Source organism: Gymnodraco acuticeps, unplaced genomic scaffold, assembly GCF_902827175.1.
Source record: "Gymnodraco acuticeps unplaced genomic scaffold, fGymAcu1.1, whole genome shotgun sequence".
NCBI classification, from domain to species: Eukaryota; Metazoa; Chordata; class Actinopteri; order Perciformes; family Bathydraconidae; genus Gymnodraco; species Gymnodraco acuticeps.
The window spans coordinates 232,336-342,343 of NW_022991201.1; the positions used below are offsets into that span (position 1 = coordinate 232,336).

Consider the following 110,008-nt stretch of genomic DNA (forward strand, 5'->3'; position numbering starts at 1 on the left):
TCATGTACTTGTTATTTTGGTCTATTTTGCTTCCATGTTTTCTTTCACTCTAATGGAAAGAAAACTTCCAAAAAACACATATAAATGGTGTTCGTTTTACTACCCTGTCTGAATTCATCTATATATATAAAGCTAATCTGCATTTAAACACAACATTTCAGGGGAAAATACTGACTTGACCTAACTATCTGGGGAAGTTGTGAGGTGATATGTTTTTTTGTTTTATCTGTTTCACCTGCAATGCCTTGGTAACTGCATGCAAATTAGCACATTTTAATTAGGCCTATAGTTAACGCCTAATTTGCATATCAATGTGGCGATTGTGATGACGTTATTAAGGCCCTGACACACCTACCCGATTTTGGGAGTCAGAGGCCGTCAGAGGCAGTTGGGCATTCGCGGCGCCCTTTGGTTGGTGTGTTCCGCACATGATCCCGCACCGTCGTTGCTTTACAGCACATTTTCACGCCTCCCGCGGCCGATTCAACATGTTGAATAGGCCAAAGAAAGTCGGCCAAAGAAATCACTCTGATTGGCTGTTGCCTCTTTTGAATGACGAATACACACTACCGCTGCCTGCTGGTAAGGACAGTTATTGCCACCCGTCGACTGAAGTCTTTGCGGTGTGTTCGTAGGCGGGCGGAGTAGCCGACGCAGGCGACGTAGCGGACGCAAAAGTCGGGACGCCTTCGATACGCGTTCTTTGGTCTCAGTTTGGTGTGTAGCGGCCTAGATGCACATTTTACTGTATTCACTTTAAGTGTCTCCCCTTAAGTACAGTACATTAGCCTGTATGCCCATGATAAATGACCCTAGCTAAACCTTCAGCTAACTTATCCATTAGCTAGTAGGCTACCCTACTTTAACTATAATTGTTATTGTCTTTTAGATAATTAGCTGTAAACTCGAGGCACTGGCAGTTTAGTAATTTGTTCATCACCACTCACCTTCAAATAAGCCAAGAGAAAAGCCGGCATAATGGGACAGTAAAGTGGGAGGTGCTTACACCTGTCTGTCTGAACTGAAGCTGGTCTGAAGTGACTGCCGATGACTGTCCGCAACGCTGTGCATTGATTGATTGATTGAAAAGTTTATTAACAGCTTGTATATTGGGTACAGTACAGTACAGCTCAAAACATACAATTGTTAAGTGGATGCAGACCAGAGAAAGACTTTCGTCTTGTTTACATCAGGGTCCCCCATTTCCAATTCATCATGTCATTTAAGACATATAAGACATATTTGACATACAGATGGCTTATTTACAATTTACATACAGGTAGTTTTTTACATACAGATTGCTTATTTACAATTTTCATTTTAGATTTCGTTCTAATACATCCTAACCGGACATTTAAGACATACCAAGTCTACAGATATACAGTTAGTAACAGAGTCTAAAATGCGAGTATATACATAGATGGGGGGGAAAGCTGTCCATTGAACGACAGGTTGAGATTTGTACCATTACCGGGGCCAGTTTTGCAATGCTCTCCCCCGAAGGTGCTCTTTAAGAGAGGTTTTGAAGGTAAGTATAGTTTTACTTTCCTTTACAGTTGTGGGAAGAGCGTTCCACCTTGATGTGGCATAATTGCGAAACGTGTATTCCCCCTTTTTTGTGCCAAATCTGGGTTTCACATGATTTGTGGAGCTCCCTCTGGTGTTATGATCATGGTGCAAGTCACTCAAAGAACAAACTCCAGTGTTTTCTGATTTGTGTGTCACACTATTACAAAGATAGGAAACAGGGCTAAAACAAACATTTTAGAAATGATTCCCACAGATTGTCTTCATTGTGCATGTCACACAAATGGCATCTTTTTTTTTTTTTACCAGAGCCATTTTCAAGACATACCGTCATACTGACATGGAAATAAAAGATGATTTATTTTCAACCAAATAATAAATTCACTCAGGGAATTCCCTCCACCCATATGACCAAACTATTGTTCCATCACACCATGCGTCATTTTCTGCTGCGCTCGTTGCACTTCTCCATGTTTCCACAGAGGGGCAGCAGTGTAACCACCAGTGTGCTGCTGTCTCACTGCCATCATCATGACTGCAATGCAAGCCAAGGTCTCTTTTCAAGGGCACACATCATATCTGCAAAGTCACATGTAAAAAAAGAGAGAGGCTGTATGGGCGTTTTCAGCAGGAGCAAACAGAGCAATACAAACCATGTGTGAAAAGGCATGCTGCATAAAAATAGCTGGAATAGTCCACACTGTAAATATTTGAGGTTTTAATTTTTAGAGCATAAATAAAATGTTTTTTTGTTTTACCACTCTTGCGGGACGACATAATGACTGCTACTTGTTTTGATTTTTAATAGGGCAGAAGAAAGATTCCTGTTTGCGTTGTGAAGAATGATGCATCGTTTTCATATAGAAAGTGTGTTGTACTAGTAATATGCAAAAGAGCCATCATAAGTGCACTCACTCACACTGAGTGTACATGTAATGTATTCACAGATTTCTGCTGCACTGCAAAGCGCGCTATATCAGCACTTTGTGTATGTGTGTTTGTCTCCAGGACAAGACACAAAACATAATCAATAAACACTGATTCATTGTCTCTTGGAAGAAGGGAGTAACAAAGGAGAGACAGAGGGAGTCTGTGGGCGGCATGTTCTGTGTCCGTCTGCAATGTGTATCTATTTTATATTATAGCACAAAATATTTCATAAAAAGTTGTTTTCAGAAACAACTTTTTTCACACACTACTCAAAACATATTATTTTAAACAACAAAAAACTGATCAAGTTCAATCGTGGTATCATGGTATTTATTTATACTGTATATATACAGTATATTGCTACAACAACAGCAAAAAACCATGATGCTAAAATGATGCTACATGAGACATTTGTGAATTACTGTCTCCTTAATCAAATATTAGGTTTGATAAATATATCAATGTCACCTTTTACCCAACATGGTCTTAATCACAAAGAAGGAGGTACATTCATATCAATCTTCAAAGCCTCACATCAGAAAGCTCAGAGTGACGTCACTGACTCCACCTCTCTGATTTAAAATGAGGACGTTCTGGTAAAGCTGTCCCGCAACCACACTTGTTATCACCTATTTGCAAACCGCCTTTACTATAACCTAAAAGAAGGAGAACTGACCATGGCAACGGACATATGGGGGAAATCCACACACATGGATACACACACACGTCGACACACCTTTTTCATTGGACGTGAGCCCTGGGTGGTTATTGTAGGACTGCAGTGTCAGCACAATCTTTATCACAGACGGGATGGATGGATAGTGTGTATGTGTGTGTATGTGTGTATATGTGTGTGTATGTGCGTGTGTGTGTGTGTGGATGATTGCAGTTCATAAAGCAACTAACTATGACCCATTGAGTATTGATCAATGCACAGAGGTTCACTTTAATTAGAACCACTCCCCATACACACACACACACACACACACACACACACACGCACGAACGCACTCACTCACACACCCGCACACACACATACACACACACCATTACATTCTCAGTATTGCTGATGCAGTCTCTTTCCGTGTGGTTGATGTTCACTATTATTCAAAGACCCTGCAGCTAAATTGGTTAATGAATGCATGTGATTGATGGTTAGATTGATACACATTTACTCTGTTCTTTTTCCTGCAAATGTGGGCCTACATTTGTGGCATTTTTTTATGAAGCTATTTTGTTTTTATTACCTTGTTTTAAACATTTTGTTTAGGAAAGCACAAAGATAGATATTTAACATATCATTATTATCACTCTCAGGAACATGGGTGCTAATGTGACTAGTTTATGCTGCCAAGTTGGACAACAGAGGGTTTTCTAATTTAAGGTATTGCTTTCAGCCAAACACTCAACTTCTAATTAGGATGACTTCACAGAACACACACACACACACACACACACACACACACACACACACACACACACACACACACACACACACACACACACACACACACACACACACACACACACACACACAACACACACACACACACACACACCACACACACACACACACACATACCCACACACACACACACACACACACACACACACACACACACACACACACACACACACACACACACACACTCTCCTATTTTTTTGGGCTCTTTCTTACTAGTTGGCTCTCTCTTTGATGCTTCCATGTTTAAAGAGGCCACACACAATTATATGCGCCTATTTGCACGCACACAAAAACACAAACACACACAAGAAGGCACTCTAAGAGCTTGCGGTGGTGAGTGTCACATTTCATGCATCAGTCTCCATGATGGCTCTTCCTCGTCTTGTTGTTTTCTTTTCTCACCTGAAGTCTGTTTAGCTCTGAGGTCCGTCCAGCTTTCTCAGTTCAAACACCCCCACGTTGGACATTTTAAGTATTCTTTTAACACAGATACAAAAGATTTATCTTTTCAAGTCCTGTCTAATTTGTCTGTCCAGCTTTTACTGAATAGCCATAAATATCAGATTTGGACTGAAAAGGTAAAAGTCATATTTCCTTTTGCTAACAGAAAACCACACCTTCCCTCGAAAATAACAGTTTTACTGCAAACAAAGTCTGCTTAAAAATGAAAGGATGTGTCTTATTTCCACACCTCTGACTTTTCTTTTTGTGGAGTGAAAGTACAGACAAGGCATTCTCATCCATCAGTCAAACTGTACTTGTTCAGCACCTTTTGTGTGAATGATTGCAGACAGTCGCCTCTCGTTTACCTCAAAGGAGCATCTGTTTAGACAGAAACGACCTGTCAGAAACCCTGCAGGAAACTGCCTCCAATGCAGTTTGTCTCCTCAGGCGAACACAACACTTTGGTCCTGATCCCACTCTCCATGCTTCCTTTGTTTCTCTTTAGGGGGGATGAGAAGGCAGTATCCATTTATAACAATAAGCTAATGCAAGCATTCAAAGCAGTCTATGAGTTAGCATTGATTCACTGACATTTGACCACATTACCATTTTATATTTGATATACATCATATGTTGTCATTTGAGCTGGTTAGAGATGATGAGCTATGCTTGATTTGCCAACCGATGATGTTATCTCTACAAAAAGATATCTGCTTTCATCTTGGCTACCGGACAATATTTTTGTATGGGTAGCATTCAGGTTTGTAGTCCAATAGTGTTGACCAATCACAGATGAGCAGGATTTTGAATGCAGGTCAACAGTGTGGTGAGCAAAAGAGGCGAAACAAATTGGTTGTAAAGCAATCTCAGAAACCATCGGCTATCTTCTGACTCTTCAAACAGGGATGGCATTTAATTGCAGATATTTCATCTGGTTTTATCTTTGTCTTTTAACTCCAATTCCATTCGCACATCTCAAGTTGCTATGTAAACGATAACCAGAGCACATCAAATCCTTTTTGCATGCTAGCTGCACTGGAACGCCGAAAATATTAGCAATGGCCAACAAAGTCTTATCATCTTCAGATTGATAGCCATTAAAGTTCCACGATGATATCAACCATATACAGTAAATTGAGTTTTTGCTCTGTCTTTCCATTTTAAGTGCCAAATAAAAGTGCTAAACATTCCCTGTAAAATACTTATTAGAAAGATATTCAGGGAATTGAATATGTCCTAGCTCGCAGCACTTTGGCAATGATTTGTTCATAAAATGTGATGATTTATTCCCTCTAAAGATATATAGGTAAAGAGGACAAGGTAAATCTGTGGGAGGCGTGTGGTGCAGTGAGTTGTGCGTTGGTGTTCGGGTCACGGGGGTCACAGGTTCAAACCCCACTGCAGTCAGCATGTCGTTGTGTCACTGGGCAAGACACTTCACCCCAAATTGCTCCTGTGGGGATTGTCCACAGTATTGAGTATGTAAGTTGCTTTGGATAAAAGCGTCTAACAAGTGACATGTAATGTAATCACAGTGGCTGTATTTGACCTAATGAGTGGAACTAGGGCAGGACAGTCCCATCTGCATAACAAATGTCAAACCTTTCAAGGTGTTATATCATTTTGCATTTTCTCAGAGAAATCCAAATATCTGCTCTTGCTGTCCACTGCATTACCTTCAGTACATGCTCATATTTGGCTGTGTGGGCGTGAATCCACCTCCCTCGTACGGTCACGTTCCTCTCTTCCCTGCATTGCTCCGTGACAGTTCTACTGCACTAGCTTTCTAGGGCACGATGCACTCCGCTCTGGATGCTTTCCAAGTGTGCTTGTCGAGGAGAGTGGGGGGCCCAGCCTCCTGCAGTATTGTATTCCTATTTCAAACAGGTACAGGGGAAGGTATAGAGGAGAGTGAAGGCAGCAAGGGGATTTGCACTGCACACACCCTACAATCAAAGTGTGTGGGAAACACAGGCAAACACGGTCTGCTGACTGGGCCACCAGAGGACACAAACCTGCTCTGAGATGGAGAGGTCCAGTCCTGTTTTTCCACTGAGAGGACAATTATACCCGCTGCACTGTCACCATGCTTTGGCTCAGTCCCCAAGATGTGCCCTTTTTTTCTTTTTGTCCCACTTATGAAAGCAAGGTAATGATATTAGGTTAAACACATACAGTAACCTCACAATTTTATACCTGTTTTTGTCACTCTTCAGGTTTTAAACAGAAGCGAGCGTTGTCTCTTACTCTGGAGTGTCTCCAGTTGTCACACTGAGCTGCTTCCCTCACCACACCTTCGGCCTGCTGTTAGTCCTCAGCGAGCAAATGATCTCTTGACACCACAATATGGCAAGCTCTGTTGTCATGTTTGAGTGAAAACCACGTAACTCAGCATTTTGTGATCTCAATGTGGAGTTGAACGATCAGTCTAAATTCTGATTTGTGGGCTAAGATAATAGACTGCAATTTAAACATTGATTGATTGATTGATTCTAAGACAATTAGAAATGTGCTGTCTCAGTAGAGTACAGATCTGTGCCAGGTGTTCCTCCCTCTTTCCTTTCAAATAAAGATGAATTCAATCCCTCTACTTTTCCCCTTGCAGTCAGGATAAAGAGAGTGTAGCATAGATGTAGTGTAGACACATGGTAGTTTAATTATCTTGGTTTCAATGATCGGGTATGCAATTGAACTACAAATTGTGTGTTTTACAAAAGACACCAAAGTTGTATACAGATCTACATCTTTGAGCCAGCAGAGAGGCATAAATGTGGCCGCAACAGACCGGGTTAGGCTAATGGATTGATTGCAGGCTCTACAGGCCTCTTAAAAAGACCCTGCATTCACCGACGTTATAAAATAGTTAATACAAGAGGCGACTCAGGAATTGTGAATAAAACCCTGACAACCAGAGGTCGTTGAGCATACAACATCAATGAACAAAATAAAGTATTAGGTTGATTGGTACAGTACTGTGCGAGATTAGCCGCGCCAGACGCACACATATGCACATGACAGAACACATTACCTCGGCACAGGCTGGAGGAAATAACAATGTTAACTAATTTACCGAGTGCACATTTTGGAGATACAGGGTTTCCATACGCTGACTGACATATGCATAATGTGATTACATTGAAGAAGCGCATGGAAAGTGGCTATTTGGGGAGTGATGACGGTTTCACATTGCAAACACATCTCTGTTGGCTTTTGCTCCAAACATATTTTATGTTGTATTCTCTCGCCATTAGGACTTTTATTTACAATTTAATTGGGCTTTTACATCCAACTGTGTGAAGTACCATACATATTCTGTATTGTCTTTAAACATTACCACATACACATTGAAGAATTCTTCACTTGTAGCATAAAACACCTTTTTAATGGAGAATGGCTCAATTGCTTTCGAAAGCTATAAGAGGTTTAAATTTAAAAAAAAGATATGAAGAGCCTGCTTATGATTGTTATTAGGGGTGCACCGAATGGGAAATTCTTGGCCGAAACCGATACCGAAAATAGGAAACAGTTGGCCGAAAACCGAATGCCAAAGGCCGAAAATGATTAATAGAAATATATATATATAATGTATACATTTTTTACCAATGTTGTTCTGATTATGGAAATAGACATGATTATGGCAAAACTTAACTTAAATAATAATCACTATTATGGGTCCATAAAACATTTATTCAGCACTTTTGAATGCATACAGTACATTTATATATGTCATGTATTATTGCTAAAAAACATTATATCGCAGTCTTAGTGTCGCCAACTCGTTTCTAATATGCAAAGACAACAAATGCGTCTATGATGTATTTTCGATCAGACGAGATCTCTCTCCCCCGTCTGTGTGCGAGGGGGCGGGGCAGTTTACACACACGCAGCTGCTACATGCAGCGGAGCACACTGCGGAGATGGCGGAGAGAACGCGCTCCGAGGTCAGGTGTGGTTAAACTTTACCCGTCTCGATGTGGAGAATACTTGTTACCATAAGTGCAATAAGAGTTTAGCATGTAAGCACGAGCAATTTGTCTAAACATTTAGCAAAAGTGCACCGCATGCAGACGGAGGAATGCACCGGGTTCGACCGTCTTTCTAGCAGCTCTGTAGCCCCATCCACGAGTAACGTTTCCACGTCAGGTGTTATGTATGCTAGCAGCTACACGGAGTTAACTACATGATACAAACATGGGTTAATGATTAGAGGAAACTGAGTTATTTAGTTTGTTAAAATTTCAGCTATTCTGTTTACAGTCTGTCATCAGATTATTGAATACGATTTGTTAAAGGCTCAGGGCAATCTCGATGACAAAGGTCAATGTCCCCCCCCCCCCTGTGAGCCAGCCGCGAGCATGGTCGCCGCGTCTTTATTACGTCATCACAACAACACGTTAGGTTACCAACGTAAGCCTGTTCTGACATTCAGTGATATTTTTTCGGTGCTAAAACCCTTTCGAAAGCCGAAAGGGCCTTTTTAACCATTTTCGGCCGATAATTTTCGGTGGCCGAATATTCGGTGCATCCCTAATTGTTATGTAGTATTTTTGTTTTGTTTCTTGACAGGATATTTCCAAGGATTATGGTTAGACTTTGATGCCAAATGATGTGCTGAAATGTCGTAAAAATATTTTTATTTTATATTTTTAGCTTTGTGATATATTTCTGCACAGTTTATTTACAATGCACATACAAGTTGGTGTCCCATGTAGTGGCAAGAAGATGTGTGTCACACCTGAAAAAGCTATAGAGTCAGCTGGGTAATTGGATTTGTATTAGATTTTCAGTTCATAAGGTCATCGTATAGTATGCTGTAAATCCCAGAGGCAGTCAGTCAACCAGGCAGTCATTCGGCCTTTCAGTCCGCTCACTGCATGAATCCATGGAGCTGTGATGCCTTTACGCATTGCAGCAGTATACACCTCCCTCTGTCTGGGACTTCAGAGGTCCTCTACGGGTTGATGGACGGACACACACCCACACACGCACACACACACACACACACACACCCACACACGCACACACATACACCCACACACGCACACACATACACCCACACACACATACACCCACACAAGCACACACACACACACTTACATGCAAAGCCCCCTCCTCCTTCACCCACTCCCTTCGCCTCGTCCTCCCCCTCTCTCTGTGTCTCGGAGGACCTCAGAGTGCAGCAGGGATGATGGACAGCAGACTAATATCCAAGGCTAACCGCTCCTCCCCTCTGACTTGACAGCATAGCCTGACAGAGGCCACTGTGCCCTTCAGATGGAGGAATATGTCCCACTACAGTATAGAGGAAACTCTGTAGACAATACAGCTTGAAAGCATGAGCAAAGACAAGGAAGCCTTTGGAGTGAAATCATTAATATTGTAATCTGTATGTGAAATAAGAATACTGTGCCTCTGCATTCCAGACAAAGATATTTGAAATGTTATAGTCATGAAGTCCCGAAAAGCATCACACATTTTCCACCACACTAAATAAAGAAAGGATCACACAATCATTGTCAAACTGTTAAAAAAGCACCCACCGTTGTCATGCCACATATATTTCAAAAATATTCCCTCTTGATATACAAGAACCTTGAAAAGGTGCTTTTGATTTGTATCAGAATCAATTTTACTTGATGTATGAATCCTTTGTGCTTTTTTGGGACAGTATTGTGTAGAAATGTGCTTCGGCCTGCAAGGGGGTAGCATGAGAGTGGAACACAATAAGGCTTATCAAGGAGGCACTTCCTGTTACAATGTTGTTGTTGTTGTTGAATTAGATACAAGAGTGGCATATTAGACAAAATCTATACTCCTTTTACAACCCTGTATCTCCATTTGCGTTCACACCCAATCAAAACGTGTAGCATGTATAGTGCAAGGTTAGTGTAACCCTGCCAGCTCTGTTTCAAGGACATCTGTGGAATTATCTTGACAAGCCAAGAAGCGTAAATCAATGACAGCTTGCAGTGTGTTCATCCATTCAGCTGTGGGAAGGGTTCATTTCAAGGAGAGAACTTGTCAATTACCCACTATGAAATAGTGTCTAATACTGTACGTCTAATACACATGCAGAGAATTATGGAAAAGACCCATGACAAGCATCCGGCATCAGCTCAAAAATAATTATGCAAAGAGGAAAAGGATTTAGTAAATGATGAATGGAAAATGCTTCAATGCCTAATGGATAAGGAAGCAGTCAATACTACCTGCGTTGCATTGTGTTCACTTATCTCCACTACTCTGAGCCAGATTGTCATATGCATGCTAAAGTAACCCTAACCCCGACACCAAAGAAGTAATGTATATTGCAGTTCAATTTGCATTTTTTTAATCAATAAGATTTAGCATGAGATTTTGAACTCATAAAGTGGCCAAAATCTGATCAGCTCATTTTCAGACAGGTTTTTATAGAAATGGATATACATTTTTTTTCCTGAAACCTTCAGAATCTCTTTAGCAGATGTTTATGTATAAAAGACATGACAAAGTGGATTTTGCATAATGGGTGACCTTTAAATGACATACATACATACATACATACATACATACATACATACATACATACATACACACATACATACATACATACATACATACATACATACATACATACATACATACATACATACATACATACATACATACATACATACATACATACATACATACATACATACATACATACATACATACATACATACATACATACAGACATACATACATACATACATACATACCTACATACATACATACATACATACCTACCTACCTACATACATACATACCTACTACATACTACATACATACATACATACATACATACATACATACATACATACATACATACATACATACATACATACGATGACGTTACATAAATGAATTAAAGGTCCCATGTCATGGCCATTTCTACTGATCCTATTTCCATTGTTGAGGTCTACTAGAATAGATTTAAATTGTGCAATTTGCCCAAATCGCATTGGTTTCTCATACAGCATCTCTGTATAGTATGTGTATTCACCAGGTATTCACTCTGTCCTAAACGGAGCCCAGTGTGCTCTGATTGGTCGGGACGTTGCGAGCTGCTGCGAGCTGCTGCGAGCTGCAGCAAGCTGCTGCAAGCTGCTGCAAGCTGCTGCGAGGAGCGGACAGATTTCCGGGTCGGCGATACAGCGAGAACAAGCGAAACTCATCCTGAGCACACACAAACACTCACAGCCGAAGTAAAAACAATAAGTGTGGCTTGATATTGAGCGTTCTAAAAAGGTTTAGAACGCTGTGAGAATGGGCCTGCGGAGAGCATTTCTCCGCGATCCCAACTCGTCTATTACCGGCGTTCAGGGAGCTCTATGCAAGTCAATGGGGACTCCCTGTTAGTTAGCCAAGGGACCCTGGTGTGTGAGGTGCTCCGCGGATTGGTCCATTTGGGCCAATCCGGTCATTTGTTGTTGATTTGGGTGTTCACATGTCACAGTACCCAGGAAGCAAACAATGGAAAATGAGAAATCTCCAACGAGACGTTCTGGGGCAGCATAGATTGTGTTAGAGTTTTACTCGCTACAGGGTGTACTCTGAGGGGTTTTGACTCTGCAGACTGACATGGGCCCTTTAACATAGGTAAGTTAAATTAAGGTACAATTAAATTGGACAGAGCAATTACAACAGAAAATGTGTTCTCATGAAATGTTCTAAAGTTCAACTTTAAATGACATAGTATTTTATTGTAATCGATACACATATTTTTATTCTGACTCTATTCAAAGGCTTCAAAGTAACTAATGTCATCCCAAAACTTTTTGTAAAGGATGTTTTTGGCTGCCACTGCAAACATGGTTCATGCTTTCTGTGGGTCTATTTGTGTTCCTCAGACAATCCAAAGCTTCAAAGTGAATGTGTCCCTGTGGCATTTAGCTGACATTCTGCTGCCTTGCATATTATATCACAATGTATGAGATTTGATCCTACCACATGTCTTAATAGACGGTACTCCATGAACCAGAGGTGGTATAGGGGCCATGAGCCAGCTCTTTGTCAGCTAAACTGTCCTTTATGCTGAGGGGTGACTGCTACATGGGAAACTGTACAATTCAAGCTCATGCATGAAACACACATTTCAGGCTTTCTAATCCTCTGTTTGTGGGAAAATAAGATAGAAAAATATGGTTTTAGCTGACAGATGTAACAAACCAGCAAGTAGGTGTTATGTAATGCGCCTTAAGGCAGGTAACCAAAAATGAGAACACTTAAAACGATTTTTAAAAGGCTATTGACTGAGGATATTCTGATGCACACAACAAAATTGCTGCCTTTTTGCTACATCCTGCCTTGAGAAATGGCACAGCAGCACTAAGTTGCTGTCCTGAGAACTAATCCACCATACATTTGACTGCAGTGGTGCCAAGAGGCGATGTTCAGCATCCAAGCTGTGCTGTATTTAAATATCAGCTCCTCTTTGTCTCGGGGCATGCAGCTTCAGCAGATCAGATGCAGGTTGAGTATCTCCACAATAGGCATAAGCACATAGGGCAAACTGAGTACAGAGTGTGGACTGGTACATAGAGAGGTGCCAGATTGTCTTCTGGGCCCAGCTAGGCCGCCCTTGAGCAAGACAACAGACGTTGGGCGCTTTATATATAGTAGCTGCCTTCTGCTCCAAGGATTGGTTGATTCAGAGTTTACATTTAACTTTCTGAATACTAAATAAAATGTTTATCTATAGTAAGTGTCTGAGTTTCATCCGTGCCACAGCATCAGTGTATTCAGAGCAGTCACTGTGTGTTTATTTCAGTACCCCAGACATAGATTGGCAACTTCTTTTCGTTGGGCACATTTTTATAGTGACTCATTACCTGGACACAATTAAGGAAAGCACAACCATTTGAACTCCTGTTGTGAGACTATTCGAACAAGATTAATACTCATAATGTTAAACAAAGAGACAGAGCCGTACAGGGTGTAAGATTACTAACAGGTTACCCACTGTTTGAATATTGTTCTATAAAAATGCAAAGTGTCAACAGAAGCCAAAAGTGAACAACAGCCTATTTAAATATTATTATTTTAATATATTATTGTATCTAATATAAAAAAACATGTATCTGCTACTTGATACTATAACAGACAGTTTAAGAAACACCGTGTTTGAATTTAAAATCATTAGCATGGTTTTTTTACCAAATTGACTTGCGCACGCCTCTTTGAGAAAGTCTGAAGAAATGTGTGAAAAAACCCAGAGGACAACAGAGGAGACTATCTCTATCGTTATATTCAGCCTTGAAACTTAAATGTGTGGTGGATATGGGTCAAGAGCATAAGTGGCCAACTTCTAACCATAAAAACCAAAAGGCTATAAATTATAGGCACATCAAAACAACAACACTACAATATAGTGATTGAGGACAAAAACAGTAGTGTGTGTGTGTTCATGTCTTTGCATTTGTGTGTCTGTTTGTGTGCACGACGATTGTGTGTATGGGCGCACACTCTGCCTAGGATATAAACAAGGTGATGGATGCTGGTGCCAGAGTGTGTTGAGTGGACACAGCCTCCTGTGTCTTGATTAATTGATGGGAAATCTAGCAGTTGAAGCTCCCCTCAGTCTTCTCTGTGCACCATGTGTGGAGCATAACTAAAAAAAGCAAGGACTTAAGAAGCACTTTCAGTCGACTCTCAGGTACAAGGTCAGGGGAAAGTAATACATAGCCCGTGGTTCCTTTTATTTGTCTTGGCGTGGAACTGGCAATTGCATTACGACATTATCAAAGTCTTTTTCAATCATTCAACAAAATATCTTTCGCTTTAAAGCTGAAAGGTGTAAGATATGGCCAGAATTCTATATTAAAACATTGAAAACATAAACATTACCAACATAGACGTGAAGGGGTCAAATGTGTTGACGTATATTTGTGATGCAATGATATCAACTGAAATGAGCATTGAATCTAATGAATACAATACACGGTAAAAAGAATACATTCGAACAACTATAATATTAAATATACGTACAAAAACATACTAAGGTAGGTCATTTTAGATTACATTTAGATTGTATAAAGCTAGCAGAGGGGTAATGATGCTCCCTATTTATTTTGAGCGTGTGGCTCGGTATTACACTTTGCACCTTTAAAGGAGACAAATAATGCTAATTTTCAGTTTTCTGTACATTAGCATTCCTACTTGAACTTTAACATGCTTTGATGTTAAAAAAAAACACGTTCTTTTTCTGATACTGTACCTCTGAATACACCTGAATTCACCCTGATCCTGAAAGGCTGCGCTGTCTCTTCAAGCCGAAAAGCCGGTTTATTCTATGTCACAAAACCAATTACAAAAGTAGGACTCATCTCAACTCTACAAAGCTTGAATATGAGACTTGAGCTGAGTGAACATTTTCAACCAACCCAAAATGCATTACGGCTCTTTAGACTGTCAAATGGCTGTGGGCTAGGCGGTTTAAAAAATGAACAGTTGGATGAAAACTAAATGATGGCGAGTGACATTAAGGCACAGTGAAGGGGAAAAGCAAAGGACATATAAAATGTACTGTTGAAAACGAATGTAAAGCTGCCATATTTAATATATTTTTAAATTGCTGTAAAATAATACTGGACAATAATTAGTGAGTGAAAGAAGTAACGTTGATTTACATTTTGATGAACATTTAAATTCAACCATATAGCTAGACACTGTCATGTGATGAAGAGAAAAGATTGTGTGAACCGTCTGCTAGTAATGGCATTCATAAATTACTGAACACTTAATCATTAATTTAGTAGACAGTATGCAGTAGGCCTACAGGTTGAGTATGTTAGTATGTGATTTCAGACACTGCTTTGATCTTACATTCTGCAACTGTTTTGGTTTAGTCTTGTCGCTCTCATTAACCTTGTTTCCATGTGCAGGCAGATCAGCTAACAGCTTTAATAAACCGCCTCTACGCTACATGATCAGGACCAAACCTAACAAGCATTTAGCAGCCAAAGAACCAGATATTTCCCTCAGGACTAGGTGGAGACCAAAGACGGAGCTAAAAGGGGAGTTTTGGGGGGTCTGTCCAGTGCGCAGAAGCACAACTTAAGTTAATGTTATGTGTCTTTCTGTCTTTTGAATGGAGAATGCGCTAACATTTGCTACCATTTTAAATAAGCTGCCTTAAACATTGGTGACATCTAGTCTAAAAAGTTATATTTTTCTGAATAGTGTTAATTTGTATTATAAGTGTTAGTTTAATGTTGATGGTAGGGTTTGCAATTGTGTTTTTAATTTATTAAGTGCCTTTTAGTGATATGTTTGTTCTCTGTGCAACACTATTTCTTTACTCTAATCGTTTTTTCCTTTTGTGAGACAATAAAAGCAACCCTAAAGGCATTGGATGATTGAACCGAAAACTAATGAATAAAGAACTGTGAGACTAAAAAGATAAATTGTATGAAAAGGCTGATATGATGTTTACCTCTATAATGATTAAAAACATTTGCATGAGTTAAATAAAACCTTCAAAGTACTTTTAAATGTTATATTTTGAGTGTATATTGTGGAGAATAAAATGGAAGCTTCTCTTGGGTGATATTACATTGATGTGCTCCCTCCCTCCCCCTCTCTCCCTCTGCATGCTCTCATCTCGTCCTGCAGGAATAGACTCTTCCTCCACCGCTGCAGCCTCACTCTGACACAACCGGCATGTCTGCAAACTGAGAGCCGCACAGGAAGACACACAGAGGCACAATCCCCTCTTTAAGACGCACAACTTGTGTTTTCCTTCTCCCAGCTGAAGCACAAAAAGACGGGTGGTAATAACACTGCGAAGAGGCTTTTTTTTGGAGGGATCAAGACTTCGAGGAGGATCAAAACAAGGTAAATGAAACCTTAAGGGGTATTTGCGTGTGTGGCTTTCACTGTACGGGACTGGATGGTGATGGGGCTCGTACGCAGGGGTAAAATATGCTGATACACTTCCACACTGTACATGCATCGTGGTGTGTGTATCCAAGCCTGTGTGGTGCAGTTATTTACCAGGGAGTACATCATGTACGGTAGGCTACTGTTAATTGTGCCGAAATGCTGCAAAGCACCAGTATCTGTGAGTGAATACTGTAAGGGGTTCACGTGAGGGGAAAATGATGCCGCTGCAGATGATGGAGAGGAACCAGGAAATGGTTCAATGACGCTCAGCTGCTGCAGATTCGACTTTGGGGCGAGCGATAATGTCACCAGGACGAAACTGCGATATAATAATGAGTGCAGCAAGTTTTCAGGAGGACGTGTTTTTTCTGCTAGTCCGCTGTGCCGCAATGGCAAAGCGACGCTGTAAAATGCAGTGCGGTTGTCATGTCGTAAAAAAGATGGTAGAAAAAAATCATCATCATAAAGTACAATAAGGTCGGTTCAAAGTCAGTCTTGAACTCCGCAACTCCCGAAGAATATTATAATGATTACAAATAGTTGTTTCTTTATTACCAAAAAGCACTATCATTAGATCACAGTTAAGTGCCTTAGACGTCCCAGCAGCAGTGTTATAGAACAAATGATACGTTAGGTTTTTACAAAATGAATACTAATTATCTTTAAATCCCAAGAAAACAATTAATACAATGTCATTGTTATAGTCATAATATGGTGAATAAAATGTCATAATGCTCTTCATAAACTTAGAAAGCGTGAGCTCATGTCGGAAATGACTTTGTCTTTAAAAAAAAGTAATGTTCTTCTCTGTCATGGAATGCCCTTGCAGAGATGCTCTCCAAGGCCCATACAGCATGCCCCCACTAGCTCATCTTTGACCTCTGTCTCAGCTTTTTATTATTTTGGGAGATATATCTAGGAGGATACACGACAGGCAACGTCAGCAAAAATCCGCAAAAGATGTAGTGTTTGTTGTAAATCAAGGGCGCAGGTGCCTCTACAAAACTCAGTGTTGTACTGGAGGGTAAACCATCTTAACCCAGTTAAGTCTCACTCTTTTGTTCCTTAGACTTGGTCACATTTTGTGGCTCTAAAGGTGTACATTCATGAGTTTAAGTAATAAAATGTGTGTGAAAATCTTGTGATTATTATTAAAGTAGTAAAGCGTCCTTTGCTAAACAGAAATCTGCGTCTGGAGGTCGTTTCTTGTCCGCATCGAGCCTCTTCAGCGTCATCCTCCCCCATCCCATCAAACACTTGTATAAAAACCCCTGGAGTGAAACTGCATGTCCTAACAGTGGCATTCATGCGATCTTGTGTATTCTCTCCCCGGCTGCAGGTCTGTCCCCGATAACCTGACCACTGAAGGAAGAGAACACAGAACTGCTTCATCATGAATTTTGTAATGAAAGCTGCGATGGGAGGTGAGTAGTCTGCCGGGCTAGAGGTTGATTTAACACCACTGCAGTGTAACATATTTAAAGGGTTGTTCAGCAGCGATGGCAGCAGGACTGTATAGTGGCCCAGTAGTTATGGGGGATATTGGGCTGAGATAATCCGTCCTGCACCAAACTCCTGACTTCAAACATCAGCGACGCATTCCACCTCTCCCCCTCTCTCACTCTCTCACTCTCTCACTCTCTCACTCTCTCACTCTCTCCTTCTCTCTGCATCAATCTTTGAAAACCTCTTAGGGCAGGGCATGACTTCCTGTTGGTCAAGTAATGCTTCAATGAATATTATAGAAACCTGTTCATGGTTTGTTGCTTGCTTTTCTGCTTATTTTTAAGTGTCTTTGACCAATTATTCCCTAAAAAGCGTGTTTAAGTATCTGTCGTAAGGTTTGGACTGCTGCATTAGAAATCGGACAGCAGCAGCAAAATATATCCACATATGCAGCACTAATAGTGTACCTGAAAAGTGTTCAACATGTCACCTTCTCAGGACGTCAGCAGCAGCCTTATTTTTAGCCTGATCTTCATGCATTTTTGAGTATCCTCAGTGGAATGTGTTAAGGAAATTTTAAGCCCTGTAAAGGCTTAATTATCGACGCCTTGTAATGTTTTAATGACATGAACCCCCACCCCAAAGAAAATTACAGCTATCACAGTCTATGCTTTCTAGCCAACTGTTGGCGTCTTTAACAGCTAGAGAAATAGAGAAGGGCTATTTTGCCAAGAACTATGATGAACATTTTTTTTTAATAAGACTTTTGTCCTTTTAAGCCTTCAGGTATTATCCTTTAGGATATTATCTTAGCTATTATTTGCCCCCTAATTAGTCCTCATTATGGCCCTGCAATTGATCCCCCTTGTCAGCTATAGCTTCACAGGAAAAGGCATGAAAGTGGCACCAGTAGTTTTAATGCTGCAGGTCATTCATGCAGGTTGCTGAGCTGTTGTTGTCCCGCTCACAGAGGTGTTGGGCGGGTACAGTTGAGGTGTGGAGTTGCAGCCCCTGCTCCTCATTGGGATGCAGAGGACGCCGCCACTGCCTCGCTCTGCATAGCTGCTGTGCCTCGTGTCTGCGCTAGGAATTCTTAAACCAACTGCATTGCATTGGATAGTGATTTATATTCCACAGAGGTCAAGCTGCACTCCCCCAGCAGACTTTGGAAATCTATTTGACAGTGTGGACTGTGTTTGCGTCCGTACCCTGCCTGTGCTGCAGAGGTGTTTCATAGACATTGTATGGGACGTGTGTGTACTGCATCTCCAGGCGAAATGAATTATAGACGCTGCAAAGGCCTACTTTAGGATATGGATTTGTGTGTGTGAGAGAAGGAGAAGAAAGTGAGAAAGGGTGCAAGAAAGATACAATCTGAGAGTGGGTGTGTGTGTCTAATAATCAATATGTATGCCTATTACGGTGATTATTCTTCTACCGGTGCAAGCTGTCTTTGGTTCTGGTCCTCGTTTACTGACGGGGACACAGTGACCTCTTTCCACTCATATGTCTGCGAAATAGCTGACAGTGCACTGGACCATTGAAGCTCCCTGAAGGGGAACAAAATCAGATAATGAAAAGAACCAATTAGCCAGCTAATCAATCTGATAGTCGTTGCCTGTCAGTCAATACATCAATATGAGCAATAAAATGGATGATTCTGAATTGGGACATTTATTACTTCTGAAATTGGACTGATTTTAATTTCCCTCATGTCTTGTCAGGCTTTACTGTCATCTTTTAAACAAAGACAACAATAAAGATTAATATGGCTTCTCATCAGTAGACTTTTCCTCCGGCACCACACTGAGGTTGACAATTTCCACGTAAAACATCAACAACTTTTTCAATCGATTTCTGTCAAATTGTATCCACACATGCATGTCCCCCGTAAGGATGAATTATAATAACCCCTAGCATTTTATGTAGCACTGTAATCAAGGCAATTGCAATCATTTGCATGTTAACACCCCAAATTAGGATAGCACAATAAACATTTTACCCACTTAAGATTAGCGTGTTAGGTTTATCATTGCATGTTAGCATACTGGCTATAGGATCAGATCTCATAGTTTGTTGTTACCTCGCTCTTTTCCATCCTGTCATTGTTTTTTGCTCCTGATTTCTACACCGTCACTGAGTGTTTTGCTGAGTGTGTTCGATGACGGGTGTTTGGATAAGTCTCCATGACAGTGAGGATGCTGCCAGTGCATTAGCTAATTCTCCAAGGCTTATTTGGTTACAGATACTTGGAAGAAAACAGAGCGATGTTTGACTGCAATGATTCAGCAGGACTGAATCAACGCAGGATTTTAGAGCCGTATATCTGCAGAATTGAGATATTTGTTCTTCCTTACTGCGGTAGCCATGTTAGCTCATAATACTTCTGCATTGTCTCTTGCCGGTGTATGGGACCAGGTACTGCAGCAATAACAAAAGAGTAAAGTCTCTTACAGGTCGTTAAACAGCTTAAGTAGAATGTAAAACTGGTACAAATTAGATAGCTCTATTTGTTCTTTAGTTTAGATTACCAAGCTGCCTCTCGAACCACCTCCCCCCAATTTTATCACTGTCATTTATTTGAAATAATGGTGTGACCTGCTATCTCATTTATTAATTTCACTTTCTTAACAGAAAAAACAGTTAAGACTGTGTTAACAACATACCTTATTTTAGGCATCCAACCAAAACATTGACTTGCTAAAATGCTAACTCATTTCTGGGTGTTAAGACTCTAAATAACTAAATATGACCTTACTGTATAAACCTATATGAAATTACAATATTATACACATTTTGCTCTCTATATTACATAGATAAGTCGCCACTGACGCCCATTGTCTCTTAAAAATACTTCTCCTTTTCAGCCTATAGCTTAAATGGTTACAGTGGCTTACTTGTGCATTGACTGCTTATGCTCCTAAGAGCTTTAGTGCTTTAGTGCTGACTCCTAAAAGCTGAAGATATTTTTGACAGAATAAGGTGCTGTTAGGTGAGGTAGACCTTAGTCCTGAGGTGTTGAGCTCGATCAAACCCTGAAAGCTTCAGGCAGCAGTCAAACCAGCAGATTTCAGCAAAAACTCAGCACTACACAGCCAATAAGGTTTAATTACAAAATCGAGAACATTTTGCTTTTGTTTTATGTCTCATCTAAAAATGTACAGTGCCAAATGTTCTTTTAAACATAAATACTCTTTTAACATGATTAGCAGATTAGTTTAAAGGTCCCATGTCATGCTTTTCCGGTTATTATCCGTCCCCTTGTGTGTTATGAAGGTTTTTATGCATGTAAACGGTCTGCAAAGTCACAAACCCTCAAAGTACACCCTGTAGCGAGTAAAACTCCAACACAGAAAAGACCTGTCTATGCTGCCCCAGAACGCCTCGTTGGAGTTTCTCTTTTTCCATTGTTTTCTTCCTGGTCATAGTGACGTAACGATACCCAGGTCCAAATGGACCAATCCGTGGAGCTCCTCACACACATACACACACTCACTCAGCCTTATCTTTTATCAGCCGCGGCTTCGTGGATCTCCACTCACAGTTCGCCACACACTCACATGTGTGTGTTCAGGTTGAGTTCCGCTGTGTCTCGCTGTCTCGCAGACCCCACGCAGAAACCAGGAAACAACACCAGTAATCCAGCTCACACTGTCCGTTCCTCGAGCCTCAAAGGGCGGAGCAGCGAGCCCCGCAACGTCCCGCCAACACGGCACCCAGACCCCACGCAGCATTCTCATCTGTTTGTCATTACTGGTGTCATTTTCTGGTTGCTGACAAACGCCATTGTAACACATAAACACACATCAGAGCACAGTGGGCTCATAGGGGGGGGGAGGGCAGGAGCTCCAACAAGGTGTGTAGGACAGAGAGTGAATACACATACTATACAGAGATGCTGTATGAGAATACCAATGTGAGTTTGGAACCCTTTAAGCAGTTCATACTTATGTAGCACTGTGTTGAAATATGCTTTGGATGAATTTGCAGCACTATTGCATGTATGGTGCAATATAGTTCAAAGGAACTAGAATTTGAATTTGGCAATTACCAATGTCCTTCAGTTTTTTAAAATAATGCATAAAGGATGTGATGGTAAAAAGCTTGTACTTGCTGCAACTTGCAGAAAAAACAACTGAACTACTGTATAGTAAACCACACCACGCTCAATGTTTTGCATTATTTTTCAACAATTGCCTACCATTGATTACATACACAATTAGAAACTAAAAGCCCCCATGTTTTTCTTTTCCATTTTTCAACTGGTTTATTAATTATTTCATAGTAACCTAGCGTGTCAGGAAGTACATTAATTCCCACTTAATTATAACATTTGTAGTTGTTAAGTGTGAGAAAGCTGTGCGATTTGAGGCAACATTGAAACGAAAGACACCTTGAGATGTTCTCCTCTCACCTCCAAAGTACAGATAATCAAATTTGGCAGCACTCTAACATAATTGGCTGAAAGAAGCAGATCTCACAGACCCACTCCCCGTCTCCTTCTTGTGCGTTACTCAAGCAAATCAAATTCAGGTCATCAAATTGACCTTGAGCTCCTCCTACAGTAAAACATTTGCGTGTGTCTAAGCATGTGTGTCTGTCTGACAGCATGTCCAGATCCTATAAATAATGCATTCAACCATCCAAGTCACGCATAGAGACACAGAGAGAGAGGAAGGCTGTTTTTATTGGAAGCATGCCAGTTTATATGACCTTTTGATATAAAAGAAAAGTATTTTACACATATATAAATGTGTTGCTCCTGCTCTTAAAGCAACCAAATGTGTTTCATTCCTTGGTATTTGCCAAACACATTGCAATTAATCCTTTTAAAGGAGGAAACTAAAGTAAAACAGGGATGCAACATCAGCCCCATTCTGTTCATCATCTTGATTAAAGGCGTAAATCCATATTATTAACTAGGACCCACCTCCTGCTATTGGTGTACTGAACATGTGGCAGGCTGTTTTAGTCTCAACAGATTCAAATCCAACACCATGGTTTCCCCCCACTTAAAATGGAGCTATTGTATGAAGATGATAATGCTATGTCCACTCACAACAAGAACTGAACTTTTAAATATTTATGAACTCCCAATGCAAATTTAAGCTGTCTGACTTTGTCCCCCTTCCACATATATTCTGCTATTTGATGGTGTGTTGAGACAACAATGTCTGCTCAGGAGGCCAACCCTACATCTTTACATTCACCCGCTTTCTCACCACACTGGATTTACAGAAGGGATTTACCTTGAGAACCTGAAGTGAAGAAAAAAATATAAGTACTATTTATCTGATGCTGTCAAAGGTTCAAGCACTGGGGGAGCTAAGGTTAGTCTTCTTTCCTCTTCCCTGGAGACTTTGGATTTAACAAAGATTTAGTGAAGAACTTTCTGAAGGAAAGGATTAGCGAGATGAGAATTTTCATCCAAGCATTGAAACAATGTCCAAGTATCGAGAAAAAAATCATTGGATAGCTTTGACTCGGCTGGGAAAGTTGGAAGGAGATTGTTGCTGCAGTAAAGTATCTTGAAAAGTAGAATTTGGTTTCAGGACAAATCACCTTAACTCAGGGGTCAACTGATCGTAATTTAGAAAAGGCTTGTGTATTTGACCAACATTATTATGTTACATTAATGCGTAACAGCCAGTGGTGCACACCTGCCGGAGATCTCCTAAACAGTCCAATTGTATACAAATGATATACTTTTGATTGGTAGGGTGGAGTATTCTCCGATCTGACTCACCTAATACAATGTGGAGGCTAAAGTCCAACTAGTCAGCTTTTCATTACAGGCTTTTAGTAGCTTCTATATGAAGTGATTCCCATTACTACTATAACCATAGAGTATGCAGGGATAGAGTGTAAAGACACTTTATTCAAAAACATAGCTCCACACAGCTTATGCGATGCCTCAGAGCTTAAAGGAATTATTTCCGGTTTGAAAGGACATTGCTGTATCTCTAAAATGGCTCACAAAGCGTGAGCAGGGATCATAGCTCAATATAACTCAGGGCTTTGTCTCTCAGGATCTGCCTTTTTTTTTCTTCCTACATTTGAATAAAGACGATCTGAATGTGCTAATAAGATTTTGTGAAACCAGCCCAATTTGTTTTGGTTTGGCAATGTGCAGTTAGAAGAGGTTCTGGAGGGCTTTTTTCTGGGCATTGCATGGGATGGGAATCTTTTGAAATCGAGACTTAGCTGGGTGTGAGTCATTGCTCCACTTACAGGATTCAATAGCGCTGTTTACAAGGAGTGTAATGAAGATATTCAGGTACCCAGATCATAAACTGATCCTGAATCCTGTTTGCTGCGTCTCAGATAAGCTCTTACGCTGGAGCCAATCTTTGAATTTCTGAGCTATATATTCTGACATCACTAAGGATATTAATGCATGTAAACATGAATTTTAATTTGAAACTCCATTGTTTTGCTGACTAAATCACAAATCAAAGAAAAAGCGGTACTCAGCTGCAAACTCTTAATTGGTTCAATTTGAACCCTGTCAGATTATTTGCTTGTGCTGACAAAATAAACTTGGATGCCAGCTGTTTCCTAGCAACACAATAAGGATAAAACAGACTCTCTATACACTATGTGTACGGAAAATGGTGATTAAAGTTCAGAGTCACACTTTAACTGAGGTATGAGGCACTATCTCAAAGATTATTTGCATTTTAAATTGTATCATTAATGCACACCAGATATTTCACATGCATAATGTGTATCCACATTTACTTATACTGTACATGGACACGCACACATTCAAACACACATGAGAAGTAATTGCTCAGCCACACAACAACTCATGCGTGAGAGCCTAAAATGGAACTAAGCAATTATTTATACCCACATATAGGGACACTCGCTGTATACACTCTTTAGGTCCATTCATCCTTCTAGTCCCCACTGTCTTCCTCTCTCACGCACACACACACTTAAAGATATAAATGTATCATGGTCAGGCAGATATTGCTATGTCAGCTTATCTGTACTGTTTATCAAATGTGGCTACAGCAATTACCTCAGTTTGCTTTGGATTTCTTTCTGTGAATGTCTGTCTCATCTATGTCTTTCACTTGAATCCAAGTGGCTCATTAATGTGACTGAATTACAGTTTGATTTATTCCTTTTATTCAGTTTACATCTTTGATGTTGATGTTGTACAACTCCTAAAACTCACGCTTATTTGTAGTGTGGTGTAAGCAGCAATGATTGCTTTTTTTGACATGCAAATCATCTTTTCATATATATTTTACAGTGAAATACTGTAAACCAACAACAAGAACTGGAAAAGAATACAACAAACATAAAGAAAAAGAAGATTAAACTTAGCTGATGTGGTGCATTTGAAGTCTCTGTTGGTGGCCATTTTATTTTCCTTTTCCACCATTTCGCAAACACACTACCCCAATTGGCTGTGTAATACAAACAAGTACACATGTTAAAATGTAAGTGTCTAAAGGTTGTGACCACCTACAATTAAAACGTACCCAGGTCATATGGTAAAAGATCACATCCTACGTTAGTGTTCATATGAAATTGTGCATGTTATATTAAAGTCAATCTGAAATGTCTTCTTCCTATTTTTGCATTCAACTAATAATACAGTTAGTTCTCTTTCTATACAGACTTAGAAAGCCAATTAAATCTCATTTAACCTTATTTGCATTAATGTAGCAGACATGTAAAACCCTAATGTGATTTCCAGAAGGTCAGCAGAGAAAATGCAAGTTAATGTTTACTAGTTGGATCTACGTTACGGCAACATTAATAGTTGGTCAAGTTGCCAATATACTATTTCAGAGGAGGGACGCAAGGAGATAACGTTATTAAGAGAACGCCCATGGTGTCCATCATGATTCAGTATACCGGTAAGCCTCAGAGTTCAGTGCCCTTCATGTGTGTACAGTTAATTTAGATTTAACCAATGTGATCTGCAAACAGATGTTTGTAGGAAAACATTCTATGGTAATAAAATGCCCACTTTGCTCATTATTAGTATAGTTTCCTTTTTTGATTTGAAAGATGTCTCATACAGTTCTGCATAACCACCACAGTATAAAATAATATATATAAAAAAGAGATCCTAGAAATGGGTCCTAGAAATAATTGCTCCAACTTTTTTTTTTAGTGTTTATAGCCTGCAGTTTTCCTGGTGTTTTCATTTCTTTTTCTACCATTTCCTTTTATCCTTCATTGCACTTATCCCTCCCCACTTTATCCTCTTCTGTCTTTTATCTCTAAGCATTTGCTGCAGTTTGTTTTCGTTATGCTGAGGAGTAAAAAATGTGAATGACACCGGGGGCAGCTGCAGACAGAAGGAGTACTCTGTCTTTCTTTCTAGGTTGCTTGCGTTCTCTCCTCAGATGCCCCTAGTCTGCCTCTCAACCTTTCCCCTCCTCATCCTCCTGACTTTCCCTTTCATTTTACTTCCTTTATCACACGTTTCCTTCCTTCCCTCACTCCATTTATTCAGCTGTCACACTCTCTCCCTCTCTCTCCCCGGTCCCACAGAAACGGCGGGGTAATCCCTCTAACTGGAACCGCTCAGCTAATAGGACTCAATAGTTTCTGACAGATTCTCTCCCTCTCCTCATGCTCTCTCTGTTTTTCCTAAATATGCTTTTTTTGTCGCAAAATTCAGCCCTATACTCACTATCTCTCCAGTCCTTATTTGTTCTGCTCCTCTCACCACCCCCCCGCCTCTTCTTTGCTACTCATCTGCTCCTGTATTTGCCCAAATCCCTAAGACCTTTGGCTTTTCTCCTCATCTTTTTCTTTTCTGTTGATGCTCGGTGACAGCTTATTCTTGTTCGCAAAGCTCAGCATTTTCCTGCATTTGTATCACAAGGCGTTATTTCATGGGATGTACGACTTCTACAGGGACAGTAAAACGGCTTGCGTAAGACATATTCCAGGCTCGTGCCCTGTTGTGTAATCAGCAAATAGTCCCATTTGTGTTGTTACTCTCTCACATCTCTTGACCTCCAAACCACCAGGGCTATAGATGCCAATGAGGAACTCAAGGTCGTGTCTTTCTATAAATGTGTGGGGGGAGGTTAATAATGAAATAATTAGTTCATATAAAAAGTAACAACAATTGATTTCAATATCATTTTTTCACCCTATGCGTGTTTCTTTAAATAAAGGGATTATTTTTCCATTATAATTATATAAAGAGTATTGTGGAGTGGTCTTTGAGAAAGGATTTAGATGTATGGAAATGAATTGAACAAAAACACATTTTAACTTATTGAAATATAAATGTGAAATGTGATGAGGCTTTAAAAAGCAACAAACACCATGAGATATTGGCACAATATAAGAACAGTTTCAATGCTGTAAATGGCTTAAGCAAAACGTTGTAAATGCATCTCTCTTTCTGTAAGTCCCATAAGTGCCCGCTTATCTTGTGTCCATATTCTCTGCAACGTCTCACAGACTCATTTGATATTTTGACATCTCTGTCCTAGAGGAGCTGCCGTTGTGTCCTATTTATTTCTTTTATTTCTTTCTCTCTCTAACAGGAGGTCCCCCTGATGTGGGCAAAATGCTGGGTGGGGAGGAGAAGGAGGAGGACCCCGACGCAGCCAGCAAGGAGGAGGAGAGACAGGAGGCGCTGAGGCAGCAGGAGGATGAGAGGAAGGGCAAATATGCCAAGATGGAGGCTGAGAGGGAAGGCATGAGGCAAGGCATCAGAGATAAGGTATATTCACGATTACATGGTATCTAAAATCGTAATGTAAAATAAGTTAACATTAAACCAACACAAGGAACGGAGTCAGTCACTGTGTTTTAATCAGGAATGCAGCAACATATTCAAAGAAAGACGTGCTTTTTAACAGAAAGGTCAATGCAAAATTGGAGAGGAAGAAAACTGACAAGCACAAATGACTTTTCTCACATCCATGTAAGAAGTTTTGATAATTTTGGATCACATCCTGTCTTTTCATGTTTAAGTAGCTTCTAAAAGGCTTCTCATCTTGGCTGCATGACAGCCAAACCCTTTTTATAACAGACTTGCATTTGACACGGACTACCATCGGACTATTTCTGTTTGCTTTTATGTAATTTAAAAATAGATCACAGGAGGATCAGGAGGGAGCTGTACACGATAAAGAGAGTAGAAAGCAATACATTTACTCATTATGAGGCGCTATGATTCATAAGAATAAATTATAATTCTTAGACAGAAATGGGTCTGTTTTACAAACTGCTGTCCTGCATTTTTCAATGAAGGGTTCCAGTGAACTGTAATAATAAAATGGTTTCAGGTTTATAATTTATAAATGTTGTAGCCTATATTTTGAAATAGTTTTCTTTCTAAAAAGCAATATCCAGGCAGCCATTGTTAGTATGATGCATACTTAATTGCCTACAGTTGGAGTAAGGTCATACTCAGATAGTGTTGCTGTAAGTTTTCCTCTCCACAACGGTGAGGCTGGGGGTGTGCAGGGATGGCTGCAGTGTTAGCACCACACTGCAGAAGCAGTGTGAACGACAGGCAGTGTGTGGGTGGGGCAGCTCTGAGGGGAATACTGTGAATCATTGGGATAAAAAAGCCTCACTCCTCCCCAGGCTCCTCATCTCCTTCATTCTTCTTAAGTTATCCTGGAGGAGAACAAATAGCGAGGAACAACTCCCATAGTGCTCGTTTCCGAAAGGATTTCTGTCAGCGCTCTCCAGAGCTTTATCCTGCTGTGTAAGATGCTGCGAGAAATGTATAATAGCTGAAGTATACACAATTTCCGACTATATATAGAGCAGCGTATGACACATATAAGTGTCATATGTAAAGCTGTTTCCTGCAGTTGTGGGGGAACTAAATGCCATTAGCAGTTACGGTGTGTTTTGTCCTGATTTTTGATTTATGCCTTTAAAAGAAATACTTCTCAGTGTGAACATTGAAAAGCAGCATGATTCTGACGTGATCTTAAGCTTTGCTGAAGGAGAAACACTTTAAAGAACAAGAGAAAGAAGAAGGGTTAACAGCTGCTAAAAACACGAGAACTTGTAAAAGGCGCCATGGGATTGGGTTAATCTAAATGTCTGATCAAATGGATAAGTAGCAGTTTGTGTGCATTTTGTCACATTCATGTTGGATTGGAGTTACTATAAAAGTTACACTTCATCACCCGAGGTGTTTCACTCCTGGAAGACCTGGTGCCACAAAATTCAGAAGTGCCTGGTTTTTCAAGCAAAACACGCCGCCCAAAGATCATAATTTCTTTTAAATTAAATCCAAATTAAATTGATGTTGTTTTATATTTATGCAGAGTCCTGTATTTATGTTATTTTTCCTGGCCTGCATTTCCTTTACTCTTCCACATATTTCTATTTCTGTGTTTGTACAACAGTATGGCTTGAAAAAGCGCGAGGAGGCCGAGGCCGAGGCAGCAGCTGCTGCAGAGGAGCCTGCAGAGGGCAGCTTGACTCGACCCAAGAAGCTGGTGCCGGCCGGGTGTGGTGACGAGGAGGAAGAGGAGAGTATCATGGACACAGTGATGAAATACCTGCCAGGCCCACTGCAAGACATGCTGAAGAAGTAGGCTAGCTTGCTAGCTTATGCTAACGTTTTTCTAGCTTAATTCAAAGGTTAAACTCACACTGTTGGCTTGAATCAAACATTTTCCCACACAAAGAAAAGATGTGAACATTTCTACGAAAGTCCATAAAATAAAGTTTCATTTCGATGTGGTTTATGGTTTTTGGAGAAGTTTTACGGTGGGGAAATTAATCAGATGTCAACCAACAGTGTGAATATTAGCCTTTAAACAGCCAGGTGAAAGTTAGCTTGAGTCATGTTAGCTATGTTACACTATTTAAGCTAACTTCAAACAGGGGGGCTAAAAAAACACAACGTTAGATGGTTTATTCTTCTAGTTTGAGACATCTAAAATTCCTTTGACTCTACTCTGCAGAGCTCTCGCGCAGCACTGAAAAATAACCTTGTCCACCACGCTGTTCACTCGATTTGTACATAAGTAAATGAATACAATACAAGCCTAATGGTGGGCAAACAATCATAAAATATGATATTAAATTATTATACTAACTGTGTGTCTGTCTCTAGAATAAAAAAAGATGTGATAACTTGATAAGCCATATTTTAAAAAGGAAATGTAAAGACTTATGTTGTGTGCTCCTAAAGCTACTGTTTTGTGTTCGACCATGTCTGAAACTTATGTAAAACTTTTTGCACACAGTGTTACACATTCTATGTCAGACCTGTCTATCTGCCCTACACATAAGTGTAATACCATTCATGTAGTGTAGTGTTTAAAACTGTTTCTATTCCCCTTGTTCAGTGCGTCTCCTTTTTATGTCTTGCATGCCATTTGTCTGGACATGTTTGTTGTGTGAATATGTAAAAACTCACCCTCTCCTTTTATCCTCTTCTTTGTCATGCAAAAAATATTAAGGCAATAACTCCTAAGTTTGAGTGTGTTTTCACTTTCATGTCAATATAATCGTTAACAATATTAGTAATTTAAAAAAAACGATATGTATGCATTCAGGAAATTTCCTTTACAGGTTTGCAGGGTTTCTTTTTTTTTATGTCTCATTGTCTCAATGAAGAATGACAGTGTAGCCATTCATACAATAGCCAAAACCTTAAGCTTTCAGCCATAAACCCAGAACTTATATATATATATATATATATATATATAATACTACTATCAGGATATACTACTAGGGAGAGAATAGTGAATGAATCTGTATAAGTAAGAAGAAATATGTATTCATAATAAGCAGTATAAACTTGAAAGTGGACTGGATTTTGCATCATGTGGAGATTTGCGAGAAAGAGACCCTCCCTCAATACACACAGCAAGTTTGGCTACTATATTATATTACTATGCTATTTAGTTACACAGTAAAAACCAGACGGGAAGTGATGCTTGATTCAGTTTAACTTATTGTTGGGTTGAATGTAAGAACAGGCCGCTGAGTGCGATGTGGAATGCCATTGAGCAATAAAGGATTATCATGTATGTTTCTGCCTGAGATTCAATAAAAACGTAAAACCTTGTTCACAGACATTCAAATGTGGCATCTTCTATTTAAGATTAGACTATTTTTACTTTATTATTCCCAATTAGGGAAAACTTTTTGTCACAGCATTATGTATACAAATAAATCCCAGTATAGTATGTAATTTTAAAAAAGTGCTAGTATAGTATTTCATAAATATTTAAATGAAATATCAAAGAGAGTAAAGGTCCTAGGTATGATGATGATGATGACAATTATTTGATCAAAAGGGTCACAATATAGTATGAAATAAAAAAAGTTATAGAATATTGAGTCTTGGAAAAAGCAACAGTATATGATGTAGTAAAAATGTCATTAAAAAGGCCATGGTATAGTTAATCATAAAAAGAGTAATTCAAAAGGCTATGCATATAGTGTCATAGACATTTATTAAGAACGTCATTATGTCATGAAAGACTCAGAAATGAGTCAAACTTTAAAAAGTCAGAGTATAGTATGTCAGAAAAATACCTTAAATGGTCATAGTATGACACATAAGGTTCCTAGTATAACATGTCATAGAATGACCATTCAAAGTAAAAGTATCAGTCAGAGTCAGAGTACAGTATAACATTATAAATACTGATTGTTCTACACCACTACGTTTGGTAAAAAATGCTCGTAACATTCATACTAAACTATGTTCTAAAAATGTAACACAATAATACATTGTATGGTCTGAAAGAAATATCATAAGAGCTGTAATAGTACCCAGAATCCTCAAATTCAATCACATTTTATTTATATAGCCCAATATCACAAATACCATGAACAAAAATGTCAGTATTTCAATGAAATAGTCACAAGATCTTTCAGTTTTATTTTGGCTGTCAAGCAACAACTTGGTGTATGTTGATACAACTTATTTTCAATGGATCAACATTCAGAATATTTGACCACTGCCTTTGTGCAGTTAACAGAAGTGTAACACTAATGTTTGTCTGAAGAGGGCAGCATAGGGAGAGACGGCAGCCCAACTGAACTGACCTGGTGTATTTATTCCATTTATCCAGTGAGTATCACTGTTGTCAATAGCACAGCACTGCACATGTCCACACAAATGCTTTGGCAGTTCAAGAAAACGAAATATTTTCAAGCTTTATTTATTTATTAAACAACATTCAACCAAAAAATATGAACTATCTAATGTAACACAGAGTCAAGCACTAAAATATCAGAAGACACTGGACTTTTGAAGAGTAGCACAAGTCCACGTCCTCTTTTGCCTTTAGCATTCAGTTGTACCTGTTGGACAAATGTTTACATCTATAATTTCCATTTGTTGAACATCACCCACAGCACTGACAAGAGTAACAAAGCGGTGACATTAAATAACATTAAAAGGGTTATCTGACCCTCAAAAAGGCTGTCAATATCAGGTACAGTTGTTGACATCAAGGAAACTGGATGGTACGGTCAGCTAAGATTTTTCCTTGATTCTGCAACATTAAAGGTCACCTATTATGCAACATCCCCTTTGTCGTGTCTTTTATACGTAAACATGTGTCCCCTCTGTGTAAAGAGATTCTGAAAGTTTCAGGAAAAAAGATTCGCTCACTTTTTGTCCTGATCAATTTATATAAAAACCAGTCTACAAATGAGCTGATCAGATTTAGGCCACTTTGTGATGTCACAATGTTTTGTTGGGTTGTGCAACCATTAACCAATAACACACCAAGGTAAAACCCGCCCACCTTATCACTTGAATCTCCATTGTGTTTTTAAACCAATAATCTAGCAGAGGGGCGTGGCCAGCAGCAGCAGCAGCTCATTAGCATTTAAAGCTACAGACACAGAATCAGCACTTTTGAAACAGGGCTGAAACAGAGGGGATTATGGGATGCTACAATGCATGACCTGTTTGGCATTTCGAGCCAAACACTTCAGAGACATGTTTTGTATATATCTGAGACCTATATTATATTGTTGAAAAATAGTATAATAGGGGACCCATTTTCTTTAAGCCAAAAAATACAGACCTGTTTCACCTTGAGACATTACAATGTAACAGACAGTTTTCCAAGGATTTTTACTGGAGCAAATTTATTTTCAGACAGCAACATATTAGCTCAAGTTCCTGGTTACATAGCAGCTAACACCTCCTTTTTCTCATTATGCTGTTAATGTTTAAAGTGTTGCAAAATACACAGCAGAGTTCATCATTACCAGCATGTGGATGTGTAGTCGGAGTTGGAACCGTAAATCATCATTGTGAACCATTAAAGGATCCATCCAGTATCAAAGTGTTATACCATATTTCAGACGTTAGGTTGTTAGCTCATCACAAAGATAACAAGCATTTTAAGTATTTTTATTTTGAATAACTTTGATGGATTTAGGTAATCTGACAGCTGTGATGACATTAGAGGTTTTCTGTGTTTTTAATCGGCGTCTACTGTCTGTTATTGAAACCTGGATTGAGGCTTTAATATGAAACCTTTAATCAACAGTAAGTCAACATTACCAACCATTTTGTAATAAACTGCATGATTTAGCTCCAGTAAATAAAAATAAAAACACAAACAATCAACAAACTAGACTTGGTAGAAAGTGTAACAGAAGTCCAATCAAATACTCAGTTTGGGTTCTTTTAGATTATCGTATATAATTAACAGTACAGTCAATTCAATAAAACAACACAGTGTTCGTAGGTTGTTGTTTTTTTACAGTGGGTTCATAGAATATCTATTGTCAGTAAATAACTCAGTTTCTAATCCCAGCTGGCAGAATGCTCTGCAGAGATTGCTTGTATATTGCTGGATAATTTAACAATGTAAAGTGTCATTAGAGTTTCATTTACAGAAACCTTTTTAGACAAGACGTTACACTATCCAGCAAAATGTATTTGAATGGCTTCTGACTCTTTCCCAGGTCCGTCACAAATAAATATATTCTCTATATAGCGACAAATCTCACAGTAACCAGGTTTATAAATCTACTGTCCATTACTGAAGGATCTGTATAGCCTCTGAGCACTGAGTCACCAAGACAATGTTAAGGTCTATCAAATTCAAATGGGACATTGGCTTTTGTGAATAATTGGTAGAAAATATCTTGTATGTCGATCTCGAAACAACATCAGACACTTTAGGGAACAACAGTAATGGCAGCACAACTCATTTACAGCATAATAATTCAAATTAATTCAACTCATCAATGGTAACAGCGATTTCAAAAAAAGTCTCCTGTCCCATTTCAATGTGCCCCTGTTCAAAACCAGGCCTCCAGCCCCCTTTTTTAAGGATCTAGACACTTAAAGGGATATTAAAGGATTCATGAGTTTATCCAAACAGCTACAGCAAATGTCCACGCCTGTAACAAATCAAACATCAGAGTGCAAAAATAGGCACAGAATTTCACCTTTTGCATGCCCTGAAAGCTTTGAGTGACACTGCTGATTAATCCCATAATATCCTTTAATATCTACCAAAACATTTCTGGAAAAAAGAGTTCAGAGACAACATGGTGACGTGATGGTTGTTGTTTTCTGCCACCGGAGGGTGTCAGGCCGGAGAGGGTTACAGGAAGGTGTTTAGAGGATGGTCCGGGTCGAAGGGGAACGGAGGGTTGATGGGCGCCCTGGTTTCTATATATTTGTCCGACACTTGGGGAAAATGGGACCTCCCTCAAGCCTTCTCTTTCTTACTGTAAATAGAGAAGATTAGATAAAACAGAAGAATGACAGAAGAAGAAAAACAGAGGTGAAAGGATGAGAGGGAAGAAGAGAGGGAGGTAAATAGGGACAAAGAAAACCATTAGAAAAACAGACGCAGGACTGTGATTCATCAGCATACGCATCGTAGACAGCAGAGCAAAGTTGGCCCTTTTGGTGCTTTACATGAGTAAGCAAAGAGAGGCAACAGAAAGAAGCTATCAGAAAAGGAAAGAAAGATTAGAGTTGCAACACCATTTATTCAAGTGGCTGCAAAGGGCTCTAGCAGGAGCTCCTGAAGGAAGAAATAACAGCAGTCAAAGGTTAAACTCGAATGAGAGCAGGAATGGATCCACTTCTGCCCCAAAATAGCGTAAGCACCCCGCTTGACCCCTAGTTTGTAATATTAATAATCATTAATGAATTTGTGATCAATCAGCAACTTGCGCCAAGTAATGACTATATGAATTGAAATGTCTTCACATAGTTTTGTGTGTAAATCATCGCATTTGCCTTTAGAGGCCTCTACCCTTTCAGTTTATACTGTACTTTAGTGGTGCGTGAAGTTTTAACAAACAAATCTGCAATTTATTAAAATGATCACAAACAAATTGGGGATGCAGGGCAACTGTTTCGAATGAACAATCCACCTTTGGAAAAGAGCAGTATTTGAAAGAGTAAAGGAGAGGACACAGGTTGAGCTGAGGCGGCCAAAAACCCTCCAAGCAACGCAAGAACAGCAAAAACAGAAGGTCGGGAGAATATAATGATCATAGGAGAAAAAAAGCCAAGAAAAACAGAAATAAAGTGGACCAAGAAAAGATGCATCGATCTAGTGCTGGGAGAAACCACAGATCACGAAGGTGTATGCAGGTTCACAGTGCAGCCAAAAGAAGATGGAGTACTTGAGCAGGTGAAAAGGGGGAGAGTTTCATCCCGTCCAATCAGATTCAAAGGCAGGAGAGGTTGCTTGGATCCAAACAAACGATAGAAGCAGAGTTCAAGGCCTGCTCCTTTGCATTTTGGTTGTCTATTTTGGAAAGTGTATATTATCTGCTGTTTATTGTTCTGGATTAAAAAAGCATGGTTTATTTTAGCCTTGAGTTATTTCAAAGTCATGTCAACGTTTCACTCCTTATTTCTGTTAATCAAAGGATTTAAAAAATATATTCTGGAGGTCTTATGTCCCTGTATGTGGACCGCCACATATGTGTTATTATTCAGACTATTGTAGGGACCAGAGAGCAACATCAGCTAAATCTGGGAGACAGTCAACCAGAGAAGACAAGAATATGAAAAAAAGAAGCAAGTGATGACAGGTGGTGGCAGAGGAGCAACAGAAACTGTCAGAGCAGTTTGACAGCTGGTGGCAGAGGTTTCCAGTGGTCTGGAAAAGATCCAGGTGATGTTGGCAGAAGAAAGGCAAGGCTGAGCGGTCACATGTGCTTCTTTCTCTTTTTTACTTAGTCTTGGACTTGAACTTTTTCCCGAAGGCCATCTCCAGCTCAGGAACGGACAAGGTGAGGGTGAAGGAGCCGTCAGCCTCCGACCTGACAACCCGAGCTTAAAGATGACGTGGGGAAGGAAAACAAGATTATGACACATACACTTAACTACAAGTGCTTAGTGATAGAGTACGACCACACTTCAAAACCATCCAAAAATAAGCCCATGAATAAAATCCCAATCATAATTACAAGCTTAACATCAATCCTGTTTTATCTTCATTTAGTGAAACTTATAAGGAGTTAAACTCACCTCTTTAGTGCAAAAACAAGTAAATGAATTACCGTAATAACTTGTGCATGTGCGTTTCTTCTCCCAGCCTCATTTTGTTTTCTCTCTCATGCACTGACTCTTTTCTTAGTGCTGATGTCATAACTTAAAAAGCCACTGTTTTGATTGGCTGGTGCGTTTTGGCTTTACTACTGAGTTACCGGCCGATGATATCACTGATACTTGCATTACAGTCTGATTCAAGTAAAACCCAAAGAGATATAGTGGAGATAAAGTGTCAGCATTGACGCACGCAACAACCTTCTGCACTAGCATACTTATACTTATATAGCATATAGCGGAATAAATATTCTAAACATAGTCTACATTTAAAATGATGTTGATTTTTTTAGGTAGTCCTTTTTGTTAGGCTAATACAATTGTTTTCTGATGCCCCCGTCCAAAGCAATACATTGTTTAGCGTCTGTGCTGGTACTTCTGTCTGTTTCTCAAAACCTGGGGATTGCTGAGCGGAATCTAGTGTTAATAACATATTGACTAACGATAAGTACCTATACAATCTCATTTAAAAAAGTCAAAACCATCCCTTTAAAGCAATTTTAGGGAAATCTATCATAACACAAGATGTTTTGAAAATACTATCAGCTCAAGGCAAGTTTAGGAACCATCGTCACAGTCCCAATTCTATTTGTGTGTGTGTGTGTGTGTGTGTGTGTGTGTGTGTGTGTGTGTGTGTGTGTGTGTGTGTGTGTGTGTGTGTGTGTGTGTGTGTGTGTGTGTGTGTGTGTGTGTGTGTGTGTGTGTGTGTGTGTGTGTGTGTGTGTGTGTGTGTGTGTGTGTGTGTGTAACCCACCCAGGTCGTTGTTGTTCATCATGGCGTTGGAGCCTCGGAGGCGCGGACCCTGCTGGGTGAAATGATATCCAAACTTCAACAGCGTGGTGTTTTTCTCCAGCATGCGGGCTATCTCCATCTCCACCTTGTTGCCTAGCGGCTGGCTCTGGAGTTTGTAAACAGAGGGGGAAAGCTGGAGCATTAAAACTGGACAAAAAAGGTACTGTGAATAGACTTCAATAAATAAAATAACTGCTGTTATCTCAACGCCAAGGAGAAAAAGTGGCAAAAGCAACACGGATAATGAACTAATGAGTAATGTTGAACTATGCAGTATATCATGACAATATAATCTGGGTGCATTATACTGGAGGGCGATATATGGCCTGTATACACTACTTAATACACACATATCATCTCAGTTGTGTGCATTATACGTTTGTATAAATCGACATCTATATATGCAAGTGGGTTTTGCGTGTGTATTTAAGTGTGTGTGTGTGTGTGTGTGTGTGTGTGTGTGTGTGTGTGTGTGTGTGTGTTGGTACCTGGTTGTCTATCTTGAGCTCCTGTAGTGTGGTGTTGTTCTGCAGTGATTCTATGAGGGACACTATGCCGGTCCCTGTGATGAAGTTAGACTCCACATTCAGGCTCTTCAGCGTCGTGTTCACCTTCAACATCTCTGCCAGGGCCTAAGGACACACACACAGCACACAGTACATGACTTTATTCATTTCTATGCAACATTTTTTTTCAACCTCATAACCATAACCTAAAGTCTGTTTTAAGCAAATGTCTAATTAAATAGTAAAAGAAACAAGAGAAAAGAGGCAGAGGGATGACATGCAGAAGGAGTTATTATAAAGAAACAGGTTAAAGGCATTCTGGTTAGCATTTTGTGTAAAATGTCACAGTTGTGACTTACAAATGCTACAGGGTCGTTGCTCCTGGTTCCCACAATACTAAACCTCTCCACCACAGAGTTCTCTATCAGAGCATCAGCGTACGCCTTCAGAGTCTTGATGGGGATATTCTGGGTACAGATAAACATTACAGATCAGTAAATGCTATATGTTACACTCAATATTAAGTGTTTTACTTAAAAAGTACCTTTTTTATAGCTGGAAATTGAAAATGAATGTTGGGCACCAATGTTTAGTTTGTTTGTGCTTTTGGAGCATGATACAAATCTTTTGTGTAACAGAGTTTAGTTTTATGTAGAAGAAAGTACTAGAAAATCTAAAAAAAATGGTCAGGGACAGATAACTTTAAATAAGAGAGACAAATATATTTCGTAAGATTTTTCATCTTTAAGGAATGATGGTTCAAGTAGAAGCTCGAACTCCAAAATCAATAAAGAAATCAGACCCAGTTGTTTTCCCACAGACACACCTTGATGTTGTTGAGGTTCACCTCCACCAGGTCGGGGTCGTTCCTCTTCATCCTCAACAGGGTCTCTTCTACGTCAGTGGAGTTGGGCTCTTCATCTGGGACTGCTTTATACTGTGCGCACTGGATCACACCTACAACACAGGACACACAGCTGTGGATCAAACCAGTCTGACTGTGGGAACAACGCATATTTAAACATGTTTGACGCCCTTTCTACACTTCACTCATAAAGAGTTAAAGACTGCCAGACTTCACCGAACAATGTTAGAAGCTTTATCTGATGTTGGTAACTTATCATCTCCTTACAGCAATGGCCAAACAAAGCACATTAGCCTGCCATGTCCAGAGAGACCCTGTTTAACTGTACTCAGGCTAATGCTGATCATTTAAAACACAGCATGCATAGATTTATCAGTTTTATCCCACTTTCAGGCCAATGGTTTTCACAGCACAGACATGTCAACAGCCACTTTGCCACAGCAGTAGTACATTCAAACCTTTACTACCACAGGAGCAGAGAACAGTGACTGCCAGTGACTTCTATCAAAATTATTGTTTTTCTTTCTGGTGCATTGGAATTGTGTTTTATTTCATCTACAATGAGTAAATAAAGTTATTTTAGTAAGTAATTGGCGTGGTACAATGTTTCAGTCGGTATGTCATTTCTGTAAGTCTACAGTAAGAAAAGTAGGTTGATAATAACAATATTGGGATACTAAATTCCATTTACTTAACAAGCACATTTACAGCATTCCCTTAGTGTAGTATCACAAAGGGCAAACATATTTTTGAAATACAACTGTTTTCATGTTATAAAAGTCTCAAACTATAACATAATAACGACTCATTGTTCAAAAATCATTTTTTACTTCCTGTGTTTTGGCAAGCGCGGAATTCTGCAGGCGAATCCGATTTCGCAGCTGGCTCTTTTATCAGAGCCGGTCATATTTGGAAGTGAGGTGCTCGGCCTCTGTCTCTGTTTAGAGCTGGAGCAGAAGCTATAGGATGAGCCGCCATGCAATATAAACACAGGCTCATTAACATGTAATGTGTGTGTCTGTGTGTGTGTCATATTAGAGAGTTTACACTACCAGTGCTAGATTAAGGGTAAACAGATGAATCATCAGTTATTCCTGGAGGAGCTATAGAACAATGTGTCTGTAGACACTTTTATATCTATTGAACACCTTACTTCTAGTTTAGGCTGTGTATCTAAATGTTAACATGCGTGGAGTGCAACAAAAAAAGTCAGTGCTGATCATCTTAGGTTAAATAAACTTTCTGCCAGCATGAGATCATTGCACTTTGCAATTTTCTTGAATGAGGTGATTTCTCTCTTCCAAATAGTTGAGTGATTATCTTTATTTTAGGACACTTTTACTCATGTTGTGCACCAAATGCACTTAGAATCGAACCAAGTGAAGACTGCTCATGCAACTTTCAGTTTTAAACATTCAAAAGACTCAGTCAAATCTGACTAAAAAGTGTAAGTACATACGTGGGAGAGTGTGTGTTTTTACGTACTGTTGAGGCCTTGCTTGTTGACTATGTTGCTGCTGGCCAGGGCTTCATAGTACTGCTGGTTACTCATCAGGGTGTGCATACCCAGGATGGCTGGAAGACAGTAAGAAGACAGAGTGAGGATGGAAAGTAAAAAAGCGTGAGTAGAGAATCGGAGACAGAGAGAGATGACTGCTGAAGAGTTTATAGATTTAATGGTTGTCTAGTTACAGCCATACAGAAGACCAACATGCTGACACTTTAGGAAACACAAGCAAGTCAAAACTGACACTGACAGTTTACACGATCAAACATTGTAATGCCATATGCTTTCAGGTAAATGGTAACATGTACGAGTTTTGGTCTCCGCAGCCCACAACCGAAATATCTTTTTGAGCTCCTAGGAGGCTGCTATATAGAATAAAAGATAAAGAGAGATTTATAACCTTTATAATGCTGACAGCATGAGAACAGAACACTTTGCAAAGACATACACAGTCAGGGAACACAATCTACCAAACTGCTTGCTGTAACAGTTGGTTATATCTCTCACAGGCTCCGCCCTCTACTGGACTCTAGGGGTACTACCTTACCCTGCGAGCATTCTCCCACTGAGACTTCTATAGACCTAGCTGGCCTTGGGCGGGCCTACCTGAATGCGCGCGCATCACACCGTATAAAAGGAGGCCTCGCCTCCTGACTATCATCCTTTTCTCTTCAGCAGCGGAAGTGATTCCACGAGAGACTGAGACGTTTGAAAGAAGAAGAAAGAGTTATCATACCTCCAGGGAGTCGCCACTGCTAGAGACCCGGGTCTTCGTGCCCTGGCTGAAATAGCGGGCGCCGATCCCCACCACCTTTGCTTCGAGTGGTTGGGGGACCAGGATATGGCCGAGGCGGTGCCATTCACGTTCGCCATTCCTTCCGGGTCTGGCGTCCATGGAAGTCCACCGCCCAGGGCTGTACTCTCCCTGGGTGATGATCATGGCGGCGGGTGTGTGGGCTACTCACTCATTGCTAGAGATGCCCCCGCCTCACCAGGTCAGAGCGATTATTGGGCCGCAAGGCCGAATAAGTAGCTTGGTCCATGGGCCTTGCCCCAGGCCCGGTTCCCCCGGGGACCGGTGCTCGGTGGCTTCACATGATATAGGGTCGACCCTACTTCATCACAGGCCGCCGCCGCTGCCCGCCGTGTGATGTCCCTGGGATATCACACCGCGTGGCACTTTCCAAAGAAGATCGTGTTGATCTCCTGGGAGCCCCCGTGTTTACGGAAGGGCTCTTTGGATCGATCTCCTTGCGCACGGGATGAGGAGTAGTCGCATCGTGGCTGATTCTTGCCCATCCCCAGAGGAAGAAACACTGTCCTACACTCCCCGCCCCTGCTGTAAACCCCAGTATAGGGAGCCAGCAGGTGGGCGTGTGCACGTGAGTGGAATAAACCGAGTGCTGTCCAAGCACTGTGCGGGTTCAAGAGACGCTATTGCCGGCGTGCTGTTGTCAGAAAACACACCTTGCCTGGTATAATAGCTCCGATTAATGCATTTCACCGTTGCAATGGGAAATACAGCGTTAATACGTGGGCGCGCGGCATTCAGGGACCCCCGCAGGAGAACGGTGGTTTACGTTTGTAAACTCTAGTTCTGGAGTGAGGTGTGTGTGTGGGAAAAATGCATTCAGTAAAGACTATTTCATTTATCCCAGAGTAAGAGTCATCTATCTCCACAATACCACTTTTCCCCATAATGTCCGTTTCAAAGAGACGTCATTGTGACGGCGCGCGCGGCCCCCCTCCCCCGAGGGCGGGCCACGGTGCGTTCAAAGACCTCAGTCGAGAGGTGAGACGAAGGGAGAGGTGCCCTTCACCTCTTCGGCCCAGCCCGTGGAACCGGCGTGCCGGCACTCACGGGGACGGGCTTTCCGTCTTTACGGATCTGACTGGCGGGGGGAGAAAATCTCTCCGCCCGGGACGAGGGGGCGAATCCCGCCTCCTCCCTGTATAATGCACAGATCACTACGTTTTCTAATAAGAATGAGGTTGATCTGTATCCAAATCTAAGTGTCTTTTGTTTCCACAAGGCTACGTCCACACTACAGCTTCAAAAAAAGCTAGGAGCTGGGCGTGTCTGAAGCTCGACCAACAACCAATCACATGAATCTCCCGCCCCTGACACACAAGCAGCGGTTTGATTGGCTAGAGCTTGTACTGGCATATGATTTGATTGGCTGACGCTTCCTCCAAAAGCTTCAGAAGCTTCAAAAGTTTTTACACACAATGTTAACCGTACAAATTCCCCATTCGCTGCCCCAGCTGTAGCTCCTGTAAAGGCTAGTGGGCATGCGCAGATGAGAGGGATGAACCGCAGGGAGTGCTATCTAAAGGAGAGCACTATGCGGGTACAGGGACATTATGGCCGGCGTATTACTGTCAGAGAACACACTACGCCTAGAGCAAAGACTCCAATGCAGTTTACCGTAGTCTGGCTGCATTATGGCGGAGCCCGCACTCACACAAGAGCGCGCGGCGGTGCGTTCAGGGTCCTCAGTAAATAATCGGTCCTTTCTGTGTCAACCCTCCATGGGCAAATCTTCCCTTCGCGGGGAGTTTTTGCGGCGGAACGGGTCACCAGATAGTATCACAGCTTCATAGCTGCGGCCCCACAGATGAGGGCTTGTCCATTAACACAATGTTCTGGGGAATGGAAACTCAGCTGTGTGCTAACAAGGTGGAGGGACAGGACGCTGAAACGGGGCTATTCACTCCAGTTTTGCAGCATCCCACTGTACCACATGTCTATACACTGTACCACTGTATCACATGGACCACTATCTTGTGGGTGTCCCACACCCACCTCTTTTATGGGCATGCAAGAGGTAAATCTGTCCTCCCAGGAGGAGATGTGTTTCCTCTCAGCAGAGATTCAGGCTCTGGTGCAGAAACAGACTGTGTCTGTTGTGCACCCTCAGCACAGAGAAAATGATCTTTATTCCATGTACTTCCTGGTTCTCAGGAAGACAGGGGAATTCAGACCTATTCTCGATCTCAGCGGCCTGAATCGCCACATTTCCTGCAGGAAATTCCGCATGTTAACTATGAAACAGTTACTGGGGCTTGTGCAGCCAGGAGATTGGTTCACCACCATCGACCTGAAGACCATAGACCATCGACTTTCATGTAGAAATTGCTCCAGAGCACAGAAAGTGTCTGCGTTTTGCCTTCCAGGGGATAGCCTACGAGTTCAACAGGCACGCACATTTAGCAAATGTGTGGCCACAGCGCTTAAACCGCTGCACGCCCACGGCATGAGAGTTTTCTTTTACTAGACGACCTCATAGTCATGGCTGGGTCCCGGGAACAGGCAATGTTTTGCACAGCACAATTGATCACACACCAACCAAATTAGGCTTTACGATCAATTGAAAAAAGAGCACCCCCATACCTCACCAACAGGCGTTGTAGTTGGGAGTGGTGCTTGATGCAGGTGTGCTACGCACCACCCTGTCAGAGAGCAGAAGTGCGTCCCTTCTCCGGGCGGTTCACAGGCTGCAACAGGGGGCGACAGTGACAGCTTTAACTGTCATGCAGACTTTGTGTCTTATGGCGGATGCTCCCGCTGGGGTTACTGCATATGCGCCGCCTGCAGAGGTGGTTCTCCAGCCTGCGTTTGGATCCCAAGAGGCACAAACGGCGGCTGGTGACCATCCCCCCCTCAGTGGAGGGCAACCTCCGGTTTTGGGGGTCCCCGGATCCTGCTATACGCCTTTCCACCGCTGCGTCTCATTCTCCCTCTCCTGGGGAGAGTGAGGCGAGAACGTCTGTCAGTCATCCTAGTGGCTCCGGACCGCGTTGGGGCACCGTGGTACTCAGAGATGACACAGATGAAGGTGGGCCAGCCCTGGGCGGTTCCCCAGTTCTGGGGGGCGATGTCTCAAGAGGCAGGTGCAATCGGGGCGTTACCCACTCTCGGCCAACCTCTCCAGTGGCTCCTGAGAGGGACAGGCTGAGACAGGGTGGATTGTCTGACAGTGTTATTCAGTCTATCCAGGCAGCTAGAGCTGGATCCACCACAGCCTGTTACAGGCCAAGGTGGCTAGGATTCCAGCGATGGTGTGAGGAGAGGAGAATAGAGCCCCTATCTTGTGAGTTAGGCTCTATTATTTCCTTCTTACAGTTACTGGTGGACAGAGGGCTTGCGCATTCAACAGTGAAAGTGTATGCAGCAGCCATCTCGTCCTGCCATGAGGGATTTGGCGGCAGGTCAACCTTTAGTCAACCACTGATGTAGCGGTTTTTACAGGGGGTCAGGAGGCTGCGCCCAGTAGTGCACGCCTCCACCCCGCAGTGGTACCTGCCCCTAGTGCTCGGAGCTCTGGTCTCAGAACCATTTGAGCCTCTGGAGCTCTCCTCCCTAAAAGCACTGTCGTGGAAGACAGCTTTGCTTCTTGCCTTAACGTCAGCCAAAAAAAGTGTCCGAGTTAACCGCGCTGTCGGTGCACCCGAGCTGTTTACTGATTCGGGGTGACCGGAGCGGTGCGACACTCAGACCGAACCCCTCCTTTGTGCCCAAGAGCCGAAGGAGTGCGTTCAGGTCGAGGGCTATTCAGTTAGGGGGTTTTAGTCTCCCCCCCCCCATGGTGGGGACAGGGAAGTTAAACTACACCTCCTCTGCCCGGTGCGTGCGCTAGCATGTTATGTGGAGCGCACGGCTGCCCTTAGACGCACCGAACAGCTGTTCGTGTGCTTCGGGGGCGGAGTGATCGGGAAAGCTATGTCCAAGAAACACCTGGCAGGCTGGCTCTGGGAGAGCATTGCACATGCCTACGGACAGGCAGGGAGAGCCTGCCCCACGGGGATTCGTGCGCACTCCACACGGGCTGTAGCTATGTCAACAGCTTTATTCAACAGTGTGAGTGTGGAGGATATATGCACAGCGGCGTCTTTTATCTCTTTATCTAGGTTTTATCTCTTGGACATGTCGGGCTCTTTCTCCTCGTCTGTGCTTGCGGGGGCAACACAGGACTGGTAGGGGGGGGGGGGGTGGTTGTGGGTCAGTTGGCATCTGACCCCTCCCCGGACGTAATGCGCCTTCGCTGTTCTCGGGCCCTCTGAGGGTCCCGGGATGGGCAAGGGGCGCGCTGGGCCCTTACAGGGCTGGAGGGCTGCTCTCCTACAGGAGGAGGGCTGCTCTCCTCTCCAGGAGGGGGGTAGCCCTCCACACTTTAGTCCACACACTCTGCATGGGGTCAGTGTTTGAGTGTGGGGCATGGGCTCTGGCGCTTTCCCTGTGATCCTTAGGGATTCAGGGAGGCAGGCGTGTAGTAAGGGGCCGAGGAGGCTCTCCCCATCCGTCTATGGGCGGGGGGGGGTCCCCCGGCACTGTTTTTTGAGCACACTTTCTGCGAGGTAAGCGCAGCAGGGTGTGCTCTGTCAGCCACAGCCCAGATGTCTCCTCGGTTACAACCGGGTTAAAGGAGAATGTGGGGCAGCAGCTGCTGACCAGAAAAGCCGGTCAGGGGCAGTAGGGTGGAATGTTGTTGTTGGACGACAGTGCGCGTATGCATCGGGGCTCCACCCATTGTACCCATAGAGTCCAGTAGAGGGCGGAGCCTGTGAGAGATTGGGTTACGTATTGTAACCCTTGTTATATTAGCACAGGCGGAGCCCTCTACTCAGGGCACTGTCTGTGCTATTCCGCTCGCTGAAGAGAGGTGTAGGATGATAGTCAGGAGGCGAGGCCTCCTTTTATACGGTGTGATGCACGCGCATTCAGGTAGGCCCACCCAAGGCCGGCTACGTCTATAGAAGTCTCAGTGGGAGAATGCTCGCAGGGTAAGGTAGTACCTCTAGAGTCCAGTAGAGGGCTCCGCCTGTGCTAATATAACAAGGGTTACAATACGTAACCCAACGTTATGTTACCTTCAGCAAGTCCAGGGACTCGTTGTGCTCCCAAAATATTCCTGCAGCATTTTTGATGATACAATTCTGTCATGCAGGAAGTAGAGACTGAAAAATGGGTGAACATATTATCATGTATTCCTCTCACAGACAGATGTATTATCTTTCAACCTCAATATGATTGCCTTCTACTGCTACTTAAATATCAAAGCATATTGTGATTTACTGAAATAAACTATTTGTCAATACTTAAAATATAGTGTTTTAGAGAGAGAGTTCTTAAAATCCAATGGTAAACTTGACTTCTATATGCTTTACTGCAGAGACATGACGTTTTTCAAACATCTTCATTTTTGTACATGCAGCATCGACATGGCAAAGGGTGCAGAATCGCTCCATGCAAACATGGTGTGCAGTCTACAGATACCCTGGGTGGTGAAACAGAGATATCCAGCAGGGATGGAGGAGGAGGTGGAGGGATGAGGGGGAGGGGTGAAGGGAAGATGAAAGGAGCGCTGGAGGAAATGAAGAAGATTTGGTTCAGGAAAAGTAAATGAATGAGGGGGAAGTTGAGGCCACCGTTAAGTGAGGGAAGATGAAAAATAATCAGACACCTGCACTTTAGCACATTAAACAGATCAGTTCTATGAATAACAATCAATAGGCGCTTTCACACCAAGTACTTGCCGTACTTAGTTCATTGGAACTCTTTAGTTCCCGGAACTAAAGAGCACATCGCGTTCACACCAGAAAAAGTCCCTGAGGGAGGCCCAATCCCAAACCGCCCCCTACACCCTACCCCTACACACTACCCCTCCGTTTGCGCGATTGTGCGGAGGGTCTGCCACATTAAGTGCTGTTCCAAACCAACGAGTGTGGAGCGGTGTGGAGGGGGAGTGGGTTATCAAGCCCTCAAACAGCGAGTCTGCATCGGTGCTGACTGGAGACCGGTCTCTACCTGACCGGACTCAATGCTGTGTGTGTCCGTCAGGAAATAAGCTGTTTACAAGTAGTTCCAGCAAACATCCGCTGATAAATTGCGATGTTAACAACCTCATGATAACCTCACTTTGTTTTTACTTAGGATCATACCTGTGTTTAGTCTAGAAAAAGGTAAATGTGTGCATTTTATTATAAAATTGTGTATATTTACAGACTGTTGCAAAAACTAAGAAGCTTATAAACTGTGAAGACCACTGAGACCACCATTTCGAGGCTGCACATGGGTAGACTTCGCGTCCTTAAAATCCCCACAATGCTTTGCGCACGGACCAATTGTCCCTGGAGTTGGGGACTGGCTTCAGTAGAAGCTGCTGGGACTCTGGAGAGTAAATCGCCAGAACGCCGACACCTGCTCATCACTCCACCGCTCCCATGTTTTTTTTTGTGTTGCCATAAGTTAGTCTCTCTCCGTTGGTGCGCTGGGCTAATGCTAATAATGCTAATGCCAGCAAATAAAATGGCGGCTTCACAAAAACTTTTCTGAGTTTTACGGGGCGTGGTTTGCAATTCGCCCAGCCAATCAGAAATGGGAACCTTTTTCTCCCAGGAAAGTACCTGCTCTCTAGCAGGGACTAAAAAGGGGAGACAAGTTCTCATGAACTAAGTCCTAGTTCCAGATCTTTTTGGTGTGAACCATATATGCATTCTATGGTGTGAACGTAAAATCCCAGGAACTATCGGAACTAAAAGGGAAAAGTATGGGGAAAAGTACTCCGGTGTGAAAGCGCCTATTCAGATTATGTTTGTATAAATGTGGGTGTGGATTTTAGATTTTATGTTAGTTATTAGTTTTTAAAGGAAAGGTTTATCTGTATTTGTTCACTATTATAAACCCGTGAAATTTCGATGAAGAACTGCAAATTATGAAAATATATTCTCCCAATGTTTCCATTCACTTTTGTAAGCATGTTTTAAACTGCCTTCACCATGGGGACTCTGGTAATTGTGCTAAAAGTCTTGCCAAAAAGAAGATAAAGAACAGCTTTATACAGAAGAAACACAAAAACCATTGTGTATAAGCGAGTATAAATGAGAGAAAAGTTCAAACGATAAGAACTATGGATATTTAATACATGTTGCTGTGATGAGATGTGAGTGGATGTGTTTAGGATACCTGCGATATCACAGAGTTCAGCATCAGAAGCACTCGCCAGGGCTTCTTCCAGCTCCGGCTCCAGAGTCACATTCTCCATGATGGGGTCCACCATCTTCTTCGGCACAAAGGCTTTCCCTGCAACATGATGGATGGTTTTAATCCGAATAGAAGCACTACTACTACTACATTTACCCCATATGATATGATATATCTCATATGATCTAGCTACCACATTCAAAGACTGAAGACCAAATCAAACCAAAGAAAAAAACTAGATATAGTCTTCGGGGAACATACTGATTTAATATGAATCTAACCCTTACTTTAATGAGTATCCCTCCATCACATCACCCCTGACCACAGGCTGCTGTTGCTGACAGGTCAGCTGTGTGGTCAGCTCCTCGAGTTTCAGCCAGATATTTTTTGACCCCCACATGAGCACTTTGGCGAGATGTTAACCAGAGCGCTTAGCAGCCTAACTGAAAATCCCCCAAGTCCTCCCTGGATCCTAATAATACCACTGCACCCTTCCAGGTTGGTGAACACACTGTTTAAAGTGTGTGACAGGTAAAACCAGTTTCAAGTCCAACCTGTAGTGGGCCTGGTCTCAGCAGATGGTGAGCAAAAGACGAGAGGTTCAAATGGAAAACTGTTCTAAACAGTTTGCAGAACCTGCTGTGGTCTCCCTCTGCTTGTTTGCTCACTGGGTGTTCCACATGAAGACCTTGAATCAGGGGCGGACTGGGACTACAAATCAGCCCGGGACTCTCGACCGGCCCACTTCGGTACCGCCGGCCCACCGCGGTACCGCAAGTAAATACCGCTAGTAAATTGTCGACGGGGGGGGGGAGGTGTTATAGTGACTTACCGCAGGGGTAGACATTAAGGGTAAAATTAACACATTTGTTGCAATAGTAGCCTAATTTATGCACTAACTACATTACTACTTGTACTACAACATTTTAATCATCAGTTCTTCCTCATTTTCCTCAATTGTTCATATTTGGTTTATTAGTATAATGATATTGTGGTCATTGTTAAAAAAAATCTGCTATTATTATGAGTATTATTATTTGTATAATGTGCTTTCTGCCTTCCTGTCATTAGGAGTTAGATATGTAATGGCTATGTAATTGATTTGATTAGAACCTTCATTATCCTAAACTGCTGGGACATTTCGCCAATACCTTTATATTGTCTACTCTTCACTTACTTGTCAGCATAGGTCGGCATTGATGTACAGAGCAGACAGAAGACCTTGTTTATATTGGCATCATATTGAGAGGTGCAGCCAGTGACGCATCCTAAAACCAGGAAGTAAGCTGCTGGTTCCCTCGACAAAAAGCAATGGGATTTCTCCACAGGGTTTTGGAAAATAGCTGGAAATAAGGTCTGTGGAAAGCAAACCTGTTTGATAAATGCACGTTTTGTTCAGCTGGATAATCTCCACATGTCTACCCTACTTTTATAATTTTCGAATCATAAATCTAATCGATAGAATATAAAAGGGTTTTAGGATGCGTCACTGCACCACTAGAAGCCAACTCCATCGATCAAGCTGGCGGAAACTTTCTCTCCCTCTTCTTCTCATGCTCCCTGTCACTCTCCTTTAACTCCTCCGGTGACTTTCTTTTATTTGAAGATTGTTTTTTGCCCGGCTACCGCTGGTATTAAAAACATTTTTGGCGAATGGTTAGGTGGCACGATAGTCTGTAGTGAAGGAGCGCGCTCCCGCTCACGGGAGCCTGCTTGCGCTGCGCTTCGCAGCAAACAGCTGTTTGCTTTTCACCCAACAACGACAACCGACTCATGGAACGCTATGTTGTAGCGTTGATAAACGAAACAATTTAACTATATTGCTAGTCAAAATACCAATACCACAGGACAATTTTTTTAAAGCAATATCTTTAGTGGCCCGAGCGGGCAAGTGGAATGTAGCCTACGTTATGCTGGCCCGGGGTGTCTAAATAGTGCTTCCGGGCCAGCGGGCCATTTATAATGTCGAGCCCTGCCGGTTACCGGCCGGCCCACATCGTCCGACCGGCCCACTTCAGTACCGGCCCATCGGGATTCGAACATCCCGATGGCCAGTCCGCCCCTGCCTTGACTTCAGTTCTTGAGGGAAGGGATATCTTTACTGATTCAGTACAGCTGGTCTGTGAAAAACGTTATTGTCTTACAAGTCTTTTAAGAATACAAGTGCATTAAAGCAACACCCAGACAGAACCACCTGATAAGTAGAGCCAGAACTTTTTAAGGAACTTAAAGTTTGTCTGCGGTCCAAAGACCCAAGTAGATTAAAGGGGCCGCATTATGCTCATTTTCAGGTTTCATCATTGTATTTTGTGCCTGTACTATGACATGCTTTAATGTTAACAAAAAGTGCTTTATTTTGCATATACTGCTCTTTTCACCCTCTGTCTGAAACCAGAGCCCAGTGTGCTCTGATTGGTTAGCTGGCCGGCTGTTGTGATTGGTCAACTGCCTTGATATGTCCCGCCCCCTATCACGTAAATGTGTTAAAGCGCTAGCCAATAGACAAGTCACTATGTTAAGGAAGTAAAAACAGGAGTCCAATCGGGCAGCCAAAAACATATAACACACCACAGGAAAAGGGAAAACCCAAAAAAGCATAATAGGGCCTCTTTAAACATTTCAACGTATGAAATGGCCAAAGCTGTTTACTCTTTTTTGACTACTATGGCCAGGTGCCCCAAAGCGGCTCCGTCACATCCCAAAATGAGGAGAAACCCAGATTGTACCTCTCTTCTCCCCTGTGAAAGGCACCAGGTCTTCTTGCTCAGGATGCTCTTTGGCCTGTTTCTCCAGATGGGCCAGCAGGTTATCTCTCTGAAATGTCCCAGTCGGATTTTTCTTGGTCTGGTCCTTCTGCCGCATCCCAGCAGGCAACAACGCATTCTAGACAAACAAGAGTTTGCATCAGTTAAAGAACTGATACTGATTGTATCTAATTTCTTTCTTCCTATCATAGCGTTTAAGTGCTGTAGTATCTTGCATCAGTGCCGAAGAAGGAGAAACAACAAGACATTTAGAGACGAAGAACAAATACTTTATACATGTGGTGATTAAGATGTAGTTAATATTCAACTTCAGTCTTTTTTTAAATGAAAAACTGTTAATTCTTCTAGATTTTGCCTTTGGAAATAAGAGTACACAATACCTTTAACCCCCTAAATAAAATAAATAAACCATGAAATGCAAATAACATTAGTAATGTAATGTATTTGTTTACATTTTAAAAAAGCAAACAAATCTCAGTGGCAGAATACTCATAGAATATTCATTAAAAATACTACCAAATTAAGCCCAATGATAATATGGTAATTTTTGCATCACATTTGAAAACATGTTCCACAAGTATTACAGTATTAGAGCAAAGTGATATCGACTGAGCTCTGTTTAATTTAACTCCCACATCAGTCCCTAACTCCAGCCTAAAACAGGACCCAGAGATTTCCCAGAGAATTGCTGCTCCCTACGTTATGCTCAACCCATAGCAGCATTCAAACCAAGCTCTTACAAGTGCTACTTATAGCTTCATATCTTATCTTTCCTCTCAGCGCTCTCTCCTCATGACTCTGTCTCTCTTACACGCTTTGACTCAAGGCCAGCAAACATTTTTACAGACCGGTGACATGATAACTTGGGTTTTCAAATGTGGTCTTTCCAGTAGTGGTCGGTAAATGTTCACATGACTTAAAGCAGTATTTATAGTAAAGCCAGGAGTATATCACATCGTCACTGCCAAGCTCTTAATGTCACACGTTGTATCAGCTGTAGATAACAGGCACACTTAGAGCATTTTATTTTTACCAGCATGAGACTTTGTCTTTCTCTCCTGTCACTTCTTACTTTACTACCCTGTGTCCTTTTTTTTACCTGTCTCCAAACTTTTACCAGTAATCTAGATACATTTTATTTAAACTTTCCCAGATTTAAATGTAAGAGCTTTAATTCAAAGATGTCACAACAAGTCTTTAGCTATAAAGTGACAGTACTGTATGTCATGTCTTAGAAAAGTAAACAGTACTGTATAACCCATTCCACGTTGTAATGGGTCATTGAAAGACAATACTGTACAGTATGCACAAAAACACAAAGTATTCTCAAGATCATCGACAATAAATGAATCTCACTACCGTAGTACAGTTTGCAAGCATGCTGTTTTTTTAATGTCTTACTGGAACTGACGTGGGAAGTACTGGGAAGGTTAGAGTGGGCACTGTTGTGCAACGGGTTACCCTCATAAACAGGCACAAACAAGGTAAGCACGCACTGCTTCTGACTATTTCCTCTGTTTACGTCATGAAGGAACTTCGGTCACTCCCTGCTGGCATCAGTCTCGCTCCCACACACACACGCACGCACACACACACACACACACACACACACACACACACACACACACACACACACACACACACACACACACACACACACACACACACACACACACACACACACACACACACACCACACACACACACACACACACACACACACACACACACACACACACACACACACACACACACACACACACACACACACACACACACACACACACACACACACACACACACACACACACACACACACACACACACACACACACACACACACACACACACACACACACACCACACACACACACACACACACACACACACACACACACACACACACACACACACACACACACACACACACACACACACACACACACACACACACACACACACACACAACCCTTCCAGTCATTCCCTGGCATTGAGGGGATATCCAGCCTCTTTATGAGCAGTTGGAGATTCATCACAAAGCTATTACAGCTGCTGTCACCATCTCCACCCATGAAACACCACTGAGGGTACAAACCTGGAGGTTGATTTATCAAATACAACAATTATTACCATAATCTTGAGCAAAGCAAGCATCATAACAGAATCAGACACATACGTTTCCCCATAAGTACAAATTATTATTGATATTTCTTTAAGGTAAATAGCACCAACAAAAAGTGAATGACTATTCTTGACAACAAAAGGGGACATCGTCATCTTCTATTGTTTGTTATGACTGATTAACAGTCCAAAACTAAACGTCCTCAATGTACAAGGATGGAGCCTCATATCTGAGAAGTTAAAACCATCAATGTCTGGCTTTTTTTCTTGCTTGTAATATTAACTCCATGCTGCCTCATTGTGCAGTTACACTTACTGCCAAGCCAACTGAGTGCTAGTAAATAGGTTTTTGATTGGCTGGTCTTCCGTACACTACATACAAAGTGCATTAGCTGCCACTGTACTATTACTGTGTAACGGATTCAAGATTACTCATAGTTTCACGAGCATTAATCGTTTGCACTTGTTTGACTGGCTTACAAAAAAAATGATCTAACAGTATTTCAGATTATATCACACAGCTATTTAGTTATAGCAATATACAGCATAGTCAGGGGCCTCTGTTTAGCCTGTAAGACCACCTCACACTCCACTGACACCAACACAGCGACAGAAACTCTTTATGGACTTCATACTTACATCAGGATCCAGCTCCTCTAATTCATCCTCTAATCGCTGCAGCTCTTCCTCTGACAGTTTCTTCAGCAGCTCGTCCTCGTCTATGTCCCTGTACTTATCCATCTCCTTCTTCATAACCGACATGATGGACACCTGAAAACATGGATAGGCCCACTCTCAATTCAACATGATAATAAATAGCCACATTATTGACAGGAATGTAAGGTTTTTATACCATAAAATAAACGTTTGGGTAGAACATTTTTCACAACTTACTTTTGATTTATTTCAATGACAGTGGGCTTTCACAATAATTTACAACACAGATCGTACACTTACATTTCTTGTACCTAAAATAACTTGAGGTGGTATAATTAAACCAAACCTTTGTAACGTAAGATTAAGTGCCTCCAGGGAACAAATATATTATACAAATAAACAAAGGGATCTGAGAGGTATTCAAATAGTTCCCTCACCTCAATCACCCCTCCAAACAGGTAAAGGCCAAATGTAGATCAGGAGCCTGCAAGACCCTACACTTTGAGAAAAATAATCAGTGGATCAAATCAACAGCGAAATCCCTCAAATTAAATGGTCAAATAACATAGGGTTTGAGACGAGAGACAAGCATACCTGACTGTTTTTTCCAAACAAAAACATTACTACGGCAAGAGTCATTTTATGTGGCGTTAAAATAAAACTTGAATGCACTTACCGCAATGACCCCTGGCTCAGGGGTAAAATAACAGCAAAGGCAGCCAAGTGCCTGTCACGCTCCTGAGAGTGACCTGGAAGAGGAAGAAGAAGAGTGTAGAGAGATTAATTGACCTTAAAATGAAAAAGCAATAGATACACTCAGTGATTTATGGAGGAAGATATTGAGCATTATATTTCACAGCTTTCTGTGTTTTTTTATTTCAGCTTCTTCACTTTTTCCTAAAGTAACTAACAGCATAGCTACATCGAATGTTCCGATAGTATTAATTTGCACATAAAAGCGTTTGGCTAGCTAGGTGCTACAAGCATTATGTTTTCAGATTAGACAGCTAGTGTCACATATTTGTTAGCAGGATTTCTTTAAGGAATAAACTGGTCTCAAAGCAATAGTTTGATATTTTGGGGAGCAAAAACAAGAGTTAGATTATAGTTTGATAACACTCTTGGCTCTACAACTAGCTAAACTTAGCACAACAACTGTAAATGATAGCGCGCTGTCCAGACACTTTCTTGACTATGAGCAGTAACTTCCATGAATCTGCACCTGTTGGCTACCCCCATAAAATGGCCAATTGTTATGTTTACACAACATGATGAAACATTTGAATCGATGAGCTTTAGAGTTGATTAATGGTTTCTGTTACCTTTTGGTCAGAGCCAGCTTGCTGTTTCCCTCTGTTTCCATAATTGTTGCTAAGCTAACTGGCTGCTTCATACAGTATTTAACATAGTGATATAAGAGTGGTATTGATATTCAATGACTGTATTTAATAACATCAATCTAAAATCTTCCATAAATTACGAGGGTACATGATGTAATTTAAAACCCTTTCATGCATAGAGGTCACTACAGTGGACAGCTATTCAAAAGGTGTTTTCTTATGCATTGTTTTTGTTTGCATAGTTGCACCATCAGCCACTACATAGGACCCTATTGCATCATCTCATACACTGCCACTCAGTGCCAAGTCAGTGTAAGTGCATGATACATGTCTCTAAACCAAGATGGACGACAGAAAGCCACATGGACCAAGTCACCCATCTATGGCTGCTTCTCAGGTCGACTATTTTCATTTCCTCGCTCCTCGGTCCTCGGTCTCACCGGAAGTTGATTTGCCTGCAACATCTTGAGTACCGTCCCATGGCTCTTATTTCTGCCGGAGGACCGAGGATCGAGGAGCGAGGAGCGATCATGGAGGAGCGATAACCGAGGAACCACCAGACCATCCTCCGATTAAATCCTCAGATACTCACCCCGCCCCCTTACTGTGTATCGCTCACTGATTGGACGAGGCAGTGCATGCACTGATCTGATGCTTCTTGACATGAGAGCAGAGTGAAGAAAATACATGAACCTCACGGGAGTCACTCCTCAGTTTATACCGTGTTTTGTTTCAATTAATGTATCATTTAGTTACAAATATGTGATATATCTGAACAACAAAGTGGTCAAAAATCGTTTAATTCATTTTTTGGAAACATTTTCATGATCGCTTTTTTCGTTTTACATTTTCATTTATTGTCATTTCCATTCAGTCAGTCATTAAGTGCTTTTAAAATGTTAATATGCTACATATCCAAACAAACAAACAACGTGTGCAATCCAATGAATGTTAATCTAACTGGGTTTTGATAGATAACATATCTCTTTTTCTTCTCTCAATTATTTTATTTCTATTGTGCACTCTAATCAATATTAATCAAACTATTGTTCGTTTATACATTTTAAGAATGGCGTTTATCTTTTTTTGAGAATGAGTTCTTATTTTATTGTATTTATTGGGGTCTGCAACAGATGATACAAATGTTTGTGTCAGTAAATGTGTACTAACAGAGGCGGGGGTGTGTGTGGAAATAACGGGGACAGAGCTGCTGTCAGACGATCAGCTGTGCAGCGTCATCACAAACGGACGTCGCTTCACGTGACGCTCTGGAGGAAAGTTCGTCCCATTGCTCTTAAAACTCATTTCCCTGCTTCTCGTGGTTTCCTTGCGTCCCTCCATGCTTCCCTGGTGGGAGGGACTAAACGCAGGGAAACGACGCAAGTGAGGGACGCAAGGATTTCATTTAATCGACCTGAGAAGCAGCCTATATCTTGCCAATCCTTTCATGGAAAGCGTCCCCTGCAGGTATAAAAAAGGTAGTGACATCAAGTAACAACTAAGGAATCATATAATTCATAAATTATCAAAGTATTGATGTTATGTTTGCAGGAAATCATGATTATGCACCTGTCCACTACAGTGGACATCATGCATCACTGGCTATATTTCAACTACAATTCATACTGGTACTGCTGCTGTTGTTCCCAGGGCCGTCCCTCCCTACAGGCAGATCATGCAGACTGTGTGGGGCCACACCTTGTGGAGGGGGCCACACCTTGCGGAGGGGGGCCTCATCTGAGGCGCACCTATGCGCTTATGTGGCGCAATTAGGGTGGCGCGGCACGGTTTCGCAGCTGCGAGGCTCCACTAGCACTCATCAAATAACTGTGCGTGGGGCCTCAAATTGGCCCCTGGCCCTGGTTATTCTTGAAAATACTTCATCTGCAATATATTTTTGGGCCGTAAATCAATATACTTATTATAGTTATCATAATGTAATTTTAAGTTTGCACATCTTTATTTATCATTTTTTCAAAATGTACATCTCTTCAGTTCAAACCCTGAACGCATACTGTCCACCTGAGTGGACATATAAAAATCTTTTTGAAAAAACTAGATTAAAAAAAAAAAGTTCAAATCTTGTTTTTCATGCACCAAGAGCAATAATAACACTTGGTAAAAAAATCCTGTCTGAGGCTTTCATAATTCATGCATGAACCTGGCAATATCAATTATTTGCTAGAATTTTGGTTTATTAATCTCTACCAGGATTACAAAACAAAAACAAATATAGATACGGTTGTATGGCCTTTGTTGAAGGAAGAATCCATTACATGTCAACAATCAATGTGAAGAGAAAGGGATTATTTTTCAATGTTGTTAACATTGTGAGACAAGGCATTTTGCCTTGGCGGAGATCCGCTCTCAGACTATCTTTTATAGTTTAATGGCATGAATATATCTGAAATAAAAAAATGGTTGATTGTCTATGGTTTGCCTCATCTAGGCCTACTCATTTGGAAAAGGGAAACCACGAGAGAGTAGGGCTGTGCAATTAATCGTATTTTAATCGCGATTATGGTTTGCGACGATTATGAAAACAGCATAATTGACAAAATACGATTATTTTGCTGGGTGCGCTTTCGCCCCACCCTAAAAGCCCACTCGGCCACGTGGGAGTGACATGTGTTCAGCGCGAGCGAAGATGTCAGAACAAGAGCAGCAACTCGTTAAAAAGAAGGGTAAAACTATTTCCACTATTTGCAAGTACTTTGCCATTACATTTCACATCGCCAGGGGCGGATCTACCGGGGTGGCATGGGGTGGCAACTGCCACCCTAAACAATAGCCTTGCCACCCCAGCTGCCACCCCAGTTGGCATCTTTGTTTGGAAAGAAAAGTTGTGGCTCATCGGACAAGTATGAGAGAAAGTCTCTAATGTCCGAGTGCAAGTGAATGCAGCACAATATGCACGTCATGTAACCCCTCCCCCGGTCCTGGCGCAAGAGTGGAAATATGATTGGTGGCGAATTCACTTGAACGGGGGGACGGCGCAAAACGAGAAGCCTTTCGGACCCAAGCACTGAAGGAATGAGGTATTTGCGGTCTACACTGACAGAGAAGAGACTGTCAGTTTGGCTGTACTCAGCATTGAATCAAAACGCACTACAGCTGTTGATCTTAATAAGTTTGTGAGGCGTTTTACTGAACAAAATAGTAATCGCCGCATTCAGCTGTAATAGACATGCCAACTTGATGCTCTGCTCACGGATGACTCGATGAGAATAACAAACTGTTAAGATGATGACATTGTATGCGTGTATATATTTTTTTCTTTGAGGGGGTCTGCCCCCAAAAAACAGTTTTAAGTCCTGAGAAAGTAAAATAAGACGGTGTGTAAAACTACACTGCCCAGCCAACAGAAAGTAACCATTTGATTTAACTAGGCCAGTAGGTAAGGACCTTCCACTGGATAATAACTGCAGCGATGTTTTAGCTGAATACACGTTTTTTAACCCTAACTGATGCAGTTAGTCACTTCTTTAATGTTTGTTCTTTCTGATGTAAAGTCAAGGTTGTAACTGTATATCAATAATGATATAATTACTTGTTTTTCAAATTTGAAGGAGGGTGAGCAAGCATCTTGATTCATCATTAACTCCTCCAAAAACTATAGTTTATTCAATAATAAATGAATATGTGAATCATAACAGTTCTTCACTATATCTGTAAAGCGTCTTTGAGCACCTGTAAAAACGCTAACAAATTAAATCTATTATTATTATTTATTAACAGTGATTGACAGCTGATAGGAATAATATGATTGTTAATAGTATCATATTCATTCAGACAAACATCGATGAGACAGTTAATTAATGTACTTATTGCAGCAGTCTGCATAGATTTGGTACCCCTGCTGGTCTAAGAGTGAGACAAACTCATTCAGTTATTGTTCAGTTAAAATTCATTAAATTACATCTGCCACCTTATATGTAAGGCTTTACTGATGTGCCACAATAATATCACCTATGTGATTGAGTTAAAATATTAATATTGTGGCTTTCCAAGTTAACATTGATTGTAGGGGTGTAACGATTCACAAACATTTCGGTTCGGTACGTACCTCGGTTTTTAGGTCACGGTTCTGTACGTTTTCGGTACAGCAGAAAACATTATCACAAAACATTAAATATATATTTTTAATTATTATTAAACTGTGACTAATGTATTCAAATAAATACAAAATATAGTAAAATAAACATTAAGGTGCAGCATTTCGATGAGCTGAAATAATCTGTATTTGAACTGTACTAGTACCTGAGCAGCCAGCTTGACATTAGGACTTGCTTGTCATTGTATTTTCATGTTGTTTAAAGAAAGATGAACTTCTCCACATTGCTTGCTGAAAGGGCAGATCTGCTGGCACTAACAATCTCTCCTGCTGTGGAGAACACCCTCTCTCTAGGGACAGAGGTAGCAGATACAGCCAGGTAGCGCTTTGCTAACATGGCAACATAAGGATATTTGGCGTTTGTAATAGCTTTGGCTCGGTCTGAACTTGTTAGAGTGGTGGAGGCTTAAATGCTAGCGGGAGTTGGGTTTGCACTTCAGTCTTTTTTCTTTTGGTACCGGTGATATTCACATTCGGGTGATGCCTTTTCAAATGAGTGTGCAAGTTTGATGTATTAACAGCCGCGTAACCAATGTTAGTTGAACAATACCGACAAACAGCTTTGGTTCGGTCCACCTGTCTTTGTCCGTCATCCTTGTACGTAACTGCGAAAACAAAATGTTCCCAAACCGGAGACTTCAATGATGCTGGAGGATTTTCAGCTCAACTTTATCTGCGTTCGCCATTTCGCCAGTTCCTCAAATTACTGACTACATTTGAACGCATCCCTCTGACCAGCTCTCATAGTATGCCTCTCGTCCAATGAAATGACTTGGTCGCTCTATGATATATACCTGAGATTACTTCCAGAAAGTGGTTCATGTTCTCAATTTTTTACTTTTAACGTTATATTCGTTCGGTACACACGTGTACCGAACCGAAGGGCCCGTACCGAATAATTTCAGTACGGGTACGTGTACCGTTACACCCCTAATTGATTGATATGATTGTGATTTAAATCAGCATATAGCCTACTTCTGTCAGGGGATGCCACCCCTCAAAATCTCCTGCCACCCTCTTGCCACCCCATGAATATTTGTCTAGATCCGCCCCTGCACATCGCTAAAGATATGTGCACTGTTAGCAACCAGGGCTTTAAGCAACTTGTCAACACGTTGGACAAGCGTTACGCGATGCCGTCTCGGTATTATTTCAGCAGGTCTGCGCTGCCTGCGCTATATGACAAATGCCGTGGGGAAGTTGAGAGAGATGTGGCTTCAGCTGACTACTTTGCTACCACAACATACCTATGGTCTAGCCCAGGGGTGCCCAACCAGTCGATCGCGAGATGTGTCTAAAAATAGAACAACAATATTCTGTTTTATCGTTAATGTCCTGTAACATAATCTTCCTGTGCCAAAATAATGCACTTGAACGCGTCAAAGCTTTGTGATTGGCCGGCGTCACATGTGTCGGAGCGTGGCTGAGGGTCTTCAGTACAGGTGGCAATATTGTCACCTGCCTGCGCTCATCTCTGAAACCAGACCATGTAAACAGGCTGTTTTTTCTTGCAAACAATCTTTAAGAGATGACATGAGCAGTCCTACCAGCATTTGCCATGGTGGCCTAAACATTTTTATTTGGTCTTAAATTGTAGTTCAACATTTATTTCCTGTTACTTCTGGACCATGACGGTTGGCCAGCCTTCAACGTTTAACTGAGTGGAATATGTTGAATATGTTTTACCAAAATGTTGGCTATATGTTAAGGAGTTTTCAGTAGGTTGTGACAGTGCACTGCAACATGTTTGATTTAATTTATTTTGGTCTAATTTATTTGTATTTATCATATTAATAATATATGTTTAGTATGGTTTTGGAAGTGCGCTCCAACATATTTGGTCTTGTTTATTGGTAAAATATTATTTGTTTTAAAGTTCAATAAATGGTCAATGAATAATCGTCAAAATAATCGTGATATCAATTATTGACCCAAATAATCGTGATTATGATTTTTGCCATAATCGCACAGCCCTACGAGAGAGGCAGTGTGACTTGTTGCAGCAGCTAAAGCATGTCCCACTCCCTTTTATGAGATTCTAAGACTCCAAATCTCTATAAGCACGCAGATGCTCTATGTCCTCCCAGAATGATATCCTGTCACTGATCCCTCCGCCATGAATCAGTGCAGGAAGTGCTGTTTTTTCTCAAAGTTCGCTGCAGAAAAATGAAAAAGTCAACCCAGGATACACTAAATATCTTATCCCGAAAAGTTTATTTATTTGTCTCTCCTACTCTGCCGACAATATGGACAGATGGAAGATCTGTTTTCTTTCTCTCTCATTGTCTACATTGCAGTCCAGATAACTGATGATAGATGAGCAGCAGCAGAACATTTGTGGGTAACAGCACCAAGTGCTCAGCATACATACTTTCTCTAAGCCACTATTCCTTAACTATGGGTCAGGGTTCAAAATGCTTTGTGAGCTGCTGCTGATAGATGTCCACATGACAACACTAATAATAAATACACTGAGCCTGCATCAAAGGATGAGAATGATCTCAAATGAAGAAAAAGGGTTGTGATGGAGCCTAAAAACTCAAGCAAAGTGCAAAGAACTTCCATTCAAGAAGGGAAGATATTCCTTTTTGATCTTAAGCATGACAGCAAGTGTGTTTTGACTAACCTCCTAACAGGAGTCAAGCGTGCTGTTTTTTTGTTCTGCTTTCTCTAAGCTCCACAACACGACAAGTTTCCAAAACCAAAAATGAAGAACTGGGCTCTACTCCAAATAACACTGCAAGTCTGCTGGAAGAGGGCGACCTGCTGTGATGATGTCAAACAGACCCGTGCTTGTATTTATAACGTTATTACAAGCTTCTGCTTCATTGGAGGACATTCAGTGGGTAGAGAGGAAAGACAATTAAATTTGACCTGAGTTAGAATGTACCCTGTAAAGTTATAAACACTTTACTTGAACCCTGACCTCTAAACTTGTCCAGTCCTCAAGTCTCCAAGAATAGCAGCAGAACCATTCATCAAGTTTGATGTGTGTGAAACTTTTAAATTGATGTAGATTAAATATGTTTTAAACCTGATTTGCAAAAGTCAGCTTTCCTGCAACAAAATGCTCTGCGTGCCTGCTCTACCAGAAATTGTATTTGTATATATTTCAGTTTGATTTTAACTGTAAACCCCGCTCCAAGCTTTTCAGTTGTAAAACACATCTCTGGAAAACTCACATGCTCTTAGAGCGGCCAAAGATTTGTTCAGCCAATAAATCTGCACATAAAACAGAGTTGAGGGCACTGCAGTGGATATTTAGATGATTCAGCGGACAACTTCCTGCTTAATGTCTTCAAACAGCTCCCATTGTCAGATAAACAATCACATGTAGTACAGTAAGTGTCGTGTGAGTATTCCACTTATAACTTCTTCAGTTTGAGAGGTCAAAGATATATTGCTTTCATGTTTGAGTCCAGTTACCACTATTTTCATGAAAAACTACGATGCACATTTGTCTAAACTAAACAAATAATCGATTAACATACAATTATTTGCAGATTAATCGATAATGAAAACAATTTTCAGTTTCATCCATATAAAAGAGGTTCCAATGACAGATACTAGTCATAAACAATGATACTAATGAGGAATAAATGTCCTAATCTGGTCAACCTGGGAATACTAACCCGCTACTAACAACATTCCTAGAGGGATAAATCATGTATAAGACATCATGCTTCATGCTATCAATCTTCTGTTGTTTATGAATTCAAGTGTTGTTTCAACATGATGTGTAAACTTTTTTCGCAGAATTGCAGTTGTTAGAATGGTCTCTGAAATCGTCCAGCATAAAACAGCTGAGAGGCAACTGGTCAGCTTTCCCCTGCCTGTGGCTGTGATAAGCTACAGTAGAGAGAGAGAGAGAGAGAGTGTGTGTGTGTGTGTGTGTGTGTGTGTGTGTGTGTGTGTGTGTGTGTGTGTGTGTGTGTGTGTGTGTGTGTGTGTGTGTGTGTGTGTGTGGTGTGTGTGTGTGTGTGTTTTCTGCTGTGACAGTAACAAGGGTGTCCACTTACATAGTTGTGAGTACAAGTGAAATGCATAGATAGATGCTTACCAAAATAGATTAGTAGACCACAGAAGGTTTCTTTTTCAAATTCTCATCATTGATTGATATTATTACAGTATGTGAAATCCACCGAGCGAGTGTGGAGGAAACTAAACCCATGGTTATGTGTGCTGTGTCGTTAGTCTCCACTTTGGGGACCAGTCGTAGGCCTATATCATAAAGAGTATAACAAGGGGCCTGAGGACCGCTATTTGGTGCCTTCTGCAAAGGTCAAAAAGTAATGTGTGTCACTGATCAGAGTTTCGTTTCAAGATAGCTAGTGCGATACAATACATATCCAAGAGATGTTAAAAAAGAAGATGCTGATGAAATGCTCCGCAACAGCGAGCTCACAACTTAAAGTGAGGCGACTAAAGATTGAGTTTTGTCTCGTCAGTGAACCACAAGAGTATGCATGGCTATACTCAAGAAAAGTACGTGGAAAACCAAAATGTACTAAGCAACAAAGGTTACAGGGTTCAATTTACTCTACAGTGATGCATTTAGGTCACAGAGGAACTGACATCCAACATGTCAGCCGGCAACTGTTCCATCTCACAAGAGTAGAACTGTAATCCTGATTATAAATGGTGCATTTTTTTTAAATCATCAAAAACCTTGGAAAATGAACCAATTTAGCTCAAGCTTTTGCTCAAAAGTATGTTGTTGTTGTTGCAGTGACTTTTACTAAAGTTTTTACAGACGTTAAGAGATACCGCAAGCTATATTGAGAATATATATGTACAATCACTATTACACACTAACCAATTGTATCACTGGGGTCAAATTTGCCATAACAGAACATTTTACTGATTTATTTGTATCAAGTAGCTCCTGTATGTGATAAGGACTGCATTAAAGACCTCATCTGTGCAGGGCTTTAGAGTGGAGCCTACAACAGTCAATAAAATATCCTCCAACATGTAGGAAAATACTAGCAGTGAAATTAAGAAAAACTATTCAGTGTTTCTGGAGGAGCCCCCTTTATACTCAAAGACATGGAGGAACCGGATTACTCCCAGCTTTCTTTAGGTGTTCTCCTGCACATTATTTTAACCAAGATATTGTGAACTTCACTCATTTGACTGTTTTACAGGCTGCAGTATCATTTTTGCATTTATTTCCGTACCTCCTCCAGCGCTATTTATAGCCGGACAGTCCCGCTGGGTGACAGCAACGAATACTTTGACCAGATATGGTTTCCTTCAGAGCCGCCTGGAGTCGCGCCGCGCGGTCCGCTCTGCAGCACGCGCAAAAACCGGGAATCCGCAGAAAACTCAAAACCAGCAGAAAGCGTCCAGATAATCCCGAATGCAGCAGATTTCTCAGCGTGCTCACAGTTTCCTCCCCCGTCAGTGCTCGTCTCTCGGCGGGTTTACAGAGGCAGCAACTCGTCTCCCGTAAAGGGCAAAGTAAACTTATGTGGAGAGATCCTCCTCCTCCCCTTCCTCCCCCCAACACGGCTGCCCTGTCACTCCAGTGATGTCATCGAGTGGAACTGTGTCCATTATCGGACACATTTCTCCATCAGTCAAAAAACTATAACGTGAAATATGTACAAGCCTGCTCCTTAATGTAAGTTTGAACAACTCGAGACAGTTTGTTATCGTTGCAGAATTGGTTTGACAAAAAAGAGATTGCTTCAGTTTTTTCCCAATAGTTTACATGTCATCTGGACCAGTTCATCCCAATAGTATTACTTTGACGATAAAACAATTTGTGTTCTTGGATTTTAGAGCTTCTTCTCAGAATATTTTAAGAAAATTGCTGTTTTTCACAAAACCTCTTGGATTTCTATATTGCTTCCATATCACGTGATCATGTGAAGACAAATCAACATGCAGTATTGTATTACTATTTATTGTACTTTAGTGCTTCCATTTCAAATGAATATTTTGATTTTCTACTTTGAGTAAATAGGTCACAACATGAAAATATATTAAATTAACTAAAATAGTCTTCCATCTGCAGGGTTCATACACTTTTTCACCAATGATTTTCAATGACTTCTCCATGACCTTTACCTAACTTTTCACGACCAAATTGCTCTCTCATCGGTACCACTGAAAATGGTTTATTTTAACATGGAACAGGAGAATAAGGTCTGCATATGAAACATGTTGTGCCCAGAGTTCCCGTTAGCCGGTAATTACCGGACTACGACCGGTAAAATATGCTGAAGACTGGCAAATCTAAATCTCTCCGGTCAGTGTCCGTTCAAAATAATTTCCTCTTAGCGCAATACCACATCAGTTGCGCAATTTGCACCATTTATGTGACAGACAAGAATAGTCAATTATAATGTCCAACACTTAATGTGGAGAAAGAGATGTCCTGTATGGGTTGATTGTGCGTTGATCTGTTGGTAATGCCTCGGGGTTCCGGTGGGCATGTAAACAAATGCATAATGCTGCGCTATACTTTGTGGCCTCACCCAGTTGCATAGCGACACTTATTGTTTAGGTGTCTTTTAATAAGCAGGTAGTCCTATCATTAGCTAGAACTAGCTAGATCTGATCGATATGGACATAAACGCGAGTGAAGTCTAATCTGACGGGAGAGAGAGATCAGCTGCTGCTGACGAGTCGACACGCAGCTCTGCATGATCAGCGGTGAGCGGACAAAACACACACTTCAGGTTAGAATATCACACGTAGCTATTTTAATGACCTCTCAAACTACCGTAACTAGTTATAGATATGTTTAGTTTGACTGTTGGGTCACTCATTACTGATCCGCGAGCTGCATGATACTGACGGGCTGTCAGGAGAGAGCGCTCCGTTTATTATTCCCGTGTTATTGTAAATTACTGTTCACTTTTGAATAATGTAGTTAATCTACTATAATTAGTTTAATATTGAATCATATAAATTTGTTTTAAAGCTCAATAAATAACAAAGACCTTTGACCGGCACATTTCTCATTTTGTCCGGAAGATGTAAACTTTAACGGACATGTTGACCGGCGAAAAAATATTCTAACGGGAACTCTGGTTGTGCCTATCTAAAACAAAACAAAGCAACTAAAATCTCTCACCAGCAAAATACCTCGTCAGTTAAATGCCATTTTACGTTTCATTACTATACGATACAGTATTTATCATCATTATAGTATTACTATTTCCGCGATTAGATAAAATATAAATTATATTTGATGCAACTTTAGTTACATTTCCATGACTTTTCCAAAACGTTGGGAAAAATATTGTTTTCCATAACTTTTTCAGGGCCTGGAATTAGCATTTTGAATTTCCATGACTTTTCCAGGTTTTCAATGACCGTAGGAACCCTGTATCTGGCTAATCTTAGCACACTACAATTGGCATCCAGCCTGTTTATGGGGACGATAGGTTGGGACGTTGCCAGGAGTTCAATGTAAAGCCAGCACACATTTCGAATTTAACGTCAAGTCCGCAGCAAATCTGGATCAACTCCGTTGTACCCGCGTTTTTAGAGATGTGGGTAAGGAGGAAATGAGAGGGTTGTATTTTCTGAAACTTTGTGATTCTCCTTACACACCGGGGACACATTTATATATAAAAGACATCAAAAAGGGACGTTTTGTATCGTTATTAAACTCTTTAATTGAGTTGTAATCAATTAATACATGTATTGTGTAATACATATAATTAAGTTGTGAAAATATTATTTTTAAGTTAATAAATGTAAAAGAATTGAGACAACAGATTGCCATTTTTTATGATTTGGAAATAAACAAATCAGATTTTGAACCACAGCAGAAATGTTCAACTGCATGCTATCTTCAAGCCATCAAGCATCTGCTCAATTGTTTTGTCAAGATCTTTTTAATTCTAAAGCTTTAATACTCAAATCATCTTTAGACACTCTGCTTTTCTAAGATTTGGTTAAAAAAAAGGAAAATCTTATGTTTTTTTTTTATTACCCAAAACGTATTCCCTGGAAGTAAGGACTAAAACATATGAATAATATAGATAATTGTAAAGCTTCTGTCATTTTAACCAGGATCTGCGGTCATCCAATCAGGATTCAGTACTGTGACTGCAGTCTTAGAATTTCTCCACCAGCAGAAGGCGTCTCCATCACCTCCACAGTCATGTTGGATGATGTTAGTGTGTGAAGGCCCTGAGAGTGGAGCAGCTGTGTGTGTGCTAACCAACAACTTTAATGTTGAAACAGTAAAACATTACAACTTATTCTCAGCCAAGTCACACTATAATCAAGCTGTTCCTGAGAGGTTCAAACTAAAATGTAGATAAAGGCTGTCAAGTCATTTAATATTGATTAATGTAAAAACATATTAACAAAATGAAGCAAGCAAAGTAAACCACACAGCAGAATGCATTAAGCACAGCAAACAAGAACAAATCAGTGGTGGAATTTAGTAGTACAAAGACAAAACATGCAACATACAGGTAACTCAAAAAATCCCCTCCTGTCTCACGTTGACATGGCCCTTAACAATAATACAGAAATATTCAAACGTGCTTATTCAAAGTCTTTGATTAGGAGATCAATCCAGAACGCTGAAATCAAACCGAGGGCCGAGAAAGCAACTTTTTGGCTTTCAAAGATACAATTGTTTACCATGGTGCATGATAAGAAGTCCTAGGCAGCCGAAGACAGCTCTCCGCCGATGTCGGCCATGAGGCTGTGAATCCACAGGTCCCTCTCCTCAGTTGTAGTGTCCACCAGGTAAACCGACAACCTGCACTCCCAGAGCTCACCTTTGACCTCGCACACACTCTCCACCTGGGCGACCAGCGCTCGGTCCTCCACGTGGTTCCTGAACAACATGGAGGCCTCCTCTGACCACTGGTGCTGCGTCGCACCTGCAGAGCAGAAATCGAGTAATCCAAACGCATCTCTTTACAGAATCAAAGACAAAAAAGACATATTTGTAGGAGAGCCTTATGATGGGACTCACCTGCCAGTTGTGCAGTGATAGCCTGGAAGGGCAGCTGTCTGAATTCCTCGATCAGAGGCCGGAGGAAAGTGCTGCGGACCAGCTCATGTTTTCCGTAGTCCAACTCGAAGACAGAAACCAAGCCGTTGGCCAGAATCCCCTTCACCTGCACGCGATGCCAACTAGGTGGAGGCAGGCAACAGTTAAGCCATCAACCAACATGTTGTAAAAAAAGTCTTCCTCATGACGTTACAAAATAGATGGCAGATTTTTTGTGCGACACACACAACCAGCACAAGGGCAGATATCAGTAGAACTTTCTTGTAGTCATCACACCTGGCAGGGTCAAAATGATCGTTATACGAGGTTGATTATTTTGTAATCTTTATTTCAAAAGCAGACCATCAACTAAGTGAAATGTGTGTTTCATTACATGAATGGGAAGTTATAAAAAAACAAACACATATTGACTATGGCAGTTCATCTGCCTTTCTCCCTCATAAAGCACTGCTGGGGTGAGAAGCAGGTTGAAGATCAGCAGTTACACTTTAAGAAGGGCATGACATCACCAGTAGGGATTAAACAACAAATGCCTCAATGCTGTTTTGAGACTGTAAGGATTTGATATGGTTATTTAACTTGTTCCAATATCTCTCCTTGGCAAATAAAGGCCTTTATATTTGGTTTAACAGAAGAGGGCGCTATTAGAGAGTTAGAAAGTAACTTTCTTTCCACTGTCCTGATGTCAGTTTGCAAGCAGCACCAGCCTCATGAGGGCAGCCACATGGAAAGCAGACAGATGACCAAGTGGCCAAGTACAAGGAGGTGAATCAAAGAAGAATTACAGCAGTATAAAGACAACCTGACAACTATACATTGAATTTTTAAAATGCATTTGCATAAAAACGATTCTTTGTCAAGCATTTTGCACCATATCAAAAGTGTATAACTATAACCATTCACTATAATTGGTTTCCAGTGAATGTATTCATCCTCACATACCACAAGACTGCTATTAATATGACCTCCATATCCTGAAGTCCTCTGAAATCTATTAAGATTATCTTCTGTTAAGCAGCTAATGACATTCTTGACCTATCATCATTTTGAGTGTACAGAAAGATGTAACCATGAGACAATTTACATCTCAATTACAATCACTTACTTCTTGTCTATTTTGGTTGCGTAGATCCCTCCTTTCTCGATATTTGGGGCAGAGGAGTCGATCTTGGACGACTGGTTATAATAAAGAACCATCTCCCCCATCAACACCACCAGCTTATGCAGGTCCTGCCATTGCTGCAGCACAAAGTAACCGGGGTGGCAGGCCACTGGCACAAACACATCCATATTCTGACCAGGCTGAAAGAAGACAGGGTGTGACATATTATCACAAAGCTTTTATTCATGTATTTTCTATTTCTGTCGGTTAAGTTATTCTACAGTAAAAATACGTGTAAAGTATATTGGAATGGTGGTTAATGCTTGTATGACCATAAGCTGCAAGTTGTTTTTTAAACTTCTTATATCATATACAACAGAAATGTGAATGTCTACAAGCACAACACATGTATTGTCAGTTTGGAGTGTGGTGACTGTGGCGTTAAGGAGTTTGGCTCTTGATCGTTTTTTTTTTTAAGTGATCGGAACATCTGTGTGATGCAGACAAATGTGAATAAGAACAATGTGTTTCCATTCAAATACCTAGTTCTTATACCTATTGATTAAAGCCCAAAAAACAAGCAATGACATCATTTACATACACTTCCCTTGCATGATAAGTGAGCCCCTACAGAAAGTGAGTCTGTGTCCACATACCTGGGGGAAGTCCAGTGAAGGAGGCAGGGGAAGGGGCTGCATCCCAGCTTTGGAGGTCGTATCTGGAAGACCTGCCCCTGCCCCGAGAACAGCTTGGCTTGAAGTCTTGGCGATGGGGTAAGGGGCCGGGCCGGGAGTCAACTTCTCCACTAAAGCACTCAGACCTGGACATTTGATAAAACACAGGTACATTCAAAACCATCACATTAAAGCCAAGTTAGCACTTTAACCTCATTGTCAGTGTGATTTCAATCTGTATTACATTCATTCATATAGAAGGACATTTTGGAGAACAAGAAGGCCCAACATTTGACCAGACATGTTCATGCAACAAATGCTGACAGTTGGCGGGACTTGGCGTTTGCCGTCGTGCAGTGTTACCTGAATCCACTCCGCCATTGTTGTTGGTGATTGTGTTGTTGGTGATTGTGTTGTTGGTGATTGTGTTGTTGGTGATTGTGTTGTTGTTGGTGTTGTTGTTCTGTGTTGTGAGCTGCTGCCACAGCTGTGACTTGGCCAGCTGATGGTTGATGCTCTTGTCCAGCTCCTGACTGTCAGCCCCAATGAAGAGGTACATGTAGATCAGACAGTCCCCTTTGTGCTGGTCTAATTTGTGGATCTGTGACGAGGGAACAAAGGGAGTAAAAAACAAAAAAGGCACACATTGTTAGAGAGACCTTGAGATGATAGTGGTTGTTTTTGCACTGTTCTTCAATAGGGCTTTACTTGTAAACTTGATTTGCAGCGTTTATATTTTTGAATATTTGGAGATAGATTAAAACAACTCCTGCTACACTGTTATTGTGCTCCATGCAGTCAAGCCTTTATAATAAACATACACTCAGGCATTCAATCATTAGGGACACTTTTGTAATAGTTGGAAGGGCTGCATTTGCCCTAAAAAAAGGACATTACCTTAATTTTACAGTCATCAGAGCCCAGGACAGCCTCCTTCACAAACCGGACGGCCTCTGGGCTCCAGTCTCCCTCTGGGACTGTGAGGTCAGCCAGGCGACATTTCAGAGCCTGAAGAGATGGACAAAAAAAACGTCAACATTTCACAAACAACTTTATCAGACAGATTTTAACTGTTTGTTAACTGTGACAATGACATGACATGTTCAACAAAACAGCAATTCAACTTCTTTGTCCACAAATTCCAGATTCAGCCCTTAACCTGTTAAGCAGTTCCGTGTTTTTTCACTCAACTGTGTCTCAGGGCTTCTTAACATTTAATAAACTATGAATGTGTCACTCATTAAACGGGAAGAAACTCAGCTCAATGTTCAATCTGAATTTTCTTTAAAATAAAAAACATCTATATTGATTTTGACTTTTCTACATCCAACTCACAGGTTTATCATTGCTTTGAGAAAAAAGATGATTCCCCTTTTAGAAGTGTAGTTATGGTCATTTGTTCTGGAAATGTCATTTTCGAGCCTGAGACCTGGAAAACAGGCTCGGGGCTGAACAGGTTAAGTGAGTATGACACATTAATAGGTTTTTTTTTAAATATTAAGAAGCCCTGAGACACAGTTTCGTGAAGAAAAAAACCCGCAGCCGATAATGTGCAGCGGTCTTCCCTTCAGGGAGATCACGGAACCCGACGCTGGTGTTATTTTTCCAATAACGACCGCCTTGCTGCACATTTTCCCGCTTTTTACACGGCCACATACTAAACACGACTTGAATCCCAATATTAATTGAAATGATTTTATTGACTGGAAAATTATCGTATTGCTTCTGCTAAGGAAACAAAACTCTGCTCCACGGCGCACCAACGGCTGGAACTCTGACAACAACTTAATTTAAAATGAAGGCAGCTCTGATCTTTTCTGTGCCTGTCCACTAACAAGTCCCTAAACACTACAGAGACCATACCGTGTTCCTGTTAGTATTTACTTCCCGTCTGTCAGCTTCTGTCGATTTATCAGACGTCCAGCGCTCCGTCTTTAAACCTCTTTCCTTTTCTCTCTCGATCCTCCTTAGCAACAGTCATTAAAGTGCTTAACAGCGGTCTGTACTACTGTAATATTAACCTCTGAAATGTCCGAATTGACCAATCAGAATCGCGTATTCAACTAGGCCATGTTAAATAAGATTTAAATCAATGTGCAAATTAAGGGATGCTTCTCCAGCCATGTGATTGGTTGAAGATTAAGGTGATCACAACACAAAAACTACTGACCAGTGGTGGGATGATGATGAAGTTTTCCAGGAAAAGAGAGGGGATCTCTCTGAGATCAGTGACCTCTATAGTAGCCTGGACACCCAGGTCGATGAAGAGGATCTCAATCACTCTGTTGCCAAAAATGTTGGTGATCTGAGAACAAGACAACAAGCAAGTAGGTGCAAAATAATGACCTCAAACAATATGATTTTCACTATACTTTAAATATCCAACATATTTTAAGCTTTTTCATATCAAGCTTTTCAAGAAATGATGATTTAAATTCTCTTCTTACCTCCACTCTGGACCACATTCCTTTGTGACGGGCTAGGCAGAACTTGCCACTGAAGGGTCTGGACACCAAGAAATCAGACGTCATCTGGTAGAAACAATAACAAAGACATAAAGACCTTTACCTGAGAGGAATTGAATATCTAATCATGATTTTCTTTATACTATCACTGCAAATGATTCAATCCTAACAAACGCTGAGGCAAACAACAGTCTTGATAACCTGGGAGAAGAAGAAGGTCTCCGTTTCCTCCATTAACTTGTTGAGTCGTGCGGTTCCTCTGGAGGGCAGCTGGCAGTAGATGATACCATCTGCACACACACTTGTGACACACACATCCTGATAGGTAGCCTTTACCTACAGGCAAATGAAAAAATGATGTTAGATAATATACAGAGGATTAATGACACTGAGGACCCAAAGATCATGATTCACCAACTCTTGGTTTTCATTCCAACTGAATAAGACTTATTTTAGTGAATAACAAACACAAGTCAAAAATGATGAGAAGAAGACAACAGCACCACACACTGGTTGAGCTGAGGTGTAATGTCACGAGATATTAATAAATGTGAGAAGCCCCCCTTTGCTGCAGTTAAATTGGCTTTTCAAATGCAAAGGTTTGGTCAAGCCTGCTATTCTAAGAGATGGGATCTCAATACTCTTATGCATTCACACAATACGTGTAGTTTGCAGCACCCCCCTTACAGTCAGAGGGTTTTTCATGGTGTCGTCCTGGAGAGCCTTCCGGCAGGCAGAGTTCATGTTGATGTCATCATCCTGAGACGTGTCGTACAGAACGGCCACAGGCGTCTCATTCTCTTGACATGGCTCCAACGTCTCCATCAGCAGAATTTTTCCGACTACCAACTTCTCCACAGATAACACCACCAGTGCGTGGGAGCCAAATGCCTCGAGACCTTTGAGCAAGGCAAAATAAAGGAGGGGCCATTGAACAAAAATAAATATGTTTTCCTTCAGTTGTGACATGGGTGCTTTTATCTTCATCATTAGCACAACAAAGGGTTCCTAAAGTAATATAAAGTACTTATCCTTTATGTACCTGCGAGTCTAACATTGAAAGCCTGGAAGGGCAGAGAGAGGAAGTCCTGGTGCAGATCCAGCAGATTAGTCCCGCTGGTTTCCACATAGAAGCCATGGTCCACATAGTACACCTGGCAAACAGACAAAACGATCATCAGAGGGAATATTCTAGATGGCTGCATACTAGGGGTGTAACGGTTCACAAACATTTCGGTTCGTACCTCGGTTTTTAGGTCACGGTTCGGTACAGCAGAAAAAATGATCACAAAACATAAAATATTTTTGGGGGGATTTTTTTATTATTATTAAACTGTGAATAATGTATTCACTCGAATAAATACAAAATATAATAAAATAAACATTGAGGTGCAGCATTTCGATGAACTGAAATAATCTGTATTTGAACTGTACTACTGTACCTAAGCAGCCAGCTTGACATTAGGACTTGCTTGTCATTGTATTTTCATGTTGTTTAAAGAAAGATGTACTTGTCCACATTGCTTGCTGAAAGGGCAGATCTGCTGGCACTAACAATGTCTCCTGATGTGGAGAAAACCCTCTCGCTAGGGACAGTGGCAGCAGATACAGCCAGGTAGCGCTTTGCTAACATGGCAACATAAGGATATTTGGCGTTTGTAATAGCTTTGGCTCGGTCTGAACTTGTTGTGAGTGGTGGAGGCTTAAATGCTAGTGGGAGTTGGGTTTGCACTTCAGTAATTTTTCTTTTGGTACCGGTGATATTCACGTTCGGGTGATGCCTTTTCAAATGAGTGTGCAAGTTTGATGTATTGCCAGCCGCGTAACCAATTTTAGTTGAACAATGCCGACAAACAGCTTTGGTTCGGTCCACCTGTCTTTGTCCGTCATCCTTGTACGTAACTGCGAAACCAAAATGTTCCCAAACCGGAGACTTCAATGATGCTGGAGGATTTTCGAGCTCAACTTTATCTGCGTTCGCCATTTCCTCAAATTACTGACTACATTTGAACGCATCCCTCTGACCAGCTCTCATAGTATGCCTCTCGTCCAATTAAATGACTTGCTCGCTCTATGACGCGTTGAACCCAATGTGAGCAAATTACTCTGAATGCTGCGACGCAGCACCTGAGATTACTTCCAAAAAGTTGTTCACGTTCTCAATTTTTTACATTTAACGTTCTATTCGTTCGTACACTTCGGTACACACGTGTACCGAACCGAAGGGCCCGCACCGAATATTTTCGGTAAAAATACGTATACCGTTACACCCCTACTGCATACGTATACAACTATAACTAAATGACTTACCTTGACCTTGTTAAGGGTCAGAATCTCGATGACTTGAGCTCTTGCCAAGTCCTCTCCATCCTCCCCTCTGACGGCTGCCAGCTGACCAATCACAGGTCTAGACAGAGGATGGTGGGTGGAGCCTTGGCTGTAGAACGTGCGCATTGCTTCCTCCATGGCCTCCTGGGCATTGGAATAGTTCTCACCTACATACCTAAACAAATAGAAAAAAGTTTTTAATCTGTGAAGGCTCCAGGATGGTGGAATGAGCTCCCCATTGACATCAGGACGGCAGATAGCTTGCACATCTTCCGGCGCAAACTGAAAACTCATCTCTTTCGACTCCACTTCGAGCGATAGAACTATTAACGAAGCACTTTTATACTAATAAAGGACTGGCTTATCTAAAGCCAGTTGAGTAGCACTTGAAATGTTTTTGCTCTATGAAGCCTGATGTTCTTATATGATTCTGTTTTCTTCAAGTTGTATTTTGTTGGACGAACACACTTATTGTAAGTCGCTTTGGATAAAAGCGTCAGCTAAATGCAATGTAATGTAAAAGTGTAGTAATCAAAAACAGTTTTCTGGATGTTGCATTAACAAAAGCAACAAAGCAAACATGTAGTTTACATTTAGTTTGTAAATCCCTTCACCCACTGAATAAAAAAAAGAGCACTAACATCTGGCTTTCTTTTGGAAAGGTTACAATCAGCATTCCAGGAACAAATGCAGTCACAGCTATTTTTAGGATTGAGCTTAGATTGGCAGTAGTGTTGTCACGATACCAACATTTTGGTTTCGATACCAAATCAAGAATTGCGATTCTTTTTCGATACTTTTCTTTTATTATTTTCATGATCAATAAAATCAGTGTTTTCTTACAACATGGTCTCTTCTTTATATTTGAGTTTATGTGATTTCTTTGATAGTTAACTTTATACTTTATTAACATGTAATATAAACAGTAATATAAAAAATTATTGACAAAATGTACATTGCAGATGTTCGCCACATTGGTAAGTTAGCTAAAAAGATAGCCATATTAGACAGTTATCATTGCCAGTAATTGCCTCGTTTGTCACAAAATAAATTACACTTGTTTGACTTAGATTTGAGGGCATGGCTTGAGCATGATGTAATTATGTTATCTATCACATTCGCTAACCTGTCTGTCTTTACATTCTTTAAACAGCTCTGGATGCCGGTTGGCGGGTGCTTAGCCAAGTCTGATGTGTTGGCTCCCTTGGTTTGCAGGGATCTAAAACATGTCTCACAGACAGGCCTCGTGGTGTCCGTAGGCTTGCCCTCACTGTCAGAGATATAGCTCAAATACTTCCAAATTTAGCTTCTGGCGTCTTTTTTGTCAACAAGCCGAGGCGCAGCGGCAGTTGCACTCCCACCTGCAGCCATGCTTCTTGTTTTCTCACATGCTCTGGCAGCTAGCGCGTGGCCGAGTGCACGAGAGAGGGGAGGGACTTAGAGCGTGCTTGAGAGGGGAGGGACTGCAGGCACGGCTGCAGTGCAGGGAGTGGAAGCAGAGCGCTGAACACACACGGCTCTTATTAAAACGGCGCTTTCTCACCGGAGTACTTTTCCCTGTCATTCTTAAAATACCGATACTAATGAAACGGAGGAATCGTAACGTTTATAACGGCATGGTATCGCGGTACCTTTCAAGTATTGGTACACCGTGCAACACTAATTGGCAGTAGTTTAAACATTAAACACTAGCAGATATGCTAGTGTCTTTTCCTGAGTTATGCAACGGTTCACAATCAAATACAACTGAGCAAGCAATATTCCTATATTGTTGGTACAACATGTGGTTTACTGACACCTACATGATCTGTAAGGTAATATTTTTCATTCAAAATAAACTTCAAAAAGCTTTAATTTATTATTTAAGGTCTTGCCATTGGCTGATGAACGACTCTTCTGATGTGTGTACTGTTATTAGCTCCAGGAAAGGATATTGCCAACTTGTGCGTCTCACCTTAACGTAACAACATTGCTGCCTTTGGCCTCAGTGACGAGCACAGAAGGGTACTGTTCCGCTGGAAGAAGCAGACCTTGAGGCACCGCAGACCCCAGGACCTCCAGACCAGAGGGAAGGAGACGGTGTCTACACTGCTGGCTTTCCTGGCTGTCTGCGGCTTTTATGTCGGCTTTACTGGAGTAATACAGGATGGCCTGAGAACAGAAGAGTACATCAACAACAAACACAAGAATGTATACAGTTTTTCAAGAATATCAGTGAGAGGAAGGATGTCTAACATCTTCCTTAATAATACAAGGTAATGGCAGAAATTAAATCATTATTTCTGTTGGAAACAATCCACATTTTATCCACACCAAAAAAATCAGGTTAGTGATGAGTTATTCCACGCCTTCAAGGTTCACTTCTCAGTAGTGAGAGAGCATTAACTGAGGACTAAATAATTATGCACTACTCTTGAGGATTTACTTATATTGTACATTGTGTACTTACCTTCTTCTTGTCATGTGGAACAGGGTACTCCACAGTACATATATCCAGCAGAAGAGACAAGTTGTTCAGAACATGTTCGGGGAATGGCGTCTTATATGTGTCCATCAAGAGTTTGGGCAGAGCGTGGGCCCACAGACCTTGACTGTACTTTAACAGAAGCTCCTTTATTCTCTGACGCACCTCAGCAGGCACAACATCAGCAGAAGCTTTCGAGGCAGGGCAAGGAACAGGTTCAGAGTAAGAGGCGAAGGTGACCTTTAAAAGGGGTAAAATCTCAGGGCCAGGATGGAGGGAAGAAGCTGATGGAGGAGCTTTAGTGGATGCCAGGCAAGTCCAGGTAGGGGCGAAGGAACGACTGTTTTGGATGTGGGTAGTTGTAGGAAAGTTGTGATTATCTCCACCATCATTGGGATTGACTAGATTAACAAAGCGCTGCAAATGTGGAGCAAGTGCTGGGTTGCGGGCGGGACTGCGCAATGTGACTGAAGACAATGGTTTACATGGAGAGAAAGTGACAGTTTGTGGAGGAAAAAGGAAGGTGGGCTTAGCTAAGGGGGAAAGACTGGGTTTAGGGACAGGGATAGGACAGCGGGGGGTTGAGGAAGTTGTGTCGGATGTTGGGGGACAGGTAGAAACAGGTTTGGTGATACTTCTTGAATCGGTGGGTGGTGCTGGAGCCCCATTGGTCATGCTACTTTTACGAACAGTACTAGTCTTAGGGGGCAGAGGAGGGTAGACGAGGCGGTCCAATCGGCTGGGAGATTTTTCCACCTGTGAGGACCAGACGGGAGACAGAACGAGGAGGAAGGACATTTTACCAGTTCCTATTCAAGTTTTGTCTAGGTATTGAGAATACTTTTGATGGACCCTCTTTACCCATGTATTCGCAGTTTTAGCAAGTATAATAAACTAAAAAAGTAGACTAAAATAGCATCAGATAATTTCACCCTTCCCCAAAAAGGCCAGATGAACATTTGTATAGTCCTCAAACAATACTCACAAGGCTTTATTTACTGTATAATTATTTGTACATGAACAAATAAGAGTGACTGACTCACCAAAGCGATGTGGGTCCACTTTTCCAGATCTATGAGCACCTGAGGGTGGAGCGTCTGACTGAACATATCGCTGTAGACGGCTGATAGTTTAGACAGCCACAATCCACTGAAGTACATCATCAGGAGTTCAGTTATTCTGCTCTGCATCAGCTCCATGTCATACAGACCGGACTGCATGGGGAGATTTCACATTGATCACTACTCTGATTTAGTCACAATAACAGGCATACACATTTTATGAATTAAGGTTTCATTGATAAATCTAAGCAGTTATTTGGGGATAAATGAGACAGTAAGTATATTTTGTACCTTGGGTTGACCAAGGCTGGAGACCTTTTCAGGAGGCTTTGCTGTGAAATGTTCTGCAAAGGGAGAAGAAAAAGTTAAGTGCTGATATTTGTAAACGGTTTGGGGCAGATTCTGCAGGATTTGGTTAGTCAAATGATTTTTGTTTTGGCAGTGTTGCCTAACGTTGATGATATACATTTGTCTGCAATACTGTACAGGTGGTGGGGAAGGGATCAACTGTGTGTTTCAACAGTGACAAGACAACATGACATCTAAAAGGCCCTGACACACCAAGCCGATTTCGGCCGTCGATGAGCGTCCTGTCGCCCTACTCAGATTGGTGTCCCGCACCGTCGTGTCTTTTCGGCCGTGCCGACACCTTCCGCTGCCGATTGACCAAGTTGAATCGGCAGCTGAGGCTGTCGGCAAAATAAATCACTCCGATAGGCTGTTCAGCTTAGCGAATCAGTGCATGAGAAGCGAAACGGAAGTGAGGTACGCAAACAAACGATTAGGCACACAGACGGCTATTATTTTTCATTTACATTATATAATGCTGGGTAGCTTGTGAAATTCACCATGGGAACAATAACATTTTATCTTAACCTATAATAATACAAACTATTTCTTGATTATATTTTTTAGTATTCTGAATCTTCAGATACTAAAGTTATCAAATAAATGTAGCGCAATATAAAGTAAACTATTTACCTGAATGGGAGTGGAGCAGTACAGTACTTAAGTAAATGTACTTTGTTACTGTCTACCACTGTTCATTGTTCAAGATTGAAATGTAAATTTGCAAGACGGTTTCTGCCCCTCTATTCACATGTAACCTTTCATACGTGAGGTTGGCTTCATTCTCCCATTATCCTCCACAATCTGCCTAGAAGTATTTTAATGTTGTAGCTGTTCAAGATGGTCATTTTAGGGTGCGTTCACACCTGCCTTGTATAGTCCGGTTGAATCAAACCCTGGTGCGTTTAGCCGCTTGGTGCGGTTCATTTGGGTCGGTGTGAACACAATCCGAGACCTCTTAAGTGAACTAAACAACCGGACTCTGGTCCGCTAAAATAGGTGGTCTCGGAGTGCTTGCTTGCAAACTCTGGAGCGGTTCATTGCTGGTGCGGACTGCGTTCACAAAACATGCTTCTATTAATCCCACCCTCAAGCACTATACCCTCCACACTGGAGGGTATGTAAACAATACATTGTAAAGCACAAGTACAAGCAAAAGTATACAGACAGGACGTCACAATTAAATAAAAACATATATTAAATAAAACATTAACTGAAAAATAAGTGACGAATGAATGCAAAATCCAGGATTCGACAACCCAACCATCAAAAAGACAACATAGAATAGCGGACTATACATTCAAATGCGCGTTCCCATGTCAAGGGGTGCATTTCACGACGGGGGTGCATCATTTGACACAACACCGGCACCGCCCTTATTTTTTTTAAACGGCATCATGTAAGTTGCGGCGACAGAGGTCCACAGTTTCCCCGCAGCGAGGCTCCCCCCGCCCTCCCGTAGACAGTTCACGAGCTCAGTCACTTCATAACACCAAAGATGGATCGCGGTAAACGCTCTAAAGTGATGCTCCACTACACTAAAAAAAGAAAAAGACAAGGCACAGTGTAATGCCTGTTAACCAGTTAAGCCCTGAGCCTGTTTTTCAGGTTTCAGGCTCGAAAATGCCACTAACACAACAAATGATATATCTTCACTTCTAAAAGGGGTAAATTAATAATTATTTTTCTCAAAGCAAGGTTACATCTGTGAGTTGGATGTAGAAGTGTCAGAATCAATATAGATGTTTTTATTTTAAAGTAAATTCAGATGGAACATAGTAAAAACATGTAAATTCTAATGTCCACCTAAAAAAAAAACGTTACTTATAGTGAAAACCACCCTTGCATGATGGGTTAGTAGACTAAAAGCTTTAGGAATCCAAACTATAACATATAATAAGTACCCTGTATCAAGATTGATGCAAAACAAGTGAAATTTGACCTTTTTAGAGAGATTTAGAAAAATAAAGTCTAAGCGGACTCACCTCTGGGTAATTTGGGAACCATTGGTTCCATTTGAACTTTTTCACTGTAAAAATCATTTTATTACTTTGAATTATCACTATAGGTATTTGTTCCATCCAAATACAACTGTTGTGAAAAAAAAAAAAAAAATAATAAAAAAAAAACATAGGCCTACTCTTACAGTGAGCCTCTGAATTAGCCCGAGCGAAAAATGCTAACCTATTACAGCACCGAAAATCACTCCTCGCTCCCTTATTACTTATCCTAGCTGCACATCCAACACATTGTTTATGATCGCAAGGAGACACAGAATCTAACGGTGCCCACCTGAACAGCCCAACACTGAAAGATACAAACTTGCGACGTTATCAACAAAAACGTACATCAAAACAAATGGCGCTAGCGCTAATGCGTTAGGCTAACATGGCTTACCTTCCTCTTTGTCTGGTCTAAACTGGTCTTCAATGGCATTAAAACGATAAAAACAATGATGTAGTTAATCCATAGATTAATATCCAATGTGGCTGTGTCCCCTTTGAAATGTTCTGATAATCTATAAGCAATAAAACTGCAATTCCGTTATCTGCTGTCCGCTCTGTGCTCCGTGCGCTCTGGGCATTTCCTGCTTCGTTACGTTGTAAACAATAAATGAAGTCGGCTGCGTAATGTTGGCACGCTGGCTGGCATTCTTTATAATTTGCGCAGGACCATATCTCTGGAACCCATTGGTCGATTCGTGTGATTTACACCTTTTTCTTAACCATCAGAACCAATAGAATCGATGGGCAGTTCCCAAATCTACGTAAACATTACCATAGCGGACGTAATAGAGAAGCAAACGAAGCATATCTGAAAGTGCAAGCCTGGACGGCAATACTTTATACCCAGTATATTGCCATAAATATGATGATGGATTATCAGTAAAAATTTCTACGTGACACAAAGACATTGGATTAACCTTGAGATGCGTTTTTATTCCGTTGAACACAACTTTTGATCACAAATCAAAAAAGGTAAGACGTAATTATTGTAATATTTTTGGAACCGGATGTTGTTTACTTTCTCTTTTCTGGCTGATAGCTCCAGGAATTCAAGGTCGGACAGTGATGACATTACATGTGTGGAATCTGTGGAGTCTCAGCTTTAAATCGTATATCTTGTTTGTGCAGTTAAGATAGTAATAAGGGCATTTCTACCGTGTGTTGTGTGTAAAAAAGCACTAGCATTAGTTAGCATTGTTTCGCTCAATGCTAATTCAAAGGCTTGGTATTACTCTTGTGTTTTTTTTAGCTGACAATTGTTCTTATTGTCAGTTAGCGGAGTTTCTTACCTTTAAAAGGGTATGAAACATTAATAGTTTCATAAATGTTAAGAAGCCCTGAGACATGCGAGAGAAAAAAAACTGTGGGAGGGGTCCACTGGGGGGACCTTCGGGCTTAACTGGTTAATAGCTTGCCACAGGCATAGCTCAGTTAAAATAAAGCACAGCTATTGTGCAATACATTTGTATTGCATGTATATTTTTTATTTGTGAAAATGTCAGTTAAAGCTTAAAAAAAATAAAGATATTTTTGTTATCTAAACGTTTGACACACAGTTTTGCCCGTGTGAATGCAAACCGAACCTTCTGAAAAATGAACAAACTGTCGTCTGGTGCGCACCAGAAAACGGACTATTAGGTGTGAATGCACCCTTAAAATGTTTTTTAAAATATACTGTTCGTAGTTAAACCAATAATAATGCTAGGGCTGCAACTGACAGTTATGTAGGCACATTTTTCTTAACGCTGTGTGATTAAAAGAATAAACACAAATAGCAGGATGGGCACATAATATATGTGCCCATCCTGCTATTTGTGTTTATTCTTTTGCTATATCTTTCCCCACTGAAAAGGCACTGCACCGATAATGTTAAAAATATTGGCATAGTTCATCCCTGTGCTGCTTGGCTCGAGCTGTAGCATTGGTGGTGTGTGGCAGTGCGACTGTTTGGCCAAGACGCAGGAGACATGAAGCGACATAACAGTCGGGTCCGTCGGGACGTGTTCTTTAGTGTCAGTTTGGTGTGTCAGGGCCTTAAGCTTCTCAGTTGAATGTTTTTATTTTAAATCAAATCACTATCAGTTTTATTGGAAACAATTTATTTCTGTGCTTATGGCTGACCAAAAAAAAAAAAGGTAAAAATAAAACAGACATATGAAATAAGATGACGGTTTTTCCATTATAAAAATTATTTTGCTCTATAAATAATATGACTGAATTACCAGTGTTTTGGCTAAAAGGGAATCAATAAACGTTGTGAAATTGATAAGGACAAACACCAAGCAGGTCCAACTTACCACTGGGCTTCTGAACGTTTGCCAAGCTCTTCTCTTTCCTGTTGGCAACAGAACAGTCTATTGAGCATTTTGTACACTAACAAAGCTGTAAATCAAAACAATAAATATAATAAAAGAGCTGCCCTGAGCAATATTTTAGTAAAGGGTAGTAGACAAACAGTTGTAAGCATGCTAGGCTATGGTGGGAAAAGGGATGGTCCACATGTGTATGTTTACCTGTCAGGCACCAAACAATGTTCTACAGCTGTTCGAGGGGCTGGTTGGTAAGTCGGTTGAGGAGCATGATGAAAAACGGGTTGTCTGTATGGGACAGGGACGTGAGAGCTGAAGCTTCGGCCCAATTGCCTGATGTTTGGGGAGAACACAAGCAGATACTTTGGTTTATTCACTTTGGAAATCACTTAAACATGATGCCTTGAAAAAAACATATTCTTCGAAGCATGAGATTCAAAGAGTGCTTTTTACAGAAAGCAACCAACACTTTGGGTTTCCAAGAACTGAAATTAAATAACTGACTAAAATGTAATAATAATGCTGCTTTTTAGTGGCTAGACAATGTATAATCAATGTTGCCCCATAACGCTGTAAGTGCAGCCACTGCTCATCATTATTGATTTAATATGTTATTGTTTACCTCAGGGTTCTTACACCTTTTCCAAAGTCAAATTCAAGCACTTTTCAAGCATTTTCAAGGTGCATTTTCCAGCTTTTCAAGCATCTTACAGCTGTTGTAAATTACATATTTATATACACATACTCAAATGATTATTTCCCTACCTCACATTAACTCAGATGTTCTTTATGCTATAAACAACCAAATGTGTGTTTTGTGATAGCATTCTACACGAGGATGAAAAATTAAAGAAAATAAAACTAAGTTTAATATTTAAAAATGAGTGATCTGTACGTAGACTAGGCATCCCATATAACCTGTCTGAGCCAATATAAAACAATCAGCCAAATAACTTTTCAATACATTATTGATTACTATTTTGAGGTACTTTTAGGTTGGCAGTAAACATAAGTCAGAGGTACATGGTGTTCTTCTACTCCACTACATGTATTTAATACCTTTAGTTACTTCACAGATCAGGATGAATGATGTGAAATATAACCAAGTGTTAAATCAGACTTTAGTTCCACCTGGAGTAAATCCACAAGCTACCCTGCAGTACACAAAGTCATTCAAACTAGCTGCACCTTTACCAGCTTTGAGAACACTTTCATGATCAATCATTATAAAACATATCATATGTATTATTCTGAAATGGACCAATTTGCACAACGACTACTTTTACTGTCGCTACTTTCACTATATTTTGATGAGAATACTTTTCTACTTTTACTTGAGGAACATTTTGAATGCAGGACTTTTACTGTAACGGAGTATTCCTACACTCTGGTACTTCTACTTTTACTCAAGTACAATATCTGAGTACTTATTCCTTTACTCAAGTACAATATCTGAGTAGTTATTCCACCTCTGGTAGTGTATTAGTCTGAATTGTAGCCACAAAATCACGCAGAGCTGCATAAAAATAGACTCACAATGGTAACAAGTGGAAAATAATATTTACAAATGTGTACAATGATTTTTAGGTAATTTTGACTACTCAAGACACCTGACTTATACATCTTCAAAGGAAGACTGTGTTCATTCTATAATTACATGGCATTAAAGCAAAATGTAGTTTTACTTGTATAATACTTCAATTTTATATAAAAGACAGTTTGTTTTCATCTGTTTTCAAATAAACAAAGTATTGGCTTTCAGAATATTAAACTTGTTTCGGCAAATTCAGATGATGAATACAACTTTGAAGCTTGTAACTTCCCCCAGACCAGTAATACAAACGAAAATGTGTCTTCGGGTCAATGTGACTGATTTCGATAGAGCAAGTCACATTTGGTTTAGGCACGAAACATACCACCAGTAGAAATACATTGCTTTCAAAATCGCTCTGTGTCGAATCAATAGATTAGATTTCGTGACGATAACACGAAATGCCGTGAGTGCTTCATCCTCTGAACACCACACGATGGCGACTGTAACGCACATAACATAGGTACGCTCCTCTGAAATGATTGTCCCCTGCAATTATTATTATCCCTCAATCGAGTTCGCTATTCAGCTAGCTAACGTTAGCTTAAACAAACGTAACATGCAACGTTAGCCTAATCTAAAATGCTCTTCTACGTCGTACCTTTCATGTGGCTCGTCAGCGCAGACTCTCGCATCGTTATTTGTTGCAAACTTTGCAGGAGGCTACTCGTGGGCTTGACCCTCGTCTTAGCCATGGCTTGTATTTGTCTTCTGCTAGCCAACGCTCGTTGAAACGGCAACCTCCTGGCACACAGTCATCTATCACTCTCATCAGAATGCCCAGGTCACACAAACACTTGCAGGTCGCGCGCATAGCGCGGGAAGGTGCAGCGGAGCTGTTTTATGTAGAAGCGAAGCAATTCTTTTCTTTTAATCTAAAAAGCGAACTATTCAGTCGGACAGCAATTTATTGTAAAAGTAAAGCATTTACATTTTCAAGCACTTTATCTCAATTTCCAGCACCATTCCCAAAATTCAAGCACTTTCCCAACCTTGAAAACACCACGTCAAATTTCAAGCATTTTCAAGGATTTCAAGCACCCGTACGAACCCTGTTACCTGTAGTCTCCTGAGGCGCTGTAGTTTCCTGAGGCGCTGTAGTTTCCTGAGGCGCTGTAGCTTCCTGAGGCGCTGTAGCTTCCTGAGGCGCTAGCGCTGTAGCCTCCGTGGCCTGCAGCGGACCGAGAGCGGTTTGCTATCCAGCTAGAGGGACCACCAACTATGGGTTGGCGGAGACTAGACCGTGGCCTCACTAAATACATGGACAGGGAGGTATAGGTTAGTTTAGGTTGATAAAAGGAGCAGAGACACAGAGAAAGCTTTGAGGAACTATATGGAATCACAAATAATGATTTACGAGGTTAATGTTTGCAACTCTCATCCCTTGTCTTGATAAAAAAACTCTTACTGCCGATATAACTGATGAACTCAGTGTGCATCTGGACCCGGTGACAACATTACCTATTGACGCAGCAACCACTGTAAGTTATATTCTTGTTTAATTAGACTTCTCGGTTTCATTTATTCGACTCTGTATAATTGTTACTGTAGCTAAAACGGCTAAATCGCTTTTGAGAGATTTTAAATCTCAGATCTGCTCAGGCGAAACCTGCTTTACAGCTCTCAGCACTCAAGCCTGCATTATTAACATAGGCAGGGCCAGTCTATTGTCGCCCATCAGCTGTAGATAGTTAACTAATTAACTTCAGCTGTGAGAACTGAGCAATCAGGCGTCCATTTCGGGTAGCTCTTTCCTGGAGCGGCAGCTTCAGCGGCAGACAGGCTAAGACTGACAAAGACATTAGAGTCCTACGGGAGTAAGACTGACAAAGACATTAGAGTCCTACAGGAGTCACGAGGGAGGCAAAGAGGAGGCAAATCCTACTTTGATTGAGCTAAGTATCGTTGGCGTTTTTAATTTTTACTTTTGTTGTTTAGCCCCTCATGCTATAATCATGTGTATTTTCTCCATTCCTGTTCATGTGTCTTCTCGCAATTATCACTGGCCCCGTGTATCTCCTAATCGATATAACCGGCCTGCTCTCGTCTATCCCACGTGCTTCACTGAGATCCATCATCTAGTTTCAGGTGGCCTGTGGAACTGCCAGTCAGCTGTTCCTAAGGCTGACTACATCTCTGGCTACGCCTCCCTGCAGTCTCTGGATTTCCTTGCTCTCACTGAGACCTGGATTACTCCATCCAACACATCCACCCCAGCAGCTCTCTCCACTGCATATTCCTTCTCCCATACACCCAGACCCACTGGCAGAGGAGGTGGCACTGGTCTCCTGCTCTCTCCCAAATGGAGCTTTTCCCTCTTCAAGCTACCTAACTTTACTCCTTCCACCTTTGAGTTCCATGCCGTCACAGTAACCCATCCTATACAGTTAACCATTGTTGTTCTCTACCGTCCACCAGGCGCCTTGGGGGACTTCTTGGAGGAATTAGATCATCTCCTCTCACACATCCCTGAAACTGGCCCTCCCGCTGTACTTCTCGGAGACTTCAACCTCCAGATGGGGAAGATAGACGAACTAACATCTCTGTTAACCGCCTTTGCTTTCTCACTCTCTCCGTCCCCACCGACTCATAAAGCTGGCAATGTCCTTGATCTCATATTCTCAAGGAACTGCGCTACTTCTAACCTCTCTGTAAACCCGCTCCACACATCCGATCACTTCTTCATTTCATTCTCTCTATCCCTTTCCAAACATAACAAACTAATCTCTTCCCATCCTACACTTGTCCGCCGTAACCTTCGCTCCCTCTCTCCCTCTACCTTTGCCTCGTCGGTGCTCTCAGCCCTCCCTTCCTCTGATTCGTTCCAACTACTGCCTCCAAACTCTGCTGCAGAAACTCTCCTCTCTACTCTCTCATCCACTCTGGACTCGCTCTGTCCTCTGACATCTCGGCAGGCTCGTCAGTCCCCTCCGGCTCCCTGGCTAAATGATGCACTGCGTGCTAATAGAACCGTCCTTAGGGCAGCAGAGCGGAAATGGTGGAAATCCAAACACCGTGACGACCTCCTAACCTATCAAGCTCTCCTCTCCTCTTTCTCTGCTTCGATCTCTCAGGCAAAAAGCACTTTCTTTCAAGATAAGATCCAATCTTCCTATTCCAATCCTAAAAAACTATTTTCCATCTTCTCCACCCTCTTGGACCCTCCAAAAGCTCCTCCCCCCTCCTCACTTCTGTCAAGCGACTTTGTTACCCACTTTGAAAAAAAGGTTAATGATATTCGCTCTTCTTTTTCTGACTCACCTCTACTCACCGCTGGGTCACCAGACCTTCCTTCCACCAACACACTAACCTCCTTTTCCCCTCTCTCTCCAAGTGAGGTTCTTACCCTCATTACCTCTGCCCGCCCTACCACCTGTCCTCTGGACCCTATCCCTTCAAACCTCCTTCAGACTATCGCTCCTGATATTCTACCGTTTCTCACCCATTTCATCAACACTTCTCTAACTTCTGGTCACTTTCCAAACAGTCTCAAGGAGGCAAGAGTAAACCCTCTCCTAAAGAAACCCACTCTCAACCCGTCTGATGTTATAAACTACAGGCCTGTCTCTCTCCTCCCGTTCCTGTCTAAATCACTTGAACGCGCTGTCTTTAAACAACTCTCCTGTTATCTCAATCAGAACAACCTTCTGGATCCGCACCAGTCTGGTTTCAAGGCAGGTCACTCCACAGAAACTGCTCTCATTGCGGTCACGGAGGAACTGCACACTGCCAAAACTGCATCCCTCTCCTCTGTCATCATCCTGTTGGACCTGTCTGCTGCATTCGACACGGTGAATCATCAGATCCTCCTTCGCACTCTCCAAAAACTTGGAGTTTCTGGCTCTGCACTTTCCCTCCTCACCTCATACCTGAAAGACCGTACCTACAGGGTGACTTGGAGAGGGTCTGAGTCCGACCCTTGTCAATTAACTACGGGGGTCCCTCAGGGCTCTGTTCTTGGTCCCCTCCTCTTCTCCTTGTACACAAACTCGCTCGGATCAGTCATTAGCCCGCATGGTTTTTCTTACCACTGCTACGCTGACGACACCCAATTAATTCTGTCCTTTCCCCGCTCAGAGACCCAGGTCGTCGCACGCATCTCTGCTTGTCTAGCTGACATCTCTCAGTGGATGTCTGCTCACCACCTCAAGCTCAACCTTGACAAGACTGAGCTGCTCTTCCTCCCGGGAAAAGATTGTCCAACTCTTGACCTGACAATCAACATCGGCACCTCAGTTGTTTCCCCCGACTCAGACTGCAAGGAATCTGGGTGTGACCCTAGATAACAACCTGTCCTTCACTGCAAACATCGCTGCTACAACCCGCTGCTGCAGATACACGCTTTACAACATCAGGAAGATACGTCCCCAGCTGACTCAGAAAGCGACTCAGGTTCTGGTCCAGGCTCTCGTCATCTCACGCCTAGACTACTGCAACTCCCTCCTGGCTGGTCTACCTGCATGTGCCATCCGACCTCTGCAGCTCATCCAGAATGCAGCGGCTCGTCTGGTTTTCAACCTTCCTAAATTCTCCCACACCACTCCGCTCCTCCGCTCCCTTCACTGGCTTCCGGTAACTGCTAGAATCCACTTCAAGACACTGGTACTTGCTTACCGTGCTGCGAATGGATCTGGCCCTTCCTACATCCAGGACATGGTTAAACCGTACACCCCAGCGCGTGCACTACGCTCTGCATCAGCCAAACGACTCGTTGCGCCCTCGCTGCGAGGGGGACCCAAGTTCCCATCGGCGAAAACACGTGGGTTTGCTATCCTGGCTCCAAGATGGTGGAATGAGCTCCCCATTGACATCAGGACGGCAGATAGCTTGCACATCTTCCGGCGCAAACTGAAAACTCATCTCTTTCGACTCCACTTCGAGCGTTAGAACGATTAACGAAGCACTTTTATACCAATAAAGGACTGGATTACCTAAAGCCAGTTGAGTAGCACTTGAAATGTTTGGCTCTATGAAACCTGATATACTTATATGATTCTGTTTTCTTCAAGGTTGTGTCTTCCTGGTCGAATGTACTTATTGTAAGTCGCTTTGGACAAAAGCGTCAGCTAAATGCAATGTAATGTAATGTAATGTAATGTAATATAAGAGGTCTGACATAAGAGACAAAGCAACAAGCATCTCTTACCGTTGAGCATGTACGAGTTAGACGGTTTGAATCTCATCTTGCAGTTGACGAATTGGGAGCGGCCAGCCCTCTTGGCGTTCTTCTGCTTGGCCACCAGCTCAGCAATGTGGGCCGTCTCTCCACACACTGCAGCAAAGCATTTCACCTAAAGAGCACATGTGTTGAAGACTTATTATTCACAATGTGCTTTGTAAAAGTGAACTTTTGCCGCAGTTTTTTTCAGTTCTGTGTTGATGCTAGCCGACTGAGACACTGTTTAGGGATGCAAATTAAACGCCAGGTAGGGCTGTACCCGAATATCCGAATATTCGTTCATTGGAGTACTATTTGGGTTTCAACTTCGTTATTCGGATATTTGTTTTTTTTCGCACTGCAGCTGCCAAATAGAATTGATTGAAAACTCCACAGGGCTCAACGCTAACTTTTAAAAGTGGTTGCCAGGCTGGCAACCAGGCATCAGCTTTTGGTTTCCAAAACGGAAAATACGGTTGCCATCTTTAGTCACCTTGTATTTTAAATAATTAAGATACTATACAGTTATACAGTGGACCAACATTCCACAGGCCACAATCAACAACCTGATCAACTCTATGCGAAGGAGATGTGTTGCACTGCGTGAGGCAAATGGTGGTCACACCAGATACTGACTGGTTTTCGGACCCCCCCAGACCCCCCCAATAAAGCAAAACTGCATGTTTCAGAGTGGCCTTTTATTATGGCCAGCCTAAGGCACACCTGTGCAATAATCAGGATTCAGCATCCCAGCATCTGCATGTAAACGCACGATGGTGCACACAGCAGCAAGCGATGACAGCGATGAGTTTAATTTTGAACGTGTCTGAGAGCTCATATGAAGCTGAAGGATCGGTTTATGTTTTATCTGTTAGAAGTTTAGGAATTAGGTGCGTCAATATGGGCGATAATACGGTCATGTAGCCAGTGGTGGACTGGGACTAAAAATCAGCCCGGGACTCTCGACCGGCCCACTTCGGTACCGCTAGCAGGGATAGACATTAAGGGCCGGTGGAATTGTATTATCACTGGCCACACCATTGTAACCACTGGCCCGGAGCATTCGTCCACCAAAAAAAAAATCGACTAATAAAGCAAATGAACACATTTGTTGCAATAGTAATTTATGCACCAACTACATTACTACTTGTACTACAACATTTGAATCATCAGTTCTTCCTCATTTTCCTCAATTGTTCATATTTGGTTTATTAAAATAATGATATTGTGGTCATTGTTACAAAAATTCTGCTATTATTATGAGTATTATCAGTGTGAGAAAAAGTTTTTAGAGAGTACTTGTCCATGGACAAGTGAGTTTGGCAATTTACTAGTCCGAATACATTTTTCACTTGTCCAGAATGGACAAAAATTGGGGCCACTAGAATCTTCTTCTTCGTCATCGTATTTTACATTTTCCCACGGTTTTTACGACACCGCTAACGTAAGTGAGCGGTAAGATTTTACTGCATCACACATAGGGTTGGGTATCGTTTGGATTTGAACGATTCTGGTTCTCGATTCCGGTTATTTTCGGTTCTCAATTCCGGTTCTTTGAGAGGGTAAAAATAAGTCAAACTGGGAGGAAAATATATTTATGAAAAGATTAAGTCAAATCTGTATTCCTATTTACAAATCACTTCATACTGTTGAATTTCTTACGGTTATTGAATACAATTATATAAAAATAATCTCTGCATTGTTTTGTTAGTTCTAAGTGGTGCAGTTTGAGAATGTACAATTGGCCCAGTCTCCTCTGATGTTACACTGCAACCTGCCTGTGAGACAAAGTCCAACCACACATGTCCAACACATAGGACATAACCTAATAATAATAATAATGACACATTAGATGTATAGCCTATAGGCCTAGCGCTTTTCTACAACTCAAATACGCTTACACATGTCCTGCAATACACATGCTGCAGCTGCCCAGCTGCTCACTGTTTGTAAAAGTAAATAAATAGTATTTTCATTTCAATAATGTACTTTCTATACCCTGCTTCATAAACAATACTGACATCCCTGTGCTCCTCTGAGTCTGGGGGTCCGGGGATGTGAGGACAGCGCGAGGACACAGACAGGGAGGCTGCTTCACTTCATAAAGGAAATTCAATTCAATTCAAAACCTTTATTTATCCAGGTAAAATCCCATTGAGATCAATGATCTCTTTTTCAAGGGAGACCTGCAGCAGTAGGTTCCACAAGAAGACATAAACAACAGAACAACAAAAGGACATCATACAGCAAAATGTACAGGGATTACAATTTACATATTTAACCACAAGTACAGGTACCAACAGCATCTGATTTTGTAGCATCCAACCGAGCTTTAAAAACATGTAGTGGTACTAGCTTGGTAATTTTCCATTCTTTTTGCAGACTGTTCCATGTTAGTGGAGCTGCACATCTAAAAGCTTTCTTCCCTAAGACAGTCCTAGCACTTGGCACATTTAATAAAACCACAGCATGCGATCTCAGGCAATAAGTACTTTCAATTCGCAGAGAGATCAGGGAGCAGATATAAGATGGTAGTTTATCCAACATGGCTTTGTAAATGAAAAAGTACCAGTGACTGAGCCTCCGTACAGTAAGTGATGGCATAACCGCCTTGGTATACAGGGTACAGTGATGCGTAAGTGCTTTACAATTTGTCAAAATGGTGGTCAATATTAACAACATAGGAGTTAAAACGCTTAATAACCTTCATTATGTGTTAGAGAAAGAACATAAGAAAGTTTGACAAAGATGAGGCTGTTAATCGGGCAGCGGATCCGCTGTGTGTAGAAAGAGAGAGAGAGAGAGAGAGAGAGAGAGAGATAGAGAGAGAGAGAGAGAGAGAGAGAGAGAGAGAGAGAGAGAGAGAGAGAGAGAGAGAGAGAGATAGAGAGAGAGAGAGAGAGAGAGACGCTGAGCTGCACTGTGCAGCGATCAGCTGATACGGAGCATCGAGAGAGCTGCAGTCCGCGGGGCTCGGCCTCGCCTCCTGTCCTCACAACTCTTATTAATCCCGGTACCGGACAATTATTTGTTCCTACTCGGAACCGAGTTTTGCTTCCCAACCCTGCCACTGTGCTACACTGCCCGCCCCCATCCCCATCTAACTGTACAGAAAGCGGCGAGATGCATTTCCTTAGGAATCGACAAGCAGAACCTAAACTAACATTTCTAAACGAACAATTGCGGACACGTACAATTTGCGAATGAGTTCTGCCTTTTGTAAACTGAATGTATCAATAATTTGTCAATAAATCAGGCCGAAAAACGTCACTTGTCCGCCGGACAAGTCAATTGAAAGATCTACTTGTCCGATATTGTAAATAACACGTCCCGGACGGTGGGACGTGTACTTTTTCGCACACTGATTATTATTTGTATAATGCACTTCCTGCCTTCCTGTCATTAGGAGTTAGATATGTAATGGCTATGTAATTGATTTGATTAGAACCTTCATTATCCTAAACTGCTGGGACATTTCGCCAATACCTTTATATTGTCTACTCTTCACTTACTTGTCAGCATAGGTCGGCATTGATGTACAGAGCAGACAGAAGACCTTGTTTATATTGGCATCATATTGAGAGGTGCAGTGACGCGTCCTAAAACCAGGAAGTAAGCTGCTGGTTCCCTCGACAAAAATTAATGGGATTTCTCCACAGGGTTTTGGAAAATAGCTGGAAATAAGGTCTGTGGAAAACTAACCTGTTTGATAAATGCACGTTTTGTTCAGCCGGATAATCTCCACATGTCTACCTTACTTTTATAATTTTCGAATCATAAATCTAATCGATAGATAAAAGGGTTTTAGAATGCGTCACTGCACCACTCTATAGAAGCCAACTCCATCAATCAAGCTGGCTGAAACTTTCTCTCCCTCTTCTTCTCATGCTCCCTGTCACTCTCCTTTAACTCCTCCGGTGACTTTCTTTTATTTGAAGATTGTTTTTTGCCCGGTGCTTGGCCGGTTACCGCTGGTATTAAAAACATTTTGGCGAATGGTTAAGTGGCGCGATAGTCTGTAGTGAAGGAGCGCGCTCCCGCTCACAGGAGCCTGCTCACGCTGCGCAACTCCCGCTACCCCGCCGGAACCCTGTGTCAGGCACTGACACGTCTCCACAATTGCCATAATAGATTGCCCGATCGGGCAACCAGCAGGTGAGGCTTCATTAATGTCGAGCCCTAGGGAATGCTTCACTGTGCGACGAGAGCCAAACACGGACAAAGTGTGTTGTCATGCATAGAAATGGTGAATTACTGAGTTTAGGCACGTTAATAACGTTTTAATGAAGTTGACTACAGTATATTCATATTTGTCAGTGCTTTCATGTCAATTCGGCGAACATAAATATAAATGATCGTGGTGAAGATGATGATTACAAATCGGTAGTGAGAGCTGCTGAATTTCCTCCCATCGGATGTGATATAAAAACAAATCGATTAATTTTGTAGTTGTAAACTCAAGTGGATGAAACTACATTTATTAGTGCTTTCATGTCAATTCGGCGAACATATGATACATTAAATGATCGTGAGGATGATGATTAAAAATCGTTTGTTTGAGCCGGTCTGCATTTCCTGATGAAAAAACAAACCGATGCTTTTTGTAGTTGTAGAACACCAACATGGATTAAACGTGTGGTTTTTTTTACCACAATGTTGGGAAACTAATGGATAAAATGCACGGATTATTATTATTATTATTATTCCCACTCCGATCGGGACACTAGGTCCCCCGTTTCCCCGCAGCGAGGCTCCCACCGTTGTCAGTTTACGTGGGCTGGGCGGCGTGCAGTGTCGGTGTACAGTGCCGTTAGCTAGTGCAGCAGCTCCCGCAACAACACCGGGGGACCTCCGGGCGACGTTTGGGTCTACGTCAACCCTAAAAGCGGAGGTGCTGTAGACGCTAAATACCGTAGCTAAACACCAATCATGCAATGATGAAAGATTGTAGCCAAGGCAGCAGAGCTCTGAATATAGCCACACACACAATTATTTTGGTCAATAATTGATATCACGATTATTAAATCCGATTATTCTTTAGAATTTGAAAACATCAATTTATTGAACTTTAAAACAAATAATAATTTGAACAGTATCTTTTTAACTGTTGATTACCCTGAACGTATAATTCAACTGAAAAACCAATACAAAAATAAATTATATATTTAAATAAAATCAAAATAATAAACACCAAGAAACAAGATCAACAAATATTTGAGCGCACTTCCACAAGCTACTAAACATATAAATAAAAATAAATTAGACTAAAATTAATTAGATCAAATATGTTGTAGTGCACATATTAGCAAAGCTAAATAATAGTTTTTTTCGATTATGTTGTTTTTGTAATTGTGGCAGGCCAAAATTGTAATTGCGATTCAAATACGATTAATTGCACAGCCCTAACACACACGCAAGCACACAGAGACACACACATACACACTTTTTGTGGCCACAAAAATTGTGACCACTGGAATCTTCTTTTTCGCCATCGTATTTTCCCACGTTTTTTACGACACCGCTAACGTAAGATTTTACTGCATCACTCATAGGGTTGGGTATCGTTTGGATTTAACGATTCCGGTTCTGCTTTTCGATTCCGGTTATTTTCGGTTCTCGATTCCGGTTCTTTGAGAGGGTAAATAAGTCCCATGACAAACTGGGAGAAAAATATATTTATGAAAAGATTAAGTCAAATCTGTATTCCTATTTACAAATCAGTTCATACCGTTAATGAATACAATTATATAAAAATAATCTCTGCATTGTTTAGTTAGTTCCCAGTGGTGCAGTTTGAGAATGTACAAATGTCCTCACCTCTCCCATGCGGTAATCCATGCGGACGACCGAGGGGATGCTCGTGAGGTAGTCTTCCAGTTTGGAGTAGCCCAGCTTCCTCAGCGGGATGCTCTCTCCGCACAGTGACTGGTACTCTACCTGCAGGGTGCTAAAAGACACCCCGTGTTTGCTGGACTGAAGTACAGACCGCAACATTTTCTTAATGGACTCGCTGTCTGACATCCTGATAGATTCACACTGAAAAAGAAACAAAATAAACATTAAACCGGAATATACTTTCCCTAATGGCAGAGGTGGGAAGTAACGAAGTACATTTACTCAGCTTTAGCTACTCTTAACAAAATAAATCTTTACAAATTAAACTAGTGATCAGTGGACTATCTCTTTAACACAAGTAACAAAAAGTAAATCAGAACTTTGTCGAATACAATAAAATGCTATTTGATGCAACAATATAATCTAGAAATGTCACATGTATAAACACATTTACACACTAAAAAGGCAATTTGTCTGCACATTGATAACTTTTCCGTGTTATACTTTAAGTTACATTTTGCTGAGAATATTCTTTTACTTTTGAAATTTGAACGCAGGACCTTTACTTGTGGTTACGTATTTTTGACAATAATGTCAGGGTTGCCAACTCTCATGCATCTGGCATGTGACACACGCTTTCACTCTCAATCTCACTGCCCAAACTATTCTCACGCCAAAAACAAGATGAACCAGCGATCGTTTTTGGTTGGTTATTTACAATGTTGAGTTGACAGCTGCTCAAGCTGTCGATCCGCTCCCTCCCCGCCCCCACCACTCTTAACAACGTTAACAGACAGCAGAGCAGTGGGAGCCGGTTGGTCAATCCCCGACCCGTATTGCGCATGCGCAGATCTATGATCCAGTAGAAATGATACAAAAGTAAAAGTCTGCTGCTTATTGTTCTACTAGGCCAAAATAGTGTCAAAGACTATATGAGAGTGAGAGTGTTAATTAATATATTTGGGAGTTTGGAGTAAATCTGTAGATTTGTTTGAGTGTGTGTTTCATGTAGATGTATTTGTGTGTGTGTTTCATGTCTCATGATAATTAATTTTGTTGGATACATTTTCACGGAAATTATTGCGATAAACGATAATATTGTCGGCACCGTTGTATGACCATTTTAGACCACTGACATAATGATAATATATAATAATAATTCAAGTACATCCTTTCAAACTGCTAGTCACATCCTCATGTAAATGGAAATGTATCGAGTTCATTTGTATTTATCATACGATAAGTCAATGAATTGCTTATCGCGACAGGCACACAATAAATGTGTTTGACTTTCATTAGTGAATGCAACTTTGTGCCCTTTATACTCTGTGTCCAATATTGTGTATTTGTATATATATATATGCTAAGGTCCCGCTACTGACACGATAGCAGTCATTTAGTGCGCATATGTGTAATTAAACCCATGATATCAAAATCTCACTCCAGCCAGGTACCCAAAGTTGGCAACCCTGATAATGTATTGGAGTACTTCCACCTTTGAAAAGCGACAGGCGGGGGGGACGCGTGGAAGTAGTAGGCCACAGGCAGACCATTAACGTTACATTGCTCTGATCTTTTATATACCGTAAATCATAAATGTGTATATTATATTTGAGTGTTGTATGTATTTAAAAAAATTGACCTAGAGTCTGACTGTTCAAATAAAGCTGATGATGATGTATACGACATAGCTGCGTAAATTACGGATTGTGTTCGCCCCTCGCGTCTTCCAATGTGGTTGTTAGCTTAGCCAACGTAGTTAGCCGGTTGTCCGCCGCTTAGTGGTTAGATCATGGCCTAGGTGTTGAACAGAGGCTAATGGCTAGCTGTTCGTTAGTAGCTAGCGGTAAAATAAACTGTGTTATTTCGGCCCACAACTGACCCGTTACATTCCAGACATAATTATTTCCAATGTGCAATGACGTTAGCCAATGTATTGTGACGGACAAAGATGTCTCCATTGTGTGTCTATGGACTTACCTTTAGTTTTAAGTTGTTAGCCGAACTGCCGTGGTCTCTCCTGTGCTGCCGAGTTCAAAATCACGTGCACGTGCACGACACGTTAACGCCCACAGTCTCAAATGGTTAATGCCGGAAAGTGAATGGGAAGGGTCTCGGTTGAAGCCTATGGTTGAAGCACGCGACGCAACGGATAATGTTTTCCTAACACTAATCTTACGAACATTTAGGTAGTTAAATACTTTGCATTTTAGGTGATCAACAAGGCAATCTTGCAGAAAACGGTCGTTTTGTAAAACGTTAGCTAACGTTAGCAGAGTTACGACACTCTTTGATGTCGACGCCTGCCGGTCACGTGATTTATGTATGCCGGGATAGTTCCAAACGCACTTCCGTGGCAATGCTTCTCTATGGCAAAAACAGCACGAACATGGTCAAAATAGTCATAGATTAAACCAACGCTGTTATTTTTTAAAGATTGCTTTCATATTTACATGATGTGGTTACACTTTGTATGGCACTATTTCTAAGTTTCGTTATTTAACGATATTTTGAGGGGAAAGTGTGGTAGCACAAGCAGGCTATTTTGCTGTCACTGCCAGGGCAGTCACGTCCGTAGTATAGTTGCGCTGCGCTGTCATGTTCTTCTATGGGACAGACAGACAGCAGCGATTGCGTTATTGAATGGTAAATATATATATTTTTTAAAACACACACACCCAAGTACTTTTTCAGCTGTAATGGCATTATTGCATACTTTTTATTGACAGTTTTGCTTTTGGAGAGGCAGGTGACAACGGGAAGCTTGGTAGCCTATTACTTAGACGTTTTACATTTTTGGAGGGAAACGCTTGTGTTCATGTTAGCATGGGTAGCATGATCATGTTAAGACTATGAGTATCATTTTACCACAACAGTGGATGAACAACGTCCGGACAACGTAGAACCTTTCTTTTTAAAGATAGCTGCAGATTTTATTGCTCCACCTCTTACTGCTCTTTTTAACCTCTCTCTCAGCACGAACACAATCCCAAAAGTATGGAAGTCAGCTTATGTCCTGCCACTACTAAATGGAGGGGAGGCCACCTTATTAAACAATTATAGACCCATTTCTAAATGGTCAGTTCTGGCTAAGGTTCTTGAACGCCTAGTGAGTGAACAAGTAAAGGAGTTTTTATGTACAAATGACATCCTGTCTAAACATCAGTCAGGCTTCAGAAAGCAACATAGCACCATCACTGCCACAATGAAAGTGGTATATGATATTATGAGTATTTTAGATAATAAGCAGAGTTGTGCAGCTCTATTTGTTGACCTATCCAAAGCTTTTGATACCGTCGATCATCGCATTTTGAAGCAGAGGCTGGTCAGTATTGGCATATCCAGCCATGCAGTGGGGTGGTTTGTGAACTACCTCTCTGAAAGGTCCCAATGTGTTCACTTTGATGGGCTGTCTTCTGAGTGGTTAAACATCACTAATGGTGTACCACAAGGTTCAGGTTTAGGTCCGCTATTATTCTCTATCTATATTAATAGTTTAGGTGAAAATGTCGAAGGAGCAACCTGTGGTGATTGACATTATTCACCCACGGATCTATGGGTTGGGGTATTGTTCCGCACGGACATTTGAGTGAGCGGGACTTCCTGTTTCCGCCGGTCTTCGCTTCCCGGGCATGAAATGGTTTACATGTGTGTTCAGATGCTAAATAAAAGTAGAGCTTGTAACTTTGATACCCCGCCTCCGACTCCCGTCTCTCGGCACTACATTGGTGACCCCGACATAAGTCTTGTTGAAGGATCCGAGACTGAACCGAGCATGGCAAGTAACGCCGTTTTTTTCAAACTGCCGGAGTTTTGGGAGACATCTGCAGCTGCATGGTTCGCTCAGGCGGAAGCTCAGTTCGCCCTCCGCGGAGTGACTGACGACGCAGCACGCTATTTTCACGTCGTTTCGGCGCTGGGGAGCTCCACTGCGACCCGGACGGTGGGCTTTATTACATCTCCTCCTGCCCAGGATAAATATGCAGCGTTCAAGGCTTTCCTGCTAAAGACTTTCGAGCTGTCACGGTCGGAACGGGCCCGACGCCTGCTCGCTATTCATAGCCTGGGGGACAACAAGCCTTCTGACCACATGGAGATGATGCTCAGCCTGCTGGGTACGGAAGAACCTAATTTTTTGTTCATAGAACTGTTTCTTCGGCACATGCCGCCGCATGTACAGACAGCGCTCGCTAACACGGCTATTACTGAGCCCCGCGCTTTGGCCGAAGAAGCTGACCGGTTCTTCCTGGCAACCCAGCGTTTTGCCCCGGAGGTGCTGGCCCCGACACGCAGCGGCACCTTCCCTGGTACCTAGCAGAAGCTCCGGGGCCGACGTCAGCAACTCCAGCCCTGGCCTGTGCTATTATCATGCACGCTATGGGGCGAAAGCGAAGATGTGCCGTCCTCCCTGCACCTACAAGGTAACGGGAAACGCCAAGGCCTGCGCTCGGTAGTGGCCGCAAGCGTGGGCACATCCAACCGGCTCCTGTTCATCAGGGACACCCTCTCTGGTCGCAGACTCCTTTGTGACACAGGAGCCCAGCGAAGCGTCCTGCCGGCTACCGTGGAGGACGCTGCCGGTGGAGGCCACGGCCCACCTTTAACGTCCGCTAACGACACCCCTATTCGCACCTATGGCACAAAGACAGTGGACCTGTGCTTCGAGGGTCAGCGGTTTAAGTGGGATTTCGTCACGGCTGACATCTCCTTCGCTCTCCTCGGCGCAGACTTCCTGTGCGCTCACGGACTGCTGGTGGACGTCAAGAACAGCCGCCTGGTGGACGCACTGACGTTTGCCTCGTTCACGTGTACCCCCGGCGAGGCGTCATTCAGCGGGCTCTCCAGCTCACTCTCACAGGGCGACAAGTTCCAGCACCTTCTCAGTGAGTTTCCCGACTTGACGCAGCCCACCTTTTCCGCTGCCACTACCAAACATGGGGTAGAGCACCACATTGACACTGAAGGCCCCCCTGTCTACGCTAGGGCCCGGCAGCTCAACCCTGACATGCTGGCAGTCGCCAAGTCAGAGTTCGTCAACATGGAGCGTCTGGGCATCATCCGCCGCTCAGACAGCCCTTGGGCTTCGCCGCTTCACATGGTCCCTAAATCAGCCGGTGGCTGGCGACCGTGTGGTGACTACCGCCGCCTTAACGACGCCACTACGCCAGACCGCTACCCGGTCCCTCACATCCAGGACTTCTCTGCACACCTGGCGGGCAAGCTGGTTTTCTCCAAGGTGGATCTGGTGCAGGGCTACCACCAGGTTCCGGTGCACCCCTCGGACGTCCCCAAAACGCCGTTTGGGCTTTTCGAGTTCCTGCGTATGCCGTTTGGACTTAAGAACGCAGCTCAGTCCTTTCAGCGGCTGATGGATTCAGCGCTCAGAGACATGCCATTCATCTTCGTCTATTTAGACGACATCCTGGTCGCCAGCTCCTCCTCCGAAGAGCACCAGGCACATCTCCGGGTCCTTTTCGCGAGGCTCAACCAACACGGCCTGATTATCAACCCGGCGAAGTGTCAGTTCGGGTTGTCCTCCATCCATTTCCTCGGGCACCTCATCAGCAAGGACGGGGCCGCCCCCCTCCCGTCGAAAGTGGAGGCCGTGTCTGCCTTTCCACGACCGCCTACAGCTCGGGCGCTCCGAGAGTTCCTCGGGATGGTGACGTTTTATCACCGGTTCATCCGCCGGGCGGCCCACACCATGCGCCCGCTGTACGAGGCCCTCAGGGACAAATCCCCCGGCCAGGCCATAGACTGGACGGCTGAAAGGGAGGTCGCTTTCAACGCCACCAAAGCCGCCCTGAGCGAAGCCGCCATGTTGGCTCACCCGTCACACAGGGCCCCCATCGCTATCACCACCGACGCGTCTGACTACGCAGTGGGCGCGGTGCATGAACAATGGGTCGACGGCGCCTGGCAACCGCTCGCCTTTTTCAGTCGCCAGTTGACTCCCAGGGAGCGCAAGTACAGCGCTTTCGACAGAGAACTCCTTGGTCTCTATTTGGCGGTTCACTTCCGTTTCCTGCTGGAAGGCCGGGAGTTTGCGGCGTTCGTGGATCACAAGCCACTGACCTTCTGCATGTCCAAGGTGGCTGAGCCGTGGTCCGCCCGACAGCAATGCCAGCTTTCGTACATCTCCGAGTACACCACGGACATACGACACATCGCTGGCAAGGCTAACGTGGTCGCGGACTGCCTCTCCAGAGCGGTCATCGGAGCTGTGCAGCTGGGCCTCGATTACCTCCGCATGGGCGCTGACCAGGCCTCTGACCACGGGGTCCAGACCCTCAAGGCCTCGGTCACGGGATTACGCCTGGAGGAGGTCACGGTCGGTGACTCTGGCGCAAAGCTGTGGTGTGACGTCTCCACGGGCCAGCCTCGACCGCTGGTCCCTGCGGACTGGCGTCGACCCGTTTTTGAGGCGGTTCACAATCTTTCCCACCCCGGTAGGAAGCCGTCCGTGAAGTTGTTGTCACAGAAGTTCGTGTGGCAGGGGCTTAAGAAGGACGTGAGGTCCTGGGTCGTCTCGTGCTTGGCCTGTCAACGGGCCAAAGTCCACCGCCATACTAGGGCCCCTTTTGAACTTTTTGCGGTTCCTGAGAGGAGGTTTGACCATGTCAATGTCGACCTCGTAGGTCCGCTTCCCCCCTCTCACGGTTTCACTTACCTGTTTACGATGGTGGACAGGATGACCCGCTGGCCCGAGGCCGTTCCCCTCGCCTCAACATCAGCTTCCGACGTCGCCCGCGCTTTCATCGGCACGTGGGTGGCGCGATTCGGGACCCCGTCTGACCTCTCCTCTGACCGCGGTTCTCAGTTCACCTCGGAGCTGTGGAACGCTGATTGTGTGAGCGGTTTCACCGGTCCATGAAGGCGTCACTGCGTGCCGGCTTGATAGACGGGCAACTGGGTGGATAAGCTCCCGTGGGTTATGCTCGGCCTCAGGTGTGCCCCCAAAGAAGACCTGCAATCCTCGTCGGCGGAGCTCGTCTATGGTCAGACGCTACGGGTCCCTGGGGAATTCATTCCCACCGCCACTGTGCCCTGGTCTGCAGCCGGGCAGCGCTCCTCCCTGCTGGAGACCGCCGGGACATTCACGCCCGTCCCCACGTCGCAGCACAGCAACCCATCTTTCCGGGTGTCCCCCGGATTACGGTCGGCCGATTTCGTTTTTATTCGCCACGACGCCCACCGCGGTCCCCTGCGGCCCCCTTACGACGGTCCGTTCAGGGTCATACGTCACGGGGACAAGAGCCTGGTGGTGGACGTTGGTGGCAGCAGGCCTGAGACTGTGTCCGTTGATCGGATTAAGCCTGCTCACGTGGACATTTCCAGGCCGTTGGAGTTGGCTCTGCCCCCACGTCGGGGCCGCCCTCCCATGGCCCACCCCCCGCCCCCTGTGGGGATGCCCTCGTTGGCGCCCCTGCCCTCGCCTGTGGCCCCGCCCGCCCCGCCCGCCTCGGCCCCTGTGGTCCGTACGCGCCGGGGTCGGGTGGTACTTCCTCCCAGGCACGAGGATTTTGACTATGGGTGAATACTGGGGGGGCTTGTGTGGTGATTGACATTATTCACCCACGGATCTATGGGTTGGGGTATTGTTCCGCACGGACATTTGAGTGAGCGGGACTTCCTGTTTCCGCCGGTCTTCGCTTCCCGGGCATGAAGTTGTTTACATGTGTGTTCAGATGCTAAATAAAAGTAGAGCTTGTAACTTTGATACCCCGCCTCCGACTCCCGTCTCTCGGCACTACAAACCTAACATTTTTATGCGGACGATACCGTTATGTACTGTGCAGGTCCCTCGATTAACGAGGCTGTTGTTAAATTACAGGCTGTTTTTAACATTATTCAGGCTCAGCTCTCTGAGCTTAAGCTTCTTTTAAATGTGGATAAAACCAAGGTAATGCTCTTTTCTAAAGCTAAAGCTAAAGCTAAAAATACACCGGAGACTGCTTTGGATATTGTAACTACACAAGGAATACAACTTGAAGTGGTTACCTGTTACAAATACCTGGGTATCTGGCTTGATGATTGTCTCACTTTTAAATTTCATGTAAATAACCTGCTTAAAAAGCTGAGGGTTAGGCAAGGTTTCTTTTACAGAAATAAGTCCTGTTTCTCGCTTGAGGCCAGGAAAAGGCTAGTCACTGTGACCTTTTTACCTGTGCTGGACTATGGTGATTTGTTATATATGAATGCACAACCCAGTCTCATAAAAAAACGTGTAATAACTACGTTGGTCCACAACGTAGGACGTAGTATTTCTACAAAAACGCCTCTGAAATTGTAAGATCCCTACGTTTTTTTTCACCATTCACTCCAATGGCTGTGTCACGTGATCTTCACATGTCTCCGTTCAGAAAAAAAAAACATGGCCGAACTTCGTTTTATTCTCGGTGTAAAATGCCTATTTTAAAGTTAGTTTGGCCATTAAAATGCGTTTTGATGTCATTTGATGCAAGAAATATGAGTTGTTATTTCAGATTATGTGTGCAGTTGATGCACATGATCTTTAGTTTGCTAGTTATTACGAAGATTACTTCAAGAAATTGTGTCGATACAACGTTTTCATTGTTACCAAGGTAGTTGCTAGGGACGCTGCTATCGATATTATTTCTGTTATGTTGTGTAACAGTTTAATGGTGTAATCTTTATTGCTACCCCCTTCCCCGTCAATGTATAGTGTTGATCCACAGCGCAAACGTATTAGTTTAACAAAATCCGCATCTAAAATTGTGGCATAGATAGGCTACGTTATTTTCCCCTGTGCAATTCCAGTCTCACATCTCACATCACATCGTCATAAACAAATACCGGAAACAGACCGAAAACACTTTATTCCGAGTATGCTTGCTTTTCTCTTTGAAAGTCATCACATAACGGCATTGTAATACACGGTTCGGCTGCATTACATATTACATATCTGCCGTAGTTCTCTATTTATAGAGCCCTGATGAGAAGACTTCTAGACAAACATGAGGAACTGCCGCCAACACTGAAAACGTGACATGGATCATAAATATATCAGCCATTAAACAACATCTTACATTTCTTTTCACACAATACGTCTCCTTGCAGTATCAACACTAATTCGGCGGACTTTTATATTTGATCCAATTGGTAGATAGGCTATATTTGCACCATAAAGGTGCACAGCTGATATAAAGGGACACCTAGTGGTTAAAGCATGTTATTGAATTTCATTATTTTTATTATTAGATATTAATAGGATCCCTATAAAGTATATTCATTACTCGTTATTCTCTACTAATAGTTAATTAAAGACTGTATATAATGACTATTTTGCACATCCCTTTCAAGATTTCAAGATTTTCTAAGGTTTATTGACATATTATACACAAACGGTGTAGTTATGCAATGAATGAAAAACTTTGTGTATACCTCCAGCAATGTTAACTATGTTGAAGCATTTATTTTAACTGATATTATACATATGTATTATACTCTTATATAAGATGTATGTAGATAGTATAAGAAATGTGCAGAATACGACAATTTAATGGTGGAGGTACACACATATTGATAGATGTCTTGTAATGCACTGTTGAGGAACCTGCGACCAAAGTGTTTCATCTCCGGCCTTGTCAGGTATTGAACAATCAATAAATAAAGAACACAGAATTATTCAATATAAAACACAGAATTTGTGTGATTATACTAAATGATTTACAAATAAACACCACTGCATATTTACAACTGTTACACATGCTGATGTAACGCAAATGTTTCCAACTTGGGATCAATAAAGTATATCTTATCTTAAGATGATCGATGGCTACTGCCATATTTGCAAAATATGCCTCTGAACCTTGACAAGTGCATGTTTCAGGCTTATCAATTAACAACAGGAGGGGTCACAGACATAAGACCAGCTGTGAAATAAAGCTCTTCTGATCTTAGCTGGCATGTGGGTAATGCTACCCATTATGGGCACAAGCAATTTTCACCCATTTATTAATTATATGTTTTACATTTGAGTGTTTCCTATCTCCTAAACCTCCAGGGATGTACACAGTTTAATACTGGCCATTTATTATTATGGGAAATACGAAAACGTCTTTTAAAACTACAACTCCCAGTAGAGACGTGCCATAGAACCAGTGCTTGAATTGGAATGAAAAAGGTGCCAGTACTCTAAAATCAGCAACTTTTTCAAGTCAATTTTATATATACAGCCCACAAACAAGAATTTGGCTACTATAATGCTGGTGGGTTTGTCTCTTTACTACTGTATATTTTAGAAAGGTTCACTGTACTTAACATTTTTTATGATAGGCAGCGGATATGGCTAAAGCTCAGTAAGGTCAATATTAACTAAAAATATAGCAATCAAAGTCTAGATCTTCTGCTGAAGACACATGAAGCAGAGACCTTTCAGGTGAGAGCCCCTCTGGTGGTGTTCAACATTAATGACAAGGAAACAAAGCTCTGGTCAGAAGCATTTTTTATAAAAAGCTTTAACAAAATTAAGTATTTCTGTACATTTTGAATGCAATCTAACTTTCCAACTCAGAAAACGAAAAATTAAAAAGTGCCAAAAGTCTTCTCACATGGCTGAGCTGCTTTGCAATATACTTCACCACTGAAGAATACAAATATGTATAAAGTAAACTATGATGCAATCTAACTTTCCAACTCAGAAAAATGATAAAGAGCATGAACAAAGAACATGTAAAAACAAATGCAAAATTTGCACAATCTAAAATGAGAAACTGTAACTGCAAGTAACAAAGTCTGAGCCATGGTAAAGAGTTACATTGAACACCAAGCTGATCAGATAACTCCCTGGTTGGTCTGAAGTCCTTCTATCTCCAGGATCTGTACAAATCGGCACATTATGCCAAAAGTCTTCTCACTGGGTGAGCTGCTTTGCAATATACTTCACATTGTTAGAAAAGGCTCCAGAAGGCCTTGGGGACATCAGTATCAGGGGCTGGAGCTGGACAGGCTCTTTCATCAGCACTTCTCCTTCCCTTTGCCAGCCAGGACCTCACATACTGTTCCGGATTGAACTGTCCTAGTGATGGTCCATTACATTTAATGAAAACCAGGCTGGACAGTCGGCTGACAGAGAGAGCATTCCTTTTTGCAGTAAGGATATCGTTCATGCAGCTGAATGCCCGCTCACACTCACTAGTGGAGACAGCGATGGTTCGGACTGCTTTCAGTAGAGGCTCCATGGCAGCAGGTGTACGGGATGCCCTGGTTTCCTTGTATTCGCGAAAGCCCTGAACAGTCTCTCTTCTGTCCACTTTCAGCACTTCGCACAAACGTAGCACCTCTACGTCCCCATACTGTACGTCTAACTCCTCTTCAGGCCAACTTCCAGGATGGATAACTTTCATGTCCTGGATTAGCTGATTGTCCCGGGCCTCCCGGCCATGTAATGGGATTTCTCTTGTGCTGACATGAGAGGAGGTTGTGGAAGTCATTCTGTGTCTCAGATTCTCTACCATACTGCGGAAAAACTGACCTGCATGAATCTGTACAAGCCTGCCATTCTCACGCAGGGCAACACCCTTGAAGGACTTCTCAGCTAGAGCTGTATGAACTGTAGTCATGTGTGGGCCAGGCATGGTGACCATGGATTCAAAAACTCGTATTTCTCGAGTTAAGAGCCTATCTGCTGTAGGCAGTGTCATCTCTCTTTTTTGGAGTTGCCGAGAGAGGTCGCTGAGCTCTGTGAGCGCATCGTACATCAGTCCCAGATTGCTGACAAACGTTGCAGATGTGAGCACATCATCCAGGCCCTTGTACTTTGCTCTGTCTCTGGATCCCTGCTCGTGTCGTTTGCAGCATTTGTGAAGTGATCATGAAGCACTCGGTAGTTTTCCCAGACTGCTCTGACGCTCCTTTCACTTGAAGCCACCCAGCGGATGGACAAAACACGCCCTATCACCAGGAGACGCTGTCCGACTGCTTGCGCACACTGCGCTAACTGCCTCTGATTTTTGGGGGAGGCATGGAACAAGGAATAGAGTTTGTCAAAAAAGATCTGGAAATGATTGAGCCCTGAGACCTCCTTGACCACATCCCCAACTGCCAGCTCTAGACGATGATTGGAGCAGTGCCACACAAACAGGCTTGGGAATTTACTACACAACTGGGTAGCAACGCCTGTTCTCTTCCCTAGCATGACTGAAGCCCCATCACATGCAAAAGAAACAAAACACTGACCTAAAAAGTCCTCGTTAAAATCTCTTCCAAGACACTCCATTAACGCCTTTGTGAAGTCATCAGCCGTTGTTCCATCCAACTCGATCAGCTCCCAAAAAAACGTTTCGGGCTCAGCATCAGCTAATGCTGAGCGTAGACACACAACAAGCACCGTTTTACCACTAATAGTGGTAGATTCATCGACCAAAACACAGAGTTTTCTTTGGTTTTCTGTAATGTCTTTTGCCATTTTTTTCTTCAGCTCATGAGCTATGTGGTCGATGATTTCGCCACAGGTTTTATTGGAGTGCAAAACCCTGCCCACGTTCAGCCCATTCAGTTTCTGTACATTCAAATCAATTGGCATGTCTGTGAATGGCCGGCTATGTTTGCCAATTTTATATGCCGTTCGAAAAACTCTGATAGTGGTGTCTAATTCAGATTTATGCATAGACTGCACTTGATGTTGAATAGTTTCACATGAAGCAGATGTAAGGATGTCAGCAGCTTTTACATGGGCTTGTGATTCTTTATGTTCTTTGATTTTTTTTCTCAGGCTAGCTTGTTGTTTGCCCTTGTCAACACCGAAATGAGACACTGCACACTCACCCCATTCAGTTGACAGTTTCAGTCCTTGTCCAGTGTGTATTCCCAAAGATTTGACATCTCTGCATATCCGACATCCTAGCTTCTTATCTTTAAGAAGGAGCCATGCATTGGTCTTGCAAAAATATTGCACCTGGTCCGTTGTCCAGCAGTCAGGTGCATCGCTTTGCCCGGTGTTGGTGGTGGCAGTTGAGCCAGCAGCAGCTAACGTTAGAGGCTCTGGAGGAGGCGGCGGAGCTAGTGCTAATGCTAATGCACTAGAACTTGGAGCAGGAGGATCAACCAAAGAAAGCTCCCCATCAGACACAATTTCCAACACAGGCACAGCATTCTCTGTATTTGAAGTTTCTTCCGGCGACAACCGCTGTCTTTTTGCACTTTTATTAATCCACGCTAACATTTTAGAAATGCTAATTTGTGACGTGACTTGCTTTCCTTCTCTCGGGGGCGTGCCTGCTCTGTTCTATCACTCTACATAGCCACCCACTGGGTGGGAGTTGCACTGCATAAACACAACACACGCGCATCTAGGTATGTAAATTGTAAAGCATTAAAACATGGTTTTACTAACAGTTTTCAGTATGTTGTTACTTCGGCATTATTATTATTATTATTATTTTGAAACGTGTATTACTATTAAATCACGGTCAAATAGGTTAATTTTGACATAGTCGTTTCCACCACAGTATTTACATGGAGAAGATAAGCCCCGCCCCCTCTCCAGCACGTTCTGTTTGAATGACAGCAGTAAACAGCTGACAGCCGCTGTGAAACTCCAGCGGTTAGAGCGATGAGAATGTCCGTTCGGCACCTCATGACGCATCTACTGAGTACCGGGCGGCTGTATATATATATATATGGATGTATAATAAGAACGGCGGGAGAGTGTTGAGTACTGGCACGGTGCATGAGTACCGGAGTACCGCCAGCATGCCGGTACTGAGCAAGAAGTGCCGGTACTCCATGGGTCAGAACCAGAAGTGCCGGTACTGCGTACCGGTGAGTACCGGCCCAATTCCAGCACTGCATAGAACATGTTGCGAACATGGTTGCGAAACACAATAGCCAGCATGTGTAGTTCTGGGGACGGGGTTGGGGACGGGGTGGACCCGTTCAAATCAAAGTTTTGGACAGTCTGCCGTGGTTCCATCCCATTTCAAGTGCTGTTCGACGCTCGGCACACTCTCCAATCACAGAGCTTGAAGACTATCACGGGGTTTGTCAAGCGAAGCGGAGACAATACTTACTTCCGGGTGTAATATTCTGTAAAGCAAATGAGCTGCTCCGACCCTCGGTCCTGACGGACTCCAACTTGTGTTTATTAATCAAACAAATAAATAAAGACAAGGATAATTATGTGTTATTGTTGAGTAAATTGAGAATTGCACAGGGGAAAATAACGTATCTATGCCACAATTTTAGATGCGGATTTTGTTAAACTAATACGTTTGCGCTGTGGACCAACACTATACATTGACGGGGAAGGGGGTAGCAATAAATATAACACCATTAAACAGTTACACAACATAACAGAAATAATATCGATAGCAGCATCCCTAGCAACCACCTTGGTGACAATGAAAACGTTGTATAGACACAATTTCCTGAAGTAATCTTGATTGATTGATTGATTGAAAAGTTTATTAACAGCTTGTATATTGGGTACAGTACAGTACAGCTCAAAACATACAATTGTTAAGGGGATGCAGACCAGAGAAAGACTTTCGTCTTGTTTACATCATGGTCCCCCATTTCCAATTCATCATGTCATTTAAGACATATAAGACATATTTGACATACAGATGGCTTATTTACAATTTACATACAGGTGGTTTTTTTACATACAGATTGCTTGTTTACAATTTTCATTTTAGATTTCGTTCTAATACATCCTAACCGGACATTTAAGACATACCAAGTCTACAGATATACAGTTAGTAAAAGAGTCTAAAATGTGAGTATATACATAGATGGGGGGGGGGGAAGCTG

General features: G+C 42.1%; 3 protein-coding genes across 12 annotated transcripts; 1 reads left to right on the forward strand and 2 right to left on the reverse strand.

Moving 5' to 3' along the window:
• Window positions 1–15,987: 15,987 nt before the first annotated feature.
• cplx2l (complexin 2, like) lies at window positions 15,988–30,765 on the forward strand. Its single transcript, XM_034238568.1, has 4 exons — window positions 15,988–16,222; window positions 17,610–17,694; window positions 27,250–27,428; window positions 29,080–30,765. The coding sequence occupies exons 2-4, from the start codon at window positions 17,664–17,666 to the stop codon at window positions 29,269–29,271; spliced, it is 402 nt and encodes a 133-aa protein (XP_034094459.1). The 5' UTR covers window positions 15,988–16,222; window positions 17,610–17,663; the 3' UTR covers window positions 29,272–30,765.
• A 797-nt stretch (window positions 30,766–31,562) lies between these two features.
• tmod1 (tropomodulin 1) lies at window positions 31,563–64,354 on the reverse strand. 8 transcript variants are annotated; one of them, XM_034238559.1, is made up of 14 exons: window positions 64,078–64,354; window positions 54,120–54,192; window positions 53,881–53,937; window positions 53,426–53,557; window positions 50,627–50,783; window positions 47,883–47,999; window positions 45,788–45,874; window positions 39,895–39,984; window positions 38,371–38,501; window positions 37,904–38,011; window positions 37,527–37,670; window positions 37,000–37,144; window positions 35,873–35,972; window positions 31,563–34,402 (listed from the first exon to the last, which is right to left on the reverse strand). In XM_034238559.1, exons 4-14 carry the CDS (start codon window positions 53,546–53,548, stop codon window positions 34,384–34,386), a joined length of 1,221 nt encoding a protein of 406 aa, XP_034094450.1. In that variant the 5' UTR covers window positions 53,549–53,557; window positions 53,881–53,937; window positions 54,120–54,192; window positions 64,078–64,354; the 3' UTR covers window positions 31,563–34,383. The 8 variants fall into 8 exon arrangements, with proteins under 8 accessions (XP_034094450.1, XP_034094452.1, XP_034094453.1 ...); XM_034238561.1 differs by having other exon boundaries at window positions 53,881–53,942; XM_034238562.1 differs by having other exon boundaries at window positions 53,881–53,942; window positions 54,038–54,192.
• A 2,477-nt stretch (window positions 64,355–66,831) lies between these two features.
• Window positions 66,832–97,539, reverse strand: tdrd7a (tudor domain containing 7 a). Of its 3 annotated transcripts, XM_034238558.1 has the most exons (23): window positions 97,214–97,539; window positions 95,216–95,434; window positions 89,387–89,531; window positions 85,300–85,492; window positions 82,854–82,982; window positions 82,638–82,675; window positions 78,278–78,330; window positions 77,969–78,139; window positions 76,911–77,681; window positions 76,416–76,612; window positions 74,444–74,636; window positions 73,176–73,287; window positions 72,821–73,032; window positions 72,335–72,469; window positions 72,116–72,199; window positions 71,839–71,973; window positions 70,566–70,676; window positions 70,101–70,269; window positions 70,032–70,070; window positions 69,651–69,814; window positions 68,998–69,194; window positions 67,854–68,014; window positions 66,832–67,758 (listed from the first exon to the last, which is right to left on the reverse strand). In XM_034238558.1, the coding sequence occupies exons 2-23, from the start codon at window positions 95,417–95,419 to the stop codon at window positions 67,535–67,537; spliced, it is 3,837 nt and encodes a 1,278-aa protein (XP_034094449.1). In that variant the 5' UTR covers window positions 95,420–95,434; window positions 97,214–97,539; the 3' UTR covers window positions 66,832–67,534. The 3 variants fall into 3 exon arrangements, with proteins under 3 accessions (XP_034094449.1, XP_034094448.1, XP_034094447.1); XM_034238557.1 differs by having other exon boundaries at window positions 70,032–70,269; window positions 82,854–82,985; window positions 85,321–85,492; XM_034238556.1 differs by having other exon boundaries at window positions 70,032–70,269.
• Between the last annotated feature and the right edge of the window lie 12,469 nt (window positions 97,540–110,008).

Coding starts and splice junctions, on each gene's coding strand:
- cplx2l (XM_034238568.1), top strand. CDS start 17,664: ATGAATTTTGTAATGAAAGCTGCGATGGGAG. Junction 17,695..27,249: donor AATGAAAGCTGCGATGGGAG/GTGAGTAGTCTG, acceptor TCTCTCTAACAG/GAGGTCCCCCTGATGTGGGC. Junction 27,429..29,079: donor GGCAAGGCATCAGAGATAAG/GTATATTCACGA, acceptor TTTGTACAACAG/TATGGCTTGAAAAAGCGCGA.
- tmod1 (XM_034238559.1), bottom strand. CDS start 53,548: ATGTCGGTTATGAAGAAGGAGATGGATAAGTACAGGGACATAGACGAG. Junction 50,784..53,425: donor TAGAGGAGCTGGATCCTGAT/GTAAGTATGAAG, acceptor TTGTTTGTCTAG/AATGCGTTGTTGCCTGCTGG. Junction 35,973..36,999: donor GATGAACAACAACGACCTGG/GTGGGTTACACA, acceptor GTCATCTTTAAG/CTCGGGTTGTCAGGTCGGAG.
- tdrd7a (XM_034238556.1), bottom strand. CDS start 95,419: ATGTCAGACAGCGAGTCCATTAAGAAAATGTTGCGGTCTGTACTTCAG. Junction 73,033..73,175: donor TTTCAATGTTAGACTCGCAG/GTACATAAAGGA, acceptor CCTTGCTCAAAG/GTCTCGAGGCATTTGGCTCC. Junction 69,815..70,031: donor CAATGGCGGAGTGGATTCAG/GTAACACTGCAC, acceptor TCAAATGTCCAG/GTCTGAGTGCTTTAGTGGAG.